Source organism: Zingiber officinale, chromosome 3B (assembly GCF_018446385.1).
Source record: "Zingiber officinale cultivar Zhangliang chromosome 3B, Zo_v1.1, whole genome shotgun sequence".
NCBI classification, from domain to species: domain Eukaryota; kingdom Viridiplantae; phylum Streptophyta; class Magnoliopsida; order Zingiberales; family Zingiberaceae; genus Zingiber; species Zingiber officinale.
Genome location: NC_055991.1, coordinates 8,931,310 through 9,073,894, shown reverse-complemented (window position 1 = coordinate 9,073,894; position 142,585 = coordinate 8,931,310). Strand labels below are relative to the sequence as shown.

General features: G+C 39.0%; 10 protein-coding genes, 1 long non-coding RNA gene and 2 other non-coding genes across 16 annotated transcripts; 6 read left to right on the top strand and 7 right to left on the bottom strand.

The window, feature by feature from the left end:
• Nucleotides 1-24,487: 24,487 nt before the first annotated feature.
• On the top strand, nucleotides 24,488-30,109 carry LOC122055836 (protein NLP3-like). The gene is made up of 5 exons (XM_042617476.1): nucleotides 24,488-24,835; nucleotides 25,488-26,038; nucleotides 27,490-27,537; nucleotides 27,625-28,561; nucleotides 28,809-30,109. Exons 1-5 carry the CDS (start codon nucleotides 24,580-24,582, stop codon nucleotides 29,870-29,872), a joined length of 2,856 nt encoding a protein of 951 aa, XP_042473410.1. The 5' UTR covers nucleotides 24,488-24,579; the 3' UTR covers nucleotides 29,873-30,109.
• Nucleotides 30,110-39,913: 9,804 nt separating this feature from the next.
• Nucleotides 39,914-41,191, bottom strand: LOC122055834 (trihelix transcription factor PTL-like). Of its 2 annotated transcripts, XM_042617475.1 has the most exons (3): nucleotides 40,726-41,191; nucleotides 40,392-40,648; nucleotides 39,914-40,315 (listed from the first exon to the last, which is right to left on the bottom strand). In XM_042617475.1, the coding sequence occupies exons 1-3, from the start codon at nucleotides 41,073-41,075 to the stop codon at nucleotides 40,062-40,064; spliced, it is 861 nt and encodes a 286-aa protein (XP_042473409.1). In that variant the 5' UTR covers nucleotides 41,076-41,191; the 3' UTR covers nucleotides 39,914-40,061. The 2 variants fall into 2 exon arrangements, with proteins under 2 accessions (XP_042473409.1, XP_042473408.1); XM_042617474.1 differs by having other exon boundaries at nucleotides 39,914-40,648.
• A 638-nt stretch (nucleotides 41,192-41,829) lies between these two features.
• On the bottom strand, nucleotides 41,830-50,853 carry LOC122055833 (pleiotropic drug resistance protein 2-like). Of its 2 annotated transcripts, XM_042617473.1 has the most exons (20): nucleotides 50,373-50,849; nucleotides 49,931-50,051; nucleotides 49,636-49,724; nucleotides 48,771-48,855; nucleotides 48,351-48,641; nucleotides 48,175-48,265; nucleotides 46,825-47,725; nucleotides 46,494-46,654; nucleotides 46,284-46,387; nucleotides 46,036-46,201; nucleotides 45,823-45,948; nucleotides 44,871-45,001; nucleotides 44,377-44,709; nucleotides 44,008-44,298; nucleotides 43,834-43,917; nucleotides 43,575-43,708; nucleotides 43,265-43,492; nucleotides 42,729-42,900; nucleotides 42,392-42,646; nucleotides 41,830-42,308 (listed from the first exon to the last, which is right to left on the bottom strand). In XM_042617473.1, the coding sequence occupies exons 1-20, from the start codon at nucleotides 50,705-50,707 to the stop codon at nucleotides 42,036-42,038; spliced, it is 4,371 nt and encodes a 1,456-aa protein (XP_042473407.1). In that variant the 5' UTR covers nucleotides 50,708-50,849; the 3' UTR covers nucleotides 41,830-42,035. The 2 variants fall into 2 exon arrangements, with proteins under 2 accessions (XP_042473407.1, XP_042473406.1); XM_042617472.1 differs by having other exon boundaries at nucleotides 44,008-44,709; nucleotides 50,373-50,853.
• Nucleotides 50,854-73,211: 22,358 nt separating this feature from the next.
• On the top strand, nucleotides 73,212-77,497 carry LOC122055832. Its single transcript, XM_042617471.1, has 3 exons — nucleotides 73,212-73,504; nucleotides 76,728-76,952; nucleotides 77,035-77,497. The coding sequence occupies exons 1-3, from the start codon at nucleotides 73,280-73,282 to the stop codon at nucleotides 77,263-77,265; spliced, it is 681 nt and encodes a 226-aa protein (XP_042473405.1). The 5' UTR covers nucleotides 73,212-73,279; the 3' UTR covers nucleotides 77,266-77,497.
• A 1,060-nt stretch (nucleotides 77,498-78,557) lies between these two features.
• LOC122055831 (multiple myeloma tumor-associated protein 2 homolog) lies at nucleotides 78,558-81,670 on the top strand. Its single transcript, XM_042617470.1, has 4 exons — nucleotides 78,558-78,707; nucleotides 79,774-79,863; nucleotides 80,557-80,824; nucleotides 81,048-81,670. Exons 1-4 carry the CDS (start codon nucleotides 78,665-78,667, stop codon nucleotides 81,355-81,357), a joined length of 711 nt encoding a protein of 236 aa, XP_042473404.1. The 5' UTR covers nucleotides 78,558-78,664; the 3' UTR covers nucleotides 81,358-81,670.
• A 678-nt stretch (nucleotides 81,671-82,348) lies between these two features.
• Nucleotides 82,349-85,008, bottom strand: LOC122055830 (NAC domain-containing protein 21/22-like). The gene is made up of 3 exons (XM_042617469.1): nucleotides 84,740-85,008; nucleotides 82,941-83,212; nucleotides 82,349-82,873 (listed from the first exon to the last, which is right to left on the bottom strand). Exons 1-3 carry the CDS (start codon nucleotides 84,909-84,911, stop codon nucleotides 82,481-82,483), a joined length of 837 nt encoding a protein of 278 aa, XP_042473403.1. The 5' UTR covers nucleotides 84,912-85,008; the 3' UTR covers nucleotides 82,349-82,480.
• A 6,689-nt stretch (nucleotides 85,009-91,697) lies between these two features.
• TRNAR-CCG lies at nucleotides 91,698-91,770 on the top strand. Its single transcript has one exon. It is a non-coding gene; the product is annotated as a tRNA-Arg (tRNA).
• Nucleotides 91,771-93,165: 1,395 nt separating this feature from the next.
• Nucleotides 93,166-106,571, bottom strand: LOC122055827 (pentatricopeptide repeat-containing protein At3g06920-like). 2 transcript variants are annotated; one of them, XM_042617465.1, is made up of 4 exons: nucleotides 106,427-106,571; nucleotides 105,504-106,224; nucleotides 105,342-105,413; nucleotides 93,166-95,281 (listed from the first exon to the last, which is right to left on the bottom strand). In XM_042617465.1, exon 4 carries the CDS (start codon nucleotides 95,239-95,241, stop codon nucleotides 94,147-94,149), a length of 1,095 nt encoding a protein of 364 aa, XP_042473399.1. In that variant the 5' UTR covers nucleotides 95,242-95,281; nucleotides 105,342-105,413; nucleotides 105,504-106,224; nucleotides 106,427-106,571; the 3' UTR covers nucleotides 93,166-94,146. The 2 variants fall into 2 exon arrangements, with proteins under 2 accessions (XP_042473399.1, XP_042473398.1); XM_042617464.1 differs by lacking the exons at nucleotides 105,342-105,413; nucleotides 105,504-106,224; nucleotides 106,427-106,571 and having other exon boundaries at nucleotides 93,166-95,450.
• Nucleotides 106,572-106,654: 83 nt separating this feature from the next.
• Nucleotides 106,655-106,727, top strand: TRNAR-CCG. The gene has a single exon. It is a non-coding gene; the product is annotated as a tRNA-Arg (tRNA).
• A 12,891-nt stretch (nucleotides 106,728-119,618) lies between these two features.
• On the bottom strand, nucleotides 119,619-123,317 carry LOC122055826 (pentatricopeptide repeat-containing protein At3g06920-like). Its single transcript, XM_042617463.1, has one exon. It carries the CDS (start codon nucleotides 122,734-122,736, stop codon nucleotides 119,935-119,937), a length of 2,802 nt encoding a protein of 933 aa, XP_042473397.1. The 5' UTR covers nucleotides 122,737-123,317; the 3' UTR covers nucleotides 119,619-119,934.
• A 97-nt stretch (nucleotides 123,318-123,414) lies between these two features.
• On the top strand, nucleotides 123,415-126,020 carry LOC122055829. The gene is made up of 3 exons (XM_042617468.1): nucleotides 123,415-123,773; nucleotides 124,867-124,976; nucleotides 125,515-126,020. The coding sequence occupies exons 1-3, from the start codon at nucleotides 123,599-123,601 to the stop codon at nucleotides 125,812-125,814; spliced, it is 585 nt and encodes a 194-aa protein (XP_042473402.1). The 5' UTR covers nucleotides 123,415-123,598; the 3' UTR covers nucleotides 125,815-126,020.
• A 200-nt stretch (nucleotides 126,021-126,220) lies between these two features.
• Nucleotides 126,221-132,085, bottom strand: LOC122055828. Its single transcript, XM_042617467.1, has 9 exons — nucleotides 131,946-132,085; nucleotides 130,400-130,515; nucleotides 129,419-129,591; nucleotides 128,047-128,140; nucleotides 127,659-127,769; nucleotides 127,415-127,504; nucleotides 126,795-126,880; nucleotides 126,595-126,659; nucleotides 126,221-126,511 (listed from the first exon to the last, which is right to left on the bottom strand). The coding sequence occupies exons 1-9, from the start codon at nucleotides 131,971-131,973 to the stop codon at nucleotides 126,402-126,404; spliced, it is 873 nt and encodes a 290-aa protein (XP_042473401.1). The 5' UTR covers nucleotides 131,974-132,085; the 3' UTR covers nucleotides 126,221-126,401.
• Nucleotides 132,086-138,960: 6,875 nt separating this feature from the next.
• On the bottom strand, nucleotides 138,961-139,528 carry LOC121968064. The gene is made up of 3 exons (XR_006107912.1): nucleotides 139,489-139,528; nucleotides 139,117-139,418; nucleotides 138,961-139,019 (listed from the first exon to the last, which is right to left on the bottom strand). It is a non-coding gene; the product is annotated as an uncharacterized LOC121968064 (long non-coding RNA).
• Between the last annotated feature and the right edge of the window lie 3,057 nt (nucleotides 139,529-142,585).

Genomic DNA, 142,585 nt, shown 5'->3' with positions numbered 1-142,585 from the left:
GACAACTAACTCAGGACAGAATCTGGCCAACCGATTAAATTCGGCATTATACTCCATCACTGAGCGATTATTCTGCCGAAGACTCAGAAAATCCTGCCGTCGTGTCATCTGATACGCCCGGGGAAAATACTAACTCTCGAATGCCTCTCTAAATCTCGCCCAAATAATATGCTGCTCGCCTATAATCGAGCGCTGAGTGTCCCACCAGATCTCTGCCTCGTCTCGTACCTCAAGTACGCAGTAGTAGGCACGACTGGAGGGGCTGTCGGGTATACTGTGGGTACGGCTGATGGGGGAGGTGCGGAATATGCCGACGGTGGTACCACTGGTGGTACAGTCGAGGTAGGTACCTCTGAAGTCGGAACTATCGGGGTCTGATAAGCAGATGTACCCACCATGATCTGAGGAGTCTGCCCCTGACGGACAGGCTCAGCCCTAGCAGACCTCTCTAAAGACTCTGTCTCAGGAGAATCTATCGGCCTCTTACGTGGACGACCACGTCTCGGTACCGGAACACGTGTAGGTGTGTCATATCAGTAAACAAAATATTACCCAGATATCACTACAGGTATAAAAACGGAAAAATTACCTCATTTACCTATTTGCCGTCTGGAGATATCCTGTCGCTGCTTAGCCCCCAAATAGAACTAATAAAACCTCATCAAAATACCTTGGAATTCCGAAACGAGTAAGCCGACGAAAATCCATACAAATCCAAAATACCGAGAAATGCTCACGAAAGTAAGCCTCGTAAATCCGAAACCCGACAAGTAGGTATCGCAAAACCTCGCTCTGATACCAAATAAATTGGTATCAGATAAAATCCCAAAAATCCAGATACGCTCGCAAACTCCAGGATACAAAAATCCGAAATCGGAGCCTAGCTCTGATACCAAATAAATTGTCACGCCCCAGGTAGTCCCTGTCCGAAGAAATTTTGGCAACATCTCCCCTGTACGGGTGACAATATGAATCTCAGTATACATATATCTATACCTCGGCCACACTCGGCCGGAACAATACACACAAATAGTAAACAATCCACGCAGTTATATTCAACATTTCTACACAGATATAATATGAACAATCCACGCAGTTGTATAAAGAAAAGATGATATAGAAATCAACGAAGATATACGTACACATCCTACTCCACTACAACGAAGAAACGAAATCTACGAAGTAATGAAATATTCGCAGCGGAAAACAAAGTAACAAACCCGAATGTTCGATATAAAGTCCACAATACAAACCCACATCACAAGTATACGTATAAAAGCGAATACAGAAAACGATATCTAGCAATCCTCGCGACAAAGGGGCTAGCGACTGGAATATCTCCCAACGGCCTCAACCTGAAAAATAGTAACAACGGGGTGAGTTCAAAGAACTCAGCAGGTAATCCAATAGATATGTACAGCAACATATAACCACCAGTAACATCATATGGTACAGTACACTAAACCATAGAGCCTACAGTACAGTCTCCTAACAGTACAACAGATATGCCTAGCTGATATAAATGCATAGCTGAAATAAACTGTAATAACCAGCAATAGGCATAAAATACAGTCAATAGCAAGAATAATAAGAAAATGCATAACTGAAATAAATCTACCTCAAAGCGAGGTGCGTCGGTAATCTACAGAGATAAAAATAGTCAGAGCAAAAGCATGTATCCTGTATGCATGTCAATCATATGCAATCACCAAAATGCATCAATCATAACGAATGCAATCCATGCATATGATGCAATATGACATAGTCACCCCTGTCAACCAGTCAGCCATCTCACACACAATGGTGAGACCGAGTGGGTAGGGCTGTGACACCGTGCACTCTGTCATCACTGCCCCTGAAGAGTGACCGAGTGGACGGGATGTTGTCGGAGTACACCTATCCTCCTACCTCAAACATAGTGAGGGAGCGCAATGCTCTCAACTCCCGGTACGCGATGACGGGGAGGGATCCCGGCTGCAATCCCGTTGTATCGTGCTACCCATGAGCACCCCGGCGGTGCACCACCGAGCAACCTGCCATACACACCCCGAGTGCTGTGCCACTACCCATGCAGTGGTCACGCTGTGTGCAGGCCCTCATGTAGCCAGCCAACGAGCTCAACAATAATGAAGTCGTCAATCACCCAGCATGCAATCATGCAATATGGTGTGTGCGGCTACAGTATGTCATACCTGAACATATCCTCCTCCGTAGGTGCCAAAAAGGTAAACGCATATATAACAGAGATATAAGCAACATAAATCCAACAACATATAACAAGTATCTACAGTAACTAGTCCAGTGGAAAGTAACACTAAATATACCTATCCATCTCCATAAACATATATACACATGGCAAAAGATAAAAGCATCCAGTTCTAAGGTAAAGCAACTAACAGAAGAAGCATGTGATAGGTATCAACTAAGCTAAGACCAGGTAAGAGATAAATCTACCATCTACCACTAGTAATTATATATAAACTATACATATCATAAGACAGTATCAAAAGATAAGTCAAAGGGTACCCGCCTCAAATAGAAGGTAGTATCACGCCAAAACCAATGTCGAGACGCCTGTCTCGAATCAGAGTCCTGTGTCAAACAATATATAAATTTTATTTAGCTAAATTCAAATGAAATAGCTAAATAAAATTCCTAAACTAAATTAGGGCAAAACCCTAATCAACACGAACATCACCCTACCCAATTAAGTCCAACAGTCAATTAGGGTTAATTACCTTAACCCTAACTCAAATCTACACATGATCATGAAGTCAAACCTACATTCAACTAATCACACTAATCATGTATCAATTCCCTGTTCCTTACCTCAATCCCAACTACTGGAGAAAGTGATGCTAGAACCAAGAAAACATCACAGTAAACAGAACTCACCTCACTGATCAGATCAAGAGAAGAGATCAACAATTCACTCTCAGTTGATCCTCAATCGTGGATGATTGTTGCCGGAAGGATAGCTGCTGCTGAAGCCAAAGAAAAACTCCACAGGAATAGAACTTCGAATCCACAGAACACCACTTTGCTGTAATCAATCGGATCAAGATTGGAATCAAGCACAAGATTGGAGATCACGGATCAACCCATAGCTAAACAATTCACCTACCTCAAAGATAGGCGACAACCAAGAGACGAGAAGGAATAGGTTGCTTACCTTCAAAGCCGGCAACGACACTGGAACAGAGCTAGGGCTCAGCAGGAACAATTGGATAAGATCAAAGAGAATCGGAAGGAAGGAAAACCAGAAGAAGGGAAAGGGAAGGTCTACCGGTTGAAGAGGATGCAAGATCCGGCTCCTCGCCGTGCCCTAGCCACCGAGAGGTCGTCGGACCGTCCGCGAGAGAGAAGGTCTGCGGCTGGATCGAGGCTCAATAGATACCGATGCCGGCGGAGAAAGATCTCCGGCGCTGGAAACCCTAATCCCGTGGCATCGCTCGTCCGCGAGAGAGAGCACAGAGGAGAGATCGGGAAGAAGAGAGGGGAGAAGGGTGCGGCTTCGAGCAAGGGAGATCGGGGAGATCGGGGAAGGAATGAGTTAGGGATCGGTGATTTTGGGAAAGAAAAGGAAAAGAATTTGAATTTATAAATAAAACATTTCCTCACTTAAATTGGTATCCCAAACAGGCTTTATCCGTGCCCGTCAATCGATCCTCTCAAAACCCTCCATACGAGCTCCGAAAAATTCCCAGAAAATTTCTAAAAATTCCGAAAAAATTTTATAAGGCTATTTCTGAAATAACCCTATTTATTTAAATTTTCCGAGATCTCACAAAGAAGGTGCTTGGTGGTTCTCATCTTGGAATGTCGTTGCCCACACAACGTCCGAGGTTAGAAGAGGAATACGGTAGAAGATCAAGTGGTCATTAAAAGTTCACAAAGAAAGGTATAACTAGTAATTATTTTCCGCATCATACTAGTTTTATTTCTTTGAAAAAATACCAAATACAAGAGGCATGTGATTCTAGGTTTCGAATTAGTTTTCGATGTTGTGTTCTTTTGTTTTCTTTTCGAACTTGTGCTTCGATTGTTCTTTTTGGTTAACCTAGAGTTATTTAAGGAAATTAAATATTAAGTTTCCTTAAGAGGCTTTGTCAAGGCGGTGGTGGTTGCTCCCATATCCAAGAAGGACATGTGCCTCGCCATGCAGTCCTGGAAGCCAAATTTGGAAATTAATATTTAATTAACTTTGTGACCTAGGTGATTTGGATCGAACGTGTTAAGTTCCGTAGGATATCCAAGTCTAAACCTAAAAGAACAAATAAATTAAACTTAGGATCAAACGTGTTAAGTTCCGCAGGCGATCCAAGTTTAATTTAAAAGAACACATGGTAGCTAGGAAAAGGTTCAGACCTTTGTACAAAATTTTTGTACAGTGGAACCGATAGGTTTTCCGAGTAGCAACCAACAGATGCTACTCGGACGATGGTCACCTGCTTGTCTTGCCAGGAGTATTACAGCATGCCGCATCGACCGATCGAAGAAATGAAAGCGTCCACGGTATCATGCCCGTTCGACTAATGGGGCATGTGTTAGGATGTATACTAAAAGCCTAGCTTTTGGTATAAACATTTATTTAGAAATAAGAATCACATTGGTAAAATGTCTACATTTATGATAAATGTAGTTGTTCAATTAATTTATATTGTAGATAACATAGTATGTGGTGTCACATACAGAAGATGATGTTATCAGTACCTTATAAATTATAAACAGTAGCTCACGACCAAAATGGAAAGGAACAAGCCATTGGAAGGTCGTAGTGTAATTAGGTATTAGTTTATCTTAACTATATAATTACACTAGTACACTTAGAGTGTATTGAGTAGGACCATCAGAGGTCGTTTTCTTTTATACTGACTTTATAAAGAAACAAAGACCTCAGTTATTATGGAAGTGTGTGCTCTTAATCCTAATATAATAACAAGCACATATATTTGATATTTATTTATTTAATTTATCAATGGGTGAGATTTAGTTTGATGAATCAATAATCACGATAAGTTGGGAAATGATATCACTTATAGTGTGTGTTGTTGATTATAAAAGGAAATTGTGTCCTAGTAATTTAGGTTGATAATGTCCCCAAGATGAGCTCATAAAGATTGTCATGTTAAACCCTGCAGGTGAACTTAGTCCGACATGACGATAAGGTGGAGTGGTACTATTCTTGGATTAAGATATTAATTAAATGAGTTGTTAGTAACTCACTTAATTAGTGGACATTCGACATCTTAAACACAGGGAGACTAACACACTCATAATAAGAATGATCCCAAAAATGTAATTTGGGATTGATGTGGTAGTTCAATAATAGTTCTCTAGTGGAATGAATTATTATTGATAAAATTAAGTTGTGTGTTCGGGGCGAACACGGGATGCTTAATTTTATCGGGAGACCAAAACCAATTCCTCCTCTCGGTCCCTATCGTAGCCTCTTATTTATAGAGTACTATACCCACTTTCTATACCCATCTAAAGGGGGTCGGCCAAGCTAGCTTGGGAATCAAGCTAGGGCCGGCCTAAGCTTGGTTTATGGGTGGTCGGCCCTAGCTTGAACCCAAGCTAGAGGGGCCGGCCATAATAAAATTAAAAAGAATTTTAATTTTAAATTTTTTATTATGTGGAAGATATAATTTATTAAAGAGAATTAAAATAAAAATATCTCTCTTAAAAGGATCTACAAAAGATTAAAGAAAGAGATTAGATCTCTTTCCTTATTTGTAGATTGGAAAGATATTTTATTTTCTCTTTAAAAATTATTCACATGTTGAAAATTAAAATTATAGAAATTTCTTTTTATAAACCATGAAGGGATTTTTGAAGAGAAATTTTATTTTTAAAATTTTTGGAAACAAATTAGGAAGTTTTAATTTGTTGATTGAAACTTGTCTAATTTTTTCTCTCTATGATATGGCCGGCCATTATAAGTTTAATTGGAAAATTTTATTTTATTTTTCTCAATTAATTCATGTCAAGGAAAATTAAGGAAATTTTATTGTAATTAAATTTCCTAATTTTCCAAAGACAAGGAATATAAAAGAAGGGGTGGGGTGCCTTCAAAGGGTACAACCGCTATTATTTTTCTCCCTCTCTTATTCCTTGGTGTGGCCGGCCAACCTCTCTTCCCCTCTTCTTCTTTGTGGTGGCCGAACCTTTCTCTTGGCTTGGAGCTCTTGTGGTGGCCGGATACTACTTGGAGAAGAAGAAGAAGAAGGAGAGAAAGTTTGCATCCCTTGGAGCTTGGTTGGTGTTTTTTTCTTCTTCTTCCTTGGTGAAGCTTTCTTGTTTTGGCCAAACCTAGCTAGGAGGAGAAGAAGGTGTTTGGTGGTTTCTCATCTTGGAATATCGTTGCCCACACAACGTCCGAGGTTAGCAGAGAAATACGGTAGAAGATCAAGAAGTCTTTCTAAAAGGTATAACTAGTAATTTTTCTTTCCGCATCATACTAGTTATTTTTGAAAATAATACCAAATACAAGAGACTTACGATTCTAGTATTTCGAATATATTTTTCGATGTTGTGTTCTATTGTTTTTTCTTTTCCTTGTGATTTGATTGTTCCTTTCGATTAACCTAAAGTTATTTTAGGAAATTAAATATTAGCTTTCCATAAAAGATTTTGTCTAGTCGGTGGTGGTTGCTCTCATATCCAAGAAGGTCATGTGGCTCGCCACGTCAGTACTAGGAACCAATTATGGAAATTAATATTTAATGGAATTAATAACTTAAGGTGATTTGGATCGAACGTGTTAAGTTCCGCAGGAGATCCAAGTCTAAACCTAAAAGAACAAATAGATTAAGTTTTGGATCAAACGTGTTAAGTTCCGCAGGCGATCCAAAATTTAATTTAAAAGAACACATGGTAGCTAGGAAAAGGTTCAGACCTTTGTACAAAATTTTTGTACAGTGGAACCACTAGGTTTTCCGAGTAGCAACCAACAATTGGTATCAGAGCTAGGGTTTTGCCTCTGTGTATTTGGTATTAGTTTAATTATGCACATGTCATACATAATTTAGGCAGGTTAATAGTAGGATGTGCTAACTTTGTGGATGCAGGATCCAACTATTATGGCTTATAGTTATTATGTGTGTGATTGGACCCTTGGACATGTCAAGGGTATTTTATTGTGTGTGCATGATTGTATTATAAAATACAGCAGGAGCTGTATTTAGTTTTATTAGGATTTTATTTTTTGATCTAGTTACATGTACATTCCTTTTATGGAATATAGGATCGATGGATGTAAATTTTAGTTTATGTTCGATCTAGATTACATGTACATTCCTTCGAGGAATATAGGATCGAAAAATGTAAAATTCTATTTATGTCGCGGATCGAATCTTGCAAGGCGTGGAACCTTTTGAGGATCAGAGGCGCAGCGGAACATGGAGCAAGATGGATGCGACAACTAGACCCGGTGGCGGTGGCCAAAGATGGCAGCAGCTAGGGTTGACGACACACGGAGGACAGCAATAGATAAAAGCCATAATAGTTGAAAATTAATTTTTTCTATTTATTGATTTTTATGCTGTGTTGTGTGTGTTTGTTAGTATGCATGCTAAGTAGGCTAGCATAATCAAAATTCCTCACTTTAAATAACTAAGTGGGAGAGGGATTTATTTTTAAATAAATTCCACGGTCTCCATTACTGGTTTATAAGTGATGCAACAAGCTTGCGCGTTGGCTCTGAGTGCCTTCCTCCATATCAGATGAGCTTGTTTGCAGATCACTAGCTTAAACTTCCATTTTGGATGACTATAGGAAGTTAATTAAGAGCGTGTGATCTTCCCCATCGGAAGGGGCACAATCTTATTAATGGACTTAGTGTCAAGTAATGGTATACACTTAGGCACGTCTAATAGTATCCTCCTCATCGGAGTTACTGCTATTGTTTGTGTGACCGAAAAAAACCAACTATTAATTTGTCAAATAAATAAGTTGACAAGATAATAAAATAAAAAACTCCTCTTACAAATGTTTGATTTTGTATACGTCCACACTATCGTGGCATACAAAATTCATGGTGTTTGAGGTAATTTTATTTTGTCATAAAGATTTATTGACAAGATAATTAATGGGTAAAACCCTCCTCTTACAAATGTTTAAATTTTGTATACGTCCACACTATCGTGGCATGCAAAATTTACGGTGTTTGAGGTGTTGGTAAATTTAAATAATATTGTTTGAGGAATCAATGTTATTTTAAATTCAAAAAGTTTTGACCAAATATTTGATCAAAGACAGATCAACTATTAATTTTATTCGTCATAAAGTAAAGTTGACGAGATAATAAAATTAATGGATAAAATCTCTTTTTGATTTTGTATACGTCCACACTATCGTGGCATACAAAATTCATAGGGATTTTAAAAGAATTGATCTTGACCAAATATTATTTGTGATTCTTAGGATTTAAAATGTTTGTCAATCCCCTAGTTGTTATACTATAGAAAAGACTTAGTAGTCCCAATTGTAATGATTGAAAATAGGACTTGGACATTAAGGTAGACTGTCTTCTTAGAACTAAGAATAATTTAGGTGTATTTAATTCATTAGTTGAAACATGTTTAGTGGTGTTATCTACCAGAACCTGGAGTGTAGATACAAAAGTCATTAATCATGTCTGCAATTCATTGCAGGGTTCCAGGAAATCCGACAACTAAATGAAAATAAAAACACCGTCCACATGGGCATTACTACAAAAGTAGCAGCTGTTGCAGTGGGAGAGGTTTATTCTCTAATAGGAATAAAATATGGAAATTGTCTTTACATACTAAGTTTAGAAAGAACCTGATTTCAGTTTCTAAACTATTATAGAATAGATATTGTGTCTATTTTGATAACAAAGTTGTTATCAAGAAAAATAGGGAAGTTATCTATTCTGATATGTTGGTTAACAATTTATAATCCAATAACTTCCACGATGCAACAAATGGAAATAAGTAACACATCTTCTAAACTTTAAGAGAAAGCAACCTTCGGAAATGAACCAATTATATCTTTGGCATCTAAAGCTAGGTTATATTAACTTAAGTAGGATTCATTGGTAGCTGATGAACTTTTGGGTTCATTAGTAGTGGAAATCTTTCCCACCTGCGAGTCTTACTTGAAAGGAAAAATAACCAAGAAGCTTTTAAGTCAAAGGGGTATGGAGCCAAAGATATGTTGGAGTTGGTTCATTCTGATTTGTGTGATCCTATGACTATCCAGGCAAGAGGTAGTATCGAATATTTCATCTATTTTATAGATAACTATTTAAGATACAAATACATTTACTTAATGTGCCGCAAGACTAAGTACTTTGATTAGTTCAAAGAGTACAAGGCTGATGCGGAGAAACGTCAAAGTAAAAGTATCAAGACACTACGGTGAGATCGTAGTGGCAAGTACCTCTTGGGAGAATTTAGGAGTCACTTATCAAAAGTAGGGATTCAATCCAAAATAACTGCACCTGGTACACCCCTACAGAATGGTGTAGAAAAAGGAAGGTATAGGACTCTTATGGAAATAAGTAAGATTGATGATGAGTTATTTGGAAAATTACCAAATTCATTTTAAGGATATACTCTGGAAACAGAAGTGAACATAGTACCTTCCAAAGTCAGAACTCTCTACTCATATAGAATTACTAAATAGGCATAAGCCTATTTTAAAGCATATTCAGATTCGGGTAGTCCAGCACATATGCTGAAGAGAGACAATGATAAGTTGGATAGGAATTCACTTGTTTGTAAGTTATCCTAGAGAAATGAAAGTAGGTTTATAGTCTTAAAAATCAGAAGGTCATTGTTAGCATCAATGATCGATTTTTAGAAAAGGACTATGTAATAAACCACAAACCCATAATTAAATTTGTTCTTAAAGAAATTATAAAGGACATGTCTAATCTAGTACCAACTGTACAAGATGAAATATCACAAGAAACTGTAACACGTATCACAATTGATACACAATTATAGATAGTACATCATCGTAGTGGGAGGGTTGTCAAACAACCAAAAGGATTCATGTTTTGGGAGAGTTTTTGGACTTGATCCCAAATGAACATGAGTCTGATCCCGGAAATATGATGAAACACTCCAAAATAAAGATGCAGCATCTTGGCAAAGAGCAATGAATACAGAATTAGAATATATGTATTCTAATCAAATTTGGAAGCTTGTAGAACCACCATATGGTGTAAAAGCCATTGGGTGAAAATATGTCTACAATAGGAAAAGATGGATAGACAGGAAGGTGGAAACTTTCAAAGCAAGGCTTGATGAAAGAGGAAACTTTTTCACTGGTAGTCATGCTTAAGTCTATCCGGATTCTTTTATCTATTTAGCAAGTGGATGTCAAGACAGCATTCCTTAATGGAAGTCTTGAAAAAAGCATCCATACAAAGCAACCAGAAGGGTTCATTGCAAAGGGCAAAGAGTATTTCGTGTGCAAGCTCAATCAGTCTATGGACTAAGGCAAAGCTTCAAGGTCTTGGAACATCAAGTTTATCAAAGGAATCCAGACCTATGGATTTATTTAGTAACCGGATAAGTCTTGTGTATACAAAAAGTGTGATGGAAACGTGGTGGTATTTCTTGTACTATACATAGATAACATTTTTGGTAATTGGAAACAATATCAAAATGTTGTCAGAAGTAAGGGTATGGTTGTCCAAGCAATTCGATATGAAGGACTTGGGAGAATGAATATATTCTTGGGATCAAAGTAATAAGGGATCGCAAGAAAAGAATATTTTAATTATCCCAAGCTTCATATATCAAAACAAAAATCCTTGCTCATTTTAAGCATGCAGAACTCCAAAAAAGGTTTCTTACCTTTTGGGCTTGGAGTAGCTTTATCTAAAGTGATGTCTTTGAAGACATCAAAGGAGATAGAGGAAATGAATGCAGATCTTTATGCTTCGGCTATCGGAAGCCTAATGTATGCTATGCACGAGATCAGAAATCTGTTTTGCCAAGGGCATAGTTAGCAGATATCAAAGTAACCCTGGACAAGGACATTGGACTGCAATAAAGCATATATTGAAGTACCTTAGAGGCATATAAGATTATATGCTAGCTTACAAGGCAGTTAATTTGGTCCCTGTGGGTTGCACGGATTTTGATTTCCAATCGGATAGGGACAATAGTAAGTCAACCTCGGGGTTTTGTGTTTATTTTAGGAGGTAAAGTCATAACTATGGAAGAGTAATAAGCATAGGTGTTTATCTGGACTCCACCATAGAAGCTGAGTATATGGCAAGCCTCTGAGGTAGCCATAAAAGATGAATGACTCAATAACCTCAAGATAGACTTAGATATGCTTTCTAGTTTGTCCAAAGATTATTATAATTTATTGTAATGATATTGGTGCAGTAGCAAACTCGAAGAAACCATAAGTCTATAAGGCAAGTAAACACAATAGAGCGCAAGTACCACCCAATACGAGAAATCGTATAAACGAGGAGAAGTTGTTGCTGCCTAGATTGCATCAGGTGATGACCTATAGATCCTTTCACTAAGGTCCTTAAGGCAAGAGCTTTTGATGGGCATGTTGAAGGGTTGGGAATCAGATGTATGGTAGCAGATATGGCAGCTTAGTCTTTTAGTATAAGTGGGAGATTGTTAGGATGTATACTAAAAGCCTAGCTTTTGGTATAAACATTTATCTAGAAATAAGAATCACATTGGTCAAATGTCTACATTTATGATAAATGTAGTTGTTCAATTAATTTATATTGTAGATAACATAGTATGTGGTGTCACATACAGAAGATGATGTTATCAGTACCTTATAAATTATAAACAGTAGCTCACGACCAAAATGGAAAGGAACAAGCCATTGGAAGGTCGTAGTGTAATTAGGTATTAGTTTATCTTAACTATATAATTACACTAGTACACTTAGAGTGTATTGAGTAGGACCATCAGAGGTCGTTTTCTTTTATACTGACTTTATAAAGAAACAAAGACCTCAGTTATTATGGAAGTGTGTGCTCTTAATCCTAATATAATAACAAGCACATATATTTGATATTTATTTCTTTAATTTATCAATGGGTGAGATTTAGTTTGATGAATCAATAAGTCCGATAAGTTGGGAAATGATATCACTTATAGTGTGTGTTGTTGATTATATAAGGAAACTGTGTCCTAGTAATTTAGGTTGATAATGTCCCCAAGATGAGCTCATAAAGATTGTCATGTTAAACCCTGCAGGTGGACTTAGTCCGACATGACGATAAGGTTGAGTGGTACTATTCTTGGATTAAGATATTAATTAAATGAGTTGTCAGTAACTCACTTAATTAGTGGACATTCGACATCTTAAACACAGGGAGACTAACACACTCATAATAAGAAGGAGCCCAAAAATGTAATTTGGGATTGGTGCGGTAGTTCAATAATAGTTCTCTAGTGGAATGAATTATTATTGATAAAATTAAGTTGTGTGTTCGGGGCGAACACGGGATGCTTAATTTTATCGGGAGACCAAAACCAATTCCTCCTCTCGGTCCCTATCGTAGCCTCTTATTTATAGAGTACTATACCCACTTTCTATACCCACCTAAAGGGGGCCGGCCAAGCTAGCTTGGGAATCAAGCTAGGGTCGGCCTAAGCTTGGTTTATGGGTGGTCGGCCCTAGCTTGAACCCAAGCTAGAGGGGCCGGCCATAATAAAATTAAAAAGAATTTTAATTTTAATTTTTTTATTATGTGGAAGATATAATTTATTAAAGAGAATTAAAATAAAAATATCTCTCTTAAAAGGATCTACAAAAGATTAAAGAAAGAGATTAGATCTCTTTCCTTATTTGTAGATTGGAAAGATATTTTATTTTCTCTTTAAAAATTATTCACATGTTGAAAATTAAAATTATAGAAATTTCTTTTTATAAACCATGAAGGGATTTTTGAAGAGAAATTTTATTTTTAAAATATCCGGAAACAAATTAAGAAGTTTTAATTTGTTGATTGAAACTTGTCTAATTTTTTCTCTCTATGATGTGGCCGGCCATTATAAGTTTAATTGGGAAATTTTATTTTATTTTTCTCAATTAATTCATGTCAAGGAAAATTAATGAAATTTTATTGTAATTAAATTTCCTAATTTGCCAAAGACAAGGAATATAAAAGAAGGGGTGGGGGTGCCTTCAAAAGGTACAACCTCTATTATTTTTCTCCCTCTCTTATTCCTTGGTTTGGCCGGCCAACCTCTCTTCCCCTCTTCTTCTTTGTGGTGGCCGAACCTTTCTCTTGGCTTGGAGCTCTTGTGGTGGCCGGATACTACTTGGAGAAGAAGAAGGAGGAGGAGAGAAAGTTTGCATCCCTTGGAGCTTGGTTGGTGTTTTTTTTTTCTTCTTCCTTGGTGAAGCTTTCTTGTTTTGGCCGAACCTAGCTAGGAGGAGAAGAAGGTGTTTGGTGGTTTCTCATCTTGGAAGATCGTTGCCCACACAACATCCGAGGTTAGAAGAGGAATACGGTAGAAGATCAAGAGGTCTTTCTAAAATGTATAACTAGTAATTTTTCTTTCCACATCATACTAGTTATTTTTGGAAATAATACCAAATACAAGAGGCTTACGATTCTAGTATTTCGAATATGTTTTTCGATATTGTGTTCTTTTGTTTTTTCTTTTCCTTGTAATTTGATTGTTCCTTTCGGTTAACCTAAAGTTATTTTAGGAAATTAAATATTAGCTTTCCATAAAAGGTTTTGTCTAGTCGGTGGTGGTTGCTCCCATATCCAAGAAGGTCATGTGCCTCGCCACGTCAGTACTGGGAACTAATTATGGAAATTAATATTTAATGGAATTAATAACTTAAGGTGATTTGGATCGAACGTGTTAAGTTTCGCAGGAGATCCAAGTCTAAACCTAAAAGAACAAATAGATTAAGTTTTGGATCAAACGTGTTAAGTTCCGCAGGCGATCCAAAATTTAATTTAAAAGAACACATGGTAGCTAGGAAAAGGTTCAGACCTTTGTACAAAATTTTTGTACAGTGGAACCTCTAGGTTTTCCGAGTAGCAACCAACAGCATGAATATCATTGGACCTTTCCCATAGCGACCGGTCAGCAGAAGTTTCTACTCGTCGCGGTGGACTACCTCTCGAAGTGGCTGGAAGCTGAGCCACTGGCAAGAATCACCGAGCAGATGGTCATCAAATTCGTTTAGCAGAACATCATTTGTCGGTTCAGCATTCCACGCCGACTCGTATCTGACAATGGAAGACAGTTCGCCGGTCAAAGGCTCATAGAGTGGTGCGGGGGTTATGGCATCCAACAAGCCTTCACCTCTGTGGCCTACCCTCAGGGCAACGGGCAATCTGAAGTCGCCAATAGGGAGATCCTCAGAGTCTTACGCGCTCGGCTTGACCACATTAGAGGCAGCTGGGTCGATGAGCTCCCCAGTGTGTTGTGGGCTCTCCGCATGACTCCCAAGGAGGCGACTGGCGTGCCCCCCTTCCATTTGTTATATGGCGGTGAAGCAGTTGTCCTCGTGGAGGTCGGAGTAGAATCTGATTGGGTGCAGCACTACGATGAAGAAAACGCCGAACGGAAGCTTATGGAACTCGACTTGGTGGACGAAACGCGGGCAAAAGTAGCGGTTTGGCTAACGGCGTACCGGCAACGGATGAGACAGAACTACAATCGGAGAGTGATCCCGAGGTCCTTCCAGGTCGGTGATCTTGTTTGGAAGAAAGTGAAGTCGGTCGGCGACGTCACCAAGCTCGAGGTCCCATGGACAGGGCCTTTCAAGGTCATGCAGAAGCTCCGTTTGGATGCTTACTATCTGGAGGATGAAGAGAGAAGACAGCTCGAGAGGTCATGGAGCATGAATCGTCTTCAACCCTACAGGACTGGATGAGAGGTGTGCGAGTGAATACTATGTACTTTTTGCATTTTTTGTATGTCTTCCGAACGCATGGCAAAATTTGAATAAAAAGTGAATATCCCGAGAATCCCAGTTTTCCACTCTGTCGTGTTTTTTTTCACTAGACAATCAACTCATGATAGTGTTTGAGTACAATATTAGTTTGTCGGGACCAACCTATGCTTCGTGGTGATCGCGATCTATCGTTATATCCTGAGAAACAGACATTGTTGCGACCTTTAAGCACCGTCGGAGGGAACGAATCCACTTTGACTCGGGATTACTTCCTGAGTGCTCTGCATCGATTCTCGATCGACCAAGCGCCCTCCCGTGAGTATTGTGACTTCGTTCCTAAGCACTCGACGACCCATTCAAACTCGCCACTTCGGTACTCAACATTTGGCAGTCAAGGATTTGGCAATTCGCTCGGGTGATTTGGCATCCCAACTCAGCGCTCGGATCACTCAACCTCGGCGGTCGGGTGATATCCAACTTGGACTCAACCTCCCACTTAGACTCGAGAAGTAGGCACTCAGGAATACTCGTCGTTCAGCTTTCCACTCAGGCACAAAAAGCACTCGACAATCAACCAACAATGTCCCATTCCGCCATTCGTTCTCAAATAATTCAACAGTTCATACTTCTTACTAACAACTTAAAATTATCAATTCAAGTTATCTAACAGATAAGTCTAAAGTTAAATTTATTATAATTTTTAATTCAGAATATCTCCGGAAAGATTATCTAACAGAACATACTTGTCTGAATATTGACGAGACATTCTTAAGTCTGCAAAGATGCTCATCAAAATCTATAGAACATGCTCAAAGGCACGAAAATGCACGATAGTTTTATGCTAAAATGTCTTCCGTAAATGGAGTGGACCCTCTCGAGAAGACCTTTCCTCCTTGTGCTAGTAATCGGGGCAGGAAGGGCTGCTCGGAGGGTTACATCGTACCTCATTCCCAACCCTCGGTGACGGTCCTCGATTCTTTGTATCTACATGACGATCTCTATGGCTGCTTTGGCATTGGAGCGCCTCTTTGGCTCAAATCAACTGCATCAGTTGATTGCAATCCAAAGGGGCTTCCCCTCCTTCGAAGGAGAGGTGGGGGATGGATCCTTTGTTGTCGAGCAGTTCAGATCCTCTGTCTCCAAATTTATCTGTCCTCGTGTCTTCTTGCCGATCGGATGGATCAAATTACATTTCAAGGATATCTTGCACATCACGAGGATACTGTACACATCTTAAGGATATCATAATACCTTGGTTATTATCTTAAGGATCCTTTGTTGTCGAGCAGTTCAGATCCTCTGTCTCCAATTTATCTGTCCTCGTGTCTTCTTGCCGATCGGATGGATCAAATTACATTTCAAGGATATCTTGCACATCACGAGGATACTGTGCACATCACGAGGGTGCGTTTGGTTCAAGTCATCATGTATAACCTTGGTTATGTGATTACTAGGTAATCACATAACCAAGGTTATGGGGAATAAAACATAACCAATGTTGTTTGGTTCAACCTAGGTAATGCAACAAAAACTTGTTTGTTTGAAGGTTTTAATGAATACCCTAGTTTAATATTTTACCGTATTACCCTCAGTTATAAAATCAACTATACTAAATAATAATAATAATAATATTATTATTATTATTATTATTTATTTTTTTAATGTTTTTTTACTTTTCTTTTTCCTGTATATTTTTTTATTTTTTTATGTTTTTTTATTTTTTAATGTTTTTATATTTTTTTTTATAGTATTTATATTTTTATTTTTTTAATGCATTATCGTACTGCATGCCGAGAAAGATCTTGGGGAGATCAAAGACAAGTTTCATAAGAGGAAAAATGTTCCCCTTGAACATGCAGTGGCTAAGAAGACTTCTGGAGACTACGAGACCTTTCTTCTCGCTTTGTTGGGTGACTGATCTGCTCTTTCAGTGTTCTTGTGGGTCTAGTTTTGCTTTCAGAACTTGGTTGTGCTTGAGGCAAACTTTCTTTATCAGCATCTGTCTAGTGCTTGAAGAGCTTGGTTTGGTTTGCTAAATAATTTGGCATGTTTGCTGTTTGTCAGCTATGTTGTTGAGATGTTGCATGAACTAGCTCGATATAAGAATAAATCTTCATATCTTGTCTTCTTTTGCTTCTTAATGAACGAAACTTTGTTGTTTTTTATTGTACACAATTAGTCAATTACAATGTCTGAATTGTTACTGGTCCATCCAGTCTATTCTCTTTTTATAGCAGCCAAGTTCATATAGAAATGGCAGGCAATGCGAATATATATTTATTCACAATTAGTTTGTAAGACACATTTTCTTTTCCTTTTTCTTTTACAATAATAATACATACTGAGAACATTGATCCCATTTATATTTACAGCAAACGGAATTTGTAGTTTTTCACCAAGCTAAATGTTGTGCAACATGAAGAGTTTGTTCAACACCATAGGCGGCTAATGTAAAATGTATTATACAATCTGTAATACGATCAAACTAGGCATTAGCTCAATAGCTCAGCCTCATCTTCCACCATCTCCCAGTCATCATCAGAATGCTCCTTTTTATCGATGCGGTAATCCTCCTCGTCAATTGTGGTAGTTTTCTCATTTAGCACAGAATGATGTGTGCCTCCAGACAAGATATTCTTCTCAAAAGTGGAGCATTTTGAAGTGTTGTTAGGCATGCGCCCATCAACACTATCTTGCAGTAACAATACATCCTTGAAGGCATCAAATATTTCCCCACTGTGATCAGGTCAACAGTGTGTTAGATTGTGCATTTTCTATTGTACAACTGTAGAAGAATTGGTAAACCCAAAAGGTACGCAAAGATCAAAATTGCTGTCTAAAAGAACTATATATGCTATCAAAGAATAATTTTTTCCGCAATTAGACAGACTTACTATAGGTTATCGAGAGTGCGACCACGGTCCATCAAGAAATCCCACAACTGTAGCACAGTAACAGAAGAAAAGTAAGTAACTTCTAAATGAATCAGTTACAAATAAATCTCAGATTCTCTACTATGAACATTCCAAGTTTTATTAAAATATTTGATAAGCACATTTTTATATCCAGGATATGTGCTTAACCATGCTTAAAGACATTGGTATATAACAGAGTAATAAGGAATGCTATAATTAAAAACCCTCTGCATTGAAGTAAGTATATTACATTTTAAGCCCCAAAAAAGGTAGAATGAATGAACCTGCAGAACAAACTATGAATCTGTTCTAGCTATTTTAAAACTATTAACAAAATCGATTCATATTCAAATTTGTTATATGATATCATATAATTTTAATAACTTTAATAATCAAAAAGTATAATCAGATTAGCAACCTACAATAATTAATAAAAAAACATGAACTATTCAAATTAAGGAATATCAGGTTAGAGATAACATTAGCAACGCTAATAATACAAATTAGAAATAACATTGTACCTAGGTACTTAACGCGTTATTCATCTCAACCATAGGTTGCTATATCATGTTGGTGTTCTCTATTTCTAGTGGATATTAAATATGCAATTAATCATTATCCTTAGTTCCTAATTACCTTGGCATTCTTCTCTGATTCCTTCTGGATCTGACTTGCAAGTAGCTTCTCACAAAGTCCAGGATACTTCAAAGGTTGCCACCCATTATTCCCTTGGTACTGAAACATATGACGAAGAGAACATCTTAGGAAGAAGTGGATGTAAAATGTAACATAGATGATAATGGCACGTTAATGCATTATCTTATCTTACTATAATTTATTCTGGAAGAAGAACAATAATGGCACGTTTACTAAAGGCAATCCAACAGTTCATACAAGCACAGAAGGAATAAATGAGGTAAGGCAACATCAATATGTGTACTTTTAGATAATCTATTTTGGGGCAGGACAACAGTTTTATACAAAATGTGATAAGAAAACTAAAAGGTTATTATCATACTATATTACAAACTATATCCGCACAACATAATAAGAATGTCTAATTTAGCCATTGTTGAATGTTGGAGCCAAGGTTCGTGGATCATACTGCACACTATTGATGGAACACACTTTGTATCACATGAAGCAACCAAAATTGACACAAAAACAGAGTCAAAGAACAAAGAATAATAAAAAATGCTCCTTATTCTACTAAATGCACAATATTATATTGATTTGTTGATTGTAAACTCATAACTAAACATATCTAAAAAATCTTCCCTCGGTTGCTGACTTCGTGAACACAATAAACAAATAAAAGTTTATTTGATAATAGTAACAAAATTATTGGATGCACAAAGTTGTGAATCCAAAAAAAAGTTGGCAACAGCACCATAAGGATTGTCACATGGATGCACAAAGTTGGCAACAGCCAAGGTAGACCCAACACATTAAGTTGATTAAAGTTCAATCCAATAACATCCAAGTTCAATCCAAACAAAAAGATACATCCAAGTTCAATCCAAACAAAAAGATACATTCAAGTTCAAACCAAAGTATCAAAACATAAGTACCAAGAACCTAATAGCCTTATCATTGAGCTCATTTTGGATGGATCTCATTGAGCTGCTTTATCACATAATTTCTCCTAAATGCCTTTGGCATTGCAAAGAAATTGTCAATCTTGTGTTCATCCTTGAGAATATGCTCTGCGACATCCATAATTTCTTGCTCAGAGAAATCAAAAAGTTCTATTAGCTCATCATATATCTTCATTTTTCTATCACCACTCTCGGTTTGTTTCTTGAAGTATGTGGAAATTCCCTTCATCTCCTCATTAGCCTCATTAACAGCAATAACATACTTGTGAATCTCTCCCACCAAGTCATCTAAAGCATCATCAGCCTTTCCTTTTCTCTTTCTAGTGGTTGGCTTCTTGTTTGATGGACAAATTGATGAATCCAGAGTCTCAGATTTCCTTATTGTTTGGTTGGCATCATTAGATTCTTCACCTTTGTAACTTTCAACAAATATTTCTGCATTAGATGTGTCGACCTCTTCATCGCATAAATTTATCTCTTCTACTGCATCAGCAGGGGTTTCTGCATTAGCTCCTGTGGCATGATCTTTCCCCCACACAAACATCAAGTCATCAAGGTGGGGGAACTCTTTGTTCCTTAACCCAATAGCAGCTGGATGACTCTAAATTAAAAACATATCATTAGCAAAAAAAAAACACCCACAGTTATCAAAGAAATGGAAATACGCAAAGTAGAAAAAGTTACCTTAACCCAATCATCAAAGACATCTTTTGTTGTAATAATACACTTCTCAACATCGTTCCACCCAAATCCACTACTATGATTCAACATCTCGGTGATAGCATGAAATTGTCTCTTTAGTAGCTTGTATCTTGACTCAATATGAGGAGTAGCCTTCAAACAACTTGATGGCAATTTAGCAGCCATGAGTTTCTCCAAATCAACCAAATACCCAGTTCGAAAACCATTCTCGCTCTTCCAAGCTGAATCTTTACTCAACTCAACAAGGCAATCAACTAATGCAGCATCCTCTTGTTTTGTCCATACGCGTTTGGTACTTTGAGTTTTTCTTTTAATCTTCAGTGGCATTGAACTTTCTACGTTTTCAACTACATTTGGCATCTTTTGGCTCTTTCCTTCCATTGAAAACTGAAATTAAACCATTCAAATAACACATTGTTTTTGCACAAATCATAATTAAATTGTTCAAATGAATAATACACAAAATGCAGAAACAATCATATTGTTCAAATGATTCAAATGGATAATAAACCCAAATACAACATAATTAAAAAGTTTAGTACATCGAAATGAAACCTAAATTTTAAGAAAGAACATTAAATTTAATTAATTGATGACTGCCAGCTCGTAAACATATCATCTGCAAGCTTGTCTCTCCATTCAGTCCAAGCAGAACTGGTCTCACAATGTCTAATCAGATCATCATCATCATCATCATCATCATCATCACCACCACCACCACCACCACTTTCATTTGAATCAAGGGCATCAAGCTCAGTCTCTATCGGATCAATTGTCATTTCATACCTTATGAAATTATGGAGAATACAACAAGCAGAAATAATCCTACATTGAGTCTTAACAGAATAAAATGACTTATCTCTCAATATAGCCCATCTAGCTTTCAAAATGCCAAAACACCTCTCAATGCAATTTCTTGCTTGAGAATGCTTCATGTTAAAGTATTCTTTGGCTGTCGCTGGTTGGTAACCTTGCCTCCATTCAGTCAAGTGGTACCTTTGACCTCTATATGGTGCCAAAAAACCTTCCCCATTTGTGTATCCAGCATCACACAAATAATAACAACCTATATATATATCACGAGTGAACAAGTATTAATATATATATGTATATATAAATCGAATATATAAACCAAATATTTGTTAAATATATTACGAGTGACTATTATTTTACAATAATTACAACTTAATTACCTTGAGGAATCTTCAAGCCATTCCTCCTACTAATAGCATCCCTTAGGACTCTACCATCTGCCGCAGATCCTTCCCAACCCGGTAGGACATAGGTAAATTGCATATTCGGTGTGCATACACCCAAGACATTGGTTGCAATTTCACCTTTTCTGGTTCGATACCTAGGTTTATCATTTACTGGCACATTGACATTAATATAAGTCCCATCTAATGCTCCCAAACAACCCTACACTCAAAGAAATATTATAAAATTAATTTATTTTATTATGTGCAATAAATTGATTAATATAAAAAATGTATAGAAATCATATACTTGTACCTTGAACCATTTCCACCTGTCATCCGTGCAATTTTCTGGGATTGGTTCTGGCTTCTTAAGCAAAATGTTGTGTAACCGCAGAATAGAGTTCAAAACTAAATGAAAATGCCTACTAATTGTCTCGCCGGATCTAGCTGTTTGCCGTTTTAGGACCCTATTCTTCACATTATGTGCAATAATGTGAAGAAAGGATATTACAAGTTCATTAATTGACATATTTCTGTTCCCTTTCAATTTCCCACGCGTCGTTAGCAAATAACAAAGTTTGCTTAAAGACCTTCTATCCATCCTACAGTTATCAACACATTGTCGATCACTATGAAAAGTCATCTCATTTATGTTTATAGACCTAATATTATATCTAGACAATGCATGATAAGCATATGATATGCTCCTCCTCAATCTAGCACTCCTCCTCTTAATAGCTAAGACCATTGCCAACGATAAGAGCATAAATAACTTGCTTTCCATCATCTTCATACGCATAATAAGTACAGAAATCATTTTCATCTCCTGTCGTACTGCTAACTGAGTCATATCAACCTATCATGTAAATATGGCAATGAACCAAATAATAAATTAGCATGGTAGAAAATTTCAAATTGTAAACAGCAAGTTGCAAAAGAATTTGTAGGTTCAACTTACAAGTTGCAAGAACCAAACAAAAACTAAACAAGAATTAAACAACACAAAACAAGTACTAAACAGCAACTAATCAAGTATAATTGTAAGTTGTTATCATTCATGCAAACGAAACTGGCTTGCAAGTCACTTTTTGTTCTCAGCTAAAGTATTCCTTGTTGAAAAATGTATTTATAATGCACATAGGAAACTGAGTATTCATGAAAAGTAATTCATTGGAATTAAGGTTTAGAAAAAATATATAGCAAGAGGACAACATACACTCAAAAGCTTAGTTTTATCTTAGTGATCTGTTTTTGTCATTGTTCAGGTTTGAGCCCATATGCAATAGGATGAGTACATGCCTTCTGTTAGTGTCAATCTAACAGTATCTTTTTCATTAAGCAGAAGCCTAACAAGTATACATTTTAAAAGTTCAAAAGACGCAAATAAATGGTCTTTTTAATTAGATTAATATTTTAATTAATGGTCTTTTTACTCAAATAAATATTATAAAGTGTTCATGATTTCAGCTGAAGCTTTACTCAATGAACTTGATTGCCTAAAGGAAGATGCAATTGCTGTCACAGAAGCAGCAACCAAGAGTGCTACGGCTTTGGATGACTCTTTTTGTGAAGAAATGTTAAAAGATATTTCCTTTGAGGTAAACATAACTAGGAGACATCTTAAGTTACTTTTCGCGTTTTACATTCATTAACATATTAGTTTGGTTTATTAATGATCAGCATTCAGAACCCTCCAACTAATAAACCTATATCCTCAGAACTCATTTCCTGAATCACTCTTCAATCAAAGGTTATAAAACTCTTGTCAGTAGACTAACACTACGCATCCAGAACACACTTCTTATCAATACGAGGAAACGCATAACACCAAAAAAAAAAAAACATCATCCAAATGACAATTGTCAGTACACAGTACAAAACGATGGTCGAAGGAAACTCAGAACCCTAACCTTATCGGCAGTGGAAGGCAGAAGAGGAACAAATGGAGTGCGTTTCGCTTCCTCTACAGGGGAGGACAAGGACATGAGGCATGGACAACTAACCAAGACCCAGTTTTATGCAGTGTATAAAATCAGTTCAAATCGACCAAATCAGGATGCAACAATTGCTAAAAAAAACCCCGCTAGACGCCCTGAGCTTCGTGTGCGCAAGAGGGAGGATGTCGCGGACAACCGGTGCAGAGAAACGCTAAGATCAGTTCTAAGATCATACCTTTTCCAAGAAGCCGAGTGGGGATCGTCGACGAAAATGAGTACGCCGCTAGAAGGCCTGAGCTTCGTGTGCGCGAGAGGGAGGATGTCGCAGAGAACCGGCGCTAGGTCGCCGCGAGAGGGAAAAGGTCGTGCGTGTACGCGAGAGGAGAAGCGGCGAAAGGCTAGGGTTTTCGTGCAGTTCGCGAGAGGAGGAGCAGCGAAAGGTAGGGTTTCCGTCTCGTGTTCGAGAGAGGAGGAGCGGCGGGTTGGGTTTCACGTGTTCACTCGAGAGGGTTGGATTATATTGGAGGGGTTGATTGAAATTTGGTAAATCTATAAGGTTATTTATGTCTCAAAGGGTAAATAACGAAGGATAATATTGTCTTAATTTTTTGGTTAACCAGGGAATCAAAGATAACCCCAGTTTTATGGGGTTTTCTGTTTCCGGACTATATGCCCAACTTGCTGATGTGTCAGGCATGTAGCATAACTTAGGAATCATAAATTACCAAAACCAAACAAAGTTTTGGTGGATAACCTTGGATGGATAACCAAGGTTATCAAAGATAACCTTGAACCAAACATGCCCTAAGATATAATTTAATCCGTTCGATCGATAAAAAATATGGGGATAAAAAAATTTAGGGACATAAGATCTAAACATGTATTAGTCTCAAATTCCGAGTGCTGAACAACATATCCCACTCCGTCTTCTGGACCTGACTTGGTCAGACCCATCCTTCGGCCCGGTCCGCACGTCTAACCTTTTAAGCTGTCCAATCCCGAATTAATGGAATTGTAAAATCTACCTATCTAATAATAAAAAAAATGGGCACAACTCATTCGAGTTCGAGCTTGAGCCTAGTGGAGCGAATCTGCTTTTCGGGCAGTGCCCGACCTGTTTAGCAGAATATATTTTTTTCAGCTGGCGTCACAGCTTACCGCTTTCTTGTTATAGCCGTCATGATCTCATCCGACGGTTAGACGTGGCAGATAATAGAGGCCCCACTCCCCTTCTTATCTGTATTCGCGGCTATCTCGCTGGCTGCGAAGGCGACCTCAACGGAACCAACGCCCTCGGTCGTCGCCTTCCTTCCGGTTCCTTCGCCGCCCGCCCTTTCCGATGTCCGACGCTAGACGTCACTCGTCGCGCACGCTGATGGACCTCGACATCGATCTCGATGGCTCCCCGTGGCCTCCCTCCTTCGCCGCGACCCCCCTGTCCCAGTTTGTAATCTCCTCGTCCCCGTCTCTTCCTCCGCCGCTTCTTCCGCCTCCGTCTCTGTTGATTGGACATCCTTCGTCGCTGCTTTGGATCGGGGAGGATACAGCTGCCGAAGTATCGAGCGCTCGTATTGGGGATCAGGCATTTTTCAACGGTCAGATTCCGCTCTTTCCTGACTTGACGTTTGCTGTTTTGTTCGAATCCTCCCGGTTTCTCTTCGAAGATCGTTAGTATATCATTTTCCTTGTTTTCTTTGTTTTTCTACTGTGATTGGAAACTCGCCGACGGTATTCTTTTTTAACTTCCCGACCAATATGTGAATTCACTCTAGTTTAAGCGTGAGTTGCTTTTTGCTTTACCTGATAGTAATAGAACGGATGTAGTTTATTTCAAGTTTATGTCAATTGACCATGTTTTTACTAAAGTTTGGTCGATAATAAATATCAAAGTACAACCATTTTCAGTTTCTATACTCCTAAACGAGGAGCCCTCCTTTTGTTTTCAGGTACTATTCAATTATCTGCGATTTCTGCTATATTTATATATTTTTCCCCGCTTAAGGTACCCACTTTTGTTCTTTTATTTGGTAAGATATCATGAAAAGTACCCAGCGTGTTCTTTGATTTTCACAGTTATTGTAATTTATGGAATTTGTAAGCTTCTGGCACGTCAAACATTGCTTCAAGCATCCGCGGTTTTCTTTCAGTTTTCAGAGCGGTGCAGAATATTTTGATTTTATCTTTCTTTGTCCTTTTTTTTTTTTTTTTTTTGCTTATTGAGTTGGTGGTGATTTTCTGGATTTGCAGATACAACTGAGAAGGCCTATGGAGCCGAGGGAAACGAGAGGCAGCTTCAACCAGCAACAGAAGAGCATGTAGATGCATCCTGTGTGATCAAAGAGAGGATGACACAGGCACTACGGTGCTTTAAGAAATCCACAGATCAGCATGTACTGGTTCAGGTGTGGGCACCTGCAAAGAACGGGGACCGTTGTGTTCTCACAACTTCAGGGCAACCCTTCGTCTTGGATCCTCAGAGTACAACGCTCCTACAGTACAGGACAGTGTCTCTGATGTACATATTTTCTGTAGATGAGGAGGAATGTGATGCATATCTCGGTCTGCCTGGTCGTGTCTTTACTAAAAAAATGCCAGAATGGACACCAAATGTGCAGTACTATAGCAGCAAGGAGTATCAGCGACTTAACTATGCCCTGCTTTATAATATTCAGGGGACCTTGGCATTGCCAGTTTTTGAACCTTCTGGTCAGTCCTGCATTGCGGTGGTTGAGCTTGTCTTGACATCACAAAAGGTCAACTATGCCTATGATGTTGATAAAGTTTGCAAAGCTCTTGAGGTAGGAACACTTTTTTACCTGTTTAATATTTTTTGTTCTGATTCCTTTACTTTTTAGCCTAAAAGAACGAGCCTTCTTATTTGGAATGTAAGATTAAATAATTGGGTGTGATAAGTAATATACGTCTCTTGGTTGAATAGAAAATGTCATTTACAATCTCAATTAGTTGTGAACCACGCTTCAATCTATCATGAATTATAATCTCAATAGTGCAGCAGTCAAGGCCTTCCAACGATTAACCAGGCATCTAAGGTTTCATTTTCAGTTGCAACGCATTGTAGGAATTTTCCTCCAGTAGAGCGACAAGCCTAAGAACACTGGCCATTTAGCTAGACTAGCGTGGGTGTTTCCCGATTTACCATGATGGTCAGTGGAAAACTTTTGTGGGGCTGGGTCGGTCACCTTCACCATTGAGATTATAATCTCAATAAAAAATTACACCTCAATAGATGATTCTCAGATGACATAACAACTAAGAGTAGCTAGTTACTAAGCTCCTTTCATGATAAATACCACATTCAAAGAAAATATTTGTTGCCCTAGTGGTTTGTCCGTCTTTCAGGAACCGCTTGTTTAAATCATGGTGTTTTAATATTGCTGGCAACTAATAGGAGGTATGAATCTAACCTTGTATTAGTTAAGTTCATGTTTTCTGAGTGCCTTAACTCCTTGGAAATATGGGCAGTTACATAAATTCATATTTTTGATCCTTCATCTATTTGATTGCATTTAGATTTTTGGTATTCCCTTAATCAGTTAGTTCAAGGCAAATGGTTTACTTTAGGTAGTGACCTTCAGATATAGACTAGTTAAAAATCAATCAGAACTTTATTATATAGTCAATTATCCTGTATGATCATTATTTTCAATACACAAACATGAACTTTTGTGCCTAAATAGAATATATGGAGACAAAGAAATCTTGTGTTGGCAATATAATCCAAGGTAGTTGGATTTTCTTGAGCTAGGATAAATTTTCTCAGTCAAAAAGTATTCTTCAAACATTAAAGTTTTACATATTGTCTTCTTCTGGCATGGAATGCATGCTTTGATGAAGAGGAAATGATGCCAAAGTTCTCAAAAGGTTTGATAAGGGCTGAATTGTCTGCATGGTGGAACCATTATTTCCATAATCTAGGGATTATGGGATTTAACTTATCAAGGGTATATTCTCATAATTCTTCCTTTGTTGGTAGTGTGAATATATACCACTATCCTGTGGTTTTTCCTTCACCAGGAACAAGAATGTTCTTTGATGTCTTTGGTGTTTTTCAGCTGTCCAGCTTGTCACTAAAATCATCTGTATGCTAATCTGCCGTGTTGTTTCATCAACTATCTGGTTTTTATAACATTTCTTTTATTTTTGAACTTGCTATAGCTGTAGAGAAGAATTCTGTCCTTTCCATCTGGATATTTTCATTCCATTAAACTTTGTTTCTATTATCTTGCAGACTGTAAACTTAAGAAGTTCTGAAATCGTGGACCTTGCAAAAGTTGTGGTGAGTCATTTCACCTCTAGAAAAGTATTTGTTGTGCTTTCATAATTTACTAACAACTTTATTAGGTTGATTCCTACATCAAACCAGATTGCTAATGATGGACGACAAGCAGCTCTTGCTGGAATTCTGGAAATTCTTACTATTGTCTGTGAAGCACAAAAGTTGCCACTTGCCCAGGCTTGGGTTCCATGCAGACATAGGACTATTCTGGCTCACGGTGGTGGGCTTAAGAAGACTTGTTCAAGCTTTGATGGAAGTTGCCTGGGACAAGTCTGCATGTCAACTACAGATGTTGCTTTTTATATTGTTGATTCCCACCTCTGGGGCTTTAGAGAAGCTTGCCTAGAACATCATTTACAGAAGGGACAAGGTGTGGCTGGCATGGCATTTGCACTACGCAGACCATGCTTCTCTAGCGATATTACCAAGTATTGTAAAAGTGAATACCCTCTTGTACACTATGCCAGAATGTTCAAGTTAGCTGGATGTCTCGCTATATGCTTAAGAAGTGTCTACTCCAGAGACGATGATTACATATTGGAATTCTTTCTTCCAGCCTACTGTAAAAGCCCTGTTGAGCAACAAGATATGTTGAAGTCCATTTTAGCTTTGTTAAAACAATGCTTCCAGAACATGAAAATCATAACCCATATGGAATTTGAAGAAGCAATATCTCTGGAACTTGTCTATCTTGTTGCAGATGACACTGAGTTGCGACGTGGACTCCTATCCAGTCAAAATATTGATACTAGTCTTAATGTTTCGCCGCCTGAAAATAATATCTGGGAAGCTGGAGAAAATGACGAATTGGCAAACAACAAAAATGAATCTCTGGATTTACACGAGACTCCAGATCCTGATGTCAAAATTGAAGGCAATATAATTTCAGATTCAATATCATTGGCCAAGAAAACTATTAAAACACCTGGGAAGAGGAGAGGCAAGGCAGAAAAGATGATCAGTTTAGATGTTCTGCAACAATATTTCTCCGGAAGTCTTAAAGATGCTGCACGGAGCCTTGGTGGTAAGCTTTTGAGAATTTTGTTATGCATGAAATCTCCCTTGTGTGTCCTCCATGTCATTTATATTTATATATACGAGTTCAATGACATTATAAAACCACGAATAGTTGTATTTAACACAGCATATGATGGCAACTGCCAATATATGGGCATTTACTGACAATAATATGCTGTGTTATAGTGTTAACAGTTAAGACACGTTACCTTTCTGTTTCAATAACTAACAATTAAAATTTTCACATTTGACAGTTTGTCCAACAACCATGAAGCGCATTTGTAGGCATCATGGAATTTCCAGATGGCCTTCTAGAAAAATCAATAAGGTCAATCGCTCTCTTTCAAAGCTGAAGCATGTCATTGAGTCAGTTCAAGGGGATGGATCGTTGGATTTGACTTCTCTAGCAGGTGCAGTACCAGCAACTATTGATTGTGTTCCATGGCCTGTTAATTTGGAAAGATTAAAGAACTTTGAGGAAGGTGTAAAGGGGAGAGAATTTTCACTTGAGGAGCCCCATGATAGAGATGATTTGCAGCAAAAATCTATTCCTCTTCAATTAAATATTGATGATGCATATCTGCAACAGGGGCCTGCCAATAACTCTCGCTGTTCAAAATCAGGAAGCTCTTTGGATGACAGCATGGATGCCCCTACTTCTCAAGGTTCATGCCAGAGCGGTCCAGTCAACAAAATCTTTACAAGTAATCAACCACCTCTTGACTCAAATCAAGCATTGGATGTTGGCTCTTCCTCAAAGTTCCCATTAGAAAATGATTGTGACCAGAAACTCCCGAATGAAAATTTTCTTCCTTGCCCATTCATTGCAGAAGAACCTCAAACACCAGTTGAAATGGCAATCAAATATTCTGAAAGCACAAAAGATTTGAGAAATCTCTGTGTTTTTGGAAGAGAGGCTTCTCAGGATGGTTGTGCCATGATTCCGAATGATACTGCATTAAAAAACTGGGCAGTACAAGAAAATAACACACTTACCATCAAGGCAAGTTACAAAGATGACATAATCAGATTTCGTTTGCCGACTGATGCTGGTGTTGTGCCTCTCAAATATGAAATTTCTAGGAGGTTCAAGCTGGATGTGGGTACATTTGATATCAAGTATCTTGATGATGATCATGAGTGGGTCATGTTGGCTTGTGACTCTGATTTGGAGGAGTGCATTGATATCTCTAGATTGTCTGGAGCTTATATAATCAGACTATCTGTTCACGATGTGATTACAAACCTCGGAAGCTCCTGTGAGAGTTCAGAGTTTGATCATCAGATTTTTGGTGCAAGGCATTTCAATACAGCTTGAGTGTATGCCAAAGGCTTGTTTGTTTGTTGCAAAAAATATCGCAATGTTGCTGTACTTACAATATTAGGTAAGTGAATCAGACATAGACCAAAGACACCTCTTATTTACTAGGCCTAGTACACAGTAGAGTGTGGAAAAATTGTGGGTTGAAGTAAGAAGACTTGTCATTTACGCAGAGTTGAGGTTTGTCACAAATCTTGAGCTTTCATCATATGAGCTCACATATCTTTATCCTTTCCCTTTTTGTATTACTTGTATGTGTTATTATCTTGGTGATTCCAAGTGAGCGTTCAATTTTGTGGAGAAAATCTAAAAAAGTGGTGCGGTGTTAAAATGGCATTCACAACATCCCTTTGAAGAACAAGATGCTAAGTCAGCTATTAGTTTTTCTTCATTAAAATGATTATCTTGTTCCATGAAGAAGAGGTGAATGTTGAAGACATCCATATGAAGAACAACTGACCTTCGAGACAAGGTATCTCCTTATGCTAGACACCTAAAACCAGTAGAAAAAGAAAAATCACATTATGAATTTGGACCTACTAATTGTCCTTCCTGCATGAATATGGTTGGGCAGATAATGAAATTGCAAGATACACAATTTTCCGTAGTTTCGTAGACTTGTTAATTTGCTCCATTGCAAAGACTTCTCTATGGATTCTTGCTGCTGGTTCCTCCTGGCTTTCCTTTGATGTGTTCATGTCTACCATTATGCCCGCCGTAGTCATAATCTAGCACTGTAAACTCCAATTCCACTCTGGTCTCCATCTAGCCAAAAAGGAGCATAGAACATGTGTTACCTCTTGAATTTACATTTTTTTTTCACTTCCTTTTATCAAATTATTTACTAGCAAGTTACCTTTGACAACAAATATGCAGTGTTTGGTGGCTCGGCTACATTTGTACCAAGCTCGAGATCGCCTGAGAACACAAGTAAAAAGTTGTCACTCAAGGTAGCAGCAAAGAGAACATTCTACAATGAAACAGTGCATGAAACCTGAAGATGTCTGAAAGAGAAGGATCAACAAGATGACTGCGAGGAAAGATTGTCTAATTCTTCCCATGGTAGCTGCTGCTGCTGCTCTTAACAGGAGGCGGCTTGTGGGTGCTTTGGAAGGCCAAGGATTGTCCTATTTATGGTAGAGCAAAGCCTTAAAGTACAGTACTGTCCACCATTGATCAAGCACTTTGAAGAACGGATATCAAGTCAACTGCACTAGCTTCAGTACTCTGACCTCTCTGTTCTCCACCGAAGAGATGAGGTGCGACGAAAGGTATGACGAAACAAGATTTGGTAAGCATCTGTTCGAAGTATTAATAATAAGAAAGTTATCATGTAGTGGAATTAGTAGCACTTTAGGTTTGGACTTCTATCTATAGTCGTATCTCACAAGTCATACAGTTATTCTGAAAGTCAATTTGATCTAGACATGGCCATTCATTCTCGAGCTCCAAACTCTATCAACAAAGCACACTTGATGCCTATACTCATATTATAGCGATTATGGAAGCATTTAATGGAGAACATTGGCAGTAAATATGAATTATTTGCCATTTTGCCTCAAGAATGTACATGAATGCATCCAAAATGTGACAGCCTTTGAATGTTTTTCCCCATTCTTGGATCCGAAGGCAATATGAAACAGGAACTCAAGTACAAGATAAGGTGAGCCATGTTAAGTGGATGGAAACCTATAAAAACTAGTGGGGGAGGGAAAGGAAGAGGGGAATGCACACAAATTTCCAGCGGATGGCTCCCTTATCTTTCACTGGTGCTGCTTGCTGTTTCATTTCCTTCCATAATTTTTATATGTCGACACTGCATCATGTCCTCCTGCAGCAGCTTTAATAATGTCAACCTATTGATATAACTTTCATTCATATCTTTTGATGTTTGACTATGAGGCTTTTCCAGCCCATATGGACTCATTAAATGTGGATTAACATACTGAAGAACTGATTTATTGATATAGAGTTAGCATATTGTTACAGTTAATCATGCAAATGTAATTTCTATGAAGCACATGTTAAATATCAACTCCAACCCAAATAAAAGATAAAACTTATCCAATAAAAGATAAGAGTTATAGATAAGATTTACTATTTAATTATTTATTTTTCTAATAGATAAAGATGACGACTTGGTAAAAGATAAAATTAAATATGTGGTCAAGAGTGTTTTTCTCATTTCATGGATAAGAATTAGAATTTCAATGGCTAGGATTTAATTTAATTGAACGGTTCAGATTGTATGAAGAGTACTATAAATACTCTACCTTGTATTTAGTTTCATCGATCAATCAAGTATCAATTTGTGAGCCAAAGTTTTTTGATTTTTCTTCTTTGTCTTAGAATTGTGAGTGATCCACAAAAAGGGTGTTGTAGTGTTGTTATTGTTAGTGTAAGACAAGTAATTTATTTACTTGTTTGTTGGTCTAATTTTCAACAATTGGTATCAGAGCCAGGTTAATCAGGGATTATTCTTGGTGGAGCTATCTTAGATTGTGAGGAGTTTTATGCTTTACAAGTTTTTTTTTAATCAAACTTGTTTGGTATAATCAAAGCTTTTCGACGTGATGGGGGACCTTCAAGTAGTAGGAGGTATCAAGAAGCTCAACAACAAAAACTACAACACGTGGGCAACATGCATGGAGTCTTACCTACAAGGTCAAGATCTTTGGGAGGTTGTTGGTGGTAGTGAAGCTACGCAGCCGGCAGAAGACGCCAATGGCATTTTGTGAAAATGGAAGATTAAGGCAGGTAAAGCAATGTTTGCCTTAAAGATCACAATTGAAGAAGAAATGTTGGAGCACATCCGAGATGCCAAAACACCAAAGGAAGTGTGGGATATCTTTGCTACACTTTTTTCAAAGAAGAATGATACAAGATTGCAACTTCTGGAGAACGAGCTATTGTCAATAGCGCAATGTGACAAGACGATTGCCCAATACTTCCACAAGGTGAAGTTGATATGTCGCGAAATTTCAGAGCTAGATCCATCAGCTCCTATTGGGGAAGCAAGGATAAAAAGAATAGTTATTCATGGTTTGAGGCCAGAATATCGAGGATTTATTGCTGCTATACAAGGATGGCCAACACAGCCATCGCTTCTTGAATTTGAAAATTTACTTGCAGGTCAAGAAGCTATGGCTAAGCAAATGGGAGGACTCTCACTAAAAGATGAAGAAGAAGCGCTCTACACCAACAAAAATAAAGGCAACTTCAAACGGCACACTGGTGGATCTAAAAAGGATGGCGACAAAGGAAAAAAGCTATCATGGGAATGGAGGCTCTCGTCCAGGGGGAGCCTCGAAGAATTATGGTGATCGTAAAAAAATTTCTGGCGAGTGCTACAATTGTGGGAAGGTGGGCCACATGGCAAAAGATTGTTGGTCCAAGAAAAGGTTCGTTCAAAGCAACACTGCTACTTCCAATTCTAAAGAGAATAGCGAAGATGATTGGGATGCTGAAGCTTTGATGGCTACGGAGGAAAAAGACTTGGCTCTCACAACAACGCCAGAACAGATTGACTACAAAAATGATTGGATCGTGGATTCAGGCTGCTCAAATCATATGACGGGTGATAAAGAAAAATTGCAAAACTTATCTCAATACAAAGGAGCTCGTATGGTGGTTACAGCCGACAACTCAAGGTTACCAATAGCACATGTTGGTAAGACGGTAATTATGCCTCGATATAATTCTAACCAAGTACCTCTTCAAGATGTCTATCATGTCCCAGGAATGAAGAAGAATTTACTGTATGTGGCCCAATTAACATCTTCAGATCATTATATTCTATTTGGTCCTGAAAATGTAAAGGTATATCGAAACCTCAAAATTTCAGAAACACCAACAATGGAGGGTCAATGATTAGAGTCGCTCTACGTGATGTCAGCAGAGTCTGCATATATAGACAAGACAAGAAAAAGTGATACAGCAGTTATATGGCACATGCGGCTAGGTCATGTTAGCTATTCCAAATTAAACATGATGATGCAGAAGTCGATGCTCAAGGGACTTCCTCAACTAGACATACGAACAGACACAATATGTGCAGGATGTCAGTATGGTAAAGTACACCAATTACCATATCAGGAGTCAAACTTCAAAGCAAAGGAACCATTGGAGTTAGTTCACTCTGATGTATTCGGGCCTGTTAAGCAGTCGTCAATTGGTGGTATGCGGTATATGGTGACATTCATTGATGATTTCTCAAGGTATGTGTGGATTTTATTTATGAAAGAAAAATCTGATACCTTCTCAATGTTCAAAGAGTTCAAGCAGTCAGTCGAAGGAGAATTGGGAAAAAAGATATGTTGCTTGCGCACAGACAATGGAGGAGAATATAGCTCAAGAGAGTTCTCTCAATACTTGAGAGAAAGTCGAGTATATCATCAATACACTTGTGCCAACACACCACAGCAGAATGGTGTAGCAGAAAGAAAGAACCGACATCTTGCAGAAATTTGTCGAAGTATGCTGCATGAGAAGAATGTACCTGGACGTTTTTGGGCTGAAGCAATGAGGACTGCAGCTTTTATCATCAATAAACTTCCTCAACCAAGGTTAGAATTTATTTCACCCTTTGAGAAGTTATGGAACAAAAAACCTACAGTTAGCTACTTTCGAGTATTTGGATGTGTATGTTATGTATTTGTTCCTGATCACTTACGAAGCAAGTTTGACAAGAAAGCTATTAGATGTATCTTTGTGGGATACGATAGCCAGAGAAAGGGGTGGAAATGCTGCGATCCAACAAGCGAAAGATGTTACACTTCACGAAATGTAGTGTTCGATGAAGCATCTTCTTGGTGGACCACAGAGAAGGAGGTCTTGCCAGAATCTAAAGACCTTGAAGATAAAGTACAACAAAAGATGAGGGAGCATATAGTTCAACTTCAATCAGGTTCAGATGAATCAGAAGGTCCAAATGATAATGATGCAGAGCAAAGAGTGGCTCAGAGTCCTTGGCAAACCGGCATATATCAACATCCAAATGAAGAAGAAAGGCCTAATGAAGTGGAAGAATTAACTCCACAATCTCAACTCCGAAGGTCAACAAGAACACGAAGGCCAAATCCAAAATATGCAAATGCAGTCATAGTTGAAGAAGCAGTAGAGCCTGAGACGTTTGAAAAAGCATCACAAAGTTCTGAGTGGATGACAGCCATGAAACAAGAGATTGATGCACTGCAACAAAATCAGACTTGGGATCTCATACCAAAACCAAGAGATGTGAAACTCATTTCGTGCAAATGGGTTTACAAAATAAAGCGTCGTCCAGATGGGTCAATTGAAAGGTACAAGGCACGATTGGTAGCTCGTGGCTTCTCTCAACAGTACGGACTAGACTATGATGAAACGTTTAGTCCGGTGGCGAAACTTACAACTGTACGAGTTCTACTTGCACTTGCAACCAACAAAGATTGGAATATGTGGCAAATGGATGTGAAAAATGCTTTCCTTCATGGAGAATTGGATCGAGAAATTCATATGATCCAACCAATAGGTTTTCAGAACCAGCATCATCCTGAATATGTGTGTAAACTGCGGAAAGCGCTCTATGGATTGAAACAAGCACCTGGGGCATGGTATGGTAAGATTGCTGAATTTCTAACTCAGAGTGATTATTTAGTAACATCTGCAGATTCTAGCCTATTTGTCAAATCAAATGAAGGAAAACTAGCTATCGTGCTTGTATATGTTGATGACTTAGTCATCACCGGTGATGATGGATCAGAAATTCTTCAGACAAAAGAGAATTTATCAGTCCGATTTCAAATGAAAGAACTTGGACAACTCAAGCATTTTCTTAGTTTAGAGATTGACCGCACACAAAAAGGAATATTCCTTTGTCAACAAAAGTACTCCAAAGACTTATTGAAAAGGTTCGGAATGCTCGACTGCAAACCAATCTCAACACCTATGGAATCAAATTTCAGAATGTGTGCACATGAAGGAAAAAGCTTAGAAGATACAACTATGTATCAAAAATTGGTAGGCAGTCTCATCTACTTAACCTTAACTCGACCTGATATTTCTTATGCAGTTAGTGTAATAAGTCGGTACATGCAAAATCCAATGAAGCCTCATTTGGAAGCAGTTCGACGAATACTAAAATATGTGAAGAGCACAATTGATTATGGTCTTGTGTATAAAAGAATTGGAGGTTGTAAGTTAGTTGGTTACTGTGATGCTGACTATGCAGGAGATCATGACACCAGAAGGTCAACAACTGGTTACTTATTTAAGCTTGGTTCTGGAGCAATTTCTTGGTGCAGCAAGAGACAACCAACTGTATCATTATCAAGCACTGAAGCTGAGTATCGAGCAGCATCAATGGCAGCTCAAGAAAGCACATGGTTGATTCAACTATTAAATAACCTACATCAACCAGTTGATTATGCAGTTCCAATATATTGTGACAATCAATCGGCAATTCGTTTGGCGGAAAATCCGATCTTTCATGCAAGAACTAAACATGTTGAAGTGCACTATCATTTTATCAGAGAAAAAGTTCTCCAAGAAGAAATTGAGATGAGACAAATCAGTACAGATGATCAAGTTGCAGATTTGTTCACAAAAGGCTTGAGCGCCAGTAAATTCAAAAGGTTTCGTGATCAACTCGGCATAGTACAAAGGGTTGGTGTTGAGGGGGAGTGTTAAATATCAACTCTAATCCAAATAAAGGATAAAACTTATCCAATAAAATATAAGAGTTATAGATAAGATTTGCTATTTAATTATTTATTTTTCTAATAGATAAAGATGACGACCGGGTAAAAGATAAAATTAAATATGTGGTCAAGAGTGTTTTTCTCATTTCATGGATAAGAATTAGAATTTCAATGACTAGGATTTAATTTAATTGAACGGTCCAGATTGTATGAAGAGTACTATAAATACTCTACCTTGTATTTAGTTTTATCGATCAATCAAGTATCAATTTGTGAGTCAAAGTTTTTTATTTTTTCTTCTTTGTCTTAGAATTGTGAGTGATCTACAAAAAAGGATATTGTAGTATTGTTATTGTTAATGTAAGACAAGTAATTTATTTATTTGTTTGTTGGTCCAATTTTCAACAGCACCTTTATAGAAATCTGCCTGCTTTTTTTTTTTAACCTTTACTTATCATCAGATAATTGAGTAAATTCATCTCATTGATTTTGTAATGAATAAAAATATATAAAAATTGTTTTTTTTTTCCTTCCTAAAAGAGTATCCGTTGTATTATGGGATGGAAAAAAAATTCTAAAGAGAAGATGAGAAGGAAAGAATTAAAAAAAAAAATAGAGAAAATGAAAAGAAAGACGAAGGGAAACAATGAGTTTCACGGTGGACTTAGATGCCCGATTGACCATCGTCGCTGCTCGATTCGCTTGACCAGACAACTGCGAGCAAGCCATCGTGCAGGTGAGCGGGCAGGTGAGCGGGCAGCTGATGGACAAAAAAAATATTATGGTAATTTTTCTTTTTATCTCATCGGCTTCTAAGGATGAACACCTCTGGTCCCTTCCCTTTCTCTCTTCTTTCCCTTTCACTCCTCTGCGCGCGCTCTCTCTCACGTACACACAGTGCACTATGAGCTCTCTTTTTAGAATATTCTAATAGTTAGCGTATAAAATATTGTTAATTTAAAGTCTAGAATTTGAATCACGATATAATTGAAATAAATATCTTATTCATATATCAGTCATTATTCTAAGAATATTTAATCATCCATAATTTATCTCTTCGCACCAATTAACAGCAGTACTGGGATGAATGCAGTTATCAGAGTACTATAAGCTACTGTTGGGCGATCAAATGGCACCGCAGGCATACAACCAAGCACAGTAGGATCAGTGCTGTTACTGCGCGCGGCTGTTCCTTCCCAAGGTTGGCGTCACCCACCTGCCATTGCTCAATCCCAATCTTGTTCTCGCTAGTGACCACGCTGCAGGCTCACTCTCCCAGGCCTGCCCCGGACAGTCGCACCTGCCTCTTCGCGAGGGCGAGGGCGCGGCAGGGAGGGGGAGGTTAATTGCCTAAAATGGAGGTGGAGCTGTGCTTCAGCAACAACTGTTCACGGCGCTGCATGTATGCATATGCATCGGAGTTAATGCATGGCCGCCCTCAACGTCGTCTTGTTCCATCCTTGTCCTCGCATCGCTCCGCTCCTCCTCGTCCATTCGTATCCTCTTCTCTCTCAGATGTCCATCGAGTGATCACCGGACCGTGTGCTTCCATTCCATGCATCCTCTTCTCCACTCCTCGCCTGTAATTAAGATTAATTTTATGTTTTAATTGTAAAGAAAAGTAATTATCGGATGGAGAAGAAGAAAGATGTAATCGAGATGACTCATGGGCATGAATTATGACGAAAGCTTGAACGATGAGCATTATGAATCAAGTGGAGTGAGACTTAATAGACAAGTAATAAATTTCTAATAATTTCATTGGAATTGTGATCTTATGAGAAAAAAAAACGCGAAGGTGCGCCATTCTTTGTTTGTTTTTTGTTTTGCCATCAATTTTTAATATAATAAATAAATCAACAATCAGGGACAATATTGCTTTACTCAAAATTATAACTTGCCAAACCATGTTTAATTCCGAACCTCCATCAACCCGACAGTCGAATTTATCATTGCTCATAATTAGGGATGATAATTTCATCCGAATTCGATGGAGGATTCGATATCCGACCCAAATGAAGGAGGATATGGAGGGACTATTAATACTCGATACCCAATCCGAATATTCGTTTAAATAATATATATGCATATATTAAAGAAATTTTTTTTTCCTGAAATCAACTTATTATTTTTTTTTTATATTAATAGGAGACTATATAGTTGTTTAATTTATTTTTTAATTATATATATATATATATTTTTAATAGGATATTAATTTTAATATGTTTTTATTGAATAATAATAGTTCGATAGAAAGAAGAAAAATTACACGTATAGAATATATCCCGTCCTTTAATGGGTATGGGTATATCCATCGAATATTCTATACCCGATGAATATAAATACGGAGGATATAAAATTCGACCCGAATCCGATTCATTACCATCCCTACTCATAATACCACTTAAATATAAGGATAATTTTATCATTCAACATAATGCTTTATATCCTTAAAATATCTTATTTTATTATCAAAATATTTGTATTCATTATCAAATGAGTGATTTAAATAGTATGTTAGATGGGTGAAATAGGAGGGTGCTTTTTTTTTATTTTTAATCATCGAATTAATAAAAAGGATGATCCATTGATCAGTAATTCATATATAATTATCCAATTGTCCCTACTTAAGTATCTATGATTCGATCCCCAGTTATGATATATTTGTAGAAATTTTTCTCTAAATGGGAAGTGCAATCAAAGGATGTTGGGCATCTGAGTTGGTTGACACGCGCGCTTCTCGATTTACCCTGATGATCGATGGAAAATTTCCGTGGGACCGAGCCGGCCACCCTAAAGATAGTCAATGAAATTAATTGAGATTACCATTTTATATATATATAATTATCCAATTATTCTCTAATATATTATATTTTTAGTATTATCTCGCACCGCAAGTATTAAATCCAAAATTGATCGGCACATTGTAGTGATTATATGGATTAAATTCTATTCATTTACCATTCACATTATAATAGTTATAAAATCTTAACTGTACATGCTCATCTAACATTTGATTTAATACGTGTGGTGACGGGAGTTTGATAGCACCTTTATTATTTTACAAGATGGTAGGCTGAGATATCCTTTTTGATAAAAATGAAAAATAGGATGGTCACCCTGGAAGATATCAAAAAATAAGACCCACTCATTTGATTTTTCGATGAAATATCTAAAAGAGTTTAGATAATTAAGATCATTTTGACATTAAAATAGAATTTTAAAATATTATGTGATCAAATTTTTTTTGGCTTAATTCAAGTGTTTATTAGTTAGTTATAACTATTTGCAATATAATTAAACAGCTAACCCACGCACGTACGTACGTACCCCCGATCTATGACTATCCATATGACTCTCCTTGACAAGCCCCCACCTGTTTGCATTAATGTCCAAAAGAAGACGACATTGATCGAACACCTTAGAGCACCAGGTTTTGCTCATCCACAACCTCCTCCGTTAATCGTCCGCCGTCGACCTCCGCCGCCGGCTAATCTTCTCCAGCGCTCTCATAATCGCCGCGTCGCGCGCCTCCGTCCACGCCCGCTCGCCGGCCCAACGCTTGGCCTCGGTCCGCTGCCGCTCCGCCTCCCGCTGCCGCTGTTCCTCCTTCCGCGACACCCGCGCGGCCTCCGCCTCCTCCAGCGCCCGCAGCATCCGTTCCATCCATGCCTCCTGGGCCTCGATGAACCGACTGATCTGCCCGCCGATGAACTCCTTCGCAGCCCGGTCGCTCTCTTCCTCCTCGTCCGACGACGACGAGCTGCCGTCGCTGTCAGTGGAGCAATTCGACAACAAGCAGATGGAAGGCAGCTGGAAGTTGGGAGGCAGATTAGTACTTGTGGCGGTAGCATTAATGTTGTCGACGACGCGATTGCCGCCGGAAAAGTTAGGATTTTGATCGGCGTCTCTGCAATCGGTTCCTCTCTCTTCCTTCTCGTATAGGGCTTCCAGCTGCCGGAAGAACCGGTAGTGCTTCCCGTCCTGCCGCCCTGCTTTCCCTTCCTTGGTCTTCTTGTAGTACTTGTACAAATTCTCCAGCTTCTCTCTGCACTTCTTCCCGCTCCTCTGGTACCCATGCTCCTCCGCCATGATCCTACCAATCGATCCTAATTAACCAAATCGATCTACCAACGCCATGGATTTGGGGATTATAACCAGCGAATCAATTACCTAGAAACCTCGTCCCAGAGGGGGCCCTTTTGGGCGGCTTCCCGAAATCTGGAGTCCAACCGCGACCGCACCTCCAGGAGCGTCAGCGTCTCCTGCCTCGGCCACCGACCGCTTCTCCCCCCACTTTCCATCAATCCGAAGATCTGCATTTCCGCCGGCGGCGGAGGAGGATGAAGTTGAAGTGGAGGCGGAGGCTGAACGACAGCAGAAGCGTCGAACGGAGGCGCCATCGGGTACTCCGATCCGGGCTGGGCGGGGGCAGCCGAGGCGGAGAAGCCAGGGAGGTTAAAGGGATCGAACCCTGGCTTTGCTCCGCCGGCAACGAGACGGTGGAGCTCGAGCAAGTCCATGGTAGGCGGAGGCGAGGAGGGATGGATCGATGGATTCGTCGTCTTCTACATAATGAGTACTACAGCGGAAGGGGAAGGGGAGGAGGAAGGGGAGGAGAGAGAGCGGGAGGGCCGGATCGTGTCGTTCACGAAAGGGAAGGAAGGGAGAGAGAGAGTACGGAAGCGACGTGGGAAGAGTCGATTACGACAGGAACATTACGTAATGTATGGGCCAACGGGAGCAGTCCACGTTCCGAGCGCGGAGGCCGAGGAGGGTGGGTAGAGAGTTGACGTCAGACTATAGTAAAGATTATAAGATAATTTTTAAAATATTTATAATACGATTTTTTCTCTCTCTTTCAATTATTTAATTAATATTAGTTAAAGCTTTAGTGATATTATTTTGAAAAAGATAAGGTATTTTAAAAGAATTCTCGTGGTATAAATTAAAAGGACGTATTAAAAAATATATATATAAAACAACTCGCTATTATAATTTTTATTTTTTAAAAAAAATATTATCATTCCTACACTACTGTTACCACTATTATTAAATAAGTATTATAATAATATTTTTATTAAGTTGAATTAAAAAAATAATAATAATTTTTTCCCAACTAAATTGAGCATAGGCTTCTATTTTGGGGGCAATGGAGTTGATGGTGACTGATCATATTTCTTATTCGGTGCAATGGCAAGCATTTCGATCAGGTCACATCATGATCAATCTCGCGGAGTCATCGAAGAGTGCGTTAAGATCTCGGGGAACTCGGACTGGAAGTCGAACGTATCTTATAATAATTGTATGAATATTGTACATCCTTGAGATCTCCCACACTTACAAATAGTACATGCTAAACTCATCGTCAATATCAACCTCATATATAGTGAAATAAAGTGTACAAAAAAACCAAAAATTACTATAGCTCGTATAAGCTAATCAGCATTTATAGAAGATAGTGATGGGACTGAAGAATTCGCCTATCGCTTTTGGAAGTTGAGGAACTTGATCGAGTAGGCGAAGACTACGAAGAACACGACGACGAAACCCACGTTAGTCAATGCCGCCCACTTAACGAAGCTGTACTCGTAGCCCAGGGTATCGTTCAAGTAATCCGTAAGTAGCGGCTCGCTTGCTTCTCCAGGAACGCGGACACTGCCACCTCTCTTCCCCAACTGCGATGCAATGACACCATAAATTGTCCAAGATACTGGATTTCCCCAGTAGTACCACCTCCACCAGATAGGAAGTTCCTGCAACATGTGCCATCGAGAATTGATCAGACAGTATATATATCAGCTTCACGACGAGTACTGCATCTGAGAGATGTACATACCGGTCGTGTAATGAGAAAGCCCGCGAACAAGTTCCAGAAGTTGAAGAAGAAGCTGGAGACGATGCCCGCGACTTGATGGTTGGGCGTGACTGCCACAGCCATCATCCCATACAGAACAAAATAGGTAAAGCACATGACGATGAAGTAGAAGAACCACAAGAAGTTGGATACGCGCCAAGTAAAGCCAATCATCGAGAAAAGAAGAATCGTGTAGATGAATCCTTGTACCACTATGTATAGCACCTCGATGCTCACCTGGGAAAGCAAGAAAGAAATGTAAGTATTTCTTCTATGCAAATTTCATTGATGGAAGGAAAGAAAGAATTGGCTTAATTACTTGAGCAAATGCATAGGCCCATGCTGAGTACATCCCGGCAGCTCTTTCACGGTAGAAGACCGTCCTCTCAACAGCCACAACCGGCTGCACGTTGATAGAATTGCTGGATCCAAGGAAGAAGACCGCAGCATAGAAAGCTCCGAGTAGATTCAGAACGTCTTGTTGAGTGCTACTGTTCACGTCCAAGAGAAGTAGCAGGATGAGAAAAAAAAGTCCATTGGCTATGAATGTCAATGCATGTTTAAAAGGTAAACACACTCTTTACAAGATTATGGTGTTATAGAAATTAAATCTTCCAGCAAAAGAATCACAAAGAAACTAGTACTCGATAGAAGCATATATATCATCCTAATTTATCAAATGAGCTTTAATTTTGCACATGCCACTAGTTAACTAAATTGTGTCCTATGATAATATTAGCAATGCAATTTCTTCTTCTGTTCAGGATAGTCGATAGCATGTTCTGTAGTTTATTTCACATTATGACTCGGACAGAAAGAACAGAACACAACGAACTTAGAAGTTAGAAAGCTTACGTCTGTTTGCCCTTATTCCAAAACATTGTGCCAAATATTAAACCGATAACAGTTGTCATGAAGAATCGGACAGCATTGTATTGTGGGTTTCTCCAATAAGACCAATATTGTTTCCAGAAACAAGCTTGGCATTGAACAGTAAAAGTCTGCGAGTATTTTGTAGGGAAGAATAGATCCTTCGAATTTGGTGCCGGAATACTCAATTCTTTTATAAGTTCTTCGATTTGTCTGAAAAGTACCAAGTGGACAAAGTAAGTTATACGATCTTGATATGTGATAAATATTTTGGAAACATTTATGTTCTACTTACTGATAAAGTGGGGAATTGGCATAAACTTCTGCAAAGTCAATATTCAAGCTAGTCTCGGCTTGGGTACTGCTTACGTCCAACATCCATGTTGCAGGGTTAATACCATCAGCGATTTTTGGTACCCCTGGAATTGCCTGCAAGTTCATCTCTTTGATTAAATAGAACAACATGTGGGCAAATGAGAAGTGTAGTAAAAATTATGAAGTAAAAAATTAAAATAAATATGATCAGGGTTCAAAACATTAGTAAATGAACTCACTTCAAAATATTCAACAAGCCTGTGAGATTGGCGACCAAGAGGGCCAGCATATATAACTTGACCTCCCCTTTTCATCAAAAGTAGCTAGGAGAACCAATGTTTCCAATTTAGTATCAAAGCCACATAAGGTTAAAATATTAGATGCAAGAAATTAAAATTTGTATGAATAAGAACCTCATCAAAAGCTTCAAAAATGTCTATGCTCGGTTGGTGGATTGTACACACGACAGTTCGTCCTGTGTCAACTGTATTTCTAACTGTCCTCATAACTATGGCTGCTGCTCTTGCATCAAGTCCTGATGTTGGCTCATCCATGAAGATGATGGATGGATTTGCAACAAGTTCAACAGCAATCGTCAGTCTTTTTCTCTGCTCAGTTGATAAACCATTAACCCCAGGAAGGCCAACTAGAGCATCTCTTAGAGTATCAAGTTCAACCAACTCCATGACCTCCTCCACGAACATCTGCATTAAACATATCAATTCATAATAATGCAACACTCTTAAAGGTGCAATTGGATGGAAACAAAAATTGCAACTGACCAGTCGTGTTTGGTTGTCAATGTCTGATGCAAGACGCAGCCAAGCAGAGTAAACAAGTGATTCATAAATAGTCATATATGGTGAATGAATGTCATTTTGTTCACAGTATCCACTTATTCTAGCAAAAGTCTCCTGATTTTTAGGATAACCAGAAATACTAATCTCGCCTTCAATATAACCACCAGTTTTTCTTCCTGCTAGAACGTCCATCAATGTAGTCTTTCCTGCTCCACTAACTCCAACCAATGCAGTCAGGACTCCTGGCCTAAATGCACCACTTACGTCGCTCAGCAACTGCAGACGATCTTCCTCAACTCCTTGGCTCTTCATTTCCTGATGTGAAAGGATGAGATTTGATTTTATTTGTTTTTCCTTCGGATTTGCTTCTTAAATTAAATCATAGGGGAAAATCAGAGAAAGAGACATGTAAAACATCAAATGCATTGCATCAAAATACGGGGAAAAAAAAGGAAGGAAACTTTGGATAGACTTACAGCAGGCATGTCAACATAATAGTTCACATGATGAAAAGCAAGAGAAAGAGGCTGGAAAGGCAAAACCATTCCTCTCTTTGCTGGACGAACTGAAGCGCTAAAACTTTCAGAGCTTTTTCTCCTTGCTGCATCTGGGAAAATATAAGAAACTTTTCGATCAATAAAAATGGAAAAGAATTGAATATTTTTTTATGATTTAACAGAAAGTGAAGAGAACTCCGGTAAGAGACTTAAGCGTTTGGTTATGTTTAATGATGAGGGTTATTTGAGCCATATGCTCAGAGATGTTAATTATGGCCAAAACCAATAACTGAACCATTTCTCCTTGCTGCATCTGGGAAAATATAAGAAACTTTTCGATCAATAAAAATGGAAAAGAATTGAATATTTTTTATGATTTAACAGAAAGTGAAGAGAACTCCGGTAAGAGACTTAAGCGTTTGGTTATGTTTAATGATGAGGGTTATTTGAGCCATATGCTCAGAGATGTTAATTATGGCCAAAACCAATAACTGAACCATGTCCTGAGGACTATAGATGGGATTTAATAGTGGTTTCAGTAGGGAATGAAGCAAGTTGGCAATGTAAGAGGTGACTTCTAAAAATCATAATCAGACCAATAAACGGCAGCATCACTAAGCTCACCTCCAGAATGGATCTTCATGTTGCAGATACCATAAAAATGCATGGAAATCATATATCATTTCCCATAGCTTGTTGATGATGGGATAGAGTACAACATTAACAATTTATAACAGGTTGTTGATTGGAAGATGTCGTAAATTTTGCACCTGAGGGTGATTGTATTATTCTATTTGACATGCATGATTGAATGATTTTGGAAGCTAACATATAAATCCTCTTAAAAATTATCCCATATTTTGAGTTCATAATCAATCATGATAAAACATCACAAAGAAATAAGAGAACAAATGTGATCAGAAAATCTAACCAGATATATCCTGCCGAGCAGAACTTGCATTCTCTATCATTTCAACCCTTCCATTTTCTATTGATGAGTTTTTCTTTTTCTTACTTGATTCCTCATCAACAATTGCATTTTGAGCACTTGCAAAAGCTACAAACACGGGAATTTGGTTCGCATAAGAGAAAAGATCGCAAAGAAAATGAAAAATTGAAGTTCTAATTAAAATATGCAACTTACGATTCAAGTAAGTGATTGAAAGGACAAACAATATGTTGAATAGGATAATAAATCCTATGAGGGCTCCAATTGCAAGCCAATACCAATAGCCACTAGTAAACATTCCTCTAGATTTAAGAAAAGCTGTTCCCACAGTCGAAGCGGATATACTTGCGTCAGTGTTGTTCTGCAACAAGGATAGGGAAGTCATGCATTAGAAATGAAAATGCAAAATACACTCAGAGAACAAACTCATGATAGAATCTTACTCCGCCCCATCTTGGGTCAAGGAACTCATTAATACAAATAGCATTTTGCCCATACATTAAGGGAGAACTCCAGAAACCCCATATCCACCAGGGTTTGATGTCATCTATTCACATAAAAAAAATGCTCACTTCAGTTTTGGCACATCAGTTTCATGACAATCGATCAAGTATACGAGGAACTAATCAGGGTTATATTAAGGAGTTTCTAACCTTTAGAGATGACAATCCCTCCTAGCACGAAAACAATAAGCAAGGCGAAGGTTCCAAATGTATTGGCAACAACCATCGTTCTTGATGCTGCAGCAATGAAGCGGAACAGACCAAGAGCCATTTGATGGGTAAGGAGAAGTGCAAGGAAGTGGCGGAAGAACCTACCAAATTAGGAGAACAAAATGAGAAGGTTGATTTAACTTATCCTGCATACATATCATGTCATAGAAAAATGAAGTTGCTGAAAATGAAATTTTATCACAGGTAATATAAAAGCATCTAAAGCAGCTAACTTTGAAAAAGAAAAAATTTAAAGAAATGAGATAATTACCGTCCTGCAGCAGGGGCAAAACCAATGATATAGTAAGTAAGTACGATCCAAATCCCCGTGTCTAGAAATGAAAGAGGAATTTTGAGAAGAGTGTATACAATGCCAAAAGCCCAAGGAGGGAAAAACAAGAAATCTCTCTGTTTATAAAATACGGGGAGCTTCTCAACAGTCATCACAATTTCTGCCATTCCATTGAACATGATGTTCGTCAAGGTAAAGAATAGTGCACCAAAAAATTTGTTACCGTCAGCAATCGTTCGATGGTGCATTTCTGTTCTGAAAAACACAGAACTGGCTATCAAAGAAAGTGTGGTTATCTGGGTTGTCTTAAAAATAAAGATAAAAGAATTTCTCTTCATCAGCAACCACTCCCTCGAAAAACATGCCTTCAAAATTTCCCAGTTAGAAATACCATATCTTTCTGTCGTCAGTGCTGCAGGATGGGCTTTAGACTTATCATAAGGAACACTAAGCTCTGCAGCTAGTTGTCTCCCAACATGAAATTTCTTAAAAAGCTCAACAAACTCGGGTACTGAAATAAAACGGTAAGGTTTGTCCTTATTAGTCCAATACTGTGCTTGATCCTTCTTTGAAGTTACCTCTTGAAGAAAGTCAGCGACACCTTTCCTTTCAGGGCATTTAAAACCAACAGACTCAAAGAACTCAACAACGTGCTCCCGAGGACCTTGATAGACTATTTGGCCCTCAGATATCAAAATAACATCATCAAATAGTTCAAATGTCTCAGGTGCTGGTTGAAGAAGAGAAATGAGCACTGTTCCATCCATGACGTGGACCATCTGTCTCATGAACCTTATTATTTGGAAGGTAGTAGAACTATCAAGTCCAGTTGATATTTCATCCATGAAAAGTGCTCGTGCAGGCCCAGTTAACATCTCTCCTGCAACCAAGAACACATGGGTCAGATTACTAAACATGGACATATGGTAAAGAGAATAAAGTTTCAAAAAACCAAACATATTAGAAAGCTTCTTTCAGTATGAATATTCCTTTAAGCCTCATCACCTCAAAATTATAAATTTGAATAGTTGGGCTTTTTAAACTTCCTCTTCATATAGAATATTTGGACACCGTCGTTATGAGAAAAGTTATTAGATAGTATTTCTTTTTCTTTGACATGGTGCTTGAGTTGCAAACAAAAACAAGAATGATTGCTAAGTAATTCATTGTTGCATGAACTTTTTGACTAATACAGAACATCTAGTTATTTGAAATTTATTGTTTTCTCGTGTATGAACCGGTGTCATAGAGTATTCAGTTTGAACTTTGAAGATGAAGAAAGTTTGCAAATGACATTTGCCAATAATGTTCTCCTAGCAATAAACCTACCAGTTGTCACACGCTTCTTTTGTCCTCCAGAAATGCCACGTCGCATTTGATCACCGACAAAGATGTCTGCACAAATGTCCAAACCAAGTACCTATTTTCCAACATTTTAAGTATTAACATTGCTAGTAAATGCTCAAGCAATGATACAATGACACTAAAAAGTTGTTAGCATGAACCTTGAGAATATAATCGGTTGATACATTGGTTTTCTGCCCTTTCATTGCAGCAGCTTTCATGAATGCATCAATCTCAGGATCTGGTTTAATACCTGCATCTTTCTCTCGTCTTGACAATTCTGATAACATCTCATACCTTGATCCTACACCCAAACACCGTGCTGAGAAATCCAATGTTTCTCGAACTGTCATCTCGCCATTGTGAATATCCAACTGACTAATGTAAGCAGAAGTTCTTTGAGGAACAAATTCTGACAGCTCATGGCCACAATATGTGACTCGACCCCGTTGCTGCAAGAAAGACATTAAATGCACATACCTTAATATCACACGAGAACTTATTTGAACTCTTACAAAAATATTACAGAAGAGATTGTAAAATTGCACAAAAATAGTGGGGAACAAGAAAAGAAAGCATACTCTTAGACTTCTATCAAGCTTCCCCGCCAAGGCAAGCAAGAGTGTTGTTTTCCCTGAAGCTGGAGGTCCAAGCAACAATGTCATCCTGATAACAGTTAGATATTGAAGAGTGAGATGCTTCTTGTTTTTCTCATAATGATGTCTAATTTAGGCTCACTACACAAAACTCTCTCAACATAAGGTTAAGTGCTAAAATATATGTTTGGTCAAGCCAATGCCAAGGCCCACGGGCATTGCTAGCATAACTTTCTCTTTCTAACATTAGGCTAGGTCAAGCACAGCCTGTAGACCTAACATGACCATGAACAATAGCTTTTACTTGTATTCCTTTTCCATCCCTAAATAAATATTATTTTATTATTAAATGGTGGTCAAACAAGCCGGCCTAAGCACAGACGGGATCCTCTGGTCCCGTCTGCCCTGGTCCGCCCCTGGACCAGGGACAGTGATTGGAGGGATTCAATAGTCCCCACCTGTTTAGCAGGTGGGGATCATTGAATCCCTCCAATCACTGCAATGGACCATGTCCTAGTCCGCTAAAAGCGAACCAAAGGATCCTGCTTGCCTAAGCATGGCACAGGATGGTCATGCCTAAGCTCATGTTAGGTCTAAGATGGTTCTATGTCGATCTGAGCCTAACTTGACCTGCTTCAAGCATGGTCGTTAGCACCTTTAGTAGTTATTGACAATTAAGCAACAAAAGTCTCGTGAAATATAAAATCTCTTGGGATTTAGAAGCAGTTTAAAACAAAAGTCTAGAATCCCCAAACTTATACAAGGAAGAAAAAATAAATTAATGATTGTTAGAAACCTTAGAACAACTGAATGGCAGAGGAAGGCAAAATAAGACTATTTATATACTTACCTTGTCGGCTTTAATATCCCACTGACATCATTAAGAATCTTTAAATTCTTTTTCTTGGTTCGATTTAATCTTACGAGGCCAACAATATCCTGAATGTCCACATTAGAAAAACAAGAGATATTAAATGGAGGGAATAGGATTTACAACCATCATCCTACTAAGACTAGCCACAAAGTGAATAAAAAGAATTCTACAAGCATGTAGATCCAAATAAAGCTTCACCCTTTTTCTTTCCTGATTCACTTTGTTTGCCTTTCAATTTAGTTTCAATTTTTCAAAGATGGTTGCTCAATACCTCGAGAATGTTGACAGTGAAATTCCACAAGGTAGGCAGTGCTCTGCTTCCGACGTGCACATCTGCCTCCACTGATACGTTCTCATATCGGACCTCAATCTTTGGAAGTTCCAGCCCGACTCTGTTCCAGTTGTAATATTTGTCACAAACTAATCAATACATAGAACAAGAACATAATAGTTTTCGTGATTTCTCTCTCTTGAAAAAAAAAAGAGTAATAAGGGAGGAGAAGCATAAAAAAAGCGGAAATTTGTTAATGAGAACAATATTTTTGTTAATCGAAGTACGAATTAAGCTGGGGATAGAGGCTCTTTTTTTTCATCTTTGTTCATCCCGAAATCGATTGATTAATTCGAGTAAAGGATGTAAAAATTTGGGTAAAAAATAAGCAAACTGTCGAATCAAACCCTCGATCGTAGGAATAGGGCAAGCAAAAACCCACCGGTCGATACGGTCTCGGAGGCGAGTGAGGAAGCGCTCGTTGTCCTCCTCTACCACCTTGAAGATGTGATCGAGCAGCTGCTTCCGGTCCTGCGGGCCGAGCTGGTTGACATCGATCTCGCTTGTGATGACGTTCCCGTTCTCCGCCATCTTCCGGAGGATTCCCTTCCTCATCCGGTCGTATGTCGGCAGCTTCTCCAGCGCTGCCCACTTGAGATTCTCCTCGTCATCGCCCTCGTCGGTCATCCGGCTGCGCTGGAACACATCCGCCCGGTCCTGGAAGCTCTCCGCCCAGCTCCGTCGGCTGCTGCTGTTCCGGATGATGTCGTTCGCCATTTCCCGGCCGCTGGCTCCTCTCCGCCTTCCTCCTCTCCCACTCCTCCTCCTCCTCCTCCTTGTCTTGGACCGATCGCAGCTTGGAGGGTGGAATCGTCTTGGGAGAAATCGGCTGGAGAAGGAGAAGCCGCTAGTGAGGGCTTTTATGGTGTGCCCATCCGAAAATTCAAGCTTCTTCTCGCGGTCTTCTCCGTGCCTTCTCCTCGTCCCTACTTTTTAGTTTTAAAATACTTTTGGGCTTTTTTACAAATTTACGGTCCGGTCTACCCCTTGGACTATAATTCCATGTTAGTCCTCACAATTCCAAAAATATATTCCTCGCCCTTTTCTTGTAGAACACCCTTCAATTTTGACACGAGTGTCAAAAGACCCGTTACAGAACATTTTACTTTTCAAAAAATGATTTTTCTAAAAAAAATTATAATAAAATAAACCACGTCAAATATGGCTAACGCAGCCGCCTCTGCTATAAGCAATGCACCACATGGTCAAATCCATAGTCAAATCATCTCTTATATATTAATTGTTCACAATCTATTTAGATTTTTAAAATATAATTTTACATAATCTAAAACTAATGAAACTTTAAAAAAATATATCATAGATCGCTTAAAGTTTTTTTATCACTTATTTGATCATTATCTAAAATATCTCCAAGTCGTAAGAGCTATCAAATGGAATTATCGAGACAACTCTTTTGCAATAAACGATTATTATATTTATTCTTGTTATTTTTCGCCGTTTATTTCTAGATTATGTTGAAAAAAGTAAATTATAAATTTTATTTATAGTCGATCGTAAAATAAATAATTAAAGCGTAAGAGTAATTTTTTTTTCTCTAGAAATATGCTAGGTGATTTATCATTTGTATTTTCTGATTTATTCGGTAATTGACGGGTGCAACTTCTTGGGATGGAATTGTGAACAAATATTAAATGGGATTATCTAAACATTATTGAAAATACATAAAAGAAAAAAAAAAGCAGGGCATTGGAACAAATTCTAGGTTTAGTCAAGACATGCATTGACGGACTTACCCATGTATCTGTGTCAAACTTGTTTATTGATTTCCACTGTCAAATCATGCATGTTTTTGTTAAAATGTCACTATCAAAATCTCGGTCACACTAGAGATAAATAACTATTCAAAAAACTAGAAATATCATCGATAATCAGCTATTTCAATTCTCTTGGAATACTATAGTAACTTAATAAATTTAATAAATCATTTTAGTGAGTTACAATTATCATAAATTAATGAATCTATCTCATGTTTTTTTGAGGTTGATGATATAGTAATGTTTGTGGCTAAAAAAATTCTTTTATACTTATTTCACGCCTCTCTTAAAATATTTTGAATTTTATAACAAATCTATCATTTAAATAATATTTTGAATACTATGCTTATTCTCTCAACACCACACATAAGCTTATGAGAAAAAAGAAAGAAAACAAAAAGTTGAAAATGGTTTGATCAAGCAAAAAAATAAATAAAGGAGAGAAGTAGTCAAAGTTCTTGAGTTGGAATTTTGATTTTGAGATTAATTTCCTAAACCTTTAATAATAATATAAAAAGTTCATTAGAAAAAAGCGGCATTCATCCTTACTTGGCAATTTCACATTCAACCCCATGTTATCTTATCCAACGACTAAGTTTTTACTAAAATTAATTTACTTCTAAGCTCTTTTAGCTATTGCACAAATGTTTGTACACAAAGCTCCGGCCAATTCACGACGACTAAGCGAGATTATTCCAACTTAAACGCCTTACTTTTCACTTTCCCAATAACAAAGGAAGCCCTTATCTAGACCTAATAATCAACACAATATCCAATCACAGCCACAATCAAACTGTGAACAATAATAGAAGATGACAAGAATCCATCTAGAAATAAGTTTAGAATTCACACAAAAATCTTTGAACGGAGCCTAGTCAAAAGTATCAATCACGTTATTCCAATATTTGGAGAAGTCAAGTTCTAGCACGGCAAGCAACTAACGATTGACGGGCGACAAATTAGGCAACTCTCAATATTCAATATTATTCTGTTTTGAAAATTAAGCATCGCACAAAGTACACAGGGTGCAAAGAAATAAGGGCAGGGAACGGAAGGTAGACACACACAAAAAAAAAAAAAGAACAATAAAAATGTATTTAAAAAATTACGAAAGGAGCGTAATTAGAGCTTGCTATTGCACAATTTCCACCCGTTTCTAGATCATTCTAGATCCTCCAAAGGTCCTGTCCAAAGAGAGAAATTACTTTGATCCATTCATCAGAGCTGTCTGTTTCCTTCGAGGCGGAGAGAAAGGAATCCAAAAAAAATTTTCTTAATTTATTTATTTATCCTATTAAGAAGAGACGTATTGGCGAACAGTTGGCTATGGTTCGGCCACATGCGAAAGATCTTTCCGAACAATCAGGCGCTACAGTGAACTGCTACATTAGTACTGCAATAATTTCCACCAGCAACAATCGCCTGAGCAATCAGATGCTACAGTTCAGTGCGTGCTACGGTTGCTACAGTGTGACTACAGCTGCAGCAGTTACTCTGCTAAATGTTCTGGAAATCAGATTGATGTTACTCCGGCCAATCACATCCCTACACATTATTGTGTTGCTATCTGAGTAATATATATAGTTAAGTTCTATCCACTAATATTACTAAGTTTTATCGATCAATATATCCAAATTTAAATTTTATTGGACAGGAGTATCTTCTATCAAATATCAAAGATACCTTCCGTTAAATATCAGAAGCTTCGAAGTTTCTAACTAAGGATGTGTGGTTATCAGAGAGTGGAGAAACGAGTAGTGGATATTATATCTTGTTTAATTCATGATTTCTTCCTCATAATATGTGATGCTTGATGAATGAAGGGTATAACGAATTATCAGAAGTGCGACCATGGACGTGGAGATGCTTTTTAATAACTATATAAACACTACGAAAAGTAAATTTGAGGGAGGTTGGTTCTCTGATTCTTACCAACAGAAGCTACTTCTTTTTTTTACATCTTCTTTTTTCTTCTTATTCTTCTTGTTCCTATTCGATCGGTGATTGATTTAAACGTCATAGACATCGTGTCGGCAAGCCAGATCTAACTTTCTCGAGAGAATAACATGAGCCGAAGGGAAAAGAGATCATCAATAAATATTAATGAATTAATTTAATTTAATTTAATAAATTACTTGAATTTATTTATTTGATTGATTGAATATAAAATTTATGAACAATAAAGTTATTTGAATATTTAATTTATTTATGGTAATTTATCAAAAGGCGTATGTAGAGATCTAAATTTACCAATAGACGTACACTATTTTGATATTTATTAAAGAACGTACTTTGTTAAATGTATTTTCTATTATACCCTTCTGACAATTTGACTTTTTCTCCCGTTTTTCTTTTCCACCATATTTCTCTCTCTTCTCTTTTTTGTATCGACATGCAGAACATATAAATAACATTAGTCTATATTTTAATAACATTTTAATACATTTGAAGAAGTAAAAAATAAACAATGAATAACATATTTGAACTCCTTACAAATTCAGAAATCCACTGGAAATAAAATGAGTGTAATCGGAGCTCTCTAGGTCGATCAGTGGGTTTCGGTCAAAACTCACTGATGGACTTAGAGTGCTCCGAATGCACCCATTTCAGTTTCTATGGATTTCTGAAATTACAAGGAGTTCAAATATGGTATCCATTATTTATTTTAGTTTTTCATAGATGTTAACATGCAAAATGAAAGAATTGTCAAAAACACCCACGTTGGGCCTGATATGAGTCTATATCAGGTCCAACGCGGTTTTTTTACCGATTCTCTGATTTAATATATTAACATCTATGAAAAGGCGAAATAAATAATAGACGTCATATTTGAACGAAACTCATTGATGGACCTAGGGAGCTCCGATTGCACCCATTTCAGTTCCTATGGATTTCTGATATTGCAAGGAGTTCAAATATGGTGTCCATTATTTATTTTGGCTTTTCATAGATGCTAATATATAAAATCAAAGAATCATCAAAAAAAGCTCACGTTGGGCCTGATATGGAATCATATCAGACCCAACGTGGCCCTGATATGGAATCATATCAGACCCAACATGGACCTGATATGAAGTCATATCAGGCCCAACTTGGAAAGCCAAGTTATGGTATATTAGTGCAAAGCATACTTTGAACTGTATATTGGATTAGTCATTGTGGAAGCCTAAAAGGGAAATTTCCAGCAGAAGTTACAAAAATGTATTGGTTTTTTCAATATTGCAATATATTTATCACAAGATAATAAACTTTTCAAGGAATTCCATTATTTAAAGGTTGATTTACCCTAATAGAAGAAACACATACTGAACCATGAAAATGCTTTATAGAATGACTATCTAGTGTTTCAAATGATTAAAATGAAACACAGATTTAATGATCTACCTGATTGCGTGCTCGAGTAACATCAGCTTCTGAGACTCTATAGGAGAGTTTGTTTATCTCACGCATAATTGCATAGGCCAAGTCATCCAAACAATCAAGCTGCTCAAAAATGGAAAAAAAACAGTTAGCCACAAAGTCAGCTCTGAGAAGAGTCGAATGGATAGTTAAGTGTTATAGGTAACCATTTGTTTCATACAATTTAACTGATCACCATTTGACAACAGATGCTTTACAACATCAAAAAGTATAGCATGTGTATATATCAAATTTTTAGAAAAAATTCAACAAGACAAAAGCAAAGATCTTTACCATTCAAATATCATATAATACCATAGAAAATAAACAGAACCTGGAAGTCCATGTTTTCCAATAAAAAAAAAAGATAATTCTGAGTGGGGGTTGCACATCTAATGGCAGGTATAGAATAATTTGGAGTGGATAAAGCCATAATTAACCTCATTCTTGTATATCATCAAGACAAACTTGCAACATTTCCACCATCTACTTATGATACAGTACAAAATCCAATTCCAAACTAACAATTAAGTGTGAATTGCTGCCAATATGTGACATGATAACTAACAATTTTATATCATCCAGGATGCAACAATAGAGCAAATTGCTACAAATTTCTTTCATACAACCTCACTCTTTAAGTGTGAATATCAACATATGACTTTAACTAAATAATTATATACTTCAATATTGCATAAGCACCAACAGATGCCTGAGTCTCTGACTAACTAGATATCAGAATAGAATTCCCAATAGCTGATTACATTAGATCGACCATTTTCAAGAATGAGATTAAAATCCATGTGGGCCTGATATAAAATCATATCAGACCCAACTTTCATCAACGCTGGAGAAGTTTTATAGGTCCACCCAGAATTGGTTGATCATCATAGGTATTTATTTTGTTAATGGTTCTATTGACTGCTACATTAACCTACTTTTTAGGACTAGTGCAAATTATAGACAATTTAGCAAAAAACGATGATTCTGCAGTCAGAAGGTCTAGTTTCTTAATATGATATTTTCTAAATCTTGTATATCACTTGAATGTTATCTTCTCATAGGCACTGTGCTATGGAGTTTGAAATCAAGTATTCTTAGTCATTCTCTCACTTGTGATCTACCTCTATGTCCCTATGTGTGCATGCCAATGACTTTCATTTTAGGTTTAGGGAGAAACAAGCTTTTGAAAGTTGTCTATTTTCATGTTATGATGATAACTTTCATATTTACATGGATGACTTCATTGTTTTCCCATACATATAACTTCTCAAGCATTGATGAAAATTGGGTCTGATATGATTCCATATCAGGCCCAATGTGAGCTTTTTTGATGATTCTTTGATTTTATATATTAACATCTATAAACAGCTAAAATAAATAATGAGCATCATATTTGAACTCCTTGCAACATCAGAAATCCATAGGAACTGATATGGGTGCAATCGGAGCTCTCTAGGTCCATTAGTGGGTTTTGACCGAAACCCACTGATGAACCTAGGGAGCTCCGATTGTACTCATTTCAGTTCCTATGAATTTCTGATATTGCAAGGAGTTCAAATATGGTGTCCATTATTTATTTCACCTTTTCATAGATGTTAATATATCAAATCAAATAATCGGTAAAAAAACCCACGTTGAGCTTGATATGGACTCTTATCAGGCCCACGTTGGGCCTGATATGATTCCATATTAGGCCCAACGTGGGCGTTTTTGACGATTCTTTTATTATACATGTTAACATCTATGAAAAGTCAAAATAAATAATGGACACCATATTTGAACTCCTTACAATTTCAGAAATCCATAGAAACTGAAATGGATGCAATCGGAGCTCTCTAGGTCTATTAGTGGGTTTTGACCGAAACCCACTGATCAACCTAGAGAGCTCCGATTACACTCATTTTAGTTCCAGTGGATTTATGAAATTGCAAGAAGTTCAAATGTGATATTCATTATTTATTTTTGTTTCTTCAAATGTATTAAAATGTTATTAAAAAATAGGCTAATGTTATTCATATGTTCTACATGTCAATACAAAAAAGAAAAGAGAAAAATATAGTGGAAAAGAAAAACGGGAGAAAAAGTCAAATTGTCAAGAGGGTAAAATAGAAAATGCATTTAACAAAGTACGTTATTTGGTAAATACCAAAGTAGTATACGTCTTTTGATAAATTTAAATCTTTACATGCGTCCTTTGATAAATTGCCGATTTATTTATAGTCGCAAACCCTAGGTCGAGTCTGGCCCGGATCGATAGCCTGGTCAATAGATTTATTACCCGTGGACCTGACAATCCCAATTTATAACAAGTTAGTTGCGAGTTGGGCAACCCCCAATAACACAATGAAACACCAGTTCAATCATCTATTAACCGCCAATTCATTAAAACATTTATTATTATTATTATTTAATTATTTATAATATTTTTATTAATGGTATGGTTTAATATTAATTAGCTTATTCTACTTCTCTAACTAAATTTTTAATCTATTTATCTTGAATTATTTGATATTTGACTATTCTATATTCCTATTAAAGTTAATTTTTCAACTTATTTATTTTGAATTCTGTGATAGAATGTTATATCTTTAATTTTTTAATTAATTTATTAATCTCTTCCGTTAGTGTATTATTTTATTTATTTAATATTGAATTTATAAAACCTATTTAACTAGTATGTTATATTTAATAATAAATTTATCAGGAATATATATAATTTATTTAATAATAAAATTATATATATATATCAACATATAAAATTAATTAAAAGATATTGTTAGTACAGTGAGTGTGAATAACTTGGATAGCTTTATCTTAATTATAGATTCATCATATGAATGCACAATAAAATACTTACATCACATGTACAGTTATTTAATTTTATTTAATATCCACGTTTTAAATGGCTAATCCAAGACATAGTCCTAACTATTTATTACTACTAAATCTTCTCATATCTTCTAGAGGTGGAGAAATTTCTTACCACTTGTTCTTACAAAAAAAATACAACGAGCATACACATATAGAGACAAATGAAAACGCAACCAACGTTATAAATGAAATCATACTTTGAACTATTTTTTTTTACTTGGAATTATTTCTTATTGGTCTAGAAATACAGCAACACATTGTTCTCAAACCTTTAAGAACTGACACTTTAAATCTCCTTGAAAATTCTCTTTTAAAGCCTCAAGGTCGAGGTTAATTTTCACCTATCAATCGACTGATTTTACCCATTAGTCAATTGATATGATTTTCAACAATGTTCCTATCATTGAATGACCTCAAAACTTTCTGAAATCTATCTGACTTTGTCGATCCTTTAAACATCAATCAACTGATTCATCTGAGCAATTAATTGATCCAATTAGTTGAATCTTATAGTCGAATCAACCTATTTTTGTTCACCTATTAATCAACATCATTTGATTGATATCAACCATCAATCGAGTCAAACAATTGAATCGACTTGCTTTTGTTCAATTCTGATTGACATCAATCGATTGATATCTATAATCAGTTGACTGATATCAAGCTTTGCAAACCCTAAAACCCGAACAAACCCCTTTTCTTTGTTTGCTATAGTACCACATCATTAGTTGACTGATTAAACTCATCAGTTGACTCTTACTGTAAAACACGATAGCAAACCATCATGCATGATACTCTAGCAAAACTATAGTAGCACTGTAGCAACCGTTAGTTTAAGGTTTGGGAGGGGGGTTTACGTCCATTAGTCAATTGATACACTATATCAATCGAGTAATACTCCTATTTCAGTCTAATTAAAATTGAATTCTCGTCTTGTCTAATACCCACTTGGCCTCAACATGTTAGGAGTTCATTTGCCCAACATTTGATCAATTCTTGATCTATCAGGATTTCATTCGCCTAGCATTCGGTCAACCTTGACCTACTTGGACTTTCCTCTTGCCAACTATCGATTAGACATCCAATCACCAAGTGTTTGTTCCACCGTCAGCCATTTGGAATTTTCATCTCTTGTCAATTTTATATTGGACTTCCGACCGTTAAGTATCTAGTCAACCGTGACTAACTTGGATCAACAAATCTCATAGACTAATCAACTAATTAAATTTAGAATATTTAATTAATTATTTACTATGATTGGAAAATCAAACGGATCTCATCTTATACTTGTATATATATCTTATCTTTATGAAATAAATGAATAAAGTCATTATTCTCAATTCTTATACATTAACTTTCTTCGTAATTGATTATGCAAATTTCATGTGTCTAATGATACTTAGCTCAAATTGATGTACTAAATCAATAACTTAAATTTTATTCATTATTCTAACATCTTATTTATATCTAACATAGCTTAATACACTTATAAGTTAATCCTATGATTTTTATTTTTGTGAGATATAATATTATTCTTTTCTTAATTAAGGAATCATACATCTCTATCGGTAGATTTTGATAATCTTTTTTAGGATATTAAATAATATTATTTGTTCTTAATTACCATGAATTAAAAAAATATATGATAATAATTATGACATATATTTTATATATATATATATATATATATATATATATATATATATATATATATATATATATATATATATATATATATATATTTAAAAAATTATTATAATTTAAATGATACATGTATAAATCAAAATATCATGGAAAGATATAATATTTGTATATGTCATATTCAGTTCCGACTGTTGGACGCGGTTCCGACCATTGGTTTTTTTTTTAAAGTAAATTTATAAATTTTAAATATATTTTAAAATAATAATAATCGTGAACTACGAACCATAATTATTCTACTTATTCTATAAAGTTAATATTAAGAATGGACGTTCCAGAAATCCTCGAATCAACGATCCTGGTCGGATCTAGCATAATAATTTCCACGCAACTGTCCAAACCAAACAAAAGACAAAAACAGACCAAATTTAATGACGTAAGTGGCTTTAACTCGTCAGGTGCATATTAATACATGCACCTTTGAAAAAGTATATGGCATGGCCCCTTATTATACTTCAATTCCTCTGGTCAAATGCAGAGCACAACAGCAGATTAGATCCACCATTTGCTCATCTGGCAACAGCCCTACACCATGCTAGTTTTTAACACAATCTTAATTTTCCTCGTCTCTTTGTACTCTGGCAATCTCCGCGGTAGTCGGGAAGCAGGGACGGAGCCAAGGTGGAGGTCGATAGGAGCGGCCATCCCTCAATTTTTTAACACAAGAGGTATAAAGGACTAATGGCAGGCGATGACATAGTTATCTCCTCTCAACGTAAACATAGCTAGCCTTGAGATAGTTAATGTGCGGCAGTTGCACAGGCCCAACATTTAGCGAGGCATATTTTCAATTTTTTTTTTATAATAATTGGTCTTAGTGCATCTTCAATTAGGGGTAAATGAATCAAGTCGTTCATAAGTTATTCGAAACTCGATTTGATAAAAGTTCGTTTAACGAGTTTTGTTAAGATAAACAAACAAGCTCAAGGTTCGCAATATTCGACTCGTTAGCTCGTGAACATGTTTGTTACGCTCATGAATCAACTTTTAAATAAAATATAATAATTTTAATATTAAATTTATAAATTTTATACTTATATATGAAACATACAGACAAATATATTAAATTTATTTATTAGAATAAAATTATAAATTTTAATAAGAATATTATAATTTTTTCTAAATATATAATTAAGTTTTTAATAAATATTTAAATTTATAATTTATGTTTATTAAGTTTATTTAGGCATGATAAAAGCTCGTGAACCATGAATATATTTATTAAATAAAATTTGAGCTCGGCTTGATTATAAACGAGTCAAATTCAAACATTCAAGAGTTCAACTCGACGACTTGACTACACCCTCATCTCCAATGGTTAAACCTCTTAAATTTTTTTTTTTAATTCCTGATATATCACATCAATACCACATCATAAGTATTAAAATCTACTTATTTTTTCTAAAATAAAAACAAAAAAAAATGCTAAATACACTTTTAAAGTCATGGTATTTAAGTAAAATTATCTCCGTATTAATAATTAATTCCAACTTAAGATTACATGTATTATAATCCATTTTCTAGATTGCCTGGCTAGCAAGATTTATTGATAAAAAGCCTTTATATAATTTTATTTTATGGTTCTTATATTACAAATCACATATATTTATTTATAATTTTTTCATTTAACATCGTTTTATAATTTTTATTTACTATTTTAATTAATTATGATCTTTAATTTAATTTATTTTTAATTTGTCATTAATAAATTAATAAATTTATTATTTTTAATTAATTAAGTTTAGAATTTTCATTTAATATTTATTACTTAATGAATTTTAATTTAAGTATAGTCATTTGTATATTTTTTTAATGAATATATTTATTTTAAAAAAAACTTTAATTATTACTAGTCATTTATGAAAAAGTATTGATCCTGTCGGGAATCTGGAAAGACGGACCTGCCAGTGTGACGTGTTTGGAAGATTGACCGCATCTCCATGACCCGGATGGTGAGCTGTCCTCTATGTTGACCAAGTCGTCCGAAGTCTTCTGGTCAGCAACACCTGCAACCAGCGACCGGGTTGCCCCAATCCCTAGTACCTCGATGCTCAAGGTGGGTCTCGCGAACATATGAGCAGCCAGATAATAATAGAGGAATAAATGCACGAATAAGGAGTACGAGAACGTACCCTGTCCCCGGGGGGACACCCTCGGATGGGTCGGTGAGCTGATCGCGGTGCTGATCGAGTCGTTGTGGCCCGGATGAGTAGATGGGCGTGAGCTAGTTGGGGAGTTGGACCTAAGAGCGACGCCCTGGAGTCCAGTGCAGCAGGGCTCCAAAAAATGACACATAGGCGGGATATGATAGCGGCTCGCCGGCCGGTGCACGACACATAGGCCGGAGAATACGGCACGCAGACCGGATAATACGGCACGCAGGCTGGATAATACGGCACGCAGGCCGGCTAAGACCAATAACCACAATCATAATAACAGTACAAAACGAAATATAACGGCTCGATGGCCGAAACACCATCTCAGCTCGAAGGCTGATGTAGACAAATAATACGAGCTGCGCCGGCAGCTAGAGGGGGTGCCCGCTGCTGGAGATAGCGGTGGTGGCTGCCAGACCTGGCGACGACAGCGGAGGTCGTGGGACTCGACGGCGGTGGCGGCTAAAAGCGGTAGCAACCTTCGGATCCGCGCTGAAGGTAGTAGGACCCGGCCGGGGGCGGCATTTGGCAGATGTAGTACTGGCGTAGTCGGCAATGAGGAAGGACACGCGAAGGGTGCTGCCAGTGGAGGGTGTGGCTGGGGTAGAGCGCTGGGTGAGGAGAGAGGTCGTCTGCAGTGTTCGACGATAGGGAGGCGGTGTGAGGTCGTGGGTGTGCGCGGGACAGGCGATCAGGCCGTCGGAGAGAGCCTAGAGGCCAGGCGCGAGGAGGCAGCCAGCGATGTGGCTGGTGGTGTCCGTCACAAAGGAGGGGACGACAACGCTTGAGAGCGGCGGCGTGCCTTCGAGCGAGAGAAGGAGGGCAACGGATGGCCCGTGACAAAGGAAGTGACGCTGGGGACAGCGAGAGGGCTGTCAGCGCTAGGCAGGCGGCTGTAGTGGCCTTTCCCCTCCTGTGCTCGGTGGTGGCGCAAAAAACCGATGAGCCCCCCTGTTCCTCCCCATGGCGGCGGCGCCAAAACGCAAGACCCCTTCCCCTGGACACGAAAAACAGTGTCCACTATAAACTCCCAACCCTAATCCTCAAAAGACCAAAACACCCATCTCCTTTTCCTTAATTCCCTTTGGGCCCTCTAACATATCCGCATCACAAGCCTCTCCTTCAAATCTAGTCGAAGGAGGCGCAAGTCTGACTGACTGGACCAAGCCCTAAACAGAATCGCTGCCGAACGCGAAATCACTGGGCACGTCTTATCATGTTGAACGAGTAGTTGTGGTGATGTTGAGTAAGTGACTCAAGTAGCATCGAGTGAGTGACAAGAAATAATGCGGTCTAGGCAACGGAGATAATGCTGATCAGGTAGAAAGACGGGCGATCGAGCCAAGCGCGCGATCAAGAAGATGCTGATCAGGCGATCGAAAAAATGCGAACCAAATAATCAAGAGAGCGTCGCGCGGGAGATGGTAGCGATACCGAGCGAACTACGAGAAATAATACCAAGTCAGCAGTCGGAACGATGCCGAGAGAGCGGCAGAACATCAAGCAAGCAGCGAGTGAAATGATAGTCGACCGAGCGGCACGCGAGATGATGAGCGGACAGAGCAGACGAGCAATGCCGAGCGTGCACCCTAGCTCAAGCGTGTGGCCTGACGGACGGTCGGAAGGATGTCGATCGAGTGAGTAGACGCCGAGCGGACGATGCAGAGCGTGCAACTGGTAAGATGCCAATCGGGCAATCGGAAGGATGTCGAGTGAAACAAGCGCTTGGCTAAGCCGACGATTGGGCAAAGGATCAGACGGCTACCAAAGTGTCGATCGAGCGACGAAAAATAGTGTTGACCGGCTGCCAGGCAAGCTATTGGTCGAATGCCAAGTGCGCACATAGCCGAATACCGAGCAAGCGACGAAGCAGCGCCGGGCGGGAGCGGAGCCCAAAAACTAAGTGAGAGCATAACCCGTGAGATTGAGTGCGCAGAGACGAAAGTCATGAGCTGAACGGGCGCATCGCACATAGACTGAACTAGAGCATAGCCCGTGAATCGAAGGCGCACGGAAGCAAAAGTCTTTAGCCGAGCGGGCATAGAGCCCACAAGATATTCGGGTCCGAAACCAGTGGACACTCTTGTCCGTGATCATTAAAGATGGCTCGACCCCGAACAGAGAAGATGAGTGCTCGTGAGAACTGCTCGACCTCGAACGAGGGAGATAAGAAATACGATTCGTTGATAACTTGATCCGAGATCAGTGAAGACCGCTCGACCCCGAACGGGAGAAATAAAATATCTGACAAGGTTGACCCCGAACGGGGGAGATAACAGCTCTGATAAGCTCGACCCTGAACGGGGGAGATAACTGCTCTGATAAGCTTGACCCTGAACGGGGGAGATAACTACTCTGATAAGCTCGACCCCGAATGGGGGAGATAGCTGCTCTGATAAGCTCGACCCCGAACGGGGGGAGATAGAATATCTGAAGCTGGCCCGAGACCAGTGACGATCTCTCGACCCCGAACGGGGGAGATAGAATATCCGATGCTCTGATAAGCTGGTCGGTGAAGATATGGGTTTAAAATTGTCGCTCGACCGCCGATGACGCGAGGGTTTAAGGTCACCGCTCGACCGCCGATGACGCAAGGGTTTAAGGTCGCCGCTCAACCGCCGATGACGCGAGGGTTTAAGGTCGTCGCTCGACCGTCTTCTAGCATAACTCAAACCCGGCCGATTGGCACAAGGTCTTCGACATCGAGCTCGTGGCTCGGCTAATATGCGCTCGGTCGATCGGCACGGGGCCTTCGACATCGAGCCCGTGACTCGACGGATAATATACGCCCAACTGATCGGCACGGGGCCTTCAACATCGAGCCCGTGGCTCGGATAATATACACCCGCACGATCGGCACGGGGCCTTCGACATCGAGCCCGTGGCTCGAATAATATACGCCCGACCGATCGACACAGAGCCTTCGACATCGAGCCCGTGGCTCGGATAATATACACCCGACCGATCGGCACGGGGTCTTCGACATCAAGCCCATGACTCAAATAATATACACTCGACCGATCGGCACGGGGTCTTCGACATCGAGCCCATGGCTCGAATAATATATGCCCGGCCGATTGGGACCGGGTCTTCGACATCGAGCGCATGGCTCGGATAATATACACCAGGCCAATCGGCACGGAGCCTTCGAAATCGAGCCCGTGGCTCGGATAATATACACTCACCCGATCGGCACGGGCACCCCCACTCGGGGAACTATGATAGATTCTATGACTGAAAGAAAATATACCGAAAAAACTGACCTGCCGACTAGCAACGGGTCTGACTCAATTTCTCGACTCCCGAATACCCGTGGAGTGAGGGGAATATGATATACTCGTCGGAATCCATCAAGGTACTGAGTATGGCAGAATTTTCTGGCGTCGTCCATCTTCACGTTCTAGATCAGGTGCGTTCCCACAGACGGCGCCAATTTGATCCTGTCGGGAATATGGAAAGACGGACCTGCTGGTGTGACGTGTCTGGAAGGTTGACCACATCTCCATGACCCGGATGGTGAGCTGTCCTCTATGTTGACCAAGTCGTCCGAAGTCTTCTGGTCAGCAACACCTGCGACCAGCGACCGGGTTGCCCCGATCCCTGGTACCTCGATGCTCGAGGTGGGTCAAGCGAACATATGAGCAGCCAGATAATAATAGAGGAATAAATGCATGAATAAGGAGTACGAGAACGTACCTTGGCCCCGGGGGGGGGGGGGGGGGCGCCCTCGGATGGGTCGGTGAGCTGATCACGGTGCTGATCGTGTCGTCGTGGCTCGGATGAGTAGATGGGCGTGAACTAGCTGGGGAGCCGGACCTAAGAGCGACGCCCTATAGTCCAGTGCGGCAGGGCTCCAAAAAGATGGCACGTAGGCCTGATATGATAGCGGCTCGCCGGCCGGTGCACGGCACATAGGCCGGATAATACGACACGCAGGCCAGCTAAGACCAATAACCACAATCATAATAACAGTACAAAACGAAATATAACGGCTCGATGGCCGGAACATCGTCTCGGCTCGATGGCTAATGTAGACAAATAATACGAGTGGCGCTGGCAGTTGGAGGCGGCGCCCGCTGCTGGAGATGGCGGTGGTGGCTGCCAGACCTGGCAACGACAGTGAAGGTCGTGGGACTCGGCGGCGATGGCGGCTAAAGGCGGTAGCAACCTCCAGATCCGCGCTGAAGGTAGTAGGACCTGGCCCGGGGCGACATTTGGCAGATGTAGTACTGGCGTAGTCGGCAATGAGGAAGGACACGCGAAGGGTGCTGCCAGTGGAGGGTGCGGCTGGTGTAGAGCGTTGGGCGAGGAGCGAGGTCGTCTGCCGTGTTCGACGGCAGGGAGGCGACGTGAGGTCGTGGGCGTGCGTGAGACAGGCGATCGGGCCGTCGAAGAGAGCCTAGAGGCCAGGCACAAGGAGGCAGCCGACGACGTGGCTGGTGGCATCCGTCACAAAGGAGGGGATGACAACGCTTGAGAGCGGCGGCGTGCCTTCGAGCGAGAGAAGGAGGGCAACGGATGGCCCGTGACGAAGGAAGTGACGCTGGGGACAGTGAGAGGGCTGTCAGCGCTAGGCATCCGGCTGTAGTGGCCTTTCCCCTCCTGTGCTCGGTGGTGGCGCAAAAACCCGACGAGCCCCCCTATTCCTCCCCATGGCGGCGGCGCCAAAACGCAAGACCCCTTCCCCCTTCCTCCTTTCCCTGACACGAAAAACAGTGTCCACTATAAACTCCCAACCCTAATCCTCAAAAGACCAAAACACCCCTATACTTTTCCTTAATTCCCTTTGGGCCCTCTAACATATCTGCATCAAGTATTATAATTAAATATTTAATACAATAATTTATTTTTTTAATTATTTTAAAATGTCATTATTAATTATTAGCTTCGTCTTTCAAAAGAAAAAATAAATTTAAAAAATCAAACCTGCTCTTTAAAAAAAAAAACCTTAAATCTCATCTACACAATACAAAATCTTTTGTGGTTGAAGTTTTCCAATTTTACAAATATTTGACAAAGCTTACATGTCCTTAGAAAAATACAGAACTAGCACGCGCATCTTTACTGTATTGAAAATCATGTATATATGCATGCCTTGTGGAATGTTTAACCAACTCTCCATCTCGGAGTTTTTTTTTTCTACTCAAGACTGTAGATATATCATTTATGTAGTTCCAAAATTAGTAGCATCATCTTATATTGTGTAAGAACATGTAAGAACAAGTGTGGTTTTTAATTTTCTATCTGTAAACGGGATTTTTTTTATCGTCAGAACAACGGAGATTGATTATATTTTTTTGTCTGTGTGAGTTTTCCAAAATACCTCTAAAATCTACCAAAAAAACTTTTATAGTTCATTATTTTTTATATATATAGTAGATCAAATAATGTTTGATAAATGATGCGGTGATAAAAGGACCACCAAGTACGAGTAAAAGGAGGAAGATAGTTGTTGACATGGAGGTCAAAGTCAAAGGGGTCAACGTCAGAAGACCATCAGGGCCCACTAAAAGGTAACCGAGCATAACCCTACATTAAGGTCTGACTGGTCATGAGTCACCCGACCGACAATGGGAGGAGTCAAGCGAAGGCGCGTGTAGATGACCGGATCGTTATTCTGGTCGGGTAAGAACATATTATTAGATAAAACAATCTGTTGCCGGAGATATTTGGGACTTTGTCGAATTCAAATTACACAAAATTAAATCCAACTTATCTGTCGAGATGACCTGAGCTGATAATCTTAGGCTGCCAGCAGGGGCTGATTTTTACCAATTACTATCCGCGGAGTTGCTGAACGAGCAGAGCGTTAGCGCAGCAAAGTCCGAGCGACTGAGACTGAGCGGCCGAGACCGAGCGTTCAAGTGTCGACCAGATAGTGCTGTCGGACAAATGGAGAGTCCGACCGGGCAAAACAGTCGAGCAAGCTGAGCGGCTGGATAGTTAGGTTGACCGAGTAGTAAGACCTATCGGGTAGAGTTGCTCAGCAAGTTAGAGGTCGTCCGAGCAGAAAGGCCGAGCGAGCGAACAAGTTGCTGAGCGAGCTGGAGGTCTTCCAGGCAGAGAGGCCGAGCGAGCGAGCTAGCTGCTGAGCGAGTTGGAGGCCGAGCGAGTGATGCAAGCGGTCGGGCGAGTAGAGAGACCGAGCAAGCAAAATGCAAGCTGAATGAATGCGACCGGCCGGGTCGAAGTTGAGCTTGAGACTGGTTGGGTGTAGAGGCTAGTCGGGCGAATGAAGCAACCAGGCGAGTGAGCCTTTGACCGAGCGAATCGACCAGGTGGGCGAAGCGTAGAACTTGACTGGGCGTGCACACTAAGTGAACTGAGGTCTGCGATGAACACAATTTCCTTGAAACATATTCATTCCACCTCCGACTGTGCTTCGAGGCTTTCTCGGGTCGTTTATTTCCCAGGATACAACGGCTAATCATGATTTTCACCAAGCATAGATGATCACGACGAATTGAGTGGTACCCGTCTGCTATCACGGGCACTTCGAAGAGCAAGAATTGCACGACAGGGAGAGGGTGTAGGTGTCTGCTACCTTTTTTATGTGTATAACATTTTTTCCTTAGTGGCTCTTCCCCAAGCGAGATGGTCAGTCGAGCATGTTCGAGTGGCAACACTTCATTACCCGTGAAACCGTAGAGAGGGGTCGTCATGGGCAGCAACTCATTCCAATCAATTTATAATTGATCGAACGTCTTTTTGAAGATGATATTCACCGAACTCCATATATCAACAAAAGTTTGATGAATAGTGTAATTAGCGATTACTGCCCGGATGATCAGTGCGTGGTCGTGAGGGATTTCCACTCCCTCCAAGCCGTTGGGGCTGAAGCTGATTTGGAGCCTTCGACCTTCTCCTTACTGCATCCCACCGCATAGATCTCCAGCCACCGAGTGTGCGACTTCTTGGCTCTATTGGAGTCGTCGTCGGTCGAGCCCCTGGTGATCATGCCTATTTCTCTTCGGGATGCGTTACTTCTATTTTCTTCTTCCCGAGCAGAAGGTCTATTACGCCCGGCCGGAACTCGAGAGGGATCAGTGTCATCCCGATGATGTTGATGGTGCCGCTCAGGCACCCTTCTTTCATCCTCCTACCGCCCAGTAGATCGATGCCTTTGTAGCCGATCGGGAGAAGGAGATCTGCGGCGATACCCTCTTGGAGCCGGTCGACTGATGATTGGTGTCAGATCGCGACAATCACGCATGTTGTGGGTCGCCGACTGGTGGAAAGAACAGAACATCGGCGTCCACACATTGCCTTTTGTTGCCTTTTGCCGACCAGAAGTCACATGTTGCACGACATGTGTCCTGGTCTCCTGGTGCGGCCGCGCTCCTTCGGCTCTCAGCCCCTTGGGCGGTTGATGGCTGTTTGATGGTCAACACTCAGTTGTCTCCGGGGGCTCGGTCGGTGCCTCTTTTCTTCTGGACGCTTGGGCTTCTTCCACATTTATGTACGCGTTGGCCTTCTTGAGCATTTGGTTGAAGTCCCTGGGCAGCTTCCTAATGAGCGATTAGAAGAAGTCTCCCTCGACGAGCCTCTGAGTGAAGACGTTCATCATTGTCTCGGATGAGACCGAGGGGATGTTCATGGCTACTTGATTGAAGTGTTGTATGTACGCTCGGACCGCTTCCTTGGGCCCTTGCGTTAGGGCAAAGCGACTGACACTCGTCTTTTGATAGCGTCGACTGCTAGTGAAATGATGCTGGAACACTGCTCGGAAGTCTTTGAAGCTTCGTATTGACCCGTTCGGTAGTCTTCGGAATCAGCGCTGCACCGATCTGTAGAGGGTAGTGAGAAAGACTCGGCACTCCACTCCATTTATATATTGATACAGTGTGGCTTCGTTATCAAACCTATCCAGATGATCATTTGGATCGGTTGATCCGTTGTATGTCCCGATCGCCAGCAGGGTATAGTGTCTGAGCAAAGGATCTTGTAAGATCTTCTCAGAGAATTGTCGGTTGATCTGTTTGGGCAACGCGCTGCTTTGGGGTGCTTTGCCCTTTCGTGCGTCCTAAACGGGAGCATCATCTGAAGACGATCCTCGTTTTGATTCGCCTGGGCTATTTCTGAGGGGGGTTTAGAATAAGGCGCGATGGAAGGGGATCGACGCGGGCGGCGCTTCCGCTTCCTCCTGCGTGCCGGTCGGCCTTCTATTCTGCCCCCATATGGAGATTTGTTCCGCTCGGTCTTCTTGCCCCGCTCGCCTCCCTGTCGTCGATGTTGCAGGTTGCGGTGCTTGCCAATCGGCTAACGTTTGTTATTGCTGCTGCTCGATCATTTTTGCCGCTCGGGCTTACACGAGCATGTCGAGCTCTTCTTGGGTGAGCGTCTCGGTGGTGAGTCGTCCAACGCACTCCATCTTCGCGGCTCGAATGCAGGCTACGTTCTTACAGACGGTGCCAAATATGATCTTGTCTGAAAGTCAAAGAGATGGAAAGTCGGGGATGTGGCGTTCCCACTGACCGCCTGTAGACTCCGCTCGGACCTGCAACACAAACTACGTCAGTGCCGAACCAGGGAAGGGGTCCTCGACGTTGGCCCTCCAACGCTCAAGTCAGTCACCGACGATGAAAATAAGGCGAAGCAACAAAAAGATTGCAGCACAAACAGTGAATATCACATACCTCCGTCGATGCTTGGACCCCCTTTATATAGAGCTCCAATAGCGCACGTGCACACTTCCCAAGGTGGGTACGCTTCTCAAAGTTTCCCTGAAAAGACTTGATAGTAAAGTGTCTCTGACACAGTACCTTAACAGACCGAGCATATCTCTGAAGTGATAGCGGAAGCTTTCGTCGTACGATCTTCCGGCTGTCCATGCCCGGTGTTGGCGGCACCAACTCCCAAAAGAATATCGCTGGATATCAGAAGGAGTGTCTTGCTAGGCCGAGCGAGTTGACCATTCGGTCAGTAAAGTGTCTCTGACACAATACCTTAACAGACCGAGTATATCTCTGAAGTGATAGTGGAAGCTTCCGCCATACGATTTTCTGGTTGTCCATGTCCAGTGTTGGCGGCACCAACTCCCAAAAGGATATTGCTAGATATCAGAGGAAGTGTCTTGCTAGGCCGAGCGAGTTGGTCGCTTGGTCGAAATTTAGCCGCTCTGGTGGGTCATCCGGTCAGCGAGAACCTCGCTATTCTTGCATATGTGCCCGCTCGACCGAAAGTCCACTTTGCTACTGCCGAGACATGCTGTCAGGCCGAGTGGGGAAGCCGCTCGGCCGAAGTTGAACTCTATCCATATGAAGTTTTGTTGTCTAGCCGAGCAGGGTAGCTGCTCAGCTCGGCTTCTGCACCTTGTCTCCCTTGAGCATCGGTCGTTTACTTCTCTTCGTAGCGAAGGCGACGGCGGATCGAAGCCTTCTTTCCGAGCGGGGTATGATTCACCCGACTGGCTGATACCATCTACGTGTTGACCGTTTTGACTTTGACCTCCACCATGACAGCGGGGTGGGACCCTTCATTATCACCGCATCACTGTTGAAATGACCTGAGCTGATAATCTCAGGCTGTCAGCAGGAGCTGGTGTTTACCAAAAGCTTAACGCAGGCTTCACAGTGGTTGACCGAGCGAGTTAATTGCCGACTGAGCGAAGAGGCTAAGGTCGAGCGAAGAGGCCGACTGAGCGATGAGTCTGACCGAGCGATGAGTCTGTTCGAGCGAAGTGGCCGACCGAGCGAAGCTTAAGGCCGACTGAGCGAAGTGGTCGACCGAGCTAATCGAAGGCTTCTGCCGAGCGAGTTGCAAGCTTCTGCCGAGCGAATTGCTGCCGAACAGTAGAGCGAAGCTTAGAAAAGGATCGAACGAGTGAACTGTGTAAACTGGGGCATGCGAAGAACGTAGTTTCCTTGAAACAGATTCGCCTCACTTCCGACTGTGCTTCGAGGCTTTCTTGGGTCGTCTGTTTCTCAGGATACGATGGTGAACCGTGATTCCCATCAAACACTGATGGTCACGACGAACTGAGAGGTACTCGACTGCTATCATGGGCACTCCACCGAGCAAAAAATGCATGATAGAGGAGATGGGAATGTAAGCGGAGATTCAGCCTTTGTTTCAGCATTAATGATTGTTTAAAGATCATTATTCGCTAGCTGTGAAACGTCAACGTTTCATTCGGCTATATTAATCTTTATTTAATGTATTCCCTTGGGTAAATTTTACCTCGATCGGTTCGACATTCGACGCACGTAGGTCATGTCTGCATATGAGTCAACATGGTTCAGTATAATCCGGGCCCTGAATTTGCACCCCACTGCGCACCCACGCATGAAAAAGAGTCTCTCCTATACATTTATTCACATTCTCAATGCATGTGAATCAATATAAACTAATCAACATACTTTGAAGCTCTCAATCTAAGACTAAAATCTCATTCACAATAAAAATTCATATTTCTTCCACCTCTTTTCCATTCACATATATTCAACCTCTTTAAAAATTTAGGATCGGCCTGAACATAAACACATAGTTTTCCTCCCTCATTCCTAAGTTCCGGACTCCATCCAGTTGGAAAGAATAAGAAATACCACTGCTTTCTTTCAGGTTGCAGCTGAGACTGAACAAATGCATTGAATGAGGACAAAGAAAGGAAAGGGTAAACACGTTGACCACGAAAAGAGATTTCCAACTAAACAGAAGCATGCAATCGGGTTGCAGTGTAGTTAGTTGGTCAACCAGACACGTTAGGTAAGCCACTTGAATTCACAATCCAAAGCGTTAATACCTTTTTGGACGAAACACAATTTGAATTAAGTTAGAATTCCATACAAGTCCTAGTTGGACTTTAAATTTGAATTAAGTTATTTTAAATTTGATAAACTGACGAATCTTTAATTTGATAATTTTCTGATGATAAAATGGGACAGGGATCTTTGGTCCAAGATCCCTGATTATCCTAGGTCCTTTGTTTATTTATTAGTTGGATGAACTGAATCTCATCTGTTAAACAGATAGAGTCTAATTTATCCAACCAATGAATAGATTAGACCTCTTCTGTTCCAAAATTTTTTGAACCAAAGGATCTTATCTTGATAAAATGACATTACTAATATAATTTTATTTTATTTTTAAATTTTAACTCTAAAAAATTATTAAACATTAAAAAAAAAATTAAAGAACCATAAATTGTGTTCACAGTTCATTAGTAAATACTGAATTTTAAATGCTTCTTTTTAATTTGAGGGATATTTTGATAAATTAAATTTATGATATGTTATTTTTGAAGGGGTAAAAGAGGAAAATCACTATAATAGTTAAAAAAACAAATGAGTTAATAAAAATATAGTATGTTAGCACAAATGGGGTTAGATTGCGAGGGTTCTTCCACGCTTTATATCCCGTGGATCTTGAGAGGCGGCGTCGCGGCGATGTCGCAGGTGCTCCGCATCGCGTCACCGCTGAACAATTCCGCCGCCGGTTGCTCTTCTGCGAAGCGTTTGCCTCCGCTGCTGCCGTCGTCGTCGTTTCTTCCTCCTCTTTACGGCGCAGTCGATGCGATATGCGGAAGCCCTAACCATCGTTGGGCGTTGCTTCAGAGGCAATTGAGATGTCAGGGTCGTCACTACTGCCTCTTCTCGGACAACCGGAAGCAGGTTCCTCTTAATCTCTCTTAAAAGTTCCTTTTTTCTGAGGGAAAAGGAAGCATATCAAGTATCAAGAGTGTTTTACAGACGTTAAAGCAAGTGTAGGTGTTGCAATTAGTACGATGATTTTTATCACTGGATGCTTAATAATATGAGAGGGCAGTTATGTGTTTGGGGTCATCCATAGCTCCTCTTCTTAGAGAAATAAAGGTTTTCCCACAATCGACATTATGCCATGAGTGGATTAAGCACCTTCTTATACAGTTGTAGCTTATAGAGAGCCAAAATATGAATTTGTGATCAATGTTGCTACAGGTGCCATGAAAAACAGATGGAACCACACTTGAGAGCGATGAATTAGAGGGATGAGGTAGGTGAACAATGATGCGAGATAGGTACAAATTTTATGAGGAGAATGTGTTGCTACTAGTTATGGGACTTTGCTGTTTGCTCCATATAATTGCAGAAGTGTTTGTTGTTCAGTGTTGTAGCTTTCTCTTTATTATAATTCATTATAATTCATAGAAGTAAAAAAAGAAGAAAAATAATCCTTGTATTTTTATAAAATTTAGAACATAGTATTGTGGATGCAATTTATTCATGAAACTAGACATGTTTTTGACTCGGAAAGTGGTATTCCTTGCAGTCTGTTTCATTTATTGACAATTTTGTCCTTGAGTGTTATCTAGGTAGATTTTAGTTTCTCACTCCACCAAAATTCCTACAATATGATTCCCAACTATATGTTTAACAATTTTCCTTTTTTTTTTTATTTACTGCTAAAGAACTAAAAGTGTATTCACCACAAATAATCTGAAAAAACAAAAAAATAGTTACTACTGGACATGAAAGAATCAAGAAGAATAAGATACAATTAGATAAACAAAAAGGGCAGTCCGGTGCACGAAGCTCCCGCCATGCGAGGTCTCGAGGAAGGATCCATTATACGCAGCCTTACCCTTCTTTTTGCAAGAGGCTCTTGGATGTTGGCGCGATATCCCTTGGGTCAAGGTTGACCAGGTTGACTAAGCTTGAGTTGGCTCAAGTCTGAGTCTTGATGTTTGGGTTTCAATGTTTGACAATATGTGGAGATTGCAGGTGCAATCGTCCGATTGGGGAGATTGCTGGTGCAATTCCCCTCTGATCAGGGTTTGACCAGTTTGGTGTGAAGAAGAGTCAAGTAGGTCAAGGCTGATCAGATATTTGACTGGAAAGTCCTGGTGAAGCCAGGCAGATGTGAAAACCCTAGTGAGTGAAACTAGGTGAAAGTCTAAGCCTAGTGAGTGAAACTAGGTGAAAGTCTTGATGAGTGAAGCCAGGCAGATGAGAAGCCCTAGTGAGTGAAGCTAGGCAGATGGAAAGTCATGGTGAGTGAAGCCAGACAGATGGGAAATCATAGTGAGTGAAGCTAGCAGATGGAAAGTCCTGGTAAGTGAAGTCAGACACGTGGAAATTAAGGTGAGTCAAGGTTGACCGGACATCTGGTGTTGGAAAGTCCAAGTAGGTCAAAGGATTAACCGGATACTTGGCACAAGGAAATCCAGATGGGTCAAGGGTGACCGGACATCTGGTGTAAGTTCAAGTGGGTCAAAGGGAGGATCGGACACTTGACACGAAACGAAAAGTACAAGTGGGTTAAAGGGATTGACCGGACACTTGGTGAAGGAGTCCTAGTAGGTCGAGGTCGATCGGATGCTAGGCATGAGGTTCCAACAGGTCACGGTTGACCGGATGTTGGGTTTGGGAACCTTGAACTTAATTTAGGCAAGTCAAAGGTGGGTCAATTGATCAACCGATCGATTGAACCGTAGTCCAATCGATCAGTTGATCGATTGGATGTGTGTCGCGAAGAAGGTTTGGCCCAATCGATCGGGCGATCGATTGGGAGAAAATGTTGTGAGCACAGAACCTCTCCCAATCGATCAACTAATCAATTGGGCATCGTCAATCGATCGGTCGATCGATTGGGGATTGGATTTCTCGCGTGCAGACACGAAAAAGGATGGATCGATTGGTCGATCGATTCAGCCATTTTCAAAGAGCACAGAGGCGCTCTGAATCGATCGATCGATTCAAAGCCTCCTTAATCGATTGAGAGTCATTCAATCGATTGAGATCCGACTGTTGCGCAGGTTTAAAGTTGTTGCGAGTGATTTCTTCGACACGGCTTCGAGTGCTTCTCCTCCGATCTTCACAATCTGTTCTCCACTGAGCTCACCGACACACACCAGATCTTGGAGGCTTAGAGTGGAGTGTTGCTGCATTTCCAAGCAAGTCAAGAGGTGTATTCAAGCAAGAAAAAAAGCAAGGTAGGGTTTCTGCCGTGTAAATCTTGTAAAATTTGATATTGTATTAGATTGTATTTTGTTCTTCTTGTATATCTTTGTGTGTGGGCTTGTACAAGGTTTCCCCGCCTTCGGTAGTTACTATAAAGGAGTGTTTTCATAGTGGATGAGTGAGTGAGGGTCGGATCCTTAGATTAGTCACCTCTTCTTGAGGTGGATACCAAGTAAATCCTAGTGTTAGCGTTGTGAGTGTATTTCTTGTTATCTATTCCGCTGCACATCATCGAAGAAGCACATCAACGAGCGCGCGAAGAGCTATTCACCCCCCTAGCATATTTCAACCCTAACACTGAAACAACCTCTTGCAAAAAGCAAGGTAAGGCTGCGTACAATGGATTCTTTCCCGAGACTCCGCATGGCAAGAGCTTCGTGCATTGAGCTGATCCTTTTTTTTTTTTATCTAATTGTATCTGATTCTTCTTGATTCTTTCATGTCCAGTAGTACGTATTTTTTGTTTTTTCAGATTATTTGTGGTGAATACACTTTTAGTTCTTTAGCAGTAAATAAAAAAGAAAATTGTTAAACATATAGTTGGGAATCATATTGTAGGAATTTTGGTGGAGTGATTACATCTGATCATTGTTTACTCTCTTGGATTAGACATCAGAGACAATGTGTTCTATTTTGGATGAGAAATTAACTGTTCTGATGTGGAAAAGGAGAATATCAACAGTATAGTGATTAAACACTATGATAGATTGTTGAAATTATCCAAAACTCTCTTTTTCGTTGATACCAACATTGTACTTGTGGTTTAGCTTATGACAAATATCAAAATTAGCATTGACATTGAAGACTCTTCTTCGTTGGCCGTCATAAATATTTCTGGCACTTTGTTGTGCCTTGCTGCAGTTTCACACAGTTTGTGTCCTTTTTGGGGATGCAGGAGCAAGCTAGAAAGGCACTGGAAAATGCTTTGGGGGAAAAGACGACCGCATTTGAAAAATGGAGCAAAGAGGTTGAGAATAAGCAAGAAATGTCTGGCGGAGGCGCATCAGGTCGTGGAGGCTGGTTCAGTGGCGGTGGAGGATGGTTTGGTTGGTTTGCCGACGAAAATTTCTGGTATGAGACACAACAAGCTATTCTGACCATTGTTGGCATTGTTTCCTTGGTAAGCACCCCAAGTATCTTTCATTTTGTTCATTTACTCTCCGCCCTCCATATGCTAACACTTGCATTTTTTGTCTCCACAGTATCTCCTGGTGGCAAAAGGCAACATAATATTTGCAGTCATCTTCAACTCATTACTATTCGCGCTGCGAGGTGTTCGAAACTGGCTTGCTGCCTTGTCATCTGGCTTGCCAAATAGAAACTTCACTCTCGGATCAAACTCCATCCCTATACCGAATCGAAACACAAATGAAATGCATCAGACCCAACTATCTGCTAAGGAAAGGGTAATTAAGAAATGGGCAACCGATTAGAACATACTCTCCCGTGGTGCTGTGTTCAGTGGTATTTTAATAGCCACTTCTAAAATTAACTTTTATAAATTGCAAAGCACTTCCAAATGTTTGTTCTACAAATTTTAGGGTTGAATGGGTTGCCTTCACTCAAATGTAAACTTTTGCTACTCTTATGTGGATTTAATGTTCATGCTACCAATGGGTGTGCGATGTAATGTTCATGCTATGGCATTGCTCTATGTTTTTTTAATCTTTATGGTTTGATGAGCTGGGGTTCTCTCGTCCGCTTTTAGCATACTAGACTCTGGTCCATTGTACTGATCGAAAAGATTTAATAATTTTCACTTGTCAAATAGGTGAGGATCATTGAATCCCTCGAATCACTATTCTTATTCAGGGGTAGACCAATATAGATGGGATGAGAGGATTCCGTCTGTGGTTTGATATGATCAATTTTGTAGCAATAGTAAACATCTTCCCCTTTTTCCTATTCTTATGTGAATTCTGGGTTCGAGTTAATTTGAAATCGGTTCGGATTTTTCGTGGTTTAATTAATCACAAGCGATTTGAACCCTGAACGGCTGAACCGGTTCGCACGAGAACCGTTTGTAGGGCTGTAAATGAATCAAGCGTTCGTGAACAAACTTGGTGTTCGGCTTGGTAAGAGTTTGTTTATGTTCGTTCAATATACATTAGATTAATTAAACAAACAAGCTTGAACAGCTCGTTAAGCTAAACAAACAAGCTTGAACACATATGTGTTCAGCTCGTTAACGTTCGTGAACAACGTTCGTGAACAATGTTCGTGAACAATGTTCACGAACAATATTTATTAATAAAATTCTTTTCAATATGCTAAATAAACAATAAAATAAATAAATAAATTTAAATTATCAATCTTAATAACCAATCAAACAATTAAAAGTTTCAAACAATCAAACAAACTTGGATTGAGAGCTTGATAACATCTAAATGAACCAAGCTCAAACCAAGCTCGAACCAAGCTCAAGTCAAGCTTGAATTGAGAGCTTGATAACATCTAAACTAACCAAGCTCAAACCAAGCTCAAGCCAAGCTCGAACCAAGCTCAAGCCAAGCTTGAATTGAGAGCTTAATAACATCTAAACGAACCAAGCTCAAGCCAAGCTTCAAACAAGCTCAAGCTCATAAAAAATAAACCAAGCCAAGCTTGAACACTCATTTCAAAAGCTTGGTTCATTTGTTTACAGCCCTAACCGTTTGTTCCGCTTTTCGGTTTTCGGGCATGGTTCATGTTCGCGGAGCCGACCCGTTAGGCGCTGGCCATATATACGGATACCCAATCCCCGTATTGTTATCGCACTTTCGTCGCAACTTCGTCCCCTTTCGCAGCCGCTGAAATCACATTTGGGATCGGATCTAAGCGGAGGAGGAAGCGATGTATCATCCTTCTAGAGGAGGTGTTCGAGGCGGTCGAGATCGTAAGCTTCTTCTCTTTTGTCCTTCCCGTTTTATGGTTCTATTTCTCTGTGTCGGTTTAGATCCTTCTGTCAGAAATCTTCTTTAAGTTTTACGCGGATCGCAGGGTATAGAGTCATCTATGTAGACTCCGCTTTTCTGATCGTTTGCTTACTTTAGATGTGCGGATTTTATTTATTTATTTGAGTTCATAACCAACATCACAGTTTATAATTGAGTCTGGCGTCGATCTTCATAATGGTAATTCGCTTATGAAAACCTAATTTTTTAGTATGAAAAGTTTATTTCTTTAATCTGGTGGTTTTTACTGCAAGGATCCGTGACGTGTTTGAGGACTAAGGTTTGTTTCTTGTGAGCAAGGTAGCAATAATCTGGTCTAAAACCTTTAGGCGTGAGGCTAGAACACCTAGTATCATGCAGTATGTTGTTATGGGATTGTTTCTATCAGATTTAGCACATCGTATCCTAAGTCTATGGCGACAAATAGATTTTTGTGGTCATATTCGGCAACAATCAATTTCATGCGTTTCTCATGCTGAGACATAACAATAATTATGCTTTCTTACCATGCAGCCACAGTGTTTTAAACGCAAGAAATGTATGAGTTATTGACTGTATAATGACAAATTCTAAATTCAATGGATGTTTAAAAATTCTCACCAAGAAATCTTTGCATAGCTTAGGCATGGGGAGCCATTCTTGTGTTGTCCACTTAAAATTATGTGTTTCAGAATCCTAGCAGCTTTACCTGTCAAGTATAAATATCCTTGGGAAGTTAAACCTGTAGATAGACGTGGATGGCACTCTGTATTTCCTCTTATCTTGAAAGTCTGTTATGTTTAAATCAATTTAATGTTAATCTTACTGAACAAATGCATTATTTGGGGATCGCACGATGCAGTGCAGTTTATTTGGTCATTTGTTCCGTCAAATTGCAAATTATCAGATTGTTTTTAATATTATTGGCTTTAATGGTTTGTCCTAGGAGATATTATTATATCTTGAATATTTTATTTCACATCTCAAAAGTTGTTGGGACTCACAGTATCTTGTTGTTGTTGTTTTAAGAATTCAATTGGGATGATGTGAAGGTTGATAAGCATCGAGAGAATTATCTTGGTCACAGCGTTAAAGCTCCTGTTGGCCGATGGCAGAAAGGTACTGTTCCTAGTCTTTTATTTTATGCTTTGACTGTGTATAGTCAGTGCAATCTATTTTATGCTTCTTGATATTATTCGGCACATTTAATATGAAATTGCTGGGTGAATCATATCCATCCTACAAGAACCTTCGATGATTCATATCCATTAATTATCTCAGTAAATCACACTTTTCACCATATTTCTTTTCTACTCCTGCCATATGTTGTCATGAAAGCAATATTTTCTTGGTTTATCATCTATGCTAGTGTGTATATCTTGTAGCAGGAATTCTTCTACTATATCCACCTTCAATTTCATGAATCTTTACTTTTCTATGCATCTTCTGCCTGAATTTTAGTTTTTATGAACATTCATCATCATATGCACCTAAATATTGGTTCAATTGGTATATTCTTATATTTTAGGCTTAAAACAAAATTTTAGTTCATTAACATTTTGTGCTGTGCCAAATGCTGGAAAACTCTAGTGAACATTATATGGAAAAAAATTTTCTGCAAAACAAATAAACCTTTAGTAGTCTTTTTTTTTTTCAAGTTATTTTTTAACTGATAATTCTGACTTCTATACTATGAGATTTTTAACATTCTAGATTTTTCTTTTCTTTCTGGTTGCAATCTTTTACGACCAAACTAGAAATGGTAGGTTGTTTGGAAATTATGTAAATACTTCTATTTTACCTTGCCTTCAGGGAAAGATCTATCCTGGTATGCTCGGGACAAGAAATCTGCCAGCTCAGAGATGGATTCCGTCAAAGAAGAAATCAGAAGGATCAAAGAAGAGGAAGAGCAGGCTATGCGAGAAGCGCTTGGCTTGGCTCCTAAGCGAGCTGGTCGGCCTCAAGGCAATCGGTTGGATAAGCATGAGTATGCAGAGCTTGTAAAGAGAGGATCTACTGCTGAGGATCTGGGTGCTCAGCATGCTGAGGCAATTGTAATTCAAGGGCTTGGCGTGTATAAGTAAGCTCACTATCTTGATGAATTTGATCTCTTTATCACTCATTCAATTATTGTATAACATATTTTTTGCTGCCTTTTTAAGTGAATGATTATGCATATACTTTTTTTCTGCCTTTTTGATTGACTATGGTTATGCATATTAATGATTTCATTGTTCTATAATTTTGAGATTGTTAAATTGCAAGGCTTGTTTGCACTAAAATTTGAGGTTTGTGTGCTGCAGGGCACCTCGTAATCAACCTGAGTTGAGCACTCTTCCAGAAACAATGAACATGGCTCCTAGTAAGAATGAGCAAACTCCAATTAGCCAAAGTGATGAAGATCTTTCAGTTGACAAAAGCGAAAAAAGGCGCCGGGAAGAAAAAAGTGAAAGGAGACACGACAGGAGCAGAGATAAACGGAGAGGCGAAGAGAGAGGAGATGAGGAAAGAAAACATAGGAAACACCATGAGAAGAAACAAACGCGTGATTCGGACCACAAGAGAGAGCACCACAACAGAAACAAGGAGAAGAGAAGGCATGATTCTGATTGATCCGTATGGGTTCTAATGCCCAGAGAAGGCATGGTTCTGATGGATGTGGGTTGTGCCAGTGATCATGAAATCTGTATCCTCGTTTTCATGTATTTACTCTAGGAAAACTAAGCTTGTTTGAAAGAGGATAACGCTTAACCTCAAAATCCATGTAGATTACGTCAGCGTGTCATTTGGGTTTCTCGCGTTTCTCTCATTCCGTGGACTCGCGTTTTGATTGATTAGACAACGCTTGATTCCTTCAAGTGTAATTAAAGTTGGGACTTGTAATGGTTTGATCTTTGAATTTCTCTGCTACAACTTTTGTCATCAAGCTGTCGGAGTCCAGGATGATATTCACTTCTAGAATTCCTGATTTTTTCTGAACGGTAAAACAGGTATAAGTTCTCCTGCCTGTTTTATTTTCCTCTTTTGAAGTGAATCACGGCTCAATTCTAAGAATGCCCAAGTGGCTAATTTTGCTTATTTCTTCCAATGCTGCCCCAAAGGTTTGTGCACTATCGGATAATGGCTCAGTTGTTGTATGAAAGCATTTGCGAGAATGATAAAACCAATCTGGAAGCTCGTATAGGCAAGGGGATCTGCCTCTAAATGCAAAAATCAATTGAGGCTAGCTTTTGCTTGCTTTACTGAAGCAATTGAGCTTGATCCATTCAATGTGTGTGCCTCCACACATTATTGTGTCATTTAATAGGATGAAGGTCATCTATTGGAGGCTGTTGAGGTTATCATTATAGCTGTGCTTTTTTTTTTTTCAAATTATTTTGCTGATATAGATATTAATCTAGAGGAGAATTTTGAATTTTTTTTATCATTGTACTTTTACTGAATTTCATTAATTGTTTATATTTTGATAATTTAGATGTCTGAGCTTTGCTCAACTAATTCTGGAGGTAGACGGTTTTTTTTCCCTTGGTTTGTCTCTCGGATAAATTCGAAACACAACTTAAAATATTTGTCTAGATAATTAACTTGAATCGCACACCATATCTACCAAACACAAACACTTCTCTCCAAACCACAATTTTGTTTCACAATGCCATGGAAACATCTAAACCTCACCAAATCATTGGAAATTCATTAGATCATCTACCTTTTGCTTAAGAAACTACCAACAGCTAACTCAAAAGGCATTCCACATGAACGGGAACAGCCCGTTCTGAGTAATGTAGTCGCTTGCAAGAACCTCTCCCTCTCCCTCTGGACTGCTCTCCCTCTTGCTGAAGTGGCTCAACACCGAGCGCATGCCCGTGACCTCGGCCGAAGTCTTAATTCTGAGTTGGAGGCTTCTCTCGACATCAGAAATTGGTGCTGAAGGAGTGCTGAGGCTGGAGAAGCAGGTCACTTGCTGGTGTCCTTGCGATGCCACCGGAGCTTGTTCATCGGTGATGTTGTAGACCTCCACGAGGGGAGGGAGAGATGAGATGGCTATGTTGTCGTCGTCATTGCCAGCTTCCATGCTTGGCTTGGAGCTGACCCTCTTCTTGTGGAATACTCTGCACAGCACTCTATCTTCCTGTTGAATTGAAAATTGGAAGTTACGATAAGAGCAGCAGTCACAGTTGCCCTCAAAAGTTAGTTACCTTGATGGTCAGTTTTTGGGGATTAAGAGACCCGGCCATTCTGAATTCATGCATCACCCATTCGGTTTCCTTTCCTTTTGGCGCCCTTCCTCGATAGAATACTAATGTCTTTCTCATGCCGACAAGTCTCCCTTGATGGCTCACTAGTCGATCTTTCCCTGTCGCCTTCCAATACCCGGTTTGAGTTGCCCGGTTAACTCGTTGCCCCGTTGCATACTTCCGATCGCGGAGGCTGAAGAAGTACCATTCCTTTCCGCCCACACATGCCATTTCTATATCCAACAAAGGATGGATTGTTTCTCTTAGTAGAAAAAATGACTTAATTTTCCTTTTCTGTTTCTCGCTAGACTTATTTATATTTTGTCTCAAAACCTATCGTCAGAGACCGATCTAAATAGGTCTGTCCTGGGCTCTAGTCCGGTCTAAAAAATTTTACAAAGGTATTTTATAGTTCACAATTTGGTACCAAATAGAATTGATGAGATAGGGCTGTTTTGGACTTAGTCCGGTTAAAAAAACTTATATAGATATTTTATAGCTTACAACTTAGTTAGCACCAAGGAAAATTGATGTGTTCCTTCTTTCTTTTTTCTCTTTGTTCATTTTATTTGGTGCTTAGTCCACCTCTTTCACACCCAAAACCCAATCAACTCTAATTCTTGGATCTGTCCTTGCCTATCGTAATAAGTGTTGAAGCTAAATCGATCGTGCTAGTTATAACCCGAGTTAGTCCTACCGTATGCCTAGTAGGGGTCAAACATCACTAGGCTTGTCGTATGACATCCATAACCTCAACTAAGAAATTGAATACCATAAAATCTTAAAAAGTAATTTTGAAAATGAAAAATAATAATAATTAAAGATTTGTAGATGTTTTTGTTTAAAAAATTATATATCTAAAACTACTTTAATAACATTTTAAAATTTTAAAAATAAGTATAAAAAAATAAACTTTACTCTATTATGACCCTTAAGACATGGTCCAAGAGACTCGAGTCACACATGGGCCTATGAGTCTTGTGCTAAACAGGTCTATGTTGTGGCCTATGTCTATGGTGACATGTCTAATTCAAAATATATATATATATATATATATATAAAATTCCGAATCCTAAATTTATATAATATATCCCGTGAACCTCTAAAATTATTAATTTTGAACATTATAAATCAAAGGGAAGTTTGAATCCTAGAGGAAAAATTTTATTTACTCAAACCTATTATAATCCAACTCCTTAATCCTAAAATTTTGAACCATAAATATATATAATATATTATAAAAAAAATAAAAAAAATAAAAAAATATAATCTGCTTGAATCTAGGCGCCTGGATTCAACTTCGAGCACTTCGATTAAATCCAAGCGCCCAGGGTCCGCAGGGTCGTGCGATGGTGAGTCCCCCGTATATATAATTCAACATGTGAAATTTATTAAACTTTAATGCAATGACTATTAAACCATGCTTTCAGTTGATTTTTTTTTTAAAAATCCTTATCAACAACAAGAGAATTGACTTTTTCTTTTTTCTTTTTTATTTAATATTATTATCTAAAAAAATAGTGCATATGGATTTGGCAGATCAAGAACATCAATCTATTAATAAATTTATACTCCAATTATATTATATTATATTATATTAATTAAATTAATTCTTCAATGTCACCTCTGAAAACTTTCGTAGGATCATAGGCATTTTTTCTTCACTTTTTGTAGGATTATTAGTTTCTTCAAAGCTTCAGTTTTCTTTAGATAAAAACCATCCATGATATTTGGTACAAGAGAATTAGAATAGTTGCTACCCGGAAGATCCCATGGCTCGCACTTGTTGAGGTCGACTTCGATCATCAAGGAGCAGAGCCGACCGCCACCGAATACCTTGTCGACAAGGTAGTCGCAAACAAGCTCCTCGTCACTAGGGTGAAACCGAAAGCCCGGCGGAAGCCTTGCCTCCACCATACTCAGGAAGCTCATCTTCTTGGGGCCTTTGGCTTGAGAGAGAGTTGAAGAAAGGGAAGAAAACCACTGAGGTGAGATGGGTTGGGATCAATCCATGCAAAGTTCTTTATAGAATTCTTCTTTTATCATATCTTTGGCTTTTGTACATAATAATTAATAATTAACGAGGAGTAGGATATAATAAATAATTGAGTCTAACTAACATTATTTATTGAAACTAGTACTAGTAAACTCCTTAAATAGCTAATTTAAACTACTATCAACACAATTAGTTGAGTACTTAAAGATGTCGTAATTTGTCATCTTAAATTGCTCGGTGACCGACCAATTCTAAGGTGAATTTAGTTAAGATGAAACCTTTAATCCATGTAGGAGAATGATAACGAGTTAATTTCGAGAACGAAACATTAGCGCGTACATGATTTATATATCGATATCGTAGCTAACACAGATCTAAGGTACATTTCTATAGCTAATAAGCCTATTTGTTGAGTAAGCCAAAGTTTTGTTCAAATGAGAAAATCGATCCATTTAATTTTGTTAAATTACATAAATTCAAAATGTTTAGACTCAAACTATAATAATAAACCATCCACTTGTGCATTGATTTCTCTATTAACTCAATTTTTGTGGGTATTTGTCTTAATAACTAATTATAGTTTGTAATAAAAAAATATATAGATTTTATGATCGTATCCAGCAATCATATCTATCCATCACGAGGTGCAACAATGGCTTTTTCAATCGTTTTAGAAGTTTGTGGAATAAAATATTAATTAATATTAATTATATTAATATTGATTGGACTCGACTTTATATAGAAACTATGATAGAGCCATATATGCACAAACAAAATGGGGGTTAAATAAGAGGAAAATAACACATGTAATGTCTTCATATTGCGAGGTTTACCCGTGCCAGACCCCTCACTGAAGAGGTCATTCGGCTAGTTGAATGACCCTCATGATTTACTCTCTTCCAATGTACTTGGAGTTGAAAATATGAATGGAAATAAAAAGGTGGATGGAGAGAACTCCATTGTATATGAGTACTTTAGTCTCACGTTAGAAGTTTAAAATAGAGTTGTTAGTTTATATTGTATCACAAGCATTATATTGTGAATAAATACATGAGAGACTTTTTCTCATATGTGGGTTGGGAGGGGTGCAAATTTAAGGTGGCGTTTGGTTCTCTCCCAGGAACAGGAATGAATATGAGCTTGGGTATCATTCCTAAAAATAATGTTTGGTTGGTTGAATATTTTCAATCGGAATGAACTTAAATTTTCTTTTTTACCCTTAGAGGAAAATAAGAAAAAAAATTAGATGGAAGATAAAGTTTAATGTGAGAGAAACATATGATGAGAGAGAATGATGAAATAGAATGTGTGATGAGAGAGAAAGTGTGAGGTGAGAAAATAAAGAGAGGGAAAGTGTGATGAGAGAAAATGAGGAGATAGAGCGTGATAGGAGAGATTGAGAAAAGAAAAAGTATGATGAGAGAGAAAGTGTGTTGAGAGAGAAAGAGTGATGGGGAAAATGAAAAGAGAGAAAGTGTGATGAAAGAAAATAAGAGATTGAGAAGAGAAAGTATGATGAGAAAATGTGATGAGAAAGAAAGTATGATAGGAAAAAATGAAGAGAGGGAAAGTGTAATGAGAGAAAATGAGAAGAGAGAGTGTGATGGAAGATAATGAAGAGAGAGAAAGTGTGATGAGAGAAAATATGGAGAGAGAATATGGTAAGAGAGATTGAGGAGAGAGAAAGTATGATTAAAAAATGAGGAGAGAATGAAGAGAGAGAGAAAATAATGAGAGAAAGAGTGTGTGATGAGAGAGAATATAGAGAGAAAATGGTAGAGAATGTGTGATGAGAGAGAATGAGGAGAGAGTGTGATGGGAGAAAATGAAGAGAGAGAAAGTGTGCTGAGATAAAATATGGAGAGAGAGAGTATGGTAAGAGAGATTGAAGAGAGAGAAAGAATGATGAGAGAGAAAATATGATGAAAAAATAAGAGAGAATGAAGAGAGAGAAAATAATGAGAGTGTGTGTGATGAGAGAAAATATAGAGAGAAAATGGTAGAGAATGTGTGATGAGAGAGAAAGTATGTTAAGAAAAAAAATGTGATGATAGAATGAGAAGAGAGAAAGTATGATGAAAGAGAACAAGGAGAGAGAGTGAAATGAAAAAAATTGAACAAATATATTAAGGGTATTTTCATCCAAAACTTAATTTTTATTCTCATTCCATCAAAACCCAAGGGAGGGGGTGAGTTTCATCCATACCTAAATTTTTGGATTTCATTCCAAAATTTTGATTCCATTCCCATCAACCAAATACAAGGTTTGGGAATGAATTCATTCCCTCATTCCCAAACCTCTAAACCAAGCGCCACCTAAGTTTCAAATTGTACTAAACCAAGTTCACTCGTGTGCGAGTATGACTTACGTGTATCGAATGTTAGACCGATCAGGGCAAGATTTGCCCATGCGAAAAATTTTCTCTGTTGTGCATTTTGCACAGTAGAATTTTCATGATAGCGGTTAGAAATAGAAGTTCATCATAATCTCAAAGCACTGCAGGAGGAGGACGAATTTGTTTTAAGGAAACTGCATCAAACATAGACCTCGAACAACTCAGCGTCTTTCTCCTTTCTTGGCATCTCGTGTCTCGGCCTCGATCTCGAACATTTCGACCTTGGCACTAGGGTGAATCAACAATTCGGCCAACTTGGAATTGGCTATACAAGACAGCTCAGCAACCATCCAAGCAACTCATCCCTCCTTGCTTAGCGGTCTGAGATTATATGCTCGAGCCATTTAATAGATAAGTTGAAGCTGGATTTCGATTTCAATTTAACAACTATCCCTGTAATATTTGATAAACAATTATCTAACACTTGAGACTGTCTTGAAGGAGTTCCCAGGTGATAGTTATCCCCTTTTGTCACAATATGATAGAGCCCTATATACGTGGCAAAAGGTAATTCGCTCGCCCTTAACGCTCCTGTCAATCGTCCCTAAGTCAACATGGAGGAGGTAAATCACGAATGACTGCTAACCATTAGTACAGTAGTCAAGGCATGGGGGAAGGCTTCTCGGACATGCTGAGTTTCGACCCTATGACCTAAATGGTATCCCATGTTTTAACCACTATACCATCATGAGGAGGTGATAGAGTCCTATATATAGTGATAAAAGATAAATACACTCATATATGCGCAAACAAACTGGGGGTTAAAATAAGAGGAAAATAACGCATGCAATGTCTTTGATATTTTAATGACAACTTGTGTCATCTCAGACCAAGACAAGGTCATGGAATTTTAATCACTTTCCCCCTTTTCCTCCTTGAATTCTTGCTCCTTCACCTCAACTCGCTATTCATGATGTAGACTCTAATGAATAAATGACAATGTTGATTATTATCTTTATCATTGATGAATAATAAAGAACGCATCATTATCATTATCATCAATTGGCAGAGCATCCATTGATTGGATAGCGAAGGAACAAAATGATAAAGATGAGAGTTGAGGAACTAGTGATTAGCAGTGGGGGAGTCAGTGCTACCTCAACAATTGAAAATATTTCGAATAAGTTGTGAATCTTTTAATATGTAGTGATATGTTGATGGATGTGTTTACATGATTTGGCCATAACAATGGCCGAAGGTTGTGTGAATTTCTTTGGGGTATGATGGATGTGTTTTAGTGTTTGCCCATTTTGATCAACAAAGATGTTAATTGCGTAAGAGAGAATGCTAAGTAGCTATTTCGTCAATATTAAAAGTGTGTGGCTGACCTGCGATACATTTCATACATGTTGAAAATCGATCCCATAATTTATTATAATAACACCATATGTAAATACTAACTGTATCAATCCGTGGGACAATACACGTCTATTATTAAAGAATAGATACATGTAATTAATACTTCTTGACTAAGAGTACAAGAAAGAAAGTACAATTAAATTTCAAGTTGATAGCATTTAGAACACAAATATTGATCCTATATATCACAATCACACGAGTGAGCAATTTGTTGTTGTGGGGTGGAGTGCAAAGATTGCTCATGACCCTAAACCCTTATCATCTTTGCTTCCACCTCATACATTACATAATTCTTCACTCCATCACAATTGATTAATCTTACTTTTATCAATTTACAATCTTAATTAAACATTCCTACTCTTGGTTAAGGTTCAAAGTATATATATATATATATATATATATATATTCTCGATTGTATTTGGGATGATCGAATGCCCTAAGTTTATCGTCATTCTTTACATTTTTTACAAATACAATTGAAGATGCCTTGACCCATCTATGTTTTCTGGATTTATATTGATGATCGATGAAAAAATTTTATGGAACCAGATCAATACCTCTGAAATTATCAGTTCGAAGAGTTAGTTTTGTTTTAGAAAAATCTGGTAGCAATTTATGAATGACCTAAGAAAATACAGGAAAAAAAAAAGAAAAGGGAAAATGATTTAGGTAACCTATCAATGTCAACTCTAAGGAAATGCAAGCCAGGTGGATAGTCAGAGCTTTGACAATTTATCCATAAACTGTTTTTGTTTACTTAATAAAATCCAATAGAATAAAGTTACAGTTCGAGCTGGCTTTTTCAAGACTAAAATCTTTGTATTTGAAATAAAATAATTAAATTTCATTTTAAGTTAAAAATAAAGTGTGTTTCATTGTCCAAGCAGCATGGCTACTGTCTTCAGATGAGCATTTTGCAATCCATATATAACCCCGGGGCTTTGTTACCATGGTAAATGGTGGGATGAACTCCTTAAATAATAAGGGTTTAAATTTCACTCAAGGACACCTAAGGAGTTCGATGTTTTTCGATTTATCTTGATAGTCGATGAAAAATTTCTATATTGATCTTAATTGGATCGTACAAGTTGAATACCTGAATATTTTAATCGGATGGTTTTGCAGTGTATTTCAGACTTCAGTACAATTATTCAAATAAAGAAAGCTCAAGGACATGACAACACTGTTTAGTTTAGACATGATGCATAAATATCACAAGTTGCCTCAAAGAATGGTAAAAAGATGGAAAAAAAGTGTTGATTATTAGGAGAGCGCTTGATACACCCACTTAACTTGCTTGGAATGTTATTAAAAGAGGACTTTGATCCTAACTAGGGATTAAATAGGTTTACTAAAATTATTTGTTATTCAAATGTTAACATCACACGGAATCTTCTTCCATAAGCAAAATTCTAAATGTTGGTACTATCTAATCATAAAGTAATATGAGTTTACAGCTATATATATATATATTTTTGTCTATGTATATGGAATTTAGAGGGAAAGTGAGAGAAAGTCGTGATTCCACCTCTTGAGGAAAATTTTTGAAACCCACATTTAAGGTGGGCCTTAGACGATCTAAGATCATGATAAATATACAAGTTAATAGAGAAAGAGGGAGAAAAAAACACTTAATTAGCAACATAAAATATGATAAAATTTATTTAAATATAAATATAGATGAAAATATAATAGGTAATTGAGTCTAACGATGTACAAGAATCCATATGACCATTCCTACTTAGTGTGCTAAAAGACTTGGTTATTGTTGTTATTGTTGTATTTATATGAATTTTGTTCGGTTTGAGAATATATTGGTCCGATAAACTCTACTTTAACATGGTGATGGTGAATTGCTCACTCTTAGAGCATTTTGGAGCTAAGAGATTTGTAGAGAAAGAGTTTTGATTTAGAGAAGTTTTTCACTTTCTTTTTATTAAGAGAAGAGTTTAGATAAGACTAAGGTCTCTAATACAAAGATAAGTTTCTCGGTGGACAGAGGCTTACAATGAACCACATCGAATTATTATTGCTATTTCTTTGTGTATTTGTGCTAATCTACTAAGTGAGACAAAGGTTCCATCACATAAAGGTATCCTCTATTTTCGTTGTACCTAAATTGAATCTGTATGTATTGTTAAAACAACCTCTAAGCTCATCTAGTGGTATTCAAACCACATGTCATTCTAAACTAGAATTGAGCAAAACTAACCTAGAAAACAAAGGTATCCACCATCAGACCAATTGACCGATCGACTATTATGTTGAATCCATGTCCTAAACTATGTAACACTACTTCTGATATTGCAAAGGCTTCCATAATCAACATCTTCAAGCCATCACATGCCTCCCAGTGGAATGAGAAAGATAAACCAACAAAGATTTTACTTTCCTAACATGCATCTTAAGCATGTTTCAGTCACCCATATTATAGGACAAGAATGGATCAATCATTGATAATAGTCAAATTATAATAACAAATTGAGGAAGTGAATTTTGGCTGTAAAACGTAAATCATACCAAGAAAAAGGATCAGAACTGCGTCCTGCAGAACACTTTAAAATTGAGTTCAATGTCGAAACCCTACTCCAGTCTTCCTTACGGTGGAGATACTGAGCATATCGCGTGAAGATTGATGAATGTAGTGGCGCATCTTCAGGTGATTTCTCAGGTTCGGGCAAAAGGAAACAAATTTGGTTCGTTTGGAGCGAACGTTTATGGAATGAGGGGGAAAAAGATCGGCGTACCCATTTACTTAGGGATAGAAGGAGGGAAAACGTTGATGGAGTAGTCAGGCGGCGGTGGCGGAGATTGATGAAGCGGTTGGAGAGGAAGGCGCGGAGGGCAGTCCGACGGCGAGGATGCCAGCCTGGGAGGCAACGCCGTTGCGGTGGCTTAAGAACGGAGGCAGGCGAGCGATTTATGAGTATTAGATTTTTAAATTTACATGAGAAAGCATTTCACAGTGGTCGCGTGGCCTAATGGATAAGGCGCTCGCCTCCGGAGCGGGAGATTGTGGGTTCGAGTCCCACCGTGATCGTTTTTTTTAACAGGTTTTTTATTAATCTAAAAATAAAATTCATTGTTACAGTTTGTTTTATTAATATATTTTTTTAAAAGTTTATCCAATCAAAATATTTGGAAGTATAGAAAATTATCTCAATCATGATGGCAAAAGACGAATACGTTCGCCCCAGCATCCTCGTCAATCCGTTCTAGGATCAACACGAAGGAGGTAAATCACGGGCGGTTACTAGCCTTTGGATAGTGACTAGCATATAAGAGAGACATTTACCTCGGCTTTGTCGAGATTCGAACCCCAGATCCCATGGTGGCAACACCTTATGCGCTAGCCACTAAATTCATCCGAGGGGACGAAAATCATCTCAATCATGCAGAGCCATTTTAAAGTTCAAGCGAAGATTTCCTACAAACTACTTCCCTAATTGATCGAGTATTAATGGGTACACGGTGGATAATTTCTTCTAAGAAAAAGATAATCCTAAAATACCGTCTATATAGCGACGAGTCATTCGCGCTTCTAAATTTATTCTCATGGCCTATGAAAAATTTTAGAAGGACCAGATTGATCACTTTAGATTAGTCAATTCATAGAGTTAAATATTTAAATTAATATTTTGAAGTATAAAAAATTACCTCAATCATGCATTCGTTTTAAAGTTCAAGTGAGGACTTCTCCCCGAGACTATGGTGCAACGATAAAGTATTTTCATAGTTAGTTAAATATTCATAGATCAATTTCTAGTTACGGTATACTATGGATTAATTTTCTTAAGATGAAAGATAAACTTAAAATGTTGATTGTAGATTGACGAGTCGTTCATACTTTCGGATTAAGTCTATGTGCTAATAGAAAATTTCTATGGAATATAATCGGTCACCTTCAAAATCAATCGGTTCGAAAAACTGAATATTTAAATTATAAAAAATATATATTTTTTATATTTATTGTATCAAAATATTTTGAAGTATAGAAAATCATCTATATCCATTTTAAAGTTCAAGTGAGGTCTTTTCCCCGAACTACAACACAACATCAAAGCATTTTCGTAGTTAATCAAGTATTCATAAGTCAATTTATAACTACAATGCAGTGCAGATTAATTTTCTCCAAGGAGAAGATAATCTTGAAACACTGATTGCGAAGCAACAAGTCATTCGTACTTCTAAATTTATTCTAATAACCGATGAAAATTTTTCATAAGACTGAATTAATCACTTCTAAAATTAATCGATTTGAAGAAGTAGATACTTGGAGGAGGTGTTTCCAAGTCGGTGAGTAAACACAATTAGTGTTTACAAATTTTGAAGAGTTTGAGCGAGGACTTCTCCTGGTTAACGTGGAAACGAAATCAAAAACTTGAATCTTTGGTTGTTCAGATGTACTTAGCTATGTATTAAACTGCTAATATATGTTTTTTCTTAAAAAAAATTCCTGATCGAAACTTGAATACAATATTCGCCCTATTATTTGCACATCGGGATGTCTCTTTGTCTTTCAGAACACTAAATGCAAGAGAAGTAGATGGAGATTGTCTTGACAAACCTCCTGATGACACAACTATTTCCTGAAGCATATACATCTTCATCCCTGATTCTTTTGGCGGATTCAAGTCTCTTGCATTTTCGCTTGAAGTTTGCATTGCCGAACAACAGAAACTTGAAGAGACTAGACTACACGCAAAATGCTGTGAGAAACTGCAAAGCTCTGTCCAAAGTTAAAGAATCATATGCAGTAACATGTATGATACAAGGTTTCATATGAAGCAACCTGATTCCTCAACACTGCTCATCTTCTCGAGAAGCTCTACCAGAGCTTTTATCAGGATGTTTTGTTCGGTAGAATGGTGCCATAACATGAACATTTGTAGTTATTCTTAATGTCGATGTGCCACACGACTATTTCTTGCTGATGACAGACATTAATGGAAATTGGAGGTAAAATGAAGATTTGAAGAGTCTAAGAGCCTTTTTCGGACAGCTACCGAAGTTTAGGGGGAGAAACAAAATTGTTAGCTGAGAAATACATGCTGCTAGACTTTGTTAACTCCATTAAAGCATTCTACTAAACTAGTAACATAATTGATTCGAACATGAGAGCTTATCTTTCTAGTACCTCAATGGTGCATCCTTCATAAACCTTCATGATGAAAAAATGATTGGAGTCAAGAAACCTTCGGTCAGCTAGCAGGAACAAATGGTAAGAATTCTCTAACTGATGTGCCAAAATCAATAGCAACAGATATGTGATTCTCAACCTATCTTTGTTATGTCGGAGCATAAGTAATGTTTTCTCAGGAACAACAACTTGTACAACAAGACAAATGTATCTTTTGTGAAGGAATTCTTTTATTAGGACAAGGATAAACTTCATTTTACCACATCAATGTGCACTCTACAATGATCTAGCAGCATGCTGGGATTTCGCCATCTCCTTCAAGACAGCACCAACAATGGCAGCCTGCTCAAGACATTCAGCCTTGTTCAATGCATCTAGGAGAGCCATACAAGTCTTGGCATTAATTTTACATCCCCTTATTCGAGTTTCTTCAAAAACCTTGTAAGCATCCATCGGTCTATTGGCATTGCTCATCCCTTCTATGAGAGCATTGAAGCTAACTGAGTCGGGAATACCACTGTTAGCCTTAAACTTCTCAAAGAGTTTACTAGCCTCTGATATGTTCCCTAATTTCGACAATCCCGATATCATGGTTGTGTAGGTGACCACATTAGGAACCAGACCATTTTTCTGCATTTCTTGCCAGAATACAAAAGCCTTGTTGTACTTCTGCACTCGACAACAACCATTTATAAGAATGGTGTAAGTATAGGTGTTGGGAGTGCACTTCATTTCTTTCATCGACTGAAAACAAACAAGCGTTTCATTTATCTCCTGTGCCTTCACTAGAGCATGCATTAGACAATTCCATGTATACACGTTAGGCGTTAGACCTTTCTGCATCATCTCTTCCATAATCAGATAAGCTTCGTCGATCCTCCCTAGTTTACCGAAACCATCTATTAAACTACTGTAAACAACAACATTCAACACTATGCCAAGCGATTTTGCTTCTTCAAATAGCATGTAAGCCTCATCAAGCCTATCAATCTTTGCAAGACCATCTATCACCGTCCCATATGTAACCACGGTGGGAGGATGGCCCTGGGCCTTCATCTCTTCCAGGAGCTGGTAAGCTTTATCTACTTTACCTGCCTTGCAGAAACCATCAAGGACAACATTATATGCACGTCTGTCTAGCACACAACCTTGATCTTTCATGGCGTAAAACAACTTGTATGTTTCACGTGCATGGCCAGCTTTCGTGAGACCATGAATCAATGCAAAATAGCTATAAGTATCAGGGGATAATCCACAATCTCTGATGTGCTCAAATATGGCACGGCCCTTTTCAACTTCGCCTGCCTTGAAGGTGCAATCCATGTAAGTATTTAGAAGAGTCAAGTCAGGGGGACACCTTCGGCTACTCATCTCCTTGTAGATCTTATGGCCATCCTCTTTTCTGCCATGCCTGAAGAAGTTTCTGATCAGAGATGTGTACACAACACAATTGGCCGTGTGTCCCGCGTCCAACATGTTAGAGTGTATACTAAAAGTCTAGCTTTTGGTATAAACATTTATCTAGAAATAAGAATCACATTGGTCAAATAACTACATTTATGATAAAAGTAGTTGTTCAATTAATTTATATTGTAGATAACATGGTGTGTGGTGTCACACACAGAAGATCATGTTATCAGTACCTTATAAATTATAAACAGTAGCTCACGACCAAAATGGAAAGGAACAAACCATTAGAAGGTCGTAGTGTAATTAGGTATCAGTTTATCTTGACTGTATAATTACACTAGTACACTTAGAGTGTATTGAGTAGGACCATTTGAGGTCGTTTCTTTTATACTGATTTTATAAAGAAACAAAGACCTCGGTTATTATGGAAGTGTGTACTCTTAATCCTAATATAATAACAAGCACGTATATTTGATATTTATTTCTTTAATTTATCAATGGGGGAGATTTAGTTCGATGAATCAATAAGCCGATAAGTTGGGAAATGATATCACTTATAGTGTGTTGTTGATTATAGAAGGAAGCGTGTCCTAGTAATCTAGGTTGAGAATGTCCCCAAGAGGAGCTCATAAGGATTGTCGTGTTAAACCCTGGTGGACTTAGTCCGACATGGCGATGAAGTTGAGTGGTACTACTCTTGGAGCTAGATATTAATTAAGTGAGTTGTCGGTAACTTACTTAATTAGTGGACATTTGTTATCTTAAACACAGGGAGACTAACACACTCATAATAAGAAGGAGCTCAAAAATGTAATTTGGGATTGGTGCGATAGTTCAATAATAGTTCTCTAGTGGAATGAATTATTATTGATAAAATTAAGTTGTGTGTTAGGGAACACGGGATGCTTAATTTTATCGGGAGACAAACCAATTCCTCCTCTCGGTCCTATCGTAGCCTCTAGTATATAGAGATTTATACCACATACCCACCTTCTTACCCGTCCAATGGGTGGCCAAGCTAGCTTGGAACCCGAGCTAGGGCCGGCCAAGACCAAGTTGATGAGCCGCCAAAGCTTGGGTCCCAAGCTTGGGTGGCCGACCTAGAATATTAAAAGGATTTTTATTAAAATGATTTCTTATGTGGATATCATGTTTTTAAAGAGAGTTTAAAATTAAAATTTCCTTTTATAGCTTTCTACAAAGATTAAGAGAAGAGATTAATCTCTTTCCTTATTTGTAGTTTAAAAGGATGGTTTTAATTTTTGGTAAAACTTTCCTTATTTGTAAATCATCTACATGTTTAAAAGAGAGTTTAAAATTTGAAATCTTTCCTTATTTGTTGATTAAAGGAGGATTTTAAATTTTAAGAAAACTTTCCTTTTTAAATCATGTTCATGATTTAAAAGAAAGTTTAAAAATTAAATATTCTCTTTTATAAGTTTCTACAAGAGATTAAGAAAAGATTTGATATCTTTCCTTATTTGTAGATTAAAGAGATTTTAATTTTTAGAGATAACTTTCTTTTATCCACATGTTTAAAGAAAGATTTTAATTTATTAAATTTCCTTTTTATAAACCAATCGTGAAGGGATAAAATTATTGAGAATTTTATAAATTTCCGGAAGCAAATAAGGAAGTTTTAATTGATGTTTAAAATTTTATTTGCTTGGAAATTCTATGGTGTGGCCGGCCAAATAAATTGGAGAAGGAAAATTATTTTTGATTAAATAATTTTTTCCTTTTCATGGCAAAAGAATTAAGGAAGTTGTTAGTAAAATTTCCTTATTTGCCAAGATCAAGGATTATAAAAGAGGGGGTAGAGGAGGCTTCATGGCTAACGAATCTATTCTATTTTTCTCTCCCTCTTTTCTTCTTCTTGTGGCCGGCCCTAGCTTTTCTCCTTTCTTCTCTTTTGGTGGCCGAACCATACATCTCTTGGAGCTCTTGTTGGTGGCCGGATCTAGGAAGGAGAAGAAGAAGAGGAGGAAGCTTCATCTTGAAGATCCCTTGGAGTATTGGTGGTGATCAAGTTCTTCTTCCTTGGAGGTGGTTCTTCTTGTGGCCGAACCTTGCTTGGAGAAGAAGAAGGTGCGTGGTGGTTCTCGTCTCGGAAGATCGTCGCCCACACGACGTCCGGGATAAGAAGAGGAATACGGTAGAAGATCAAGAGGTTTTTCTAAAAGGTATAACTAGTAATTTTTTTGCGTCATACTAGTTATTTTGGAAATAATACTAAATACAAGAGGCTTACGTTCTAGTGTTTGAATATGGTTTTCGAAATTGTGTTCTTTGTTTCTTTCTTTTCCTTGTGATTTGATTGTTCTCTTTGGTTAACTAAAGTTATTTTAGGAAATTAAATATTAGCTTTCATAAAAGGTTTTGTCTAGTCGGTGGTGGTTGCTCCCGTATCCAAGAAGGTGTGCCTCGCCACGTCAGTCTTGGGAACCGATTATGAAAATTAATATTTAATGGAATTAATAACTTAAGGTGACTTGGGTCGAGCGTGTTAAGTTCCGCAGAGATCAGTCAAAACCTAAAAAACAAATAGATTAAGTTTTGGATCAAGCGTGTTAAGTTCCGATCAAAATTAATTTAAAAGAACACATGGTAGCTAGGAAAGGTTCGGACCTTTGTCTGAAAATTTTTGCGATGGAACCTATAGGTTTCAAGTGTGACCAACAATTGGTATCGAGCTGGGTTTTGCCTACGTGTATTTGGTATTAGTTTAATTATGCACGTGTAAATACATAATTTAGGCGGTTAATAGTAGGATGTCTTAACTTTGTGGATCGAGGATCCATATTATGGCTTATAGTTATTATGTGTGTGATTGGACCCTTGGACGTATCGAGGGCATTTTATTGTGTGTGCGTGATTGTATTATAAAATACTGCGGGAGGTGTATTTAGTTTTATTAGGATTTTATTTTGATCTAGATACATATACGTTCCTTTTATGGAATATAGGATCAAAATGTAAAATTCTATTTATGTCATGGATCGAATCTTGCAAGCGTGGAACCTTTTGAGGACCAGAGGCTAGGATAGATGCGACGACTAGACCCGATGGCGGTGGCAAAATATGGCAGTAGATAAGACACGGAAGACAACTAGAGATAAAAGCCGTAATAGTTGAAAATTAGATTTTCATTTATTGCTTTTATATTGTGTTATGTGTGCGTGTTAGTTTACGTATTTAGTAGGCTAGCGTAGTTAAAATTCCTCGTTTATAAATAACTAAGTGGGAGAGGATTTTAAGTAAATCCATGGTCTCCATTCTTGGTTTGTAAGTGATGCAAACAAGCTTGGCGTTGGCTCGAGTGCCTTCCTCCATGTGGATGAGCTTGTTTGTGGATCACTGAGCATACTTCCGTTTTGGATGACTATAGGAAGTTAAGGCGTGTGATCTTCCCAACGGAAGGGCGTAATCTTATTAATGGACTTAGTGTCGAGTAATGGTATACACTTAGACACATCTAATAGTATCCTCCCATCGGAGTTACTGCTATTATTTGCAAAGAAAAACCAACTATTAATTTGTCGTAAAACTAGGTTGACAAGATAATAAAATTAAAGGGTTAAAACCCCTCTTACAAATGATTGATTTTGTATCGTCCACACTAACGTGGCATACAAAATTAACGGTGTTGAGATAATTTTATTTGTCGTAAAGATACGTTGACAAGATAGTTAATGGGTAAAACCCTCCTTTTACAAATGTTGAATTTGTATCGTCCACGGCATGCGAAATTCACGGTGTTTGAGGTGTTGGTAAATTTAAATAATATTGTTTGAGGAATCGATGTTATTTTAAATTCAAAGTTGTGACCGAATATTTGATCAAAGCGGATCAACTATTAATTTTATTAATCGTAAAGTAAAGTTGACGAGATAATAAAATTAATGAATAAAATCTCCTCTTGATTTTGTATACAAAATTCATGGAGATTTTAAGGAGTTGATCTTGACGAAATGTTTTGTGATTCTTAGGATGTTTGTCGATCCCTAGTAGTCATACTATAGAAAAGACTTAGTAGTCCCAATTGTAATGATTGGAAATGGGACTTGGACATTAAGGTAGACTGTCTTAGCTAAGAACAATTTAGGTGTATTTAATTCATTAGTTGAAACATGTCTAGTGGTGTTATCTACGGAACACAGGTGTAGATCTGAGATGCCGTTAATCATATCTGCGATTCGTTCGGGGTTCGAGAAAACACTAAATGAAGGAAATCACCGTCCATGGGCACTTCTGTAAAAGTGGTAAATGTTGCGATGGGAGATGTTTATCCTTTGATAAGAATAAAATATGGATTTTAAGTAATTGTCTTTCGTACCAAGTTTAGAAAGAACTCGATTTCGGTTTCTAAACTATTATAGATATTATGTCTATTTGATAACAAGTTGTTATCGAGAAAAATAGGAAAGTTATCTATTACGGTATGATGGTTTAATTTATAATCCAATAAACTCCCACGATGCAGCAATGGAAATTAATAACACGTATTCTAATTTTAAGAGAAAGCGACCTTGAAATGAACCGATTATATCTTTGGCATCTAAAGCTAGGTTATACTTGAGTAGGATTCGTTGGTAGGTGATGAACTTTTGGGTTCGTTGGTGGTGGAAATCTTTCAACCTACGAGTCTTACTTGGAAGGAAAATAACCAAGAAGCTTTTAAGTCGAGGGTATGGAGTCGAAGATATGTTGAAAGCGGTTCATTCGATTTGTGTGATCTATGACTATCCAGCAAGAGGTAGTATTGAATATTTTATCTATTTAATATCAAGATACAAATAAATTTACTTAATGTACCATGAGACTAAGTACTTTGATTAGTTCGAAGAGTACAAGGTTGATGCGGAGAAATGTTAAAGTAAAAGTCACTATGGAAGATCGTAGTGGCAGGTACCTCTTGAGAGATTTTAGAGTCACTTATCGGAAGTTGGATTTCGATCCCAACTAGCTGCATCTGGTACCCCTACAGAATGGTGTAGAAAAGGAAGGTATAAAGCTCTTATGGAATAATTAGATCGATGATGAGTTATTACGAATTTGTTTTAAGGATATACACTAGAAGCAGTGAGCATAATACCTTACAAAGTCGAGAACTCTACTCCGTAGAATTCAGAATGGGCGTAAGCTGGTCAAGTATATTCGTTTGGGTGGTCAGCACATAAGAGACAGCGATAAGTTGGGCGAGTTCACTTGTTTGTGAGTTATCCTAGAGAAACAAAAGTAGGTTTATAGTCTTAAAAATCGGAAGGTCATTATCGATGACCGATTTTTAGAATAGGACTATGTAATAAACCACGTACCCGTAAGTAAATTTGTTCTTAAGGAAATAATAAAGGGCGTGTATCTAGTACCAATTGTATAAGATGAAATATCATGAGAAACTGCAACACGTATAAAAGATACACAATTACAGATAGTGCCTCTTCGTAGTGGGAGGGTTGTCAAGCAACCTAAGAGATTCGTGTTTTAGGAGAGTCTTTGGACTTGATCCCAAATGAACATGAGCCATCCGGACGTATGATGAAGCACACGAGATAAAGATAGCGTCAGTAAATAACAAATTGTAGAAATATATATATTCAATAAAATCTGGAAGCTTGTAAAACCACCGGATGGTGTAAAAGCCTTTGGGTGTAAAAGGTACATAATAGGAAAGAGGATGAGCGGAAGGTAGAAACTTTCAGCGAGGCTTGATGAAAAGGAAACTTTTCATTGGTAGCCGTGTTTAAGTCTATCCCGATTCTTTTATCTATTTGGCGAGTGGATGTCGAGACGGTATTCCTTAATGGAAGTCTTGAAGATAGCATCCACATAAAGCGAACCGAAGGGTTCGTTATAAAGGGCTAAGGCGTCTTGTGTGGCTCGATCGATCATGGGTGAAAGCTGAGTCTTGGAACATCCAGTTTATCAAAGTAATCCGGACCTTTGGATTTATTGAATAAACGGATAAGTCTTGTGTATACAAATGGTGTGATGGAAACGTGGTGATGTTTCTTGTACTATACGTAGATAACAATTTTGGTAGTTGGAAACAATATCAAAATGTTGTCAGAAGTAAGGGTATGGTTGTCCGAATAATTCGATATAAAGGACTTGGGAGAATGTATATATTTTTGTGATCAAAGTAATAAGGGATCGCAAGAAAAATATATATAGATATATCCCGAGTTTAATATATCAAAAAAATCCTTACTCGTTTTTAGCATGCAAAACTCCTAGAAAGGTTTCTTACCTTTTAAGAATGGAGTGTTTTTATCTAAAGAGATGTCTTGATGACATCAAAGGAGATTGAGGACATGTAGGTAGTTCTTTATGCTTGGCGGTTAGACGACCTAATGTATCTATGCGAGATCAAATCTGTTTGCAGGCGTAGTTAGCGAATATCAAGTAACCTAGACAAGGACATTGAATTGCGATGCGTATAAGTACCTTAGAGGCACTAGAGATTATATCCTAGTTTACAAAGCGATTATTTTGGTCCCAATGGGTTCATGGATTTTAACTTCAATCGGATAGGGACGATATTAAGTCGACCTCGGGGTTTTGTGTTTACTTTGGAGGTAAAGTCATAACTATGGAAGAGTGATAAGCATAGGTGTTTATTTGGACTCCATGTAGAAGCTTAGTATATGGCGAGCCTCAGGTGGCCATAAAAGAATGACTCGATAACCTCAAGATAGATTTGAGATGATTTCGGTTTGTCGAAGATTATTACGATTTATTGTAATAATGTTGGTCTGATAACGAACTCGAAGAAATCATAAGTCTATAAAATGATAAACCTGATAGGCGCCACCAATCTGAAATCGTATAAGCGAGGAGAAGTTGTTGCGCTAGATTGGATCGATAACTAAGGTCCTTAAGGCAAGAGTTTTTGAAGGCATGGGAATCGGATGTAGCGTATATGACAGCACAGTCTTTTAGTATAAGTGGGAGATTGTTAGAGTGTATACTAAAAGTCTAGCTTTTGGTATAAACATTTATCTAGAAATAAGAATCACATTGGTCGAATAACTACATTTATGATAAAAGTAGTTGTTCGATTAATTTATATTGTAGATAACGTGGTGTGTGGTGTCATACAGAAGATCATGTTATCGATTCCTTATAAATTATAAACAGTAGCTCACGACCAAAATGGAAAGGAACAAACCATTAGAAGGTCGTGGTGTAATTAGGTATCGGTTTATCTTGGTGTACTAGTACACTATGAGTGTATTGAGTGGGACCGTTTGAGGTCGTTTCTTTTATCTGATTTTATAAAGAAGCAAAGACCTCGGTTATTATGGAAGTGTGCTCTTAATCTAATATAATAACACGTATATTTGATATTTATTTCTTTAATTTATCGATGGGTGAGATTTAGTTCGATGAATCAATAAGCCGATAAGTTGGAAATGATATCACTTATAGTGTGTGTTGTTGATTATAGAAGGAAGCGTGTCTAGTAATCTAGGTTGAGAATGTCCCGAGAGGAGCTAAGGATTGTCGTGTTAAACCTGGTGGACTTCGTCATGATGATGAAGTTGAGTGGTCTTACTCTTGGGCTAGATATTAATTAAGTGAGTTGTCGATAACTTACTTAATTAGTGGACATTGTTATCTTAAACACGGGAGACTAACACACTCGTAATAAGAAGGCCCAAATGTAATTTGGGATTGGTGCGGTAGTTGATAATAGTTCTCTAGTGGAATGAATTATTATTGATAAAATTAAGTTGTGTGTTAGGGGCGAGGATGTTAATTTTATCGGAGACCAAAACAATTCCTCCTCTCGGTCCTATCGTAGCCTCAGTATATAAGTTTATACCATACCCACATGCACCCGTCCAGTGGGGCCGGCGAGCTAGCTTGGAACCCAGCTAGGGCCGGCCAAGACCAAATGGAATGGTTAGCATCCCAAGCGAGTACCTCACTTCGAGAAGAATAAAAAAGGATTTTTATTAAAATGATTTCTTATGTGGATATCATGGTTTTTAAAGAGAGTTTAAAATTAAAAATTTCCTTTATAGCTTTCTGAAAGATTAAGAGAAGAGATTAATCTCTTTCCTTATTTGTAGTTTAAAAGGATGGTTTTAATTTTTGGTAAAACTTTCCTTATTGTAAATCATCTACATGTTTAAAGAGAGTTTAAAATTTGAAATCTTTCCTTATTTGTTGATTAAAGGAGGATTTTAAATTTTAAGAAAACTTCCTTTTAAATCATGTTCATGATTTAAAAGAAAGTTTAAAATTAAATATTCTCTTTTATAAGTTTCTACAAGAGATTAAGAAAAGATTTGATATCTTTCCTTATTTGTAGATTAAAAGAGATTTTAATTTTTAGAGATAACTTTCTTTTTATCCACATGTTTAAAAGAAAGATTTTAATTTATTAAATTTCCTTTTTATAAACCAATCATGAAGGGATAAAAATTATTGAGAAATTTTTATAAATTTCCGGAAGCAAATAAGGAAGTTTTAATTGATGTTTAAAATTTTATTTGCTTGGAAATTCTATGGTGTGGCCGGCCAAATAAATTGGAGAAGGAAAATTATTTTTGATTAAATAATTTTTTCCTTTTCATGGCAAAAGAATTAAGGAAGTTTTTATTAAATTTTCCTTATTTGCCAAGACCAAGGATTATAAAAGAGGGGGTAGAGGAGGCTTCAAAGCTAACGAATCTATTCTATTTTTCTCTCCCTCTTTTCTTCTTCTTGTGGCCGGCCCTAGCTTTTCTCCTTTCTTCTCTTTTGGTGGCCGAACCATACATCTCTTGGAGCTCTTGTTGGTGGCCGGACCTAGGAAGGAGAAGAAGAAGAGGAGGAAGCCTCATCTTGAAGATCCCTTGGAGTATTGGTGGTGATCAAGTTCTTCTTCCTTGGAGGTGGTTCTTCTTGTGGCCGAACCTTGCTTGGAGAAGAAGAAGGTGCGTGGTGGTTCTCGTCTCGGAAGATCGTCGCCCACACGACGTCCGGGATAAGAAGAGGAATACGGTAGAAGATCAAGAGGTTTTTCTAAAAGGTATAACTAGTAATTTTTCTTTCCGCATCATACTAGTTATTTTTGGAAATAATACTAAATACAAGAGGCTTACGTTCTAGTGTTTCGAATATGGTTTTTCGAAATTGTGTTCTTTTGTTTCTTTCTTTTCCTTGTGATTTGATTGTTCTCTTTGGTTAACCTAAAGTTATTTTAGGAAATTAAATATTAGCTTTCCATAAAAGGTTTTGTCTAGTCGGTGGTGGTTGCTCCCATATCCAAGAAGACCATGTGCCTCGCCACGTCAGTACTGGGAACCAATTATGAAAATTAATATTTAATGGAATTAATAACTTAAACTTAAAATATCTCTTTTATAAGGATCCATAAAACCTAAAAGAAATAGATTAAGTTTTGGATCTTAAGTTCCGCAGGCGATCCAAAATTAATTTAAAAGAACACATGGTAGCTAGGAAAAGGTTCAGACCTTTGTACAAAATTTTTGTACAGTGGAACCTATAGGTTTTCCGAGTAGCAACCAACACAACATCCTCTCAAACAACCTATAAGCTTCATCAACCTTACCCATCTTGCCTAAACCATCAATTAGCGAACCATATGTCACAGCATCAGGGGTGCAGCCCTTCAGACTAATTCCTTCAAATATTTTGCTAACCTCATTTAGTGGTATTCAAACCACATAGTCATTCTAAACTAGAATAGAGCAAAACTAACTTAGAAAACACAAGTATCCACCATCGGGCCAATTCACTGATCGACTATTCTGTTGAATCCATGTCCTAAACTATGTAACACTACTTCTATATTGCAAAGGCTTCCATACTCAACATCTTCAAGCCATCACATGCCTCCCAGTGGAATGAGAAAGATAAACCAACAATGATTTTACTTTCCGAATATACATCTTCAGAAAGAAGCATTTGAGGTTGTGATTATCTAAGCATGTTTCAGTTACCCATATGATCTTATAGGACAAGAATGGATCAATCGTTGATAATAGCTAGTCAAATTATAATAACAAATTGAGGAAGAAATTTTGGCCGTAAAACATAAATCATACCAAGAAAAAGGATCAGAAGGATACTCGATCACTGGAAAGGTGGTTGTCAAAGTGCCTTGTGAAGCTGATGAACTGCTAGTTGCATGCAAATAAAGAGAATTAAAAGAATGCTAGTAAATCTTTGAATCAAAAGTACCCTTTTTCCACAAGGTGACAACTTACCAGGCTGAAAGAGTGCTATTAGATTTTATCTTTGTCTGTCAGCTGGTAAATCTTGGTCGTCTTGGATTAGTTGCTTAACTCGGTATTCTTCGAGTGCGGTGGCTGAGGGGTGAGGACTCTTGAATTGCTGTCGCGATGTTAGACTGTAACCAGGTGATCTGGTGTGTTTTACAACCTTCTGGTTTCATTGAATTTTCTTGTTCTTTGTGTATCAAACTTCACACAATATACATGGCTGAGTGAACTAACCTCTTCACTCACCTTTATCGGTTTCGACAGTTTAAAGCAACAATTTATTAGGCAATAGATTTTAGTACCAATCAGTCGTGTGGATCATTACCTCCTGAGATAGGCAACTTCATGTAGATGATCAGCCTTCGGCTAATAGAGAACAATTTCACAGGAAGCATCCATGCCGAGCTTGCTCGGCAGGTGCACAAAACAGAAACCGATTTACTGGCATCGTATCTCATCTACAAACTTCTTTAATTTCGAGCTCATGGAAACTCAACCTCTCTTGCAGTGGTGCAAAAGCCCTGTCGCCAAAGGTGGCATTTTTAGGAAACCATGCGCTTTGCTGTTCAAAGTTCTTCTCTTCTTGTGATATCGTTGGCATTGCTATCATCTCTATGCATTTTCTTTTTGTTCATGATCATTGCTGCTTTGTCAGTCGATGATCGGCGACGCAATGGAAACAAACGCCTAAAAGTGAGGGAGCATCCTGCAGAACACTTTAAAATTGAGTTCAATGTCGAAACCCTACTCCAGGCTTCCTTATGGTGGAGAAACTGAGCATATCGCGTGGAGATTGATGAGTGTAGTGGCGCATCTTCAGGTGATTTCTCAGGTTCGGGCAAAAGGAAACAAATTTGGTTCGTTTGGAGCGAACGTTCATCGAATGAGGAGGAAAAAGATCGGCGTACCCATTTACTTAGGGATAGAAGGAGGGAAAACGTTGATGGAGTAGTCCGGCGGCGGTGGCGGAGATTGATGAAGCGGTTGGAGAGGAAGGCGCGGAGGGCAGTCCGACGGCGAGGATGCCAGCCTGGGAGGCACCGCCGTTGCGGTGGATAAAGAACGGAGGCAGGGAGGAAGCGAGCGATTTAGAGGTATTAAAGATTTATATTTTACATGAGAAACTATTCAACAGTGGTCGCGTGGCCTAATGGATAAGGCGCTCGCCTCCGGAGCGGGAGATTGTGGGTTCGAGTCCCACCGTGATCGTTCTTTTTCCTTGAACAAATTTTACAGGTTTTTAATTAATCTAAAAATAAAATTCATTGTTACAGTTTGTTTTTATTAATATATTTTTTTAAGTTTATCCAATCAAAATATTTGGAAGTATAGAAAATCATCTCAATCATGCAGAGCCACTTGTAAGTTCAAGCGAGGATTTCCTATGCTACAAACTACTTCCCTAATTTATCGTGTATTCATGAGTACACGATGAATAATTTCTTCTACGAAAAAGATAATCTTAAAATACCGTCTATATAATTCTCATGATTTGAAAAATTTTAATAGGATCAGATTCATCATTTTAAAGTAGTCAATTCATAGAGTTAAATATTTAAATTAATATTTTGAAGTATAAAAAATCATTTCAATCATGTAAATATCTTCCTTATGTACTAGTCACTATTCCGAAGGTTAGTAGTCGTCCGTGATTTACCTCCTCCATGTTGGTCCTGAACCGGGTTGACGGGGGCACCGAGGGTGAGCGTATTCATCTTTTGCCACCAAGTGAAGACTTCTCCCCATCTCCTCAGGATGGTCTAGTAGCTAACGCATGAGGTGTTGCCATCATAAAGTCTGAGGTTCGAATCTTGACAAAGCCAAGGTAAATATCTCCCTTATGTGCTAGTCATTATTTCAAAAGCCACTAGTCGTCCGTGATTTACCTCCTCCGTATTGGCTCTGAGACTGATTGGCAAGGATACGAGGGGCAGGACTTCTCCTCGAGACTATGGTGCAACGATAAAGTATTTCCATAATTAGTCAAATATCCATAGATCGATTTCTAGCTGCGGTATATTATGGATTAATTTTCTCATGCGGAAAGATAACCCTAAAATGTTGACTGCAGATTGACGAGTCGTTTATACTTTCGAATTAAATCTACGGGCTAATGGAAAACTTCTATGGAATATAGTCGGTCATCTTCAAAATCAATCGGTTCGAAAAGTTGAATATTTAAATTATAAAAGAAATTATATTTTTTATTTTATTGTATCAAAATATTTTGAAGTATAGAAAATCATCTATATCCATTTTAAAGTTCAAGTGAGGACTTTTCCTTGGACTACAAGACAACATCAAAACATTTCCTAGTTAATCAAGTATTCACGAATCGATTTATAATTACAATGCAGTGCGGATTAATTTTCTCCTAGGAAAATGCTAGCTACGGAGCAACGAGTCATTCGTACTTCTAAATTTATTCTAGTAGTCACAACAAATTTTTCATAAGACTGAATTAATCACCTCTAAAATTAATCGGGATTAATTTTCTCCCAGGAAAAGATAATCCTAAAATACTAGCTACGGAGCAACGAGTCATTTATACTTCTAAATTTATTCTAGTAGTCACAGAAAATTTTTTATAAGACTGAATTAATCACCTCTAAAATTAATCGGTTTGAAGAAGTATATACTTGGAGGAGGTGTTTCCAAGTTGGTGAGTAAACACAATTGATGTTTACAAATTTTGAAGAGTTTGAACGAGGACTTCTCCTGGTTAACGTGGAAAAGAAATCAAAACTTGAATCTTTGGTTGTTCAGATGTACTTAGATATTTATTGTTCCTGTCGGGAATCTGGGAACACGGAATTGTCGGAACGACGTGTCTGGATGTTGACCGTATCTCCATGACCCGGATGATGAGTTGTCTTCTGTGTTGACCAAGTCGTCCGATGTCCTCTGGTCAACACTATCTGCAACCAGCGACCAGGTGGCCCTGGTCTTTGGTACCTCGATGCTTGAGGCGGGTCCCACGAATATATAAGCAGCCGAATAATGATAGAACAACTAAATAAATACAAGATGAGTACAGTGACGTACCCTGGCCCCGGGGGGCACCCTCGGATGAGTCGATGAGCTGGTCGCAGTGCTGATCGAGTCGTCGCGGCCCGGACGAGTAGATGGGTGGGAGCCAATTGAGGAGCCGGATCTGGGGGCGACGACATAGAATCCGGTGCAGCATAGATCCAAGAGGCGGCATGTCGGTCGAAATATGACGACTGCTCTTGAGCCGGAGTAATACAGCGGCTCACAAGCCGAGATATGATGACGGCACGAAGGTCGAAACATGATATCAGCACACTGACCCATATATAACATACAACTCAGAATCTAACACAAGGATCGGGTGCCGAACAGTGACAATGGCCCGAAGGCCGAAACACAACCCCACACAAAGCTGGACTAAGGATGAGATCAGCATGTGGAATACAACCATGCGGATCAAAAATTGGAGCGAAATGGGGAAAAGAAGTGATCTTACCCGCGGAATGGCCGCAGGGAAGGCCGATTGCGGCGCATCAAGGAAGCGAAACCCTAGGGCGAAAGGCTAGGGAATGGATTCGAGAGAGAGAGGGGAGAAAACATGCGATGGCGTTCTCGCGTGAATCTGTGCGGCATCAGTGGTGTGAGGAGTCGAAAGCGGTTCTGGCGGGAGTGGCTGTGGTGCCTGGCGAGAGTGGCTATAGTGCCTGGCGACTGTGGCTGCGATACTTGGCGGCTGCCGGCAAGCGAGGTTGTAGCGCGCGTAGAGCGGGGAGAAAGCAGCAGCTGTTGCTGGTGCCAACGACGTCCAGAAGGGGTGCGCGTGGCGAGGAAAAAAGGGGTAGGACTAGGCAACATCCACGCGGAGAGGAAGGCGAGGAGGTTGCTCGCGATGGCATCGACACGGAGAAGGGGAAGAGCAGCGGCCGTGGGCCTCGACCAGCAAAGGGGAGAGGGAGAGAAGAGGCACCGAGGGAGACGACGGGCGTCGACACGGAGAGGCAGAAGGGAAGGAGCTACTCACGGGGAGGTCATCGCTGGCTCCACTCCTTCGATAGTAACCACGAGGGGAGAAAAAGGTCTTTCCCCATGCCGACGGCGGAAAAACCACCAGAGAGCTTGCTGGTGAACAGTGTCATCCTTAAAACCAAAACCCTCCAAATAGGAAATGATGAAAATGCCCCTCCCTCTTCAAGTCTAGTCGAAGGAGGTGCATGCCCAACTGACTAGACCAAGCCCAAAATATAATCGTTACTGAACGCGAAATCAGATCACTGGGCTCGTCTTATCACGTCGAACGAGTAGCTGTGGCGATGCCAAGCAAGTTACTCAAGTAGTATCGAGCGAGCGATGAGAAATAGTGTGGTCCAGGTAACGGAGATAATGCTGATCAGGTAAAAAGACGGGCGATCGAGAAGATGCCGATCAGGCATCCGAGAAAATGCAGACTGAGTAATCGAGAGAGCATCGCATGAGAGATGGTAGTGATACCGAGCGAACTACGAGAAATAATACCAAGTCGGCAACCGGACCGATGCCGAGCAAACGACCGCGAAGATGCCGACCGGGCGATCGGAAGGATGTCGATTGGGTGGATAGACGTCGGGCGGACGAGGTCGAGCGCGCGACCGAGAAAGTGTCGGCCAGTCTACTGTAAGATGCTGACTAGACCATCGCGAGAATGTCGTGCGTTCGACCAAGTAATTTTAAGTGTGGTCGAACGGACGGCTGAGCGATACCGGTCAGACGACTACAAGAGTGTTAAACGAGTGACCCTGAGAGTGCCGACCGGACGATTGTAAAATGCCAATCGGGTTGCCGTAAAATATGACCGGGTGACCTAGAAATGTAGAACCAGGTGACCATAAGATGCCGACCTGACGGCCATCAGAATGTAGAGCAAAAATGAGCGCATGGCTAAGTGGACGATCGGGCGCAGGATCAGGCGGCCCAGAGAATGTCGATCAGGCGACGAAAAATAGGGCCAAGCGGCTGCTCGGCAAGCTATCGGGCGAACGCCAAGCGAGCGACTGGACAAATACCGAGCGAGAGATGAAGCAGTGCTGGGCAGAAGTGGAGCCCGAAGACTGAGCGGGAGCATAGCCCGTGAAGTTGAGTGCGCAGAGAAAAATATCGTGAGCCGAACGGGCACATCACACATGAACTGAACTAGAGTGTAGCCCATGAGTCGAAGGCGCATGGAAGCGAAAGTCGTGAGCCAAACAGGCACATCACACGTGAAATCGAATGCGCACAGAAACGAAAGTCGTGAGTCAGGCGAGCTCAAAGCCCATGAGATATTCTGGTCCGAGACCAATGGAGGTACTCTCGTTCGCGACCATCGGAGAACCCATGAAAATCGCTTGACCCTGAACAGGGGAGATAGGAGAACCCGCCGAGCAGGTCTGCGACTAATGAAGATCGCTCGACCCCGAACGGGGGAGATAGAAGATCTGATATGCTGGTCAGAGATCAGTGACAACCGCTCGACCCCGAACGGGGGAGATAGATGCTCTGATAAGCTAGTCCAAGACTAGTGAAGACCACTCGACCCTGAACGGGGGAGATAAATGCTCTGATAAGCTGGTCCGAAACCAGTGAAGACCACTCTGTTAAACCCTATTGTTATTTTGATGTGATCAACCAAGTTGGGTTAGGTCCTGCTTGTTATTTGATCTCTGTGTGTAAGTGTGCAGGAGCTTAAGAGCACAGGAAGTCAAGCAGAAGACGCAGCTAGCGAGAAGGACGACATGGGAAGGGAGTCAACGAGCTTGGTGCGTCCGAAGGATGAGAAAGCTGCGGAAGAGTACACCGGTGGACGAGAAGAATGTGCCCGGCGTTCGAGGGACAAGAAGCTGAGTCGGAAGTCTGCTCGAGGAGAAGGTCAAAAATTGGGTTCGGGTGAGCCCTATTTCGGTTGGCCGCAATCACCCATGCATTCGGAGCCTCGGAAGAAGAAAACAAGTCAAAAGGAGTTGGAAAAGCTAGCTGGAGGCGCCTTCAAAGAAGTGATGAAGGCACCTGCGCTGACTGCAGGCTTGGAGGTGCCTTCATTGCCTTGAAGGCGCCCTCAACCTTGTCCAGGGCGCCCTCAAGGTCATTGGAGGCGCCTCCGACCTGGTCAAAGTGGCCGTTTGTAATAGGATAGAGTTTTATCCGGTCAAAGCCCTTGGAGGCGCTCTCAACCCCTTTGGAGGCACCCTCAAGACTCGAGATAGAGTTTCCAGGAGCTATATAAAAGCCCCTGGAGCTAAGAAATTAATCAATCAATTCTGTATCAACTTCCTAGCAACTATTTGAGCTTCTAGTGTGTAAAAGTCTTCTCCGCCTTCAAAGAATAAGACTTTTCTAGCGCGCTCTTTTCAACCGCCTTGGATTAACAACCTTTTTAGTTGTAACCAAGTCAAAACGCTGAGTCTACTTTTCTCTTCAGTTATTTCGTTTTAATTTTTATTGTTGCTATTATTTTTAAGTTGAAAGTTTGAGGAGGGTATTATTTTTAATTTTACAAACAATTCACCCCTCCCCTCTTGCCGGCCCCGCTGCACCAACAAGTGGTATCAGAGCCAGACCGCCTCAAAAAGACTGACCGCCGACTGAAGCACAAAGATCAAGACGATGGCCGGAACAAGCATTCATCTCCCAAATTTGACGGAGACTTCGTGACATGGAAATGCCGAATGGAGGTATTCTTTAATACTGAATTTGATATACTTCTAATCATGAAATATGATTTTTCAGCCCCCAAAGACAAAGAAGAATGCAACTGGATGAAGAAGGAGCAAGCCGATTTCGTGGCCAACGGAAAGGCTGAGTTCCATCTGCTTGGCGTTCTGCTGCCCCAGGAAGTAAGTCGGATTGGAAGTTATGACTCCGTCAAAGACCTCTGGGAAAAATTCCTGGAGCTCCACGAATGCACCTCAGAAGCGAAACTAGCAAGGCGTGACATCCTCCGGACTCAACTGACAAATCTCCGGATGAACAACGACGAAAAGGTAGCGCAACTCCAAGCAAGGATAAAGGAGCTGATAACTCAACTGACCAATCTCGGTGAATTGGTAACAAACCGAGATTCTATCCGGTGTGCGCTCAACGTCTTCCCAAGACTACAGAGTGGGCATCCTTAGTAGATGCTTATTACATCTCTAAGAACTTTGAGGCAAGTACTTTAGAAAACTTATTTTCTACTTTCGAACTTCACGAGTCTAGAATTGCAGAGCCGAAACAAATAGAGAAGACAAACCTCAACGTTGCCCTACAAGCCGAGATGGACGATCCCGACTCCGAAGCGTCAATCGATGAAACTGAAGCAGCACTATAGGTAAGGAAGTTAAATAAATTTATTAAAACTAACAAATTTAGATCGCAGTCGAGGAAACATCAACGCAACAAAAGAACAGTCTGATGCTATAACTGCAACAAGGAAGTGTTGGAGCAATCCCAATGGTCCGTGCGCCCATGTATTTTGGTGTTTGGGCAAGGGTTTAAGTTAGGTTCACCCTTGTATTTGATATGTGTATTTGAGTTGTGCAGGTTTACAGGATACACATGTGACTCAGGTTGATGGCTTCGGGTCCGGTGAAGGATGGAGCATCCGAGGGACCGTAGACAAGGCAGCGAGGACAAGGGTCGAGGGAAGCGACTTTGAGGCATACCCGAAGGATGACATTGGGGACGAGCCGCGGGCTTGAATGCATCCGAGGGACGAGAGCCAAAGGAAGTAAGCTTGAAGGCAAGAGGTCAAGGCTGCAAAGAAGCGTCAAGTGAGTCATAAGGGTGAGGGTACGAGTGCACGAGAGATTGTACTCGGAGTAAAATCCTAGTTTTAGGATTTTACTGTAGCGTTACTGTAGCAGTATTGTAGCTCTACTGTAGCAGTATTGTAGCGCTACTGTAGCAGTACTGTAGCAGTCGACTACATGTTTTAGCAGTCGACTGACAACGAACATAATGTCTCTATTCGCTCGGTTAGTGTGGAATCGAGCCGTTGGGATGTAACGGTCGAATTTCCACAGAGGGCAGTCGACTGCATGTTTTAGCAGTCGACTGGTAGGCGGGATTTTCCAACCCGTGGCCTATATAACCAAGCCTTGGGAGCTTGGTTGAGGTTGACGAAATAGAGGTGGTTAACCCCTATTAGTAGTCTACCTGTGCCCTAGCTTGTAAGAAGTTCTTATGAGAGTTGTGGTGAGATTTCTCCACCCACAAGGAGCTACGTGATCTAGCCGGAGGTCTTCCGGGGAGTAATCCACCGATGGATAGGGATCGTCCACCTTACAGACACGCTGTGGAGTAGGAGCTTTATCTCTGAACCACGTAAATGATCGTGTAGCTTGGTTTGCATTCTTTCCTTTAGTATTTAACTTTCTACTTGCTTTGTTTGCATTTCCGCTTGCGCACTAACGTTGTAGAAAGAAGCGAGTATTTGGGGGCGCCGTCTATCCAACCCCCCTTCAAGCCGGTTGTCCGATCCCCAACAGGAAGGACACATCAAGGATAACTGCCCAATCGTGAAGAAAAAGAACAACGAAAAGGTAAAGTACAAAAGACCGACGTCCTTGAAGTGCAAGTGTCTGAAGGCTACTTGGGATGAATCGTCATCCTCGGAATCAGAAGTCAAAGCATTCTCAGGAGTAGCACTAATGGCCAACCATCAAATCTTTGAAGAAACCAGCTCGGAGATGAGCACAAATGAAGGGGGAGGATCATCAGAAGAAGAAAATTGCGATGAACGGGGAGCATCAGAAATAAAGGTAAGTCAGGTACGTAAACTAACTCCCAAGCAGTCTTTTCAATTCATCAAAATACTCACTAAAGATTTAGTTAAATTAGAAAAGAAAAATAATGAGTTAAAGTTAACTTTAGCAAAAGCATGTCCTCTAGAAATGTACGATAATTTAAAGTTAGAAAATTAAAAATTAAAAATTAAAAATTAAAATTGAAAAATTGAAAAATGATCATGCATGCTTAAATAAATTTCCAAAATCAAAACTTAGAGTTTATGAAAAATTAAATTGGTATATTAGAAAACATCAGGGACAACTTAGAGAAGTTCCTAAAAGTTATATACCCCCTAAGTTGTTAATTAATCCAGTAGGAAAGAACCTATACTGGGTTCCAAAACCCTTTTTAGATTAATTCTTTTTAAAAATTAGCGCTTTCAGCGAAAAAAATTAAACAGTTAATTACTTTTGAGGCTTTGTCTAAGGAAGTGGTTGTTGCTCCAATAACCAAGAAAGCCTAGTGCCTCGCCACGACCTGGAAGCCAAAATATTGAAATAAAATATTTAATTAATTTTCTGGTAAAAGCATTAAAATTAAAATTAAATAATGCTTTAAAAACATTTTTTTTGTTGTTTCAAAAATATTTTCATACTTAGAATTTTTTTCATAAAATTTTTTCATTTATAAAAACTCTCAAAAATATTTTTGCCAAAGGTAAAAATTTTCTCTGAAATTAGAATTTTTTTTTACTCAGAAAATTCTTAAAGATTGTTTTTTTGTTTGACTTAGAAATTTTTTTCTTAATCACAAAAATTTCTCAACAATAATTTGAAATTTTTTACTTAATAATAATTACCCCATGTTTTTTGATGTGATTAAAGGGGGAGAGATAAGACAAATTTAGGGGGAGTTTTAGGGAGTTAATATTTTTTTAACATTTTTTAGTGTTACAAATTCTATTATTGCAATCTTGATGCTTAAACTGTTAGTTTAGTAATTTTTTCAAATTAATGTTTGTTTATTTTTTTTCCTAACTTGAACTTGGGTTGATACATATCAAAAAGTGGAAGATTGTTAAATCCCGTAGTTGTTTTGATGTGATTAACCAAGTTGGGTTAGGTCCTGCTTGTTATTTGACCCCTGTATCTAAGTGTACAGGAGCTTAGGAGCGCAGAGAGTCGAGCGGAAGACGCAGCTAGTGAGAAGGACGGCACGGGAAGGGAGTCGACGGGCTCGGTGCGTCCAAAGGATGAGAAAGCTGTGGAAGAGTACACCGGTGGACAAAAAGAATGTGTGCGGTGTTCGAGGGACGAGAAGTCAAGTCGGAAGCCTGCTCAAGGAGAAGGCCGGGAATTGAGTTCGGGTGAGCCCTATTTTGGTTGGCCGCAATCACCCATGCATTCGGAGCCTCGGAAGAAGAAAACAAGTCAAAAGGAGCTGGAAAAGCTAGCTGGAGGCGCCTTCAACGAAGTGCTGAAGGTGCCTGCGCTGATTGCAGGCTTGGAGGTGCCTTCATTGCCTTGAAGGCACCCTCAACCTTGTCAAGGGCACCCTCAAGGCCAATTGGAGGCGTCTCCGACCTGGCCAAAGCGGTCGTTTGTAATCAGATAGAGTTTTATCCGGTCAAAGCCCTTGGAGGCACCCTTAACCCCTTTGGAGGCGCCCTCAAGACTCGAGATAGAGTTTCCAAGAGCTATATAAATGTCCCTGGAGCTAGGAAATTAATCAATCAATTCTGTATCAACTTCCTAGCAACTATTTGAGCTTCTAGTGTGTAAAAGACTTCTCCGCCTTCAGAGAAGGAGACTTTTCCAGTGCGCTCTTTTCAACTACCTTGGATTAACAACTTTCTTAGTTGTAACCAAGTCAAAACGCCAAGTCTACTTTTCTTTTCAATTATTTCGTTTTAATTTTTATTGTTGCTATTATCTTTAAGTTGAAAGTTTGAGGAGGGTATTGTTTTTAATTTTACAGGCAATTCACCCCTCCCCTCTTGTCGGCCCCGCTGCACCAACACACTCGACCCCGAACAGGAGAGATAGATGCTCTGATAAGCTGGTCCGAGACCAGTGAAGACCATTCGACCCCGAACGGGGGAGATAGATGTTCTGATAAGCTGGTCAGTGAAGACACGGGTTTAAGGTCGCCACTCGACCGCCGGTGGAGACCTGAGTTTAACGTCGCCGCTCGACGGTCTTCACAGGGGTTTATAGTCGCCGCTCGACTCTGGGGGTTAACGTCGTCGCTCGACGGTCTTCACAGGGGTTTATAGTCGCCGCTCGACTCTAGGGGTTAACGTTGTCACTAGATGGTCTTCACAGGGGTTTATAGTCGCCGCTCGACTCTGGGGTTTATAGTCGCCGTTCTACTCTGGGGTTTATAGTCGCAGCTTGACTCTGGGATTTATAGTCGTCGCTCGACTATGGGGTTTATAGTCGCTGCTAAACTCTAGGGTTTATAGTCGTCGCTCGACTTCTAGAGCCCGTGACTCTAATATAATATAATCCCGGCCAATCAGCGCGGGAGTCTTCGCAAATACAATCCCGACAGATCGGCGTGGGAGTCTTCACAGATACAATCCCGGCCGATCGGCGCAGGAGTCTTCGCAAATACAATCCCGGCCGATCGGCGCGGGAGTCTTCGCAAATACAATCTAGGTCGATCGGCGCGTGAGTTTTCGTAAATACAATCCCGGTCGATCGACGCGGGAGTCTTTACAGATACAATCCCGGCCGATCGGCGCGGGAGTCTTCGCAAATACAATCCCGGCCGATCGGCGCGAGAGTCTTCGCAAATGTAATCCCAGCCGATCGGCGCGAGAGGCTTCACAAATATAATCCCGAACGATCGGCGCAGGAGTCTTCGTAAATACAATCCCGGCCGATCGCGCGCGGGAGTCTTTGCAAATATAATCCCGGTCGATCGACGGGGGAGCTTCGGCAATAAGCCTGTGGCTCTAGTATGATAGAAACCCGACCGATCGGCACGGGAGTCCTTGCTCGGAAAACTATGATAGATTTTATGACCGAAAGAGAATATAACGGAAAAACTGACCTGCCGATCAGCAGAGGATCTGACTCAACTTCTCGACTCCCGAATACCCGTGGAGTGAGGAGAATATGATATACTCGTAGAAACCCATCAAGGTTATGAATATGGCAGCATTTTCCGGTGTCGTCCATCTTCACGTTTCAGATCAGGTGCGTTCCCACAGACGACGTCAAATATGTTCCTGTTGAGAATCTGGGAAGACGGAACTGCCGGAACGACGTGTCTGGAATGTTGACCGTATCTCCATGACTCAGATGGTGAGCTGTTTTTTGTGTTGACCAAGTCGTCCGATATCTTCTGGTCAACACTACCTGCAGCCAGCGACCGGGTCGTCCCGGTCTTTGGTACCCCCGATGCTCGAGATGGGTCCCACGAATATATAAGCAGCCGAATAATGATAGAACAACTAAATAAATACAAGACGAGTACAGTGACGTACCCTGGTGCCAGGGGGCGCCCTCGGATGAGTCGGTGAGCTGGTCGCGGTGCTGATCGAGTCGTCGCGGCCCGGACGAGTAGATGGGTGGGAGCCAACTGAGGAGCCGGATCTGGGGGCGACGACATGGAATCCGGTGCAGCATGGATCCAAGAGGCGGCATGTCAGCCGAAATATGACGACGGCTCTTGAGCCGGAGTAATACAGCAGCTCGTAGGCCGAGATATGATGATGGCACGAAGGCCGAAACATGATATCAGCACACGAACCCATATATATCACACAACTCAGAATCTAGCACAAGGGTCGGGTGCCGAATAGTGACAATGGCCCGAAGGCCGAAACACAACCCCACACAAAGCTGGACTAAGGATGAGATCAGCGTGTGGAATACAACCGCGCGGATTGCTGACAGGTGGCCCGAAGGCTAGCAAGCTATAGCCGCTAAAGAGCGGCTATTGGCGTATTGATGAACCCAGCGACCGGAGTGTGCGCTGCCAGCGCACAAAGTGGGAAGGTGGCGGCATCCGAAGGTCTGTCTAGTAGTGGGACGGTGGCTGAAGCTAGGTTGCGAGAGAGAGAGGGGAGAAAACATGTGATGGCGTTCTCGCGTGAATCTGTGTGGAATCAATGGTGTGAGGAGTCGAAAGCGGTTCCGGTGGGAGTGGCTGTGGTGCCTGACGGGAGTGGCTGCGATGCTTGGCGACTGTGGCTGCGATACCTGGCGACTGCCGACAAGCAAGGCTACAGCGCACGTAGAGCGGGAGAAGGCAGCGGCTATTGCTGGTGCCAACGACGTCCAGAAGGGGTGCGTGTGGCAAGGAAAAATGGGATAGGACTAGGCAACATCCATGCAAAGAGGAATGCGAGGAGGATGCTCGCGATGTCATCGGCACGGAGAAGGGGAAGAGCAACGGCTGTGGGCCTCGACCAACAAAGGGGAGAGGGAGAGAAGAGGCGTTGAGGGAGACGACGGGCGTGGGCACGGAGAGGCAGAAGGGAAGGAGCTACTCACGAGGCGGTCATCGCCGACGACCTTCCTTCGATAGTGACCACGAGGGGAGAAGAAGTTCTTTCCCCATGGCGGCGGCGGAAAAACCACCAGAGAGCTTGCTGGTGAACAGTGTCATCCTTAAAATAAAAACCCTCCAAATAGGAAATGACGAAAATGCCCCTCCCTCTTATCTCATCACCGTATCATGTATTAAACTGCTAATATATGTTTTTTCTTAAAAAAAAATTCCTGATAGAAACTTGAATACAATGTTCGCCCTATTATTTGCACATCGGGATGTCTCTTTGCCTTTCAGACACTAAATGCAAGAGAAGTAGAAGTAGATGGAGATTGTCTTGACAAACCTCCTGATGACATAACTATTTCCTGAAGCATATACATCTTCATCCCTGATTCTTTTGGCGGATTCAAGTCTCTTGCATTTTCGCTTGATGTTTGCATTGCCGAACAACAGAAACTTGAAGAGACTAGACTACACGCAAAATGCTGTGAGAAACTGCAAAGCTCTGTCCAAAGTTAAAGAATCATATGCAATAATATGAATGATACAAGTAAGGTTTCATATGAAGCAACCTGATTCCTCAACACTACTCATCTTCTCGAGAAGCTTTACCTGAGCTTTTATCAGGATGTTTTGTTCGGTAGAATTGCGCCATAACCCATAACATGAAGATTTGTAGTTATTCTTAATGTCGATGTGCCCCACGACTATTTCTTGCTGACGACAGACATTAATGGAAATTGGAGGTAAAATGAAGATTTGAAGAGTCTAAGAGCCTTTTTAGGACAGCTACCGAAGTTTAGGGGGAGAAACAAAATTGTTAGCTGAGAAATACATGCTGCTAGACTCTGTTAACTCCATTAAAGCTTTCTACTAAACTAGTAACATAATTGATTCGAACATGAGCTTATCTTTCTAGTACCTCAATGGTGCATCCTTCATAAACCTTCATGATGAAAAAATGATTGGAGTCAAGAAACCTTCGGTCAGCTAGCAGGAACAAATGGTAAGAATTCTCTAACTGATGTGCCAAAATCAATAGCAACAGATATGTGATTCTCAACCTATCTTTGTTATGTCGGAGCATAAGTAATGTTTTCTCAGGAACATCAACTTGTACAACAAGACAAATGTATCTTTTGTGAAGGAATTCTTTTATTAGGACAAGGATAAACTTCATTTTACCACATCAATGTGCACTCTACAATGATCTAGCAGCATGCTGGGATTTCGCCATCTCCTTCAAGACAGCACCAACAATGGCAGCCTGCTCAAGACATTCAGCCTTGTTCAATGCATCTAGGAGAGCCATACAAGTCTTGGCATTAATTTTACATCCCCTTATTCGAGTTTCTTCAAAAACCTTGTAAGCATCCATCGGTCTATTGGCATTGCTCATCCCTTCTATGAGAGCATTGAAGCTAACTGAGTCGGGAATACCACCGTTAGCCTTGAACTTCTCAAAGAGTTTACTAGCCTCTGATATGTTCCCTAATTTCGACAATCCCGATATCATGGTTGTGTAGGTGACCACATTAGGAACCAGACCATTTTTCTGCATTTCTTGCCAGAATACAAAAGCCTTGTTGTACTTCTGCACTCGACAACAACCGTTTATAAGAATGGTGTAAGTATAGGTGTTGGGAGTGCACTTCATTTCTTTCATCGACTGAAAACAAACAAGCGCTTCATTTATCTCCTGTGCTTTCACTAGAGCATGCATTAGACAATTCCATGTATACACGTTAGGCGTTAGACCTTTCTGCATCATCTCTTCCATAATCAGATAAGCTTCGTCGATCCTCCCTAGTTTACCGAAACCATCTATTAAACTACTGTAAACAACAACATTCAACACTATGCCAAGCGATTTTGCTTCTTCAAATAGCATGTAAGCCTCATCAAGCCTATCAATCTTTGCAAGACCATCTATCACCGTCCCATATGTAACCACGGTGGGAGGATGGCCCTGGGCCTTCATCTCTTCCAGGAGCTGGTAAGCTTTATCTACTTTACCTGCCTTGCAGAAACCATCGATGACAACATTATATGCACGTCTGTCTAGCACACAACCTTGATCTTTCATGGCATAAAACAACTTGTATGTTTCACGTGCAAGACCAGCTTTCGTGAGACCATGAATCAATGCAGAATAGCTATAAGTATCAGGGGATAATCCACAATCTCTGATGTGTTCAAATATGGCACGGCCCTTTTCAACTTCGCCTGCCTTGAAGGTGCAATCCATGTAAGTATTTAGAAGAGTCAAGTCAGGGGGACACCTTCGGCTACTCATCTCCTTGTAGATCTTATGGCCATCCTCTTTTCTGCCATGCCTGAAGAAGTTTCTAATCAGAGATGTGTAAACAACACAATTGGGTGTGTGTCCCGCGTCCAACATCCTCTCAAACAACCTATAAGCTTCATCAACCTTACCCATCTTGCCTAAACCATCAATAAGCGAACCATATGTCACAGCATCAGGGGTGCAGCCCTTCAGACTAATTCCTTCAAATATCTTGCAGGCCTCATCAAGCTTCCCTGACTTGCACAACCTGTCTATCATTATATTCACAGTCAGTACATTAGGAAACAAACCAGCAGTCTCCATATCATCTCTGATTTTATACGTCGCTTCAACTTTCCCAAGCGAGCAAAGCATATCGATCATTATGTTGTAAGTTGAGACGTTGGGTTTTGCATCTTTCTTCATCTCTTCAAAAACATTCAGAGCCTCATCAAATTTCCCTTTTTTACCTAGGCAAGTGAGAATTGAATTATAAGCAACGACACTTGGAATGCATCCTTTCTCTCTTAGCTGGTCTAGCAACTTGAAAGCATCATCAAACATTCCAGCAGAACCGTAGCCCATGATCATTGTATTGTAAGCATAAGCACATGGAATTTTTCTTTCTTGCTCCATTTCCTCAAAGAGCACCACAGCTTCACTAAGCCTACCTGCTTTCAATAGAACCCTAATCATGCTAGTATAAGACACGTCATCCGGTTTGAAGCCCTGTGTTTTGAGCTCATGAAAAAACTTCCATGCCATGTCAACTTTTCCTACTTTGCCAAAGCAGTCAATGCAGACATTATACAGCACGAGATCCGCTTCGAGTGAGTTGCTCTTCGTCTCATCCAGCAAGGAGAGAGCTGCATCGAGCTTCCCTCCTCTGGCAAACACACGAATCAATGTCGTAAACAGTTGAATGTTAACTTCATACCCAATCTCCTGCATTTGCTGGAACATGGTAAGAGCAGACTCAGGTTCACCAGAATCTGCAAGCGCGCCTATCAGTGTTGTATAAGCTGAAAACGCAGGACGGAATTTAAACTTCCGCAACAAATGCATCACATCAACAGCTTGTTTCAATTTCCTGGATTTGATAAAGCTGGTGACCAACTCAATGCAGACAAGGTTCCATATACCATGCCCAAGAACACTCATTTCCTCCAAAATCTTTTCTAAACAATCATATCTCCTACTAGTGGCCATGATCATGATTAGGGAGTTATATGCCTCGGAAGCATGTGGCTCGCCGGTAGTGTTTTCCACCCACCGAAAATAATTTAATCCCAAGTTCAAATCTTTCTGCTGCTTTAACACGCCGTAGATGAATTCTGCATTGGGCTTTCCGTGGATCTCAGAAAGGACTCTCTCTGTATCGGGTCCCCAAGGACCTCCATTCAGAATGCGGCAAACTTGATCAACAGAAACTCCCTTTTGTTCCTCACCACCCCCGACTTGATGGTTTCCAGTTGAGAATCTTCGATTGCAAGAGATAGCTAACCTCGAATTCTGGAGAAAGTTCCCACTTTTTCGGCGAAATACCCGATTCCCAGCCCATGCAGAATGACACCAAGGTGGAGCCACAGGCAGAGTCGTCGTGCAAGACACCGACGACGACGTTTCCTCGTCAGAGCGCATGGGTTTGAAGAGCCCGTCGCTGCTGCGAATCCCACGGGAGCATCGCGCTGCCGCCCGAGCTCCCGTCGTGGCCATGAAGGGTGGATTCCCGGTGAAGCCTCGCAACTGGAAGTCAGGAAAAACGGACCGAAATCAAACGCGGACGAACCACACAAACCCTAAGGCCCCTTTCCGTTTTATACGATTCGATGGAAGTACGCCAAAAACACCCTCTGTTTTTCTATTATTCACCAAACAACCTCTACCTTCCTCAACCTGCCGAGTACCAATTTTCCTCTCCACCTCACCATCGACTCTTTGCTATCCGCAACAAGATCCCTCCTTTCTCCGTCTTCCTTGCCGATCTCCACCTTCGCCATAACCGCCGAGAGCTTATTCAGGAGATCTCTCGCATCTCGCATAGTCTTTCCATTTCAAGCTCTCCAGACCTTCTCCGGCCTCTTCGGGACGCCTCCGATCTAAGGATCAATCAGAAGCACAATTTTCTGCACCAGACCAGTGTGGCGAGGGTCGATGCGAGACGGTAGACCTCGCTAGGGTAGAGGAAGAGAAGGAGCATTCCAGAAGAAGAAGCGAGAGGAGTAAAACGGCCGAGAGAGGGAGTCGTGGTAGACAGCGGGCAGAGCTACCATTGCGATGGAGTTCATTTTTTAGTCCCACCTCGTTTGCTTGTTCTATGCTTCTCACATAAAGTTCTATAAATAGCTTCAAGGTGACTCGCACCGATTTTGTTTAAAGAATCGAAAAGGAAAACTAAATGCAAAGAAAGAAACGAGGTACGGCCTAAGCCGGGGAATTCAGCATTTCTGACCCAGGCCGTTCATCGGTTCAAGATCACCTGACCGGTTCAATTTTCGGTTTGAACCAATCTGTCCCTTCCCGTATATAATTACAACCCTAGCAGAAATAAGCTACGATCGAGTTCCGAAAGTCGAACATGCAGAAACGAGCGAATCGAGACGGCGGCTACGGCTGGCGGAAGAAGGCGACCGACAGGAAGGATCGCCTGAGGAAGAGGAACGAGCAGCGGTTGGGAGGGAAAGGCCTCTCGCTCGAAGCCTTCGCCAACGCCAAATCCAGGTCCTCCTCCGTCTACAACCCCGCCCTCATCAGTGAGTTCCTTCTCTCCCTTGCCTCCCCACCTTTTACCTCGAACTGATCGAGCTTCCTTGAGGATTTGTTTGTTCAGTTCTAGAATGAGAACTCGATCGCCTTCATGTGGTAGCAAAAATTGCTCCGTTTAGGACTTCGATCTGTGGTTTTGTTGGTTTGGGGCAGTTGCGGTTGTTTTGATAGGATTTCTCGTTCCAATTGATATCTCTTGCCATGAGCATTCCTCCAAGCTAAGCATGAACAGAATTAAGGATCTTAAATAGTACTTTTGTCATAAAAAATAATGCGAATTTTCCAATCTAATATTCTGCAGTGGAAGAACTATCAAATTCCTTTGCTAGCATAGTAACCCATAAACACAGTTAAGGTTGTCTACTATGTGGAAGATAAGGGAAGGGGAAGGAGAGGAAGGGAGGGAGACTTGGTATTTGTCTACTTGCATGGGAGAAGGGAAGGACTGGGAAAATGGAAAATTTACCTTATGATCCCCAAGCCAAACAGCCCTCCCTTGCTAGCCGACTCGCCTGCTTTCGCCGTCCTCCACCTCCTGTTGGCTGCCCGAGATCACTGCACCTCCCTCCCTTACCACTGCACCTCCCTCCCCTATCGGCTCATGAGCCCGTCCACTCTCTCATTGCTTGTAAAACCTGCTACATCTTCCTCTCCCATCGACACACAAGTATATGCCAGCTCTTCGCGTGCAAAGATGCGCAGGGATGGAATTTCCATGGAAGGTGATTTGACTGCGCCTTATTTTGGGTGGACTCAAAGTTTTGAGTTGATGCAGTTGAACTATTAAATCACTTACTTGGAAGCAAGATTTAGCTAGCGTGTTTCATTCCTCACTTTTTAAAAGATTTTTTGTTTGGTTTCATTTGGAAGCTTCACATCCTGAGAGGCATTGGTAAACTATACTCTCTCATACCCTGGGAGTTGTTTAGATTAATCTTGATCTCTTTCTTTTTTCATTTTTTTTTCCTTCTTTTGTAATTGTAGTAGGGTTTTTTTATGATTGTTTCTAGTTGGACGAGATTTTTTTTATGCCTTGGACGAGTATTAACATGCAAAGCCATTTATTTTTTATGATTATAGAAAAACAAAGGGAGTTCTACAGGAATGCCAAACTTGTGAATAAGTACAAGAAAGAAGTTAAGCAAGAAAACGTCTCCAGTCAACATCTGCCAACAACTTTAGATGACGAGGTATGTTGTGGTTGTTTATTCCTTTGGTTGTTTTGCATAATTAATGTATCTTTTTCGCCAATGAAACATGATAGCTACTTATGGTAATGATAATCTTTTGTACAAGCCTTTTGCTTTCTTATGGCATTAGAGAAAAATTAGAATCATTGTTACCTAAATAGATAGAAAGTGTTCTCCAAGTGTTGAAAACACTTTCTATAACGTCTAAACACGTAATAATCATTGTCGGTTTATCGGCTATCATGTGAATAGGTATTGCAGGGGTCAGGTATCGCCTTTTTTTGGGTGCTACCTGAACTTAACTTATGGAGCACCTAAACTCATGGGTATCCACACTTTTAAGTGAATCGAAATCCAATCTGGCCAATTTGTATGCATAACTGGATATTTGGAATTGTTCATGTGCCCTCACATGCTTGATTTTTTTTTTTTTTCAATATCCACTATAGTCCCTAAAGTGTTCCATGAAGGTCTACATTTTCTTTGTCGGCATGGTAATTTATAAATCCTGATTCTGAACTTTTTAATGGCTTTGCAGGAAGATCAAACTGAAAATCAGCAGATGCAAAGTAAAACAAAGAAGAAGACTTTCAGAAGCTTAAAAGAAGAGTATGAGAAGAAGCATGCTGAAGATGAGAAAGCCAGGATTGAAAGAGAGGCAATCATTCAAGCAAAGAATGAAGAGAAAGCGAAAAATGAAGCCAAAAGGAAGGCACAGAGGGAAAAGATGTTTAAGAAGACCCGATTCGGTCAGCCGGTTATGAAATACAGAATTGAGCACATCTTAGAAGGACTACTTGAAAGTTCTAAAAAAAGGCATAGTAGAAAGGGTGTTTAAGAGGTCCAGTCGTGTCAAACGCGATGTTTAAGAAGACCAGTCGTGTTAGACGGGTGTGAAATACAGAGCTAACATTAGGCTTATGTTTCTAAAGTTTCTGGGTCAAAATGTTGCTCAACTGGTTTTGACTGTAATGTATTGTGTTAAAAGATTTCATATGATCCTGATTCCTTAGCCAGTAAACATTTCTAGGATTTGTTGTTGCTTCTACAATCTCTCTTTGACACTTTGATTAGAAAGCATAGTTTGTTTTCTTAGGTGAAAAGCAATCATGAAATAGAGAAGGAACTATTTGGAATGACTGAAATAGACAAAAAAAAAAAAACAATAATAAGTATTCCTTTGTTAAAGTTATGAAGTAAGAGTGAGAACTAGGAATGCTGTAACAGAGATTATTATCACCATGTGAAATGAAACAAACAAAAGGTCATGTGCATTTCTTTCTGACTTATTATGTTTCAGACTTAATTATTGTAAGTCACCTTGATTTTATTACTGTGATAGTCTTGATTTTATTAACTGTGATAGGCGCCTTGATTTGAATATTACTGAAGAACATGGTAAAATTAGGTGTAAAATAGGTTAACTCATTCTATTAGTCCTAAGAACTCAGAAAAGCTTGTGAACTTGGGTTCCCATCCAAGAGCGGCGCGTGTTTTTGAGTTGTTCATCCTCTTCCCAAGGGGGCCATCACTTGCTGGTATGAAGTACGAGTTGAATGCATAACTAGAAATCTTCTGTACCTGAGAAGAGAATGATCTAAGAAATGTAGAAACTTACCAGTAAAACCCTGGAATTTGTTGCTAAATCTTCCACTCTGGTTCACGTAATCCATGATTTCCTGCCTGTGCACATGGCACTGAAGATATTAGACCGTGCAAATAAAAAAAATGAAAAACAATTAAAATGCACAAGCTGAGCCACAAAAATGAACAATTGTACTAAAATGACTTGAAAGATAAATATTACTATAATTAGACCTGGATAAAGGATGGTTGTCGCATCCAAGAAAAACTTGGCTGCGAAGCTTTTTTTTCATGATAGCCACTGAAAGGGAAGCTGCGTCCTGCCAACATCAAAAAACATTTCAAGTCAATGAAGAACAAGAGCCTCAACAATTGGCCGACATATATTGTAAATAAGATTATATTCACAGCATAAGGGGATCTAGACTTTCGAAAACTTAGAAGAATATAATGATCTACATGTAGAGGCAGAAAAAATAAATCGAGCTTGTTCTTGAAATTCATGAACATGGAGCCCATGTGTACTTTAAAGTTTGCTGAAAGGGCGAAGCCTCATAGTTAAACTGGTGTCGCTAACCGAAACCAAGTAACTATTCTCGCATTATCTTATGGTTGCAGTTTGCAATTTAAGAACACTACCCTCATAAATCACACCCACCAGGAAGATTTTACACACTTGCAACTTGATCAGTTTCTATTTTGAAGTAGCACAATCAAATGGGAAAAAAAATGAAAGAGAACAAACTGCTTCATCTGTAATGATTAGTTGCTGGCGACTGCAACATGCTTGAGCAAGACACCAAAGAAGCAAGGAAAAAAAAACAAAAACAGACAAGAAGGGAAAGAAGTAGGACCTCATAATGAATAAGGTTTAGTATGTGATCTGGGCGAGCATCAACAGTTCCTTTCCCCAACCAGTAAACATGAGCACCTTTATCTTCTTTGTATAAATAGTTAAGAACAGAACAATCACAAGATAACAACTATTGCAACTAATGAAAATTATATCAGTGAAGTTGGTTTAATCTTGCAAAAATTTTTAATTTCAGACTTAGTTAAAGTTTACTCTGATACCATGGAAAATTGCAGGAAGGATATATATAGCCCTGCTAGCCTCACCACACAGCCCCCAGCATCCAGAGTTTCTTTTTCTGCTCTTAGAAGGACATCAGTACGTGGGCTTTTCCCAACAGGCACCAGCGGAGAGTCCTACAGAAAAGGACAAATATAAACGTTGAATAAGCACTCGTAGCAGCAATACAACATCAACAAAGAATAAAAAACATAGTGTTAGTTCAAACTGATTGTGGAGCACAAAGTATTTAAACATATTCAACTTGTTGATATTTGCTTATTCTGGGGAAGGTGTTTCTAGTTCAACGAGTGAACCATTTATTTCCCCAAAAAATGTTAAATGGAATGTTTTGACATGAATTAATTATGTAACCAGAAACAAAGACAATCATCATTATTTTGGATGAAATACCTCATTGCAGAAACCATTATCACTGCAATCATATACAGCTGTGCTTGATGTAAACAGGAAAGAACCTTCACCACTCCAGTTTGACAATGCTAATCTGTGTGTCATCATTGCTCATCAGTCATGCATGTTATGCATTTTTATATCCTTTTCCAGTCTAGGGGAAAAGATATGAATAAAATCATCCAAGAAGCTACATACTAATGAATCAAAGATCTTGAAGATTATCCATGTACCAAACTAGGAAGCATGAGAACATCCCATGAAAAAGTCCAATCTTGATTGTATAATAGATTTCATTATGGCAAAACACGTGCAAAATTGTCAATTGTTTGAGAATCTTCACTTCTATAGAAACTTGTAACCCTGATAAATGCTAACATGTCCACAAGCATTTATGAATTAGGATTATATTGTAGATGGTCTAGTAAGCTTGTAAGTAATCAAATGCCAAAACTGACATCTCAGGAGATACGAACAGTGTGTCTGAGATGCTTTCATGTAAACAGATGGTTATGATTTTATCCCACTGCATGCACGACAAGCATCATCATACAAAGTCATAGCAAAATTTAGTACTATAATCTATCATTGTCTCAACCGTTCATAGAACATTTCTCCTGCCATCCTGGACCAGGATGCTTAATTCAGCTCTAGCCTCTTACCTTTATATGCCCACAGGATTTTCTAGTGGTATTATGGAATAAGGAACTCCAATGTCTACTAATATGGATTTCTTGGTGTGCAAATTCTGGTCATTCGTTATTTTAAAACAATCACTCTAATACACTAGCCTTTCATACTCGTGTCTGACACTTTGAATAGACAACTGATAGGCGCATCTAAAACAACTGTGTTGAACACTTGGATTCACATCCGTGTCAGTTACTTGTACTCAAGTCCAACCACTATAAGCCCAAGGTAACTTAAGGATAACACTGCACTTGTTAATGACTTAAGTTAATAGCGACAAAAGTATTTGCCACATGCATGGTATCAAATCTGTGTTCAAGCAAATCTTGATAAGAACTTCTAGATTTATGCTAAACAAACCAATAGAGAATCAGTAGTGTTATCATTGTTCCTATTAACTTACAACATTACATGAATGACAAAAGTTTTAAAAAAAACAAAGAAAGGAAAAAGTCACAATGATAATTATCAAAATGCATTCCTCATTTTGCATCACGCCCATTAGAAGATACAGATCTGTATCTTCTAGAATATGAGAATCGTGAGACATGAAAAGCGGCTTTTGACCAAAACATAAAGAAACTTATGTTAATCATATAGATTTATGTCTTGCTTATCCGTTGAAAAACCTTCTGAATATTTTTTTTAAAAAAAGTCTTAAATACTAGAAGTCTTTCTGCACCTGACATCACCAGGGTAATCAGTGGTTGGGTATGGAGGAGCACAGAATATAACATAAGGGAACTTGCAGTAAGGCTCCGATCCTCTCAATGAGGGAATTATACCACTTTTGATCAATTCATCATGATGATCAGTTGTCATTGTCTGCCCCCAAATCTGGCAATCTGGGTGTTCCTAATCACCAATGAGAAACAGCTTTACAAAGTAGTTGGACATTCTGAAAGTTAGCATCTATAGGACATTATGATAGTACTTGAGTTCTATTAAAATGAAAAATGAAACACAATGATGTACAAAAATTATAGATCCATCATATCTTAACCAGTGTTGTTGGATATGCAAGAAAAAAAATCAGTAGATTATTGTGGATATCTTATAAGAACAATAGCATTCATTCTCAGATGAAGAGTTGTGAAAGAATCGTATTGATTTCAATTGATCCTTCACCTTTAGAAAACTTAAATTCTGAGTTGTTGGACAAATGACTCGCCAGATTGCCCTTCTGTTCAATTAAGTTAAACCACATGAAGGCAAACTTTAATAGTAAACTTATGGCGATTGTGATATAAATTGTTGGAACTATTTCTACCAGTAGCAAAATTATGCTAGTGTATGACAGTCAGTAAAGATCACTGCTTACATTTGTTACAAAAAAAAAAAAAAAATTCAGTTCGCTTTGTAATCAGGCTAAATTGTTATATCACTCACCTCCAAATACAGAAAGGCCTGTAGCAGGATGAGAATTGGCAAAGACATGAGAGACTAATGAACTAACGACCATTAAGCTAGTTCATCTTTTTATAGAGATCAAAATTTGCAAACCCTTGTTTCAGTTCCAATCTAAAGGTTATCGCCCTCTGTGAGAATTGAAATATTTTGGAAGAAAAATTATTTATTAGGAAATATTGGAAATGTTTATATTGAATAATGGCAACCATAAGTGATGAGAGTTCAAATAATTTCTTCAATTAATTCAACCTACTTGTCGCCACTTTTCAGCCACAATACGACCAAGAACACCAGGGCCCACAATTAACAAATCATTCTTCCCAATAACGCCAAGAGATGTCTTTTTTAATCCAGGATTGATTACTAGTCCTGAAACCATTAATTAGAAGCATATTTCAGTAGCCTGAAAACGTAAATGTATATTGAATATTAAGTCATGTTACACTCAACAGCTATGAATTTATTTTCTCTATAAACCAGGATAAATTAATTGCAAATTAAGATGTTTGATGGTTATATAAAGAACTGAGTTTAGGATGGTCAGAAACAAAAAAAAAAAAAAGATTAAAGCCTGCTGGTCACATAGTTCCCTCTAGAAAACAAAATCATTGGTGGTAAGAGACTTTTCCTTTGTGACCAACAGATAGATATAAAATGTTAACAAAAAGAATTTTATTAAACATATATCATTTCAACAACCCACTTAGACCTCTGTGACCATGAAAGAAAACCAGACCTTCAAATTTTTTTTAGCTAATTACATATATTGTGCTATTTACACATATTTCATGCTCCTATGAGTTATGAATAGAACTCCCCAATTGAGTGTACAAAGTATCAAGTGTTAAGAAGCTCTAATAATTGACCAGATCCTGCTTTGTTGTGATGGAATCTAATTATTAAAATTTTATTCTGGAAACATCAACTGGTTTACTTGGAAAGATTGGTTCTTCAACAGTTTTCCAGCTCTCAACAAAAGTAAGATCTGTTGACTGTTTCCTTCCAAAGTAAGATAGAACAATATTTACAAAACAATGATCATAGCACACAACTCTCAGGCTATTTAAGTTACTACTGTAAGAAGTACTGTTTTATACGACTAATGAAAATTTCAGAAACAAAATCCAGAAGATATAGTTGAATCATATTCCCACTGGACCAAGTTTTCAACACTGAAACCGTTGCTATTTACTCAAAACAACAAGAAAACCCATTGCTTTAGAAGTATGGCTATAATTTAACCAATACGTGAGCAATAGTTTTGCATGATGGCAGAACAGTGAGAAAACAATGACCATAGAGCACAATTCAAGGGCCAGTTAAGTTACTACTGCAAGAAATACTGTTTTCGTCAACTAAGAAAATAAAATTCAGAAACAAATTCCAAAGATAAAATCAAATCATGTTCCCAGTGATGAAGGTCTTTAACACTAAAAATATCCCAATTAACTCAAAATAACAAGAAAAACTACTTCAAATCAGTATGAATAGTCCAAGACCACACGGATAGACTTTAAGCAGCACGTGAGACACAATTTGGGAGAACACTCATTTTAAGATGCACAGCTACCGTGTCCTTCACACCAGACATGAGAACAGAAACATTGCAGCCATCTTAGCATTGTGCCATACTCGATTCATTACAAAATGTAGCAAAATTGGAAAACAAACGACATCAACATGTCTCATAGCACCACGGGATATATTGTAAATCCTTATTCAAGAAGCGCCCTCCTCATCGACCAAATGATCGACAAATCCCGCTAACATGTTACAGAGGAAGGAAGAAAAGTACTGACCGAGAGTCGCCGAGGAGGTGAGGTCCATCGAGATCGGTGGCCTCGGATTATGGCGGAGGAAGAGGAGTGGGCGGCGGGAAGCGAACGAGATGGGAGAGCCAAGAGTGGAAGTCACTCCAAATCCAAATGTTATCTTTACAATAGACAATGATTTAGGTAGGAATTTATATCATTCGTCATTTATTAAATTTATCTTCGTACCTAACTCAATATACATTTGATATTTAATTTTCATCCTGGTTCCGTAATCCTAGTGCTGCCCTAGCCATCGTCCTACTACTATCGATAATTCTTTAAAAATATATATAAATTTATAAATATTTATTAAGTTTTTAAATTCTTGTATCCTCTTGATTAAAAGAAATAAGATACGTATGGGTGTCTAGGTGAAGAAACAAACGAGCTAAATTTTTTTTCTTTCCTACTATATATATATATATATATATATATATATATATATATATATATATAATTGATATGCTGTGAACAAAATTGAGTGGACCGTTGCGGACATGCCTAACCGATCAGGGAACCGATCATTTTCTGATCGGTCTACAGAAAATGATCGGTTCCCTGATCGGTCTGGTGACCGATTAGGAAGGCATGTCCGCAGCGGTCCGCTCGACTTTGTCCGCAGCATATCATTTCTGTATATATATATATATATATATTCTTACCTTAGTGATGATGGACGATATCTAACATGGATAATTTAACATGATAAAATTAATCTTTTTTAATCTCTCTCATTTATGTAAATTTCACTCTAAGTATAAAATGGTGCTGATTTTTACAAACTAACATCAAAGTAGAATTGATCTTTAAAGATCAACTCCAACGTACGTGTTGATCTTTAAAGACCAACACTAGCACGTAGATATCGGTTTGTATAAATCAACATCAACTGTTGGTGTTGATTTGTACAAGCCAGTACTAGCTATTGGTGCTAGTTAAAGACCAGCACCAATTGTTGGTACTAATTTATGTAAACTAGTAGCTTTGCACCAATAGTTGTTGTGCTGATTTACGCAAACTAGTACCTTTGCACCAGTAGTTGTTGTGCTGATTTACGCAAATTAGCACTAGCTACTAGTGCTAGTTTGTACCATGTTGATATTGGTTTGCACAAACCAACACCAACAGAAGACCAACACCAACTACTGATGATGGTTTATACCACGTTGGTATTGATTTATATAAACTAATACCACTGTTGGTGTTGGTCTTTAAAGATCACCAGCACCAACAGAAGACCAGCACCAACTGTTGGTGCTGGTCTTTAAAAATCAACACTATTAAAAAAAATATATAGATTCGCTACATTAACGACATCCTAATATCGTCCCCACAGATATGAAAGAAGGTAAATGTAAGTACATAAACGTTAGACGCATGATGGGGTAAACCACATCACAGGTCGTTAGTTCTAATAATCGAACCCTAACTATTACGCTAAAGATGTTATGTACTCACCATCTGCGCTATGCTCTAGGGGCAAACCAACACCGTTAAAGATCAGTACCTATTGATACTGATCTTTAAAGATCAGCACCAACAGAAACCAACATCAACTAAAGGTCAATTTCATCTTGATGTTGATTTGTAAAAAATAATACTATATATATATATATATATATATATATATATATATATATATATATATATATATATATATATATATATATATATATAATATATGAGTAAAATTTTATCATGTACCTCCATATTTAAACCTAAAAATACTTATATCTGAATACCTGATTATTTAATAAAATCTAAAAATTTCCTCCATATTCGGGTGAATACTACATTCCCATCGGATTTGGGTAAATTAGCAGGGCATTTGCCAGATTTAGAATTAATTTAATTATTGTTCCAATAGAATTAATTTAATTATTATTTGATTGCATTCTGTTTTCAATTTAGTCCTATAACTTTCGTCATTTTTTGTTATATAAAATTTAATAGAGTTTAACTAAGATCTATATTACAGGTTTATTAGTGGTTAAAGTGGTACCAGAGTTATATGAGTTATATGATGTCGCGGTAATATATTTAGATTATCATCTAAATATTTGTGATTCGATTTCTAGTTATGATCTATTTATAGAAATTTTTTCTTTAAATAGGATATGTAACCAAATGATTCTAGACTTCTAGACTATCTATCATACGTGCTTTTTGATATATCATGATGACCAGTAAAAAAATTCTATGGGACTTGACCGATCATTCTTAAAGTTTGTCTCAACTAATTAAGTTTATCATTTTTATTTTTATTAATTTTTTATTAGTGATTAAAGTGCTAAGACTTAATAGAGTTTAGCATTCAAAATTTCAATCTAGACTGAAGTGTTAAGTTTTGATTAATTATGATTTTCCATGTTGGAGTAAATTAACAAATCTTGCATGCTTCTTAGAGCATGTACATTGGACTCGAAGTCACTTATCCCAAGTGGTAAACATGAAGACATATATTATTTAAATTCTAGGTTCGAGTTTTTTATTAGTAACAAATAAATTCTCCTGTGCAGAGGTATTGACTAAGGTGCTATCTCAACAGTAGGCTCTTATCAATATAGTAGTATCGTACATCCAAAAAAATGTTTTCGGAAGTTTTCTGTTATGAGATTTTTTCGACGGTAAGGCCGGTCATTATAAAAAATTTATTCCGACAATTTGTTTCATTCCCAAGGTTATGGTATTGTAGTAGGTCATTTAAGTTGTCACATAAATACCTACAGTTTGATTCCTCACTATAGTGTATTTATAATAATTTTCCCTCCAATGAAAGTCGCACGCTTCTGATTTATCATCGATGGAAAATTTCTATGAAGTCGGGTCGATGAGATTCATTGAAATTATAACATTAGTACTAATATATGAGTTTTATAATATCTAAATAGTATTACTATGTGGTAAAAGGTGAAATCACTCGCCCCCGTCGCACCCGACCCAAGGCCATCACGAGGGAGGTAAATCACAGCATCCTGAGCGAGTATGTGGCAGGTGGGGTGAGTTGCACAGGGACCGGAGATTTACGCCCCGACTACCCTGAGTTTCGACCCCGCAACCTCATGTGGCAAGCATCCTACCACATACCAACTCGGATGACCTGTGGGGTCATCTAAATAGTATTACTAAAAAAGGTAAATCCGCTACCTTAGCGGCCCCCCTAGTGCCGGCTCCACGGATATGGAGGGAGGTTCATGCAGGTACATAGGTCATAGGCGCATGGCGGGGTAAATCCTAAGTCGTCAGTTCCTGAGAATCGACCCCTGACCATTACGCCAGAGATACCATGTGCCCACCGTCTGCGCTACGTTCTGGGGCATCTAAATAGTATTACTAGCTAATATAGATGAGTGTTATAATATTTTTACATTAATAACTTTCAATACGTTGAACGGTGTTAATAAACAATTTTATATAAAAAATTTTAAAAATTAAAAAAAATATATAAAAAAAAACAAATGAATAATGGCATTCATAAATAATCAATATTACTATTAAAATAAATATGAATCTATCTTAACAAAAAGTAAATATTAATATAATGGATGCGTGGTGATATATATTTCTATTTAAATTAATACATATATCTTTGATTATTGAGAGGACGGAAGGATATTAATTAGAGCATCTGTAGTGCTTTTAACGCGCGTGAAACGTTAATATTTATTTTTTATTTTTTATTTTTACTATATGTAGTATTAACGCGTTCATAAATTTGAATGCGTTAATACTATAATATTTAAAGAAGATGTCATGTCGATATTAATACCTTTACAGTATTAAAAAAAAGACGTCATATCAGCGTTAATACCTCAGCCATTAACACATTGTAAATTCTCTTATTAGATCATATATAAAATCAGGATAATGATGTTTATTTCTAAAGTTAATTATAACACTAAAATGGATTAGAATTCACTACCTATTTTTTATACAGCACTAGGAAAAGTTATGCTACAATTGCAAGGTTGGTTGAGAGTATATTTTCTATCTAATTAATCATGACCCAATAGATAAAAAATATGTTCAATTTTAATTAAATGATATTAAATTTAAGAAGATTTATATTTTATTTTAGATTTTTTTTACCTAAAAGTAAGAGAGATTTTGACTTTCAAGGTCTCGACGAGCATGGAGCATGGTATGATATTGTTTAAGGTAAAAGTTGGTATTGTAAATTGGGAGGAAAAGAATGAGTATCAATGGATTTTAATTAAAATTGAGAACAATAAAATAAATTGGTGTCTATAGGAAGCTAAAGCAAATAAATATGTTTGATCAGATAGTTAAAATAACATTTTTTCTAATCTAGGGATCGAGGGCAAAGTTTCAGTTGTAAGTAAGGATTTTTAAACAATTTACCGTTTATCCTATCGTTTATCATTTCACCGTACCATAAAAAAAAAACCGTGTGTTATCATAAACTATACAATAACTGTTTACTTAGATAATTTACATAATTAAAAATTTTAGTTTATATAATCTTAGACAACTGATGTTTTTTTAGAAATTTAAATTAAATAACTTTAAAAAAATACACATGTATATCAATTTATATCGCCCTACACTTTATCCTAATTTTTGCAATTTTATCCGTATCAAAACGGAAATGTAAAATTACTATCATTTAATCTCATAATCACAAATTCGAATAGTAAATACAATAGCCGTCAATTTAAGTTGTATCCATCAAATTAACTCGATCCACTTATCAAATAATTTAAACAGATTAAATTAAAATTTTATCAATTAATTTAAAAATATGTTTAAATAAATTAGCCTACTGAGGTTATACATCCCGATAGTCAGTTTATGTGGACTTAGTTGATTAAGAAGAATTTTTTTTTTAAATTTCAAATTAAACTGTCAAAATTTTAAGATTTTAATTTCTTTTAATGAACTCGTGGATGTTTATTTTTTAATGGACTTTGACAGGCCGATCCATCCCGCTAGAGATCGTCTATAGCTGTGTGTGCAAAGCAACTTTCAAAGTTGCGTACGTAGCTAATATTGTGGTAAAAAGATGAATACGTTCGTTCCTAGCATCTTCGTCAACCGGTCTCAGGGTCAATACGGAGGAGGTAAATCACGGACGGCTACTAGCCTTTAGAATAGTGACTAGTACATAAGGAAGGTATTTACCTCAGCTTTGCCAAAATTCGAATCTTAGACCTCATTATGATAACACTTCATGTGCTAGCCACTAGATCCATCCGAAGGAACTGCGTACTTAACTAATATGACACTAGGACAAGAATTTCGTGCACAGACGGTCCTTTATCAATAGTAAATAATTATCAATCATATTCGTGTGATAAATGAATGAAAGTAAGATTTGACTGAAAAAATTAAAAGGAAAAAAAATGAAAAAATGCTTGACGATAAGGAATGTTGATATCGTACTGTCTATCATATTGTTGGAAAATTATTATAGGTATGGAATTAGTTTTGATATAGTTAACTAAGTTAAAATAGGTATGGAATTAGTTTTAATATAGTTAACTAAGTTAAAATGGGTATGTTGATCCTTATATTTAAGTGTACAGAATCTTAAGAATATAAGAAGTAAGTGGAAGACGTAACTAGCGAGAATGATGACACATGAAAGGAGCCGACGATAAAAAATGTTAAAGATTTTATATCGCAACATCTTTGATATTGTTGAAAAATTATTGTAGGTATCCGGATTAGTTTTGATATAGTCAACTAAGTTAAGATAAGTCATGTGTATTTGATCTTTGTGTCTAAGTGTGCAGTAGTTTAGGAACACAAAAAGTCGAGTAGAAGATGCAATTAGTGAGAAGGATGATATGGGAAGGGAACCAACAGACTCGGTGCATCCGAGGAACGAGGTGTTACAGAAAAGTACATTGACGGATGAGAAGGACGTGTGCGATGTTCGAGGGACGAGAAGTCGGGAAGAAAATCTGCTCGAGGAGAAGGTCTGAGTTGAGTTCGGGTGAGCTCAACTTTGGAAGGCCGGATGATCACCCAAGCGACTAGAGATGAGACAAGCGATAGGAGAAGATGTCGGGTGAGTCAGCATTGGGCTGACGGGTCCGGATGCTCAGACCACCAAGGTGCCTAACAGGCGCCTCATCGCAGTGGAGCGCTCTTTGGCTCCACGTCAAAAATGGTCCAGACGCCCAAAGGGGGTCCAAGCGTCCGAACATGAAAAACTTCATCTTCAAGCCGTTACGAAGTTATTACGTGGAGATAACATTCGCCACACTGAGGGCACCCATAAATGCCATATCTACAACGGCCAATTTCAACCAATTAGCTATAAATAGAGTCTTGATCTTCTTCATTTGCACAACACGAGTTAACAAACTCTAAGCTTTCATTTCTAAGTGTGTAGTATCTTTTCTGTACTTCAACTTCTACCGGAGGTTTCTCTATCTATATCAAAGGAGATTTTTAATGATCTTCCACTATTTTAGATTATCAACCTTTCGATTACAAACCAATTAAAACATTCTTTAATTTATGTTCATTTTATTTGTTAACTTAACTTGTGTTTGTCTTTGCTAACTTAAAAGCAAAAGAAAGTATAAATTTGACCGCACCGGATTCAACAATCATTACATTAACAACAAATATATGCTTATGTAAATTAAAATATTCAACCAAGAAACAAGGCATGAAATCTTATGCAATCGTCAAATGTACGAGAGCTTTACAGAACTGGATAATAGTCGACATAAAGATATAGAAAGAGATGAGACATCAAGAATCAACATGCCCAACAAGTTTTCCATATGACATGAAACATGCATATTTTAGGCAAATTTTCATTAGATATTTTTTCACCAGGCACCTCCCTCGAGCATCAGTCAACGATCAATCGTAGCTAGCATTCAGAAACTTCAGCAACTCATTGCGGTTGCTCTCAGCCATCTTGTCTTCCTTTGACTTATCAAGCTTCAGGAGAACCTATACAAGTAAACCATATCAACAACACATCGAAATTGCTTGACAACAAACTCACACATTTCTCACTTTTTTACCGGAGATGGCACTGCGTCGGACACCATCTTCATTGTCACGGCCAAGGAACTAAAGATTCGGAACCAAAAAAATGAAATGGCAATGAGGCCGTAAGAGAGGGAGGAATGAGAATAAAGGTTGATGAGGTTGGTTGGGGTAGTAGTACCTTGGATAGTTGGACAGGACAGCTACAACGTTCAGTTTGCTGTTTCTGTATGAAACTCCCAATGCCAAAGAAAAAAAATGCAAAAGCCAACCCAATCACCATCACCCATTCACAGGCCCCAGCTCCAATATCAAAGAGCCAACCAAAAACGGGCAGCAAATACCATAAGCTTACAGGCAATTACCAAGAAGAAACAAAAATGTGAATCTATGTTAAGTACCGAGAACGCAACAACCTACCTCTTTATGTTTATGCTTTGGATCCTTGTTCCTATACTTCTTTCTCCTCTCTTTATCCTTGGGCTAATAAAGATGTTAAAACTTGCCAGTAAATCTGTGAATATACATGGATACAACCAGTGGTAGAGTTTACCTTCTTAGACCTCTCATGTTTGTGCTTCTTGCGGTGGCTCTCGCCATCAGAAGTAGTTTCATCACTAAAGTCAAACAGGAATCGGAATAAAATCGACTATTTAAAGAGATGATGCACACCAAATGATTTATACCAATTTTTCTGGTACAATAGCATATTACAGAAGAAAAAGAAAGAAAAAGGAAAACTGCAAGATTATTGCCAAGAGAAACCATTTGCACACTTGGGCAACCTAGTGTGACAAATCTACAAAGACAATAAATTTTCAAGTTCATTGATCTTGAGTAATTAATTATTCAGGCATCCCAAGCTTTATGTGGAGCATCAAGGACTTGACATGTGGTTCTGTTATTTGGTAGTTGTGCTACTAACAAATAATCACACAACAAACACAAAAGCATACATAGACCTAGACCAATTAATATAAGCAGACAAAGAGTGAATAAGGATAATGATCCGCAGTTAGAAATTCCAATTCTTCCTCCTTGGATAGTTCTTTATACCCCCTTGAGTTATCCTCCTCATACACCATAAGAAGAAGAGAGGCATGGGAGATTGCCAAAGTACCATAGAAGAAGACATCCTAACTCCCAACACATTTTCCACTCCAATCGGCCACATTTGACAATTAGCACTAGACATGGGCTTTGATGCAAAAAATCAAAAGCCTTCTACAAGAGGTTTACGTAGGATCTTGCAAAACAGCAATTAGATGTCCAACAGCAACGCCACCCAATCACAATGAGAATCTCACATGAGCACAAAGATTGAGGATGAGTCCTCACCCACCTGAATGAACCAACCACACCCAAGATTTGATCAGAAGCAGCCAAACTACCACAAGGACAACCTTGGGGATTAGGACATGCTCCTATGCATTACTCAAAGTTGGATTTAACCGACAACAACAGCACCAGCAATCCTGTGGTGTGGGAGTACAAGCACTACTTGTGCCAGTTATTGAATAAGTTATTACACTGAGATAAGACACCAAACTCTGTTTTTTTAACAATTAAACTTCAGTCGTCCAAGACTTAACCTCAGAGAAGTGTAAAGGTTTGTCACCTACATTTAAACCGCTGACAAAGGAAGTCACCTCAGCCAAATATCAAAATAGCAACAAACTAGGGTGATCTCTGATAATAGAGCCAATTTGATGGACCTCTTGCTAGAGCAGGTATCTGTCAATAAAAAAAATAAGTAATTCACTGGTGTCCTGTACAACTCCTTCTAGGTTGAGGTGCAAGTCCATTGACCAAGGTGCCAAATGGAGACTATGAACTTACCAAGATATATGAATGTTATATTGGTCCAATTTCCAACACTCCTAGCATGGTGCCAAGAGACTCCACAGGGACCTTCCATGAAGTGCCTTGTCCTTGTAATGGCCAAGAAGAGCTAAGGAGCTAATTCTTCAACTGTGAGCCATTCATCACAACTCACACATTGCATTGGCTTGAAGGTACTGAAAGGACTATATGGAAGAAGAGTGGGGGCACCAACTGGATCCAATAATTCACAATCCAAGACATCACATAAGTGCAACCACCCTGAACAATACAAGCACAAGTTTACATTTTTTAACAACACAAATGAGGGTCCTTATTGACATCAGAATTACATAATTTCATTGGTTTGATCATTGTGGAGTGACTATGGTCTACACCTTGTACAAGAGGAATGTGCCACTATTGTGATGCGTCCTCCTTTGTTAAGGGGCAGAATTGGCTAAGCACCCTCGGTCTATCCGATGAAATATCAAAAAACATCTGACATGGGGTCAACTGACACTGCTGGATATGACTCTAAACATGAATTGTGCAATCTCAACCACCTACTTTAGGTAGGTCATGCAATTAAAAAAAGTCATCTTAGGTTGCAACTCTTGTAGCGTTTTTTTACCAAACTAACCGATAATAAGAAAATCCATGGAATCAATACCAGAATAGATATCACTGTACTTGAGTGTTTCAAAAAAAAAAAAGATCAACACGAAAGAAGATTTGTCCACAACACCAATTCATTGACAAGGTAACAGATAAGAGAATCTCAATGTTGATTTGGAATCCGAATTGGTGCTAAGAACTACAGGAAAAACAAACATGATTAAAGGCTTTATTAATAGTGTAACTATACTTATTAACTGAAATACTTTGCGTTATCAAAATGGTAAAAAAAGACTGCATACACAAAAGCATCTAACTGAAAGGATACTAGATCCATTTCGAGTAAAGAATTCATTCGATCAATAGTCTTTAAATAAATTACCCAAATCTATCAACAGGTTAAGCTTACGACAATCTTCGAATTGTACCAGATCATGATGTTAAAAAACATAGAGACTACTGCAACTACCTGATCAAAAGAGCTGGCCCTCGATCCTTAATGTACCCACCGATACCCATCGCTGTAGGAACGAGAGGAGTCGTCGCTGGGAGATCGACGGTAAGAATATCGCTGCCTTCCCCACGGCGGTGCCCAAGGCGTCGGCGATCGCGACGATGAATTACTCCACATAAATATATAATAACTCCACATATTACAAAAAGATAAAATCAAATTAATCGAGACGAAAGACCGAATTTAAAATTTTAATTCGATTAATTTTATTTTTAAAAAAATTTAGTATAGATTTACGATAAATCCATCAAAAGAAATTCACAGCAGGCCAATGCAAATCAAATCGGCAAATAAGAAAGAAACCTAATCTTGGAGATGACATTGTTGAGATCTTGACTGTGTGGGTGCTACTGCCATGGCTGATGCTTCTATATTGGTTCGACCGATCAATCAAGCAGTAACAAGTGACAAGTATCTACGGCCTTGTAAGAGAGAGATTGCGGAAAATTCATGGATCGGATCGGTAGATCAAGGTCGAATCTAATATTGTGATAGGATTGAAAAGAATTTAAATATTTCGATAATTGTATGATATTGTCCATCCCTCACTCTCCAATGAAGATATCTTTTCTCTTATAAATTCATGATCATGTGTTTTCAATATGGGACTATATTTGCAACCTTGCAACCCCAACAATTCCCCCCTCAAACAAAGGATAGCTCTTATGCACAGTCGGCCTCTGATACCAATTGATAG

What these genes read in the sequence shown, in the direction of transcription:
- LOC122055836 (XM_042617476.1), top strand. Translation starts at nt 24,580, where the DNA reads ATGTCCGACGCTAGACGTCACTCGTCGCGCACGCTGATGGACCTCGAC. An exon ending in GGATCAGGCATTTTTCAACG is followed by an intron (nt 24,836 to 25,487) that starts GTCAGATTCCGC and finishes CTGGATTTGCAG; the next exon opens with ATACAACTGAGAAGGCCTAT. An exon ending in TGCTGCACGGAGCCTTGGTG is followed by an intron (nt 28,562 to 28,808) that starts GTAAGCTTTTGA and finishes CACATTTGACAG; the next exon opens with TTTGTCCAACAACCATGAAG.
- LOC122055834 (XM_042617474.1), bottom strand. Translation starts at nt 41,075, where the DNA reads ATGGACTTGCTCGAGCTCCACCGTCTCGTTGCCGGCGGAGCAAAGCCA. An exon ending in CTCTGGGACGAGGTTTCTAG is followed by an intron (nt 40,649 to 40,725) that starts GTAATTGATTCG and finishes ATCGATTGGTAG; the next exon opens with GATCATGGCGGAGGAGCATG.
- LOC122055833 (XM_042617472.1), bottom strand. Translation starts at nt 50,707, where the DNA reads ATGGCGAACGACATCATCCGGAACAGCAGCAGCCGACGGAGCTGGGCG. An exon ending in TCACTGTCAACATTCTCGAG is followed by an intron (nt 49,725 to 49,930) that starts GTATTGAGCAAC and finishes GTGGACATTCAG; the next exon opens with GATATTGTTGGCCTCGTAAG. An exon ending in GGGCCTATGCATTTGCTCAA is followed by an intron (nt 42,647 to 42,728) that starts GTAATTAAGCCA and finishes TTGCTTTCCCAG; the next exon opens with GTGAGCATCGAGGTGCTATA.
- LOC122055832 (XM_042617471.1), top strand. Translation starts at nt 73,280, where the DNA reads ATGTCGCAGGTGCTCCGCATCGCGTCACCGCTGAACAATTCCGCCGCC. An exon ending in TCTCGGACAACCGGAAGCAG is followed by an intron (nt 73,505 to 76,727) that starts GTTCCTCTTAAT and finishes TTGGGGATGCAG; the next exon opens with GAGCAAGCTAGAAAGGCACT. An exon ending in TTGTTGGCATTGTTTCCTTG is followed by an intron (nt 76,953 to 77,034) that starts GTAAGCACCCCA and finishes TTGTCTCCACAG; the next exon opens with TATCTCCTGGTGGCAAAAGG.
- LOC122055831 (XM_042617470.1), top strand. Translation starts at nt 78,665, where the DNA reads ATGTATCATCCTTCTAGAGGAGGTGTTCGAGGCGGTCGAGATC. An exon ending in TGTTGGCCGATGGCAGAAAG is followed by an intron (nt 79,864 to 80,556) that starts GTACTGTTCCTA and finishes CCTTGCCTTCAG; the next exon opens with GGAAAGATCTATCCTGGTAT. An exon ending in CAAGGGCTTGGCGTGTATAA is followed by an intron (nt 80,825 to 81,047) that starts GTAAGCTCACTA and finishes TGTGTGCTGCAG; the next exon opens with GGCACCTCGTAATCAACCTG.
- LOC122055830 (XM_042617469.1), bottom strand. Translation starts at nt 84,911, where the DNA reads ATGAGCTTCCTGAGTATGGTGGAGGCAAGGCTTCCGCCGGGCTTTCGG. An exon ending in CGAGCCATGGGATCTTCCGG is followed by an intron (nt 83,213 to 84,739) that starts GTAGCAACTATT and finishes TGTTGGATATAG; the next exon opens with AAATGGCATGTGTGGGCGGA. An exon ending in CCCAAAAACTGACCATCAAG is followed by an intron (nt 82,874 to 82,940) that starts GTAACTAACTTT and finishes TCAATTCAACAG; the next exon opens with GAAGATAGAGTGCTGTGCAG.
- LOC122055827 (XM_042617464.1), bottom strand. Translation starts at nt 95,346, where the DNA reads ATGTTGGACGCGGGACACACGGCCAATTGTGTTGTGTACACATCTCTG.
- LOC122055826 (XM_042617463.1), bottom strand. Translation starts at nt 122,736, where the DNA reads ATGGCCACGACGGGAGCTCGGGCGGCAGCGCGATGCTCCCGTGGGATT.
- LOC122055829 (XM_042617468.1), top strand. Translation starts at nt 123,599, where the DNA reads ATGCAGAAACGAGCGAATCGAGACGGCGGCTACGGCTGGCGGAAGAAG. An exon ending in CTACAACCCCGCCCTCATCA is followed by an intron (nt 123,774 to 124,866) that starts GTGAGTTCCTTC and finishes TTATGATTATAG; the next exon opens with AAAAACAAAGGGAGTTCTAC. An exon ending in CAACAACTTTAGATGACGAG is followed by an intron (nt 124,977 to 125,514) that starts GTATGTTGTGGT and finishes ATGGCTTTGCAG; the next exon opens with GAAGATCAAACTGAAAATCA.
- LOC122055828 (XM_042617467.1), bottom strand. Translation starts at nt 131,973, where the DNA reads ATGGACCTCACCTCCTCGGCGACTCTCG. An exon ending in ATAATGGTTTCTGCAATGAG is followed by an intron (nt 127,770 to 128,046) that starts GTATTTCATCCA and finishes CCTTTTCTGTAG; the next exon opens with GACTCTCCGCTGGTGCCTGT. An exon ending in TAAACCTTATTCATTATGAG is followed by an intron (nt 126,881 to 127,414) that starts GTCCTACTTCTT and finishes TGATGTTGGCAG; the next exon opens with GACGCAGCTTCCCTTTCAGT.